The 114,320-nt window shown below is 34.5% G+C and overlaps 2 protein-coding genes, 1 long non-coding RNA gene and 1 pseudogene across 8 annotated transcripts; 3 read left to right on the top strand and 1 right to left on the bottom strand.

Moving 5' to 3' along the window:
* The first annotated feature begins 13,443 nt into the window (after positions 1 to 13,443).
* Positions 13,444 to 18,196, top strand: LOC122318229. 2 transcript variants are annotated; one of them, XR_006244765.1, is made up of 4 exons: positions 13,444 to 13,844; positions 13,939 to 14,043; positions 17,555 to 17,660; positions 17,966 to 18,196. It is a non-coding gene; the product is annotated as an uncharacterized LOC122318229 (long non-coding RNA). The 2 variants fall into 2 exon arrangements; XR_006244764.1 differs by lacking the exon at positions 17,966 to 18,196 and having other exon boundaries at positions 13,447 to 13,844; positions 17,555 to 17,952.
* Positions 18,197 to 49,829: 31,633 nt separating this feature from the next.
* On the top strand, positions 49,830 to 60,484 carry LOC122318794 (disease resistance protein At4g27190-like). Of its 5 annotated transcripts, none has more exons than XM_043136424.1 (7): positions 49,830 to 49,886; positions 50,020 to 50,099; positions 52,495 to 55,683; positions 56,914 to 57,339; positions 58,022 to 58,594; positions 58,876 to 59,682; positions 60,125 to 60,484. In XM_043136424.1, exons 3-7 carry the CDS (start codon positions 52,864 to 52,866, stop codon positions 60,158 to 60,160), a joined length of 4,662 nt encoding a protein of 1,553 aa, XP_042992358.1. In that variant the 5' UTR covers positions 49,830 to 49,886; positions 50,020 to 50,099; positions 52,495 to 52,863; the 3' UTR covers positions 60,161 to 60,484. The 5 variants fall into 5 exon arrangements, with proteins under 5 accessions (XP_042992358.1, XP_042992360.1, XP_042992355.1 ...); XM_043136421.1 differs by having other exon boundaries at positions 49,834 to 49,886; positions 49,997 to 50,099; XM_043136425.1 differs by having other exon boundaries at positions 49,837 to 49,886; positions 49,997 to 50,099; positions 52,527 to 55,683.
* A 5,463-nt stretch (positions 60,485 to 65,947) lies between these two features.
* LOC122274702 lies at positions 65,948 to 67,243 on the bottom strand (annotated as a pseudogene).
* A 23,825-nt stretch (positions 67,244 to 91,068) lies between these two features.
* LOC122274701 (disease resistance protein At4g27190-like) lies at positions 91,069 to 91,524 on the top strand. Its single transcript, XM_043083716.1, has one exon. The coding sequence runs from the start codon at positions 91,069 to 91,071 to the stop codon at positions 91,522 to 91,524; it is 456 nt and encodes a 151-aa protein (XP_042939650.1).
* Positions 91,525 to 114,320: the final 22,796 nt, after the last annotated feature.

Genomic DNA, 114,320 nt, shown 5'->3' with positions numbered 1-114,320 from the left:
TTTTGAAAATTGATATGGACAAAGCATATGATAGTATCAACTGGAGTTTTTTGTTGAGAGTTTCTGTGGATTGATTAATAGATGTATCTCTCAGAATTGGTTTTCGGTTGTGATTAATGGTGTTCCGAAAGGCTATTTTCATGGTGGGCGGGGGTTAAGACAAGGTGACCCGCTGTCACCGTATTTATTCATTATAATCGAGCAAGTTCTTTCTCGGTTGATAAAGCAAAAATTCCAAATGAAGAAGATTGGTGCTTACTCTCTTCCTAGACAAGCTCCAATAATTTCCCATCTCTTATATGCAGATGATATTGTCATTTTTGCAAATGAAGGTTCCTCCTCAGTGCGGGAAATTGCAAAGACTTTGCAAATGTATGAACGTTGGTATGGGCAAAAGGTGAGTTCCTCAAAGTCTTCTATTATTTTCTTGAAGCATATTGGTGGGGTTGGAAGGCAAAGGTTGTTGAGAATTTTGGATTTTGTGGAAGGAAAACTGCCATTTAAATATTTAGGAGGGCCTATTTTGAGTGGGCGATTGAAAGCGGTGCATCTTGATGATATCGTTGGTCAAATAAGAGAGAGAATAGAGTGATGGAAAAATAAAATTATATCATATGGATAAAGGGTGTTGCTCTTGCATCAGGTTCTTATGAGTTTACCTATTCACTTGCTCTCTTCGGTTCATGCACCTTTATCTGTATTGAAGAAGATTAATAGTAGCCTCAGTAATTTTTTTGGGGGTGTGAAGGATGGGAAACCAAAAAAACACTAGAAGGCTTAGGATCATCTGTGCCTGCCGACGTCTGAGGGGGCGATGGGTTTTCGTTGTTTGCAGGATGTGCAAAAATCATTATTTATGAAATTTGCATGGAAGTTATTAACGGAAGATTCGCTTTGGTCTCAATTTTTTAAAGCCAAGTATATAAGGGATCAGCATATTTCATTATTGCTGCAAGGCAGAGGATCGAGGTTTTGGAAGAAGGTTCACTCCTATCTACCAGAGGTTCTCAGCAGGTCTAAGTGGAAATTACGGCAAGGTGATGTCTCGTTTTGGTGGGATAGGTGGTTAGATGATGGGCCTATTGGTGCAGTGAATGAGAACGTGGTGGGTTCGTCTTTGAAGGTGAAGGATTGCTGGGTGGAGAATGAGTGGGATGTGGAGATGCTGATACAATTACTTGGGGAGGAAAAAGCGAATGAGATTCAACGAGTATTACGTAATCGTTTTGTGGGGGATGATGTGTTAGTTTGGCTGGAAGACAAGTCTGGGCACTTCACTTCACAGAGTGCATGGAATTGTATTCATGTGCGGGCTCCAACAGTTAGGTGGGCGAATTGGATGTGGCACCCTTGCTTGCCAAAAAGTATGTATGTCATCATGTGGAAGGCATTGAATAATTCTTTGAGTGTAGATGAGAAGCTGAGATCAGTGGGAATACCGATTGTATCAAAGTGTAATCGTTGCTTGATGGATGGATATGAGGATTTAAATCATGTTCTGGCAACTGGTAACTTTGCAAGAGACTTGTGGATGAAAGCGACCGAACAGGTGGGGCTTGGCAGGATAACAGCCTCCTCTTGGAGGAATCTTGTGGAACAGTGGCTTCGGAAGGCATCCAAAGGATCGCAGATGGGACAGTTGCTGGGGTTATTACCTGCTATTATCACGTGGATTCTATGGATGAGACGGTGTCGTGCTCGAGCAAAAGCGAAAGATGAGTCTCTTAACCAGGTGTGGATGCGGTTGAAATACTGGGCTGGAAAAATTGGTGAGAAATTAAAAGTGTATAAGCAGCAGTCAATGAGAGATGTACAAATTCTGCTGGAGCTTCAAGTACCAATTCATGCTCCGAAGATGAGAAGGCCTCGTCTAGTTTGGTGGTTCGACCAGTTGTAAGACGTTGGAAGCTGAATGTTGATGGAGCTTCGAGAGGCAATCCAGGGCCAGCGGGTGTAGGGGGAGTATTGAGGGATTCAGATGGAAATATCAAGATAGCGTTTTCAGTGAGTCTGGGCAATGGAACCAATAATTTTCCAGAACTCTTGGGATTGTTGCATGGTATTCAGCTAGTTCAGGAACAAGGGATAGTAGCCTTTGATGTTGAACTTGACTCTTGGTTGGTGGTTCACTAGATAAAAGAAAAGAATTGTAAGACTTGGTACCTTGAGGATTTTTGGGAGGAGGTAATGGAGGTGTTGCAGGGACTAAATGTTCAAATATCTCATATATTCCGAGAAGGGAATAAAGCAGCAGATTATTTAGCAAGAATGGGGGCGGAAGGGAGGAATGAGATATGGTGGTCGGTTCAGGAGCTGCCTCTACTTCTTAGAGGCATTTTACGACTGGATAAAAATGGGCTTCCTTCTATTCGAATGTAGTTTGGGTAGAGAGTTTTGATTTGTTGGGTGTTTATGTATTTGTTGTGGGCATTGGAATGATTTGGGTAGTTTTTGTAATGCCTTTTTAAAGTTCTTGGTTTTCCTCCGCCATAAGTGAGAGTTAACAAAAGTGGAAGGGGATCACTCTTGGACATGTGATCTTCTCTCTTAGTTAAAAAATAAAAAAAATAAAAAATAAAAACACATAATTAGTATACATTTTTTTAATAATCAAAGCTAAAATTGACATGTGCCAGCCCCTTAATTAAGAAAAAAAAAGACATGTATTTCTTATATGCTCACAAGACACGTGACAATTTGTCCATATTAGTTTAAGAAGATTTTCCCAACCCGTGGATTTAAAGGAAAACCTTTACCCTTTTTTTTCCCCTAAGCAAGCTTGCATATCATTAAAAAAATATTACAAGATACTAAGGAGAGTCTTTCCCACTATCAATATACATAATACAAGAGGGAATGGAATCTAAAGGAATGCTACCAAACATGGAGTTTGTAGCGGCTCATTGTGCCACTAAGTGCGCGAATCGATTTTGAGATCTATCGATTTTTTTGAAGCTCCAATCTTCGTGAGATCTCAATGAGCTTGCAATGTCATCTGAGATCATGGTAAATTGCCAAACAGCATCTTCTCCAAAGATAGAAGAAATGACCAACTGAGAGTCTCCCACCAAATGGATGGATGGATAATTAAGATGTTCCGCCATTTTGAGAACTAATTTTGCTGCTAAAGCTTCTGCAATCACCGAAGTAGTAGTAGGATTTTCCTCAATCCATATTTCAATAATCTCTCATGTTGTATTCCTACTTACTGCTAAGACTGTGGAGGAGGAGTTTCTGACAACTGCATCAAAAGAGATACAAATTTGGTTTTAGAGAGGTTTTTGCCATAATTTCTCAACTAAAACATTTTGTTTCTCTTGCCAAGCATGTAGATTTTCTTGATAAGAGTAGGTCAACTGCTTCAATGCTTTGTGAAGAGAAAGAGTTGTATCATTATGAACTAAGTCATTCCGAAGTCGCCAAATGAAGTCCATAATCAAGATTGCAAAAATTCTGAAAGGTTTTTCATCTTTTGTATTGTGGCCAAGTTTTTGTTTGGGATTTAAGATGAAAAGAAACCAATCATTCATTGAGTTTATTGCCAAGGAAGAGAGGTTTAGAGGCCAATTACTCTGACTCCACAGTATTCTAGAAATGGGACATTCAATAAAGAGATGTAGATGAGTTTCTTCATTTCCATCAAAGGGAGGACAATTTGTAGAGGGGATGCTAGGGATAAAACTTTTTAATCGCTCTCTTGTTGGAAGAATATCCCAAAGGATTTTCTATAAAAGGAGCTTGTGATGATCATGGATTCTGAACTTCTAAATCTCTTTCCATCAAATATTTGGGATGGCTACTCGACTAGTGTTTGCTAGGTTGGATGCTAGATGATGAGTTGAATTGACAGAGAATCTCTCATTTTGAGTTTGTGTCTAGATGAGACTATCCGGTCTTTGTATTGTAGTGGGTAAAGGGATTTTTGAATTTCCAAGATGCTACTTTGTTAGAAAAGAGATTGTAATTTTTGAAGATCCCACGAGCTATTTGCCAAATTAATCAGATCAGCAACCATGAGATTTGGCAAAAGATAAGCTAATTGATCCAATGGAAGAGGTTTGAAATTTTCTAAAGTCGGAATCCAGGGATCATTCCAAACTCTCATCAAAGAACCATTTGAAATTTTAAAACACATACATTTTCCCAACAAAGGTCTTGTTTTCAGGATTCATGTTTTCCATATGTCGTAATCCCAAACCTCCATCTTTTTTTGTTTGCCAAATTGACTTCCATGATTTTAGGCAAAGCTTGTGCTTTTGATCTTTTGAGGTTCCCCACCAGCCACCAGAAGTTTGTATTCAAAGACTTGCATATAGACTTTGCTAGCATGTGCGTTGACATTTGATAAGTGGGGATGGTGCTTGCTACTGTTCTAATGAGCATAGATCTACCCACTTGAGATAGCATTTTAGATTTCCAAACCTCTAATCTTTTTCTTATTTTCCCCCATCATCTCTTTGTAGTCCTCTTCTTTTGATCGGCTAAATGTTGTTTGAATCCTCAAGTATTTCATTTTTTAAGACAATTCTTTATATGGCAAGTTCTCCAAGGTTGCCCTTCGCGCTACTAGACTAATATTTTGAGTAATATAGATTGAGGATTTATTCTGATTGATGCGTTGGGCTGACTAGTTTTTATATTTTTCTAAGGCATTTTTTATAGCCTTTGCCGATCTTTCTTCTGCTTTTCCAAATATAATTAAATCATCTGCAAAAAGAAGATTAGAAATAGGTGGGCTATCCCCACTAATTTTAATACCTTCCAATTGCCTGGAGTTTTCTGATCGTGCCAAAAGCCTTGAGAGAACCACCGTACAAAGAATGAAGAGGAATGGTGAAATACGATCACCTTGATAAAGACCCCTTTGAGCTTGGAAAAAAACTCTTGGAGAACCATTAATGAGAATAGAGAAAGAAGTTGTCGTAATGCATTCCTTAATGAGGTTTATCCAGGTTGAGTTGAAACCTAATGCTTTCATAATAGCAAAAAGAAAATTTCATTTAATGAGGTCAAAAGCTTTTTCTATATCTATCTTTAGGGCCACTTAACCCTTCATCCCCTGATGATTCTTTAGATAATGGAACATCTCATGGTTGATTATAGAATTTTCTTTGATGTTTCGTCCTCGCACAAAAGCTGTTTGAAAATGAGATATGATGCTTGGAAGGGTTCTCTTGAGACAATCGGACAAAATCTTTGTGATGATTTTGTAGATAACATTTGTCAAGCTAATAAGACGGTAATGATGGGGGAACTTGGGTTTTCTATTTTAGGAATGAGTGCGATGTGAGTATGATTCATTTATTTCAGAAGCTTTCCACTTCTAAAAAAAAATTGTACAGCTGCAATCACATCCATCTTGATAATATTTCAATAATGCTTATGAAAAAGAGCAGTCATACCGTCCGATCCTGGAGCTTTGTGATTTGGCATTCGCTTTAGTGCTCCATGAGTTTCAGTTTCCAATGGCAAAGCGGTTAGAAAATCATTTTCATCCTTTGAAATGTGGTTTTCAAAGAGATTCTCAAGATTTTTTGGGAAAGTTGGTTCCGTGGATATGTAAATGAATTTAAAATATTCTATGAAATTTGATTCAATCACTTCCTAGTCTAATGACCAATTACCTGGACTTAGCTTGATGGAGTCTAGCCCATTTCTTCTTCGACGTATAGTTGTTCATAGATGATAGAACTTTGTATTCAAATCTGTTGTAGTGAGCCAATTTATTCTTGACTTTTGCCTTCATAGGATTTCTTCATTCTTTTGTTGTTCTTGAAGTTTGTGGTTGAGGAAATTCTCTCTATGTAAACTCCAAGGATTCGGCATGATGCTCTGTAGCTAGCTAAGCTCCATCTCAATTTGCTGAATATTAGTCTAAATTCTCCCGAAGTGAGTTTTATTTCAAAGCTTGAGCACTCTTTTTGTTTCCTTGATCTTCCTACAAAGAATAAAAGTGGGATTGCCGTTGAACTATTGGTTCCTTGCCTCTTGGATTATGATGTCGCTAAGAGGTTCACGAGTCCAGAATTCCTCAAATTTAGAAGACTAAGCATGTTTCCTTATCTTCATTGTGTTGAGCAAGAGAGGCTTGTGATCCGAGTAGGGCTGTAATCGAGCCGAGCCGAGCCGAGTTTTGGCTTGTCGAGCTCGGCTCGACTCAAAATACTCGAGCTCAGGCAGCTCGAGATTTTTTTTAATTCTTTGTTCGAGCTCGACTCGATAAGCTAAAATCTCAACTCGAGCTCGTCCCACAAATGAGTTCGAGTCGAGCCGAGCTCGAGCTCGAGTTTGAATTTTTTTTTTTTTCTTTTTTGAATAAGATTTAATAATTAATAAAATAAATAAATAAATAAGAACTAATATTAAATTTATACAACTAACAAGTAGAACCTCTATTAAATTATAAAATTTTAAAAAATTTATAAATAATTAATATCTAACTAGTTGATATTTATCCAAAATAACAATATATTATATGCATACATATATTATTAATACATACATTTAATATAATAGAATATATCTATTTCATATATGGTTCCCACATACTAGTATATGAAATTATTAAATTTTATCAACTAATTATTATACAAATTATAAAATATACATATGAAATATATTTACTATATAGATATAAGTAATTAGAATACATATTATAGATTTAATTATAAAAGTGGTATGTTTATATTATTAGCTAATACATATACACATGCATAGGTATATGTATATATTTATCAATATATGAATGAGTTTTAATCGAGTCGACTCGAGCATAAACGAACGAGCATAAACGAGCGAGCCTAAACGAGCCTTAGTCGAGTCGAGTCGAGTTTTGTCTAGTATGTGTCATTTACAAATCGAGCGAGTATCTGCTTTAACGAACGAGCTTTTTTTTTCACGAGTCGAGTTCGATTCGAGTTTAACCGAGCGAGCTATCAAACAGACTGGTTCATTTACAGCCCTAAATTCAAGGTCAAAGATATTAAGTGTTGTATAAAGGCATCTGGGAAGAGCATGTTCCAAAGTGCATTAGCTATTCCACGATCTAACCGCTCTCGTATCATCGTTTTCCCTTGAGGATTATTAGTCCAGGTGAAAATTGGTCCTTAGAAACCTATATCAATTAGGCCATGAGAATCCATTAAGTTTTTTAAACTGCCTATAGATGTTGGTGTGACAAGTTAGCCCCCCATTTTATTTGCTTGACTAAGTAGATCATTAAAATCTCCAATACAAAGCCAGGGGCCTCAGAAAGATTGATATGTCGATTCCAAATGGGTCCAAAAATTTGCTCTGTGTTTCCATTGAGTTGGGGCATAAAAAAAAGTAAACAAAAAAGGATGATTAGGTGGATTAGAGTAAACCAAAATAGAAACAGCATTTGCATTAGCATGCACCAGTTCAATATCCATCCTCGGTCGCCAAAGTAACAAAAGGCCTCCATTTTTTCCCGAGGCGGGGACATTTAGAAAATGGTGAAAACCTAGTCTATTTACAATAGAATGAGTGTTTTCACTAGACACCAAGCTTTCCAACAAAAAAATAATATCCGGACTATACTTAGATATATAGGCCCTTATATTTCTGATTGCTTTAGGGCGGGCTAAACCCCTGCAATTCCATATCAGAGACTTCATGAAGGCATTGGAGGCATGGTTGAGCCTGCCTCGTCAGCTTTTTTGGATTTCCCAGTTGAAGATGCCTTTGGTGTAGACCTACTGTCTGGTTTTGTTCTTGCTATTCCTTTGGATGTTTTTGCTTTCCCAGAAGATTTTGTATTAATAGATAAGAGCATGAGTGCAGCCTCTTTCTCTTCATTGCCAATGTTTTGACCAGCATTTTCAGGTTGCTTTTCGATTTCCTATGATACTTTATGAATTTTTTGCTTCGGAGGGTGAAAGTCTTTAGTCTCAAGAAGAGGTATCCTTTTTTATGAAGCTTCTGTTTCTAATAGAGGAACCAGAGTGATCGAGCTCTTTGATGGCATTTGCAGTGTTGAGTGGGCTTGAAATCCTTCTGTGTTAGAAAATTTTGCCACATACCTGATGGTGGGTCCAACTTTCTTTTTTGAGGAAAAGTCAGGTGGGGAGTTTGAGCGTAGACTATCCGGAATAAGTTGAACTGGTTGGTATGATATTGAAGGTACAAAGTTTATAACCTTTGGTTTTTGTTGCGAAGGATTTTGAGCATTATTTGGTGGGCCAGACTTCCATTTGTTTGCCCGCTCCAAAAAAGGCTGAGTTGGAGTAATATCTTTGCTTGGGCCCATTGTAGCGTCGGCCTTCATTTCAGATTGCATCTTAGCTTCAAGCGATTGTGCCCATGGGCTTTGAAGAGATGGCCCATCCGAATTAATTGATTCGGACTTAAGGCCTGTGATTTTGTCCCACACCTGCGTCCCTTGTGATGGCCCATCCGGTTAGACAAAAGCTGTCTTTAAGCCTAAGACCGTTTCTTTCACATGCTTCCATTGAGATGGCCAAAACTCTGTGTTTAAAGCTGAGTGTGGGGAGATTTTCTGTTGAACCAAATCTCTATTGTTGATATAGTGAGTCAGGTTTTCCATCGGATGTGAGGTTAGACTTCCTTGAATGACTGATTAGAGAGGGTTTGTTGGTGGGAAGTTAATTCCCTTAATGACTGGTTCATCTCCGATTATAGGTGGGGCATTAAACACTGAGGTGTTACTGTGTTCAACAGTAGCTTGGATCATCTCAGCCATCGGATCAGCAGGTTCTGCCCTCCCTGCAGCACCTTCTTTCAAGGCAGAAGGGGTAATCGGAGCCGGTGATTTGAAATCTAACTGTTTCTGGATGGAGTCCTTTCGAAAAGGTAATTGATCGACATCCTTTCCTCTTTTTGCTTTTGCTTCTTCCCGAGTATTGGACCTGCAATCAATTGGATTAAGACTTGGGAAAAGTTCTTGAGGAACCCGAACCTTCATCGGTTGTTGTACCATCTTTGCATCTAAAAAGATAGTGATGCTTTCTTGGGCAAACTGCCAAGAATTTCCCCATTTCGAGTATTGATTTCTGAGAGCAGTGGGGTTTGCCTCCTGAGAGATGGCTATCCCCTTTCCTTTGTTCAACATGGGTGGAGTATAAATTTCACTTGACGTTGGGTTTAAAATTGGGATTAATGGCATTTGCAGAATTGGGACCGAAATTTCGAAAACCATATTCCCTTCAGTCTCGATTTTTTGAGTAGGATTGACAAAGCATTCCTCCTCTATAATGTTGTCCAGAGCTAGCCTAGAAACACTGGATTGGCCACTCTGTGTTTGAACCGGCATGAACAAAGAAGAGTCTACACGAAGCCAGGGCCTAAAAGGCAAATGATCTGAAATAGTGCTTAAAAAAGTGCAGAAGATTTAAATGAAACCCGAGAGGCGTTCATATTTAAATGAAAACCAGTTGCACTAGATTATCTAGGTTCCCAAATACCTTGCTTCAAAGGTTGGTTCATATCTAACTCCATCTTAATACAAATGAATTTCTTACTAGCCAGCCCAAACACAGGATCCATATCCACTCCAAGATACTTACCAAGTCCCCTCTTGATTTTTTAAGCCTTTTTTTCAGTCATATGTTTTCTAATCATACCATGTATCTGGACGTAGAAAGTGGCTGTGCAGAGGCTAATTTCTTGCCAGGAAGAGCCTTCTGGACAGCTTTTGAGGATTAGGAGATGCCCTTTAAAGTTCTATAGGGCTTGGTTCATTATTCTCTGAGTGTCATTTGCATTTTGGAACGTAAAGAGAAATAGATTGACATCTAAATCTTCAATGTGGAACTTTCGAACAAAGTTCCAGGCTACTCTGAATGCGGCATGAAGAGATATCTTGTTAAGAGGTCGGACAGCTACTATTCTTCCAATGAGAGCTAAGTCTTTGTTTTCATTTGCAGATTCATTTTCTGGAGAAAGATAGAGATCCTCCCATGAAAGTGCTTCAGTTTGGTTGATCAGAGTTTCCATGTCCATAGAGGAGAGTATAAGAAAGATAGAGGGGTGACAGAGGGTTGGAAGGCTGAAGTGATGTAGAAGAGAAAGGAGGCTTAAGGAGGGTATAACTCATCTGCCCCACAGAGAGCTGGAATGCAAAAACTTGCTTTTGCAGTCTACGAATACAAAAACCTTTAACTATTTAAAACAAAAACTTCTAATAAGTCCAGATGAGCAATATTGAATGGAATGCAAGGGTCAATTAAAATAAGAAAATTCCTATTTAAGAAAGAAGATTATTAACATATGGCGAAACCAATTTGCAGAAAATTCCTTTTGCAGTCTACAAATAATAAAAGTTGAACTTTGTGAGCATCTTTCAATCTACTATGCTGACAAGATTCCAAAGTGTAGAGGAACTTATTGTAACTAGTAGCAGTTCACTACAAGAAGTATTTGAACTGCAAGAGCTAAATGTTAATGAAAATCAAGTTGTAACAATCATACCTCTGAAGGATTGCGATTGGCTCGTCTTCCACAAATGAAACATGTATGGAGTAAAGACCCCAAAGCAGTTTTTAGTTTTAAAAATCTAAAACGAATACAGGCTAGTGAGAATTTGAAAAGTTTCTTTCCAGCCTATGTTGCTAGAAGTCTCATGCAATTGGAGCATCTTGCGATTATAGATTGTGGGGTGGAGGAAATTGTCGAAAGTTAAGGGAGAGAAGATGCAATAGAAAGGTTTGTGTTCCCTCTAGTATCTCTCCTAACTCCTAAGAGGTTACGAGACTCAAGTGGTTTTACCCAGGAATGCAGCATACTTTAGAATGTCCAAGGCTGAAAAAGATATGGGTGAAAGAATGCCAAAAAGTTGACATATTTACTTATGGATTTCTGAGCTTTCAAGAAACACTTCGAGAGAGCCGACATGAGATCTCCACTCAACAACCCTTTTCTTGGTTCATAAGGTAAAAGTGGCTTAATTAATCTCTAGTAATTAATGTAGAAGTCCTAGAACTGACATTGTTTCTAAACGTAACTAGTTGTAATAGTTCAAGTTAACGAAGTTGTGAATGGATATATGTTGCCATTACATATAGCAAGAAAAGTATACTCATAAATGTTGAACATAATAAAGCACCACAAAATTGAGCAAAATTTACTTGCATCGAACTTGATAGTTAATTAAAATGTCATATTTTGTCATAAACATGCAACATCACACATAAATACGGAAGAAATTTATAAGCCAAATTTGTAATTATGGCATCCCCTATATTTAATGAGAACAAGGTACTCTTTTTGCCAATCAACAAAATTATAATACTATTTATTTTATGGAAGTAGCATAAACCTATAATCCACTGTTATCAACTTTTATTTGTCTAGATCTAATACGAGAGATATAAATATGGTTGGGTTTCTTAGGAGTGCATACTTCAAAATGGCCATCATTGAAAATGGACATTATTTGTCTAGATCTAATCCTCGTAATCTTGCAGGGCTGGCAAAACTCAAGTGGTTTTATTTAGGATTGCATACTTCAAAAAATGGCCATCATTGAAAAATATGCGAGTGGATGGATGTCAAAAAGTTGAGATATTTGTTTCAGAATATATGAGCTTTCAAAAGGCACTTAAAGAAAGTCAACAAAGCAAGATCTCAAGTGAATAGCCCCTTTTCTTGGTTGATCAAGATCAGGTAATAGCCTCAACTAGTACTCTTTTAAGATGTTCACATTTGAGTATAATGTCTTCTCGTGGATGAAAAACGCAAGAAATTAATGATTGTAAACATCGAAATCTTTTGCCATTTTAACTTGGTATGTTGATTGATTTATGTGAAGTTATGATGCTTAGATTTTTCACTATTCTGACACCTATTGGATGAATCCTACTCCTACAGGTCACATTTCCTAGGTTGGAAATTCTTGTAATCTCCCGCATGGATGACATGAAAATTATATGGAATACTCAATTCGCAATAGATTCCTTTTTCAAACTTCAGATGATGAGAGTTGAATCTTTGCAAATCTTAATAGCTTCTTTCCGTTTAAGATGTTTAAAGTCTTCCAGAATCTGGAGTTGGTGAATGTAGTCGGTTGTGGTTCCCTAAAACCAGTGTTTGACCTTCAAGGGCCAAGTTTTCAAGAAACAAGTGTTGTAATAATCACGCAATTGAAGCACTTATATTTGAGTGATCTGCCAAAGCTAAAGCACATATCAAATAAGAATCCCCATGATATTTTGAGAGTTCAAAATCTACGTGATGTACATGCCAACAAGTGTGAGAGTATGGAATGTCTCGTTCTAACTTCCATGGCCAGAACTCTCATGGAATTGGAATCTCTTGAGGTAATTGACTGCAGAGTTGAGGTCATTGCTGAGAAGGAAGAAGCAAAAGGGAAACTTGTGTTCCCTAAACTAACTTCTTTGGCGCTTGGGGCATTGCCAAAACTTAAGTGGATTTTCCCTGGGGCACATAATTTAGAATGGCCAATGTTTAAAGAATTGAAAGTGTGGAGATCTGTCCAAGTTAGCATATTTGCTTCCAAATCCTCGAGCTTTCAGCAAACAAGTCAACAATGCCTACTTGAGAGTTCCATTAAACATCCTCTTTTCTTGGTTGAAAAGATAAGAGGTCAATCAATTAACTCTTGAAATAGCACGAGTCATATTCTTCTTCCCCTCTCTCGAGAAAAAGAGATTCATAATGCATAGCTTTTGAGAAATCTGAATCCTAACTTCGATTCTTTTATAGGGTACATTCCCGAAATTTGAGGTTTTGAAATCGAATCTTCATCACACCACATGGCGTGACCAGTTTTTGGTAGAGTCCTTATGCAAGTTAAAAGTTCTAGAGGTGAAATGCAACCATGATACATCAGTTATTCCTCCATCTAATTTACAAAAAAGATTACAAAATCTGGAGAAACTTGTTGTGAGCTGTAATTATCGGCAAGAAATATTCCCCTATGAAAAAATTATTGACCCAATAAAGAATGCCAGTACACTCCCACAACTAAAAGAACTTAAGAGTGTCTAAAGCACATATGCTAACGCAATATTTGTGAAAAGAAGACGCCCAAGAATCTTTTTGTAAAGTACTAGAAATTCAAGCAATGTAAGAATGTCACAAATTGAAAGATTTAGTGACATCCTCAATATGTTTGCAAAATTTGACAGATATTAAGATATTGAATTGTAAAAGATTGATCAATTTGATAACATACCCAACAACCAAAAGCTTGGTGCAGTCCAGAAAAATGAGTATAAGTTCATGTGAAGAAATAATAGAAATTGTGGCGGGGGAAATGATGAAGCCAAAGTGGTGATTACATTCAACAAATTGACTTCCTTAAAATTTGATTGCTTGCCAAGCTTCACAAGCTTTTGCTAGGGAAGTTATTTTATTATGTTCTCATGTTTGAAGGAAGTAATTGTTGGAGAATGCCTTGGATGAAAACTTTCTATCTCGGAGAGAAATCACATACCTATTGGAACTGTAGGGTTGTACATTTCAACCATGAACCTGACTTGGTCAGATAAAATTAATCGACCCGAAGTAAAATGGTTCGGATGCGGAAGCTTTTTTGGCCATTTTCGCATTCTTTCGGTTCGAATCGGTTAATTACCCTAACCGCAAAACTGAAGACACATTTAACCGATTATAAACGGCGCCGTTTTACCCATTCACAACGTTGTCTCGTTTGCTTGTAGACGGCTGGACGCAAATTGATTCTTCCCTCTCAGGCTCTCAGCTCAGTCCCCGACTCTCCCACTCCCAGAGTCCCAGCTCTCAGTCTCCGCCTCTCACAGTCGCATCTTACTTCTCAACTCTCAGTCCCCGACTCTCTCAGCCTCCGTCGCTCTCTCTCACTATCTCTCTCTCTCTGACCGAAGGTAAGATGGTCTGAATCGTTAGGGTTAGGTTTTATGTGGGTTTGGAAATTTCTGGGTCGGTCTTGATATCTGTGTGTTTGGCGATGTGATTCAGCTTCTGGGGTGCGTAAGGCACAGTGAAGTTGGCTGTGTAGGGCTGAGGGGAGAGAAGCTTCTTGTTCACCCCTTTTACAGGACAATTCGGCAGAATTCATTCGAGGTAATCTATATCATTTTCGGTTTGGTTTTGATAAAAATGATGGAAAGGAAAAGAAATAAAGTTGGATGTCAGAAACTTATTTTCTTTTTCAGTAAAATTTGATATGAGGGAACTGAAGCCCCATTTGTTTACAATTTTCAGCCACCGTGTTCCCCTGATGTCACCTTCTTTAAGCTTAATACCTTATGGAATTTCTTTTCTCTAGATGAATCATGCACATTTTAACCCAAAAAAATATATATATTATTGATGATATATTTTCTGGAAAGGGTTACTTGGCCAGGTTATTGTATTCTCTGGGGTTAATGGGTAATTAACCCATTAATTTGCAGAATTGTATCCCAATTGTTGGTGGCCTTAAATCATAGATGTCAGAAATGGGTCAACTTAGGAAAACATGGTTGTCAAACACCAACCCATTGTAAAGCAGTTTCAGTATTTTATTCCATTCACTCTTTTTATGCTAAAGAAGGGTTAGAAAGGCAAGCAGTTTCGTGCCAAATTTGTGACATCCTGTTTTTACGTGTATTTTCACTGAATGAGTATTTTAATTTAATTAAAATATTAGTTCTTTTATTTTAAATTATTGTATTTTAATTAGATTTATTTAGTTGTAATATTTGTTTTGTGGAGCTTTCTTAATATTAATTATCGTTTTGAGTTTAAATTGATGTGTAATTTATTTTGATTTGTTTTTGGATTTAAAATTTATTTGTTAGTTTTTATTAGTTATTTATTATATTTTAGCTTGATGTGGTGTTTAAATTATTTTATTTGATTTATAGCCTTTAAAGTCGTTTTCGTTGGATCAGTTTCTTGACTCAAGATGTGATAACTGGATCTCACTTTCTTTCTTTCCTTTTTCTTTTATCCTCTTTTTCTTTTATCCTTTTTCTTTTTCTTCTTCTTTCTTTTTCTTCTTTTTCCTCCCCTGCTTCTTCCCCCCAGCCCGTGCGACCCAGTCCCCCTCTCTCCCTCCGTTCGTTTTCTTTAGCCCACCCAGCCGCCGCCGTGCGCCGGCGTGAAGCACACCGCCCCTCCCACCTGTTTCCCCACCGGCCAGTGACCTTCCTCCTCTGTTTCCAGCCAATCTCGCGCCACCTATCTCCCCCACGCACGGCTTCAAGCCGCAACTCCATTTTTGCTCCCAAGCCACTGTGCCTCCGCCGTTCGCCGCCAACTCTTCACCATACCACCGGCGACCTCCCAGCATCCTCCACCATGAAGCCCAACCCACAACGACCACTCCTTCCCCTTAAAATAACACAAACCCGGCTTCTCTACACACACGGGTTCCTCCCCGTAGCGCCGCCGTGACCCACCACATCACCTCACCGCCATCACCATTGTCTTCCCCTCACACCGATGAGTCTTCCCTAGCCTCCCCGGGTCCAGTCGTGCCTCCACCTTCCCGCACTCTCCCTCACTCTCCCTCGGCCTCTTTTCCTCAAAGTTGGCCGATTTCCACCGCCACCCACAGCCAAACACCACCACCATTAGCTTTACCAACACCTCTAAGCCCTACCCTAGCCTTTCCTAGTCTTCGTTTGATCTCGTTCAAAAATTAGTATTTTACAACCCACGGCCACAGTGTATTTTACACTGTTATGTTACTTTTTCTCCGCCGTTTACAGCTCATTGATCCTTCGAAAATTATCATATGGCGCTGTAAGTATTTTTCAAACTCTATTTTAGATTTAAATATATTTTTTTTACTTTAACAATAAATTGTGACTGGTTGGTTATTCCGGACTGAGTCCGAGGAGTTGGAGATCGGATGGATTTGAGGATGGAGTTAGTTATGTTTGGTTGATGTTGAGATTTATTGGATATTTTGTGTCTTAATGTTTGCATTGCATAGTGCATACATGTTCGTGTTTAAAAAGGAAAATTGGGTTTTCGTGTAATTGCATGTATGTACATGTGTTGGAATTTGAAAACTGGGCTTTCAAGCGAGAAATGATTTTTGATATATGTGAACGATTGGATTGACTGGTTTGGGTCAGAGGCACGTGTAGGGATGGTGGTGAGCAGGGATAGTGGTAGAGTCCCGCCTACGGTGCACTTGGCGTAGGGTTGTTGGTAAGCAGGGACGGTGGTAGAATCCCGCCTGTGATTCCCACCTACGGTGCACGCGTAGGGATGGTGGTAGAGTCCCGCCTGCGATTCCCGCCTACAGTGCTCTGATAGTTTGGTTTTTGGGTCATTATCTGGGATAATGGCGAGGAAATATTTTGGGCCAAAATGAGATTTTTGGCGTGCGTGAAAAATGTGAATTTTTGGGACATAGGCATATGGCATCATGTTTTTGCATATTGTTGTGGCATGGATATATTTTTGTTTTGTGGCGTTTGGAATGTTACTTACCTGCAGTACCATTTTGGTACCGTAGATTTTGATGCAGATGTCGAGGAGGAGGAGGAGGCTGAGCCCGAGGAGGCGGCTCGGCCAGAGTTTTGATTTTGAGTTTTTATGCCTTGTATTTTGGTTTTAAAACGATAGTTGAGACTTGTAATATTTTATTATGTATGTTTTAAATGGGTTTGTATTAAACAAAAATTAGTTATAAGACTTTTATTATCCGCTGTGTGTTTTTAATTGTACACTTATTGCATGTACACACACTCGACACTTGGCGATTGGATGGTGACCCGTATTGTCATCATCCCGACGCTTCGATTTCCACGTGTCCGTATGTAGGAATTTGGGGGCGTCACAAAATTGGAGTTGTGTCACCCATCACGTTAACGACTAGAAATGTCTAGTTATATATATATATATATATATATATATATATATTTTCCTGGGGATTCTGCTGAAAAGTTGCAAGGTGGAAGCAATATTCTTCAGCACCGCCAGTTGAATGACGATACGTATCTATCTCATATAGTTTTTTAGTGCAGACTATATCATAAATAATAGATGAGATCGATTGCTGTTAAAGGAGAGAGAATGAATCTTTTTTTTTTTTTTTTTTTGATGAATGGGAGAGAAGAGAAAATGAATCTTACGAAATGAAAACACAAAAAGAGGAATTAACACAGTTTCTCATAACAAAAAATACAGAGACATGAAAAGTGAAAATTATGAGAAATTGCTTACAGAACGAGGCCAGGCTTAAACATAGTTTATGAAGTAAGCTTGTTGGGGATGATTCAACAATTCTGAAGCCCTAAGACTTTTTCTCCTGTCTCCAACCAGATTAGCTTTATAAAATTATTTACATTTTTCCAAGGACAAGCACCAACTCCCAGATAGCACAGAAAATTTATGTTGTAGGACTGACCTTGATTTGAACATTTACAATTGTGTATCGTAGATATGTTTTGTATGTTGTTTCGAGTTTCTGTTCTGTTTTAGATGGTTGACACCAGGGTAATTGACCTACCTTGCATGTTTCATTGGACTAATCTTGTTTCGATATATAAACACACAAGCATGTTTGTGGGCTTTGGTCATTCGACCAAACTTAGTGGAGAACTTCGAATCTAATTGATCTATTCTCTTTCAGGGGTGAGAAATCCTTCTGCAGCTGCGAATGCCGCCAACAACAGATGCTTCTGGAGGAGGGAATGGATAAATGGGAACCTAATGATGATTATGGGACCTGTTCCTGGGTAGCCATCTGAATATCCATTCTTGTTTGTTCCAACTTTCAAATAATCATAAAAGAAAATGCCCCAACTTTCATAAGAGTAGTCTTTGTATGATCAGTTCTCCATAACAAAGACAAGGACAGTTCTTAAGTTGCCTGGAAATTGAAACTGTTTTGGTGTATGGAGCCGGTGCACCTATCAGTCCTCTTATTTTTTGGCTCACTGGGAACACCTTTTTTCTAAATAGATATTTAAACGATTAATTATTCTTGAAGATTAAGAAATATTTATAATTGTTGACTTTTTATTTTTTAATTTTATTGCAGAAGTTTCGAGCATGAATATAACATTTGGAGCTCTGGGTGAAATTCTTTCGAATGTGCAAACTTTGTATCAATTTATTTTGTAATTTTCTCTTGTGCAATTATTTTGCCTCTGTTTAGAAGATGAACATATTATTCATTCCCCCCTTTTTTATATCTCGAACTGGAGGTAGCCAGGCCTTGTATCTCATTAGAATGAAAGTTTTTCACATATTTGGGAAGTTCAACCATTCATTACATGATCACCTAGTCATGGAATATTAAGTGCAGGGGCGAAACCATAAGTCCCCCCTCATTTTCAGAATTGGATAAAAATTAAACTTTGAAAGGCTTTTTTATAAGGTAGATTAGATAAAAAGTTAGTATTTGTTTAGGTGAGCTTGAGTCAAAGTGGCTTTCAACTAATGAAAAGAAAAAACTGCTTGAGCCTAGTTAATCATTTGAACAACAATGCTAGAAATAATTCTAATACAATACGATATTTCCGTACTGGAGGACTCTATCTAAATTGACTAGATGTGTCTTACCTTTTTATTTTTTCAAAAACAATTATACAGAATTTGCATTTCTAGAAATCATTTTCCCTCCTTAATAGGTTCAGAGTGAATATGTGAGAAATCCAATAGGTTCAGAGTGAATATGTGAGAAATCTTATTTAGCATTATGAGAATGCTTATCAACGAGATATATTCCTTATTGTTGAGATACAAAATACCCCATTGAGATATATTTTAATAAAATATAATTACTAAAAATATCTATATTGTGAATATATATATATATATAGCTTGCATAGAACTTTCGTGATTCTTACAACATGTTTGTCGTTTGATATTTGTAAAATATCAGCACTGCAACTCTTTTTGAGTGTAGAGAAGAATAGTGACCAGAATGTAAGGTATTTTGCAAGAGTTACACTACACAACCACCCACTGTTCACTCAACCTCCGCACTCCAGCCTACGTGGTTTTTTTTTTTTTTTAATTAAAACGCGAGTTTTGATCAGAACATTTCAATTTCTCCCCCCCTCCCCCGGTTCGTCTTCACTTTCTTCAGAACTCTTCCCTGCGTTCTCTCCTCCACGCCCCCAGCTCGTGTCCTTTGCCGGCCTGACCCTCTCCCTGCCCCGGCATCACTAGGGAACTGTGTGGGTTCATCACTCCGTCACGGTGGAACAAAAGTTCCCCTCTGGGTGCACCATTTCTGTACGGGTTCTCCAGCCTCACGGTTTCGGCACGATTTCAGTCCCCGCCCCAGCATCACTACTAAATTTATGCCATTCTCAGATGAGAATATACCCAAACTCAGCAACCATTAAAAGACAAAACATAGATCTAACAAACACGAAACTAAGGAAGGAAAGAGATATTTTGGAAGGTAGAGATTAAAAAGAAAAAGAAAAATAAAGTGCCTTCGGGGATGGCGAGAAGAGGCTGAAGGAAGTGAGTCAGATGGGTGGGTCTTGGAATCCGTCGAGGATGATTTCTTCTAGGGTTCAGAATTGAAGGGGTTGAGAGAAATGGGCCTTCGTTCAAGGGAGAGAGACGTGAAGGGCGATGGGTGAGAGAGAAGAGTCTCACAGTAATGGTAGAGGGTAGCTGCATTTAGGGGAGATGAAGAAGGAGAAGAGTCTGAGGTGAGGGCGTCGGATTGAGGGGTGACGGAGAAGAGAGAGTGCGTAGGGAGCAGAGTAAAGGGCAACCCAATTTATTTTTATAATAAACCGTGACGTGGAAGGAGTGTGGCGTCGTTAGGTAAACCGGAGATTGAGTAGCTTTTGTCATTTTGCAAAAAGAAATTGCTTCTCTCACATAATGTGATCACCAATGGCGGCCACTAACTGTAAGTTTTTATTTTTTATTTTTTTTATTTTATAGTTAAGTAAATATTTTTTTAATGAATTTCTGAATTTTATTTTTTTAAACATATATATATGAAAAGAAAAATAAAATAGAAATAAAAACTTGTTGCCTATTCTGAAAGTGTTTCTGTGGCCTCCCTGTGTGAGAGTAGAGCACTGTCTTTCACAAAATTTGGACAATTGAAACAAGAAAGAAGATTGATTATTTTAACTAATTTGTAAGATATACCGGCGTATTAATCCATATTTTGGTTGTTATTTTTTTATATATATTTTTTTAATTAAGAATTAAGATAAAGTGGTTGTAATACAATAATTTATTGTAATTTTTAATCATAGGTTAATAGTTTATATATCAGATTATGTAAAAACTGTTTCAAACGTGAGAGTCAAATTTTTTGTTTTCAGATTTTTCGTTTTATATTATATTAATTTATTTTGAAACTATTGTTAAAGACTCGCATCCTATTAAATCTAATATTTTTTAACTACTTAATTTATCTGTAAAAGTTTGTTTAAATAAAAAACATTTTGTCAAATAACACACAACGATGGACAACTACGTACGGATTGTGACAGTGAAAAATTAAATCAAAACTGCTTTTTCAGTTTGTCGTGATGCTTTTTCCTGAGTCTTTCATATTTTCGACTTTGCTGCCGCTCTATTATTAATTCGACTGATGGTGACGCTGTGCAGACTAGGATGCTATCTTTCGTGGCTCGTATCATTTCTAGTCTGTGGTGCTCATGGCGACTTCTTTATTTTTTCAAGGACCTGTACTAATAATATGTTTTGTAAGGACCAGTCCTAATAATGTATTTAACATTTTGAAATTCTTTAAAATTATGTTTGGTTTTATCTCAATTCATTTTAAACTAATTAATAAATAAATTTACTATTTCTTTAATTTTATCTAAAATAAATAAATATATCTCAACTTATTTATATATTTTAATATAAAAAATTAAAAACATCTCAATTTATTACTATAAATTACATTTTTTACTGTAATTTCAGCACCAAAATCATTACAATTGCTTTCTCAATTGGCTTTCTCAATGCACTAAAATAAGCTTTATAGTGAACGGTAAAGACTATATGTAAAATTGTTCTGTGACGTAGCGACGTCCTTTGTCAGATAACACGCATGGACCTCACGTACGGATTGTGACAGTGAAAAGTCTAATCAAAACACAATAAATTTGGTGGGCCCTTATAAATATCATTTCTGAGCTGTGATGCTTTGTTTCAGCTTTTTTGTGTTTTTTCTCCTCCATTATGATTCATGTCAGTTATATTTTTGGCTTTGCCGCTCTATTATTAATTCGACTGATAGTGACGCTGTGCGGACTAGGGATACTGAATCATGCTCTGTTAAAAATAAATAAAAATTATACTAAATAAGCAATTTGGGTGTTATCGACACTTTTTTATAAATAAAAACTTTATACTCATTTTAATCTACAAATAAAATAAAATTAAAAATTATATTTTAATTTTATAATATTTATATTTATTTTTTTATAATTTTTATAATTTGATAAAATATCTTAATAGAACTATTTTATTATTTTTTTTAATTTTTTCCTATATTTTACAAAAAAAAATACTTCAGAACCCGATAATAGATCTCGAGTATTTGTCTAATCGATTTTTTTTATTATTTAATGATTAAATAAATATTTTTTATTGATATTATAAATTTTTTAAAAAAATTTAAGATTAGTTTAAAAATATTTAAAAAATAATAAATTATTTTATCGGAATCAAATTGGTACGAATCTGTGGCTCTACAGCTACTCAACTCTATGAAGCGATATAATAGACAGTACAATCATTTATCATCTGTTATGACTCATGATACATCTTTTTCAGCTTTTGCTTTGGCCTTTTTCCTGCTTGTACAGCTACTCAACTTTATGAAGTGATATAATCGACAGTACAATCATTTATCATCTGTCATGACTCATGATACATCTTTTTCAGCTTTTGCTTTATCCTTTTTCCTGCAGGATCACATCGATCGGTCAGTCGTCTTCTATTTCAATATAAGATTATAAAAAAAAATTATAAATTTGATATTCTCTTTACAATTTATAATATCTATATATATCACTCTTGCTTCTTTTTTTTTTTTTAAATGACGGTATTTTTAAAACTCAAAAAATAAGAGATGTTTAATTTTTATAAAGTTGAATTTATTTTTAAATTATATAATTATGTTAATTGATTAAATTTAATATTTTTTACATTATGCAAGAATAATGTAGTAAATTAATAATAAAGAAAGTATAAAATTATATCTACCTTGTTATGGAATGACAAATAAAGTGTCATGAAACCCACCAAATAAGTCATAAGTTTTACATAAAAAATACTTGAAATCATGCGACCCACCTAACAAATTAAGTGCGTAATTCTTCTCTAGAACCAACAATAAACCTCTGTTAATTTATGATTGAACTGGAGAGAAAAAAATATTCAAGCTAGGAGATAAGAGATAAGCCAGAAATAACGGATAAAGGGGGAGATAATAAGAGAGCTTGTCAGATAAAAAACATGAAAGGATGGGATGGGATGGAAAAACGCAGAAAGGACGATAAGACACACAAAGCCGAGGTCTCATTACAATCGAGGCGCACGTTAAAGTACTCACAATAGTCCTTTCATCTTATCCTTTAAAATATATTATTAAAATTTATTTTTTTTTATTTTATATACTGACTTTTACAATATTTCAATCATCAACTTATTTATTTTTTTTATATCATTTAAATATTATATTTTATAATATTTTTTATTCATTTTCAATATTTTCTGTACCTATCAATAATATCCTTATCTCCTTTAATATTTACAATATATTCCATCTTCTTCCCTGCTTCTATCTCTTCGAAAACCAAAAATCACAGAGAATCTGAAACTTGTGACTTTACCTACCTCCAATCTATCAAAATTGCCTTCAAATCCATACCCAACCCCACCACTGTCCCTTCCTCAAATCCATGGCACTATTCTCGTCATACCCATCACCCCCTTTGTTTCCAACCAAAGCAAACCCCACCCTCATCTCACACTCCAAAACCCACAAATACAATCCCGCCAAATTAAACCAGTTTCACTGCAAACCCATTTCTAGCAACCCTTCAGCTTCACAAACCCTTTATTTTGAGCCTCATAAGATGAATTTTGGATGAGATCATGGAAGATTGCCCAGAAGCTAGAACGGTGAATGCTAGAATTTACGAGAACGGGGAGGGAAGATGACGCCAATCACACGATGGTTCTTTCGTGAAATAAGATGAATTTTAAATGCAGAGAAAAAGAGAAACCGTGGGAAGTCGAGGAGCTATGGAAGCGATGGAGTCGAGGAGCGTTGGATGCCTCTGGTTCTGTCTTTCGCGCCATGCAAAGAGAAACCGTGGTAATGATAAACGAGGGAGAGGGGTCTGAAATGAAATAAAGGAAATTTGATTAAATGGAGAAAATCAACGCACAGAGGAAAGAGAAATGAATTTAAAAAGTTTACATTTCTGAACAGTTTCATGTAGACGTAGAGGGAACACTGTAGTTGAATGTAAAATATTTGTAAAATACAAGATCCAAGGAGAAGAGAAGAGAGAATGAAAGCTTTGAATGAATGTTGTATGCTCTTGGTGTTGTAAATGTAAAGTTCTCAAATGATCTATTTATAGGCATATGAGACTTCATATTCAAATTTAAAAAGATTCACATGTCAAAGACAACATCATTCACTTTTTCAAAAAATTCAAATAAAAGGTTCTTCTTTTTCAATTGTCAAAGACAACATCATTCACTTTTTCAAAAAAATCAAACCTAATCTTTTACTTTTGGCATATGACAAAATGAGCATACTTTCATTTTCAAAAAATTCAAACCTAATCTTTTACTTTTTGTATAAGTCTAAAAAAGCATCAATCACTTTTGAAAATATTCAAATAAAACATGCACATGTGAAAGATGACAATCAATCATCTTTAATATTTTCAAAGTTCAACCCTTTAATCAAGGCATGCACATGCAAAAGATGACAATCAATCATCTTTAATATTTTCAAAGTTCAACCCTTTAATCAAGGCATGCACATGCAAAAGATGACAATCAATCATCTTTCAAAATTTTCAAATTTAATTTTAAAAAATATTCATGCACATGTGGAAAATGTATTTTAATGCTTTATGATAAAATATTAATTTTGAGTATTAATCCTAATTTCGAATTTTGAAGAGATTTACAACATTACTCTATAATTTTAATGTGAACTTGTTCCCTTCTTGCTCATGCTTGTTTCCTTGATGTGCTTGAGTCCATTGTGTAGACAACTTGAGCTTGAGACTTCTTTATTCTTTGAATTCATTTGTTATCATCAAAATCCATGTGTAAATATATAATTACACAAAACTTGAAATCTTGGGTTCAACAATCTCCCCCTTTTTGATGATGACAAATACTTGATAGAACCTGAAACCTGAATTAATACTTAAGCTCCCCCTGAAAATGTGCGTTAGTTTTTCAAGCAAAAATATAAATATAATTCTAAATATATATAATAAGTTTAGCAATTCAAACGATGTTAATGTTCTAGTCTAAAACTTCTCCCCCTTTTGGCATCATTAAAAAGGATCGGCAGCAAATAAATGGACTAAAGAAAACGATGCGTTTAATAGTCACTGTAGATAGTTGAAAAATGGAGCCGTCCGTGACCCGACAAGTGCTGCAAAGCCTCGAGGCCTAACTCTATGAATTTAATACGGCTGAAGATTTAAACAATCGCCTGATGTTGTTAACAAACGGGATTGAAGGCTCCGAGTTTCTATAAAAAATGATCATTTTCATCTATCGGATGCCAAAAAAATAATCGCTTCTTGACCTGAGTTCTGTTTTTCCACAACGATAAAATGGCTGAGCAATTCTCTTCCACTAATGTTCCAGACTTGAATCAGGAACCCTTGACGCATCAATCATCAATCTTCTCTCCTGAGGCCGTCAATACCATGATAGGAGCAGTGAACCGTTTTTCTAGTAAGGCTGATTCTGAGATTATTGCAGAATCAAGAATGCTCAGTAATCAATATGCTGCCTCTGTTACGATCATGTCTCGAAGGTTAATGGCGAGGGTGAGTGAGATTGATCATCTTAACATGCAAATATCTGAGTTACGACAGAAGCTTGCTAATAAGGATAGTGAGAATAAAAGGCTAAAGCAAGAAAACCAAGAGTTGAAAAAATTTGCAGATTGGTATGCTCATGATCTGCAACCACGAATAGAGGAGCTGGAACGAGAAAGGGTTCAGATACAAGGTCAACATCGGCAGATAACAGCAGAGGTTCATCGTTTACTAGAAAAATAGGGACAATCTACTGTTAATCTCGCTGGCTTAGTAAGAAAACTTTTGACAATGTGTGTCCAGCATATCTTGTATTTCTTTTGACTAAATAAGATTTGAAGAGAAAATAGTTTGTCTTATTCTTTATGCTATCTCTATAAAATCAGTCCTGAAGTTCATCTAATCCGCATCAAGTTTTCATCTCATCTCTATAACTCATCTGCATTCCTTCAGCATTCTCGTTTTAAGCCTTCTATTCTTTTCTCAATGGCTCATTCTTCTAACATTTCTCTAGATCCATCCATGAGACATTCTGCATCTCAACCTCCTGTTCTTTCTGCAGCTACCATTGGTGCCATGTTGCAGCAAGAAAATAATAATCTGACTAATAAGTCAGATTCTGATGCTATTTATGACTTGGTGAGTCTTGGGACTTGCTACTCTTCCTCTATTGTGGCTTTTTCTCAGCGGCTACAAGCCAAAAATCACGAAGTTGAAAAGCTCAAAGAACAAATTGTTGTACTTCAACAAATTGTTCAAGAGTCTCACACAAGGGAAGGAATCATTCGGCAGAAGAATAAACAGTTGAAATCTTTATTAGATTCTTCATTCCGCTTGCCGGTTCCCATGATTAAGAATGACATGATATTGTATGAAGAAAATGAGCGTCTCAAACATGAGGCTAAGAATCTCAAATTTATGTAAAAGTATTAAAAAAAATCTATCTCTATTTTTATTGACTCTGGTCTATCTTTTAAGAGATATTCATAGCATGCATCATACCTATTTCTCTTCTGATCATACATAATCTATCTTCTGGTAAAGGTTTTGTGAAAATATCTGCTAACTGATCGTGTGTGTTTGTGAACTCTAACATTATATCACCTTTTTGCACATGATCTCGAAGAAAATGATACCTTATTTCAATATGCTTAGTTCTAGAATGTTGTATTGGGTTCTTTGAAAGATTTATAGCACTTGTATTATCACATTTGATTGGAATGTGATTATACATGAGTTTAAAATCTTCAAGTTGTTGTTTCATGTAGAGAACTTGAGCACAACAACTACCCGCAGCAACATATTCTGCCTCAGCAGTAGATAGTGCAACAGAATTTTGTTTTTTACTAAACCAGGAAACTAATGCATGACCTAAGAAATGGCATGCTCCACTAGTGCTTTTTCAATCTATTTTACAGCCAGCATAATCTGCATCTGTGTAGCTGATTAGATCGAAAGATGTGTGCTTAGGGTACCAAAAGATGTGTGCTTAATTGTACCACTAAGATATCTAAGAATGCGCTTAACTGCAATTAAATGTGATTCTTTTGGAGATGATTGAAAGCGTGCACATAAGCACACACTAAACATAATATCTGGTCTACTGGCTGTTAAATATAATAAGCTACCAATCATACCTCGATATATCTTCGAGTCAACTGGCTTACCGGATTCATCTTTATCAAGTTTAGTTGATGGGCTCATTGGTGTTCCAATTTCCTTAGCATTTTCCATCCCAAACTTTTTCAGTAATTCCTTAATATATTTTGATTGATTGATGAATGTCCCACTTTTTGCTTGCTTAATTTGTAATCCAAGAATGAATGTAAGTTCTCCCATCATGCTCATCTCAAATTCTTCCTGCATAGTCTTAGCAAAAACTTAACACATATTTTCATTAGTAGCACCGAATATTATATCATCAACATAAATCTGAATCAAAAGAATATCATCATTTTCATATTTAATGAAAAGAGTTGTGTCGATTTTTCCTCTTGAAAAACCTTTTTCAATCAAGAAACCACTGAGTCTCTCGTACCAAGCTCTAGGAGCTTGTTTAAGTCCATATAATGCTTTTGTGAGTTTGAAAACATGATTTGGGGAAATATGATTTTCAAAACCTGGAGGTTGCTCAACATATACCTCTTCATTTATAAAACCATTTAAGAAGGCACTTTTAACATCCATTTGAAAAAGTTTGAAATCTTTATAACAAGCATATGCAAGTAGCATTCGAATAGCTTCTAATCTTGTGACAGGTGCATATGTCTCATCATAATCGATTCCTTCTTCTTGATTAAAACCTTGGGCTACAAGTCGAGCCTTATTTCTAGTAATGACTCCGGACTCATCTTTCTTGTTTCTAAAAACCCATTTTGTTCCAATAATAGTATGATTTTTGGGTCTAGAAACAAGTGTCCAAACATCATTTATTTCAAATTGATTCAACTCTTCTTGCATAGCTAGAATCCAAGATTCATCAAGAAGTGCGTCATCAATATTTTTGGGTTCAATTTGAGATAGAAAAGCAGTATGATTGCAAATATTTCTAAGAGATGATCGAGTACTTACACCTTGTGAAGGTTCTCCCAAAATTTGTTCCACTGGATGATCTTTCACAAATTTCCACTGTTTGGTTGCATCTTGTATTAAATTTTGATGATCTTTCCTGATGGCTCCATGTTGAACTTCCTCTATTGTTTTCTCTTTGTTGAGATTGAGACTTTCTGTATTATTTATACCTCCTATTTCTTCATCAATAGATTTCTTGGAGAGTGGAGAATTAGATTCATCAAATACTACATGCATAGATTCTTGTACAGTCAAAGTCTTTTTATTGAATACTCTATAAGCTTTACTATTAGTAGAATACCCGAGAAAGATACCTTCATCAGATTTTGCATCAAACTTGCCTAAATTATCCCTGTCATTCAAAATAAAACATTTGCATCCAAATACATGAAAGTAACCAATGTTGGGCTTTTTCTCATTCCAAAGCTCATAGGGGGTTTTATCTAACTTAGACCTTAGCATAACTCTATTTATAACATAACATGCAGTACTTACCGCTTCGGCCCAAAAATAACTAGGCAAGTTGTTCTCATTGAGCATTGTTTTTGCCATCTCTTGAAGAGATCTATTTTTCCTCTCTACTACCCCATTTTGTTGAGGAGTTCGAGGAGCAGAAAAATTATGAATAAAACCGTTTTCATCACAAAATGTTTCAATATTTTTATTAACAAACTCTTTTCCCCTATCACTTCGGATACTTGAAATAGTATAGCCCTTTTCATTTTGAATTCTCTTGCATAACTTGGTAAAGGCATTATGTGCCTCATATTTATGAGCAAGAAAGATGACCCAAGTATATCTAGAGAAATCATCAACAATAACAAATGCATAATATTTTCCTCCTAGACTTGCAACTCTATTTGGTCCAAAAAGATCCATGTGTATCAGTTGCAATGGTCTAGTAGTGGAAATATGTTTCTTAGTTTTAAAAGAAGTTTTTGTTTGTTTACCAAATTGACATGCATCACAAATTTTGTCTTTAAGAAAATATGTTTTTGGTAAACCTCTCACAAGATCATTTTTTGAAAGTTTGGAAATAAGTTCCATGTTGGCATGACCTAATCTTCTATGCCATAACCAACTAGTTTCATTTTGATCTGACAAGCAAATAGCATCTTGTGAGGTAATTTCTTCAAAATCAATTGTATAAACATTATTGTTTCTAAAAGCAATAAAACAAATATTACAATCATGATCATTCAAAATAATGCATTTATCCATTTTAAAAGTAACTGTAAATCCTTTATCACATAATTGACTTATGCTCAAAAGATTATGTTTTAAACCTTCAACAAGTAGAACATCTTCAATTATGAGAGAAGATTAATTACCAATTTTACCTATTCCCACGATCTTCCCTTTCGAGTTGTCTCCAAATGTCACGTGTCCTTCTTCTTTAGATCTAAGATCAAAGAACTTAGTCTTGTCTCCCGTCATGTGTCTTGAACATCCACTATCTAAAAACCACTTATTTTTGCTTGTGGATGACTTCATGCATACCTATAAAAACAATTAAAATGATTTTTCTTGGTACCCAAGTTCTTTGGGTCCTTTATTTATTAGTATTAGAAGAAACAAGATTTTTAGGTACCCATATGGCCCTAATAGTCATTGTATGATTTCTTCTAATAGGACAAGTATGATAATTATGACCATTTCTATTACAAAAATTACAAATAGCATGTGACATATATGAAAAACTTGAATGATTATAATAATATCCTTTTTTGACAAAATTATTTTTATGAAAAAAATTTTGAATATTAGTCTTTGAGGTAGAATGATTATCAAAGAAATTTTTATAAGGTTTGTATTTTTGTTTTGGCATATATCCCAAACCTGCCTTGTCAAAAACACATCTTTGACTACCAAGAAGTTTTTCAAAATTTCTTTTTCCATTCGTAAAGTTTTCCACAATATTTTCTAAATCGGTTTTCTTCTTATTCAATTCAAGATTTTCATCTTTCAAAATGGTACTTTCTTTTCTTAAAATTTCAATTTCGTTTGTTAAAGAAGAATTTTTCTTTTTTAAAGCAGTATACTTGATACCCAATTTTTCAAATTCCTCATATACTTCTTCTAAAACATTTTGCAATTCTTCATATGAAGGATTTTCAATATTATCAAGATTTGTTACCTCAATGTCATCTTTAGCCATAAGACAAAGATTTGCTGATTCTTCATTGCTTGCTTCACTATCTGAGCTACTTGAATCATCATCCCATGTAGCTTTCATTGCTTTCTTGCCCTTGTTTCGATCTTTCTTTAGCAGAGGACAATTGCATTTATAACAAATTAAAGTGTCGTTTTTACCTGAATCTTTCTTGGAAAACTTTTTGAAAGATTTCCTCGGAGGAGTTCTATTTTTCTTCAAGAACCTCTGAATTCTTCTTGTTATCATCGCAACTTCTTCATCTTTATCGTCATTTTCCTCATCTTCATCACTTTCACTTTCATGAGGAACAGCTTTAAGTGCTAAGCTCTTCTTTGGCTTTCCTTCTTCTTCTCCTCTTTTCAATGTGTACTCATGGGTGATAAGTGACCCGATGAGTTCATTGACTTCGAGCTTCTTGAGGTCTCTAGCTTCAAAAATCGCTGTAACTTTTGATTCCCAACGTTTTGGTAAAGAGTTGAGAATTTTTCTTACTATCTCCACCTTGGAATAAACTTTGCCAAGAGCTGTCAAGCTGTTTATGATGTTAGTAAAACGAGTGTGCATACTAGAAATAGATTCATCATCATTCATCTTAAACATTTCATATTCATGAGTAAGAATATAAATTTTTGATTCCTTGACTTGCGAAGTTCCTTCATAAGTTACTTCCAAGTTATCCCAAATTTCCTTTGCCGTAGCGCAATTCATTATTCTATTAAACTCATTTCCATTAAGAGCATTATATAATAAATTCATAGCAGTTAAATTTAAAGTATAAAGTCTATCGTCTTCACGATCAAACTCTTCTTCTTCCTTTTTGACCTTTACTCCACCGACCACTTTTGTTGGAATATAAGGTCCATTTACAATACATTTCCATATTTCTCTACCTTGAGCTTGAAGAAATATTCTCATTCTAACTTTCTAGAATGAGTAATTATCTCCACAAAAGAGTGGAGGCCGACTACTAGATTGACCTTCACCAAATGAAGCTGCAATGTTAGCCATAAGATCTTAACTCAAAAGATAGTTAATCTTATAATAGAGCTCTTAGCTCTGATACCAATTGTTGCCCAGATGACTAACACAAGAGGGGGGGTGAATTGAGTTGTATTAAAAAAAATAACAATTATAAATCAAATATATAATATAAAATATAAAGAAAATATGAAATAACAATAAATATAAAGAGTAAGGGTAAGAGAGAAGCAAACTCAGTATGTTAACGAGGTTCGGCCCCACTGCCTACGTCCTCGCCTCAAGCTACCCCTTGAGGATTCCCAAATTCACTATTCAACCTCCTTCAGGTGGAGATAGAAACCTATTACACCTTTGAACAACACCGCTACAAAGGATCCGTGTAGAACACCCTCTACACTTGCAATCACCTTACACGTGGTGATTCAACTATTCCCCGTGTAGAATACTTTCTATACACACAAGGGTTATACACACCCTTTTTCTGATACAAAAGCTGATAGTGGGTAGGTTATCAGAAAACACTCCTCAATGAGTGAAATAAGAACAATACAGCGCAAACTATATCTATCAAAATGAACAAGGATTAAGGCTCAATGTTTAGAGAAGAGAGAATGAAAGCTTTGAATGAATGTTGTATGCTCTTGGTGTTGTAAATGTAAAGCTCTCAAATGATCTATTTATAGGCATATGAGACTTCATATTCAAATTTAAAAAGATTCACATGTCAAAGACAACATCATTCACTTTTTCAAAAAATTCAAATAAAAGGTTCTTCTTTTTCAATTGTCAAAGACAACATCATTCACTTTTTCAAAAAAAATCAAACCTAATCTTTTACTTTTGGCATATGACAAAATGAGCATACTTTCATTTTCAAAAAATTCAAACCTAATCTTTTACTTTTTGTATAAGTCTAAAAAAGCATCAATCACTTTTGAAAATATTCAAATAAAACATGCACATGTGAAAGATGACAATCAATCATCTTTAATATTTTCAAAGTTCAACCCTTTAATCAAGGCATGCACATGCAAAAGATGACAATCAATCATCTTTAATATTTTCAAAGTTCAACCCTTTAATCAAGGCATGCACATGCAAAAGATGACAATCAATCATCTTTCAAAATTTTCAAATTTAATTTTAAAAAATATTCATGCACATGTGGAAAATGTATTTTAATGCTTTATGATAAAATATTAATTTTGAGCATTAATCCTAATTTCGAATTTTGAAGAGATTTACAACATTACTCTATAATTTTAATGTGAACTTGTTCCCTTCTTGCTCATGCTTGTTTCCTTGATGTGCTTGAGTCCATTGTGTAGACAACTTGAGCTTGAGACTTCTTTATTCTTTGAATTCATTTGTTATCATCAAAATCCATGTGTAAATATATAATTACACAAAACTTGAAATCTTGGGTTCAACAATATCCATCCAATTACGTAAAAGAATATCTAAAATACAATTTGTTAAAAAAATCTAAAATACAATTTAACCCACTATATGTAGTAAGTACTGTTTATCTTGTAAATATTTTTTATTATTTATATTTCGTTTACTATGTTATTTTCTTTTACTTTGATTTTCACTATGTATTTTCTTTCTTCTAACAAATATATTGGAAATATTTTTTATCGAATTCTTTCATATTATTTTTATTTGGCTTATATGTTTTTATTTTGTGAGTATAGAATTGAATTATATTAAATTGTATATAAAAATATATTGGAAATATAGAAAAATCTATGGATTTTGTAAATTTATTGGTAGAAAGCAAATATTTACATAAAATAACATAATTATATAAATAATATGAAAAAAATAGATAAATTGATGTATGATATATTATAAAAGTCATTATGTAAAATAAAAAAGTGAGGTTTAATTATATATTTAAAATGATAAGATAAAGAAACCAATTTAAATGCTCTTACTACCTTCTTGGAAGAACATAATTTTCCTCCTACTATATATTTTCTTCAACCAATAAAATTACGAAAGTCCATTAAACACATGAAAAGCACATATTTTTTGATAGTCAAAGTTAAAATTTACATGTGCTCCTTAATTAAAAAAAATGTAAAAATAAATAAATAAATAAATAAGCCGTGTGTGTTTCTAGTTACATGCTAGAAGACACATAATCATTTTGTTTATATTAATTCGAATAAGTTTTCCTCGATCCAGTTTGGAAGAAAATCTTATCCTATTTAAATTAAAATCTCATAATCAGTTCATATGAATAATCGTTATTAAAAACTAAAATAAAAGAATAGTTAAATGGATCAAGAAGAGAATAGAGATGTGAATACTTCGTTCAAGGTAGTAACATTTGTCAAATAACATGACACGCACAACGATCCCACCAATGGACACGAATGTCTTGTGATAGTGAAAAATCTAATCAAAACGCACTTAGTTTTGGGATTGCGGTTAAAAAATATAATTTATAACTTAGTGCATGGACACCAACGATTTGTGATAGTGAAATATCAAATCAAAAATTTGATGGGTCCTTATCATTTATCCTCTTTCATGCTTTTTTTGAGCTTTTTTTTCTTTTCTATGTCTTACTTTTTTTATATTGGTTGTAAGTTTTTGTTTTTTCCTCCGTTAAGCTCGGTTTGCATTCCTCAACCGACTTATTTCATTATTAGAATTTTTATATGAAATATAATAAAAAATTTAAAATTTTACAATAAAAAATAATATTTTTTTTTCATTCCATCTCATTTAATTTCAACTTACTATTCAAACTCTATAATAAATGTGAAGAGATATATGTGTAGATCTAGATCCTACAAGATTACACTTTGGTCCTTATCCATGTCCAAATTAAAATTAACGCAATACTTTTGGTGGGTCTCATGATGTATTTATTGTTGTCATTTATTTACTCATTTTTCCGCCAATCTTTATTGATTGGCTGTAAGTATGTGCTAATATTTTTTCAGAGATTCTCAATCCATCCCTTTCTGGACAGCATTATTGTCACCTTTGGTTTACTATTCTTGGGTCTATCTCGTTTTATCGAATTTCATAATTTGTTCATCTGATAATTTTTAATATCACAATTTAACCAAATCTTTTAATCTCCCTTTATGACTCAAGATATATGCATTTATTTTTATCATTTAGTTAATGATTTTTCTGCTCATCTTTATTGATTAGCTATAAGTACATGCTTTTTCCTCATAGCTTCTCGATGCACCCTTTTTCGGACACCATTATTGTCATCTTTAACTTAGTGACCTTGTATCTATTTTGTTTGATCGAATTAATTTGTTCTACGGACAATTTTTAATACCACAATTTAACCAAATCCTTTAATCTCCCTTGGTTTTTTATTCGTCATTTGATTTGATCGGACTATATTTTTTTGTTGTCACAATGCTTTTTATCCATAACGAATTGACCATCTACCTAATTTGGATAGCCAAGAATTGTAGACAAATAAGTTAATATTTATGTTCAATTTGTCAAAATGGATTGCATAATTATTTATTAATTAAATTATTTAGAGAGTTGATCTGGCACATTTATAATAGCGGCATATTCTCGTATACAAATGGTAAGGATGTTGTTTTGCAAATATGTATATTTTTTTAGCGATTTTTAACATTCCCAACTTTTGGCACATGCAAGATTTTTTTTGCCTTAACCCAACCTAACTTTATTTGTGCATACGTAGGTCCTACCTATAAAATTTTTTAGTCATTTTTCCAAACTCTAAATGTGCATATGGAGGACCTACCTACAAAATTTCATATTGATTGTGATTCATGTGCAAATATGAACACACTGGGATTGGATCTCATGACACATTTATTTTTGTCATTTGCTTATATTATGTCATCCTATTTTTTTGACTGGGTTCGCAAGTATTTTCTTCCTCCGATATTTTGGATCCATCCTCTTTACGGATGGGTATTATTGTCATATTTGATTTTGGTCGGGCTAACCAAAATCAAGAATTCGGCTAATCAAAACAAAAAATCTTATTTTATTTTATTTTAATTTATTATTATAATTTTTTTAAATGTTTATATAAAATATAAGAAATAATTTAATTTTTTCAAATCTTAATATAAAATTAATATTAAAATATTATAATATAATAATATTTTATTTATTTCTATTCAAAATATCTCATCTCATATCATAAACGAAAACTTACTATTATTGTGCCTATTCATCGACTTTCATAATTTATTTCACCGACGATTTATAATACCATACTTTTATCCCGATCACCCTTGGCTTTTTAATTGTTGGTTGATTTGATGGGGCTACACTGTTGTTGTCACAACGCTTGTCATGATTTTTTTTTTATTATTATTAGGATAGCCAAGACTTGTAGAGAAATTTTTCCTTACTAATTTAAGAATATTTTCCCAACCCGCGGGTTTAGAGGAATATCCTATTTAAAATAAAATACTAAAGAAGATAGATGGAGTTTGTATGGTAAGATAAAAATTAAAATTTAACTAAAATATTATTAAAATATTATTTTTTAATATTATTATTTTAAATTGAAAAAATTGAATAATTTATTATATTTTATATGAAAATTTCATAAAGTTATAATAAGAAAAAATTTAGTTACAAATACAACTGCGCACTAATATGTGTATTAATTTAATGTAATTGATCAAAAAATATATTTTTTGAAAAATAGTGCTAATTTAAATTTTGAATATAAAGGAATTAGTATTTGTATACATATTAATACCCGACTTTACTTATACATAGTAAAACTCTTATAATAACGAGATAAAATGAAATGAAACATTAGTGTATTTAGATAATGATGTGATTTTAAATAATTTATAAATAATAATGAGAAATTGTAAAAAAGTAATGATAAAACATTAAATAGTAATAAATAATAGTTAAAAATAAGTAAAATCTAATAATAAAATATAATAAAATCACTCCACTATCCAAACCCAACCAATCTTAAATGGAGTAGAGGAGAATGGTGAATAGAATGAAAGGTATTTTGCAAAATTTGGACAATTGAAATAAGAAGATTGATTATTTTAGCTGATTTGTAAAATATACCGGTATATTGATCAATCTTTCGATTGTTATTTCTTAATTTTTTATATTCAAAAATTAAGATAAAGTAATTGTAAAAGTCTGAACTAGTAAAATATAGCACACAATAATTCATTACGACTTTTAGTTGTAATTTAATAGTTTACTTAGAGCATCCGCATCAGTCTCGCCAAAGCCTCGTCCAAGTTTTAAATAGCCAGGATTTTACCATTTTTCAGTGGCAATGGCCTAGTCAAACGTGAAAAGTTTGACATAAAGGTTACAGTAAATCTTGGGTCCTCGCCAGACTTGAAGAGGCACTGTACTGAGTCTATTGTATAATTTATATTATTTTTCGTGTACCGGTTTCTCTTCTTTCCCTCGGTTTACCGTTTTCCCCCAAAATCACTACTTTTCTCTGCAGCTTCTCCCAAACGAAGCTCTCCCCACATTCGGCCTTCTTCTCTTCGTCCAGCTCACTCGAATCAAATCCACCGGTTGCCTTCTCCAGCAGACGCCGTCGTCTCCGAGCTGTCGACGGTAAGTTTCTCTTCCTCTCTCTTCCTCGCTCTTCTCTCCCTCTTCTCCGATTTACTGATCATTTTTTCCTGCCCTATTTTGGCCAGCCATTATCGAATCACTTGACCGAACATCAGCAAAATACCCCACGATTGGAAGGCATCGGTTCGCTCCACCATTCACGCCGGCGGTTCGAAGACCCACGAATCCGACGCTACCGTCGCCCCTGTTTGGGTAATCATCATATTTTTTTTTGTTTTTGTTTTTCTGTTTTGAAGATGAAATCGTATACGGTAGTCCACATTGCTTGTATTTTTTCCTGCGTTTGGGCGAGAAATTGGTGGCATGGTGTAATCTGGAAGTGCTTGGTGTCTTCTGAGATGTGTTTGACGTTGCTTGATCATGTTGTTTGGGGTTTTTGCTTGATAATGTTGAAGATGTTCTGTTGTTTGGCTCTTTTATTTTTCTTCAATGTGTTGGGAAATTTGAAAGTCTGTAGTTGTTGGCAAGAACTCGTGCTGGTAGACCGGATATGATATCTTTGCTTATTCTGCATAATGAAAACAAATGATGAACAAAAAGATGACATACCTAAAAAGAAAGAAAATAACATAATCTGCAGATCAGTTTTTGTTTTCGTAGGAACTAAAAAGGGAATTAAACTTTTTTTTTTCTGTTTTTTAAATCAAAGTTTAAGATTCAGCAATAACCGAATTGATATGAGGAAGGTTTGTTTGATGATGATATGGGGAAGGTTTGTTTGATGATGGCATTAAGCTCTCTCTGTTTCAAGCCTATGCATTTTTTTTTTTTGGATCCAGTGGTGTACGTAGGAGTATACTGCAAATTGGGTCACCAATTGGGTCATGATTTTGAGGAGTATCATGAAGTGGCTGTCAAGATGCTTATAACAGCCTTTCACCTTCTCAATCAGAGAGCAGCCTTTCTACATAATAGGTCTACTTAGTTTGTGAACTGTTTTGTGAACTGGATACTATCTTTTGTACTATTTGTGAAGTGGATATTATCTTGAGGTATTTTTATGGAATGTTGAGGTAATTTGTGGACTGTGTTGTTCAATATTGTGTTGGCAATGTGATAATGTATATAATTGTAAATCTGGACTGCTTTGCTTCAAGAAATGTATTTGCCGTGTATTTTTATTTGCTTGAAGTGTATTTGTATATATAATTGATAAAATATATAATGCTTTGCTTAGGAAGTGTATTTGTAAAAAAAAAAAAAAATTAATATTATTAAAATATATATTATATTATTATTTTACCTTTAAGATGGCTAGTCCAATGTGGACTCATCTAGCTAAAACTTGATACTATAGCCAAAATATGAAATTCTAGCTAAACTTTAGACTTGGCAATGGCTAGGCCATTGCCCATGCTCTTATAGACTATATAAAAGTCAAATTTTTTATTGAATATTTTTCTTTTCTATTTCTCTTATATTATATTTATTTATTTTAAAAATTCAAATATTTTATTCTATATTTTTATTTTTTATTTCTCTTAAATTATATTTATTTATTTTAAATTGTTGTAGGATGCTCTCATCTTGTTAAATTTAATATCTTATAATCACATAGTTTATTTTAAATAAAAAAATTTTGTCAAATAATACACTCACGACGGACAATCACGTACGGACTGTGACAGTGAAAAATTAAAAAAAAAGTCTAGTTATAAGCATACTTATGTACTAATATATGTATTAATTTATTGTAATTGATAAAAAATAAATTTTATTAAAAACAGTACTAATTTAATTTTTAAATATGAAAAAATTAGTATTAGTATATAAATTAATACGTAACTTTATTTGTATGTAGTAAAATTTAAAATCAAATCAGAATGTAGTTTTTGAATTTGGTGGGTCCTCTATCATTTATCATCATATGCCACAATGCTTTCTTTTTCAGCTTTTGTTTTTATTTTTTAACTGTGTCTTACTTTTTTTGGATTGGTGGTTGTAAGTGTTTGCTTTTTCTTTCATTATAAAGCCAGTCATATTTCCGACTTCTGCCACGCTCTATCATTCACTCGACCGACAGGGACACAATGCAGATTACATTTAGGGCTTGAGCAGATTACATTTGGATAGCGTTGTAGATAAATAATTTAATATTTCTGTTTAACTTGTCAAAATGGATATTGGATTACATGCTTATCAGAAAAAGTCCGATTTTCCTCTCATTTTTCTGCTTTGTTTGTTTGTTTTTTTTTTTTTTTTTTTTAAATTTAAATTTTAGATGACGTGGCAGTACACGTCAGCCGCCACATCAGCCGATGTCGCACCGGTTCCGCAAATCCGGTTGCATATAGAAGATTTTCGTATAGAAATGAGACACGTGTTTCTTATATGCTTGCAAAACAGCTGATCATTTGTCCATATTATTTTAAGAAGATTTTCCCAACCCGCAAATTTAGAGGAAAACCCTTTTTTGTTTAAAATAAAAACTTCAAATAAGTCCAATGAGCAATACCGGATGGAATTACAAGTGGCAATTAAAACTAAAATAAGAAAGAATATTATTTTAGCTAATTTCATCTAAAGTTCATAAATTCCAATGTTAAAACTTTCTACAAGGAAGTAACATTTGTCAAATTACAAACATAGACACCCACGTACGGATTGTGATAGTGAACAGTCCAATTAAAATGCAATTAGCTTGATAGGTCTTTATACATATCATTTCTGATCTCTTTTTATTTTTTTTCCAAGAAATATCAGATCTGTCCTGCATTGTTTTAGCTTTAGATTTAGAGAAAAACCTTTTCCTATTTAATACAAAAGTTTCTAGTAAGTCCGGACGAGCAATATTGGATGGAATTGCAAGGGACAATTACAATAAGAAAGAATATTATTTTAGCTAATTAGTAATTTCAGCTCAAGTTCATAAGTTCCGATGTTAAAACTTGTGCACAAGATGACACTTACGTACGGATTGTGACAGTGAAATGTCTAATCAAAACACAATAACTTTGGTGGGTTCTTATAAATATCATTTCTGATATGTGATGCTTTGTTTTAACTTTTTTGTCTTTTTCTGCCTCATTATGATTCATGTCAGTCATATTTTCGACTTTGCCGCACTATTATTTTTGCCGCTCTATTATTAATGCGGCTGATACGAGTCTGACTGATAGTGACGCTGTGCAGACTAATACTTAAAAAATAAAAAAATTATACTAAATAAGCAATTTGGGTGTTATCGACACTTTCTTATTAATAAAAACTGTATACTCATTTTAATCTACAAATTACGCCGATAGAAAAACTCATAAAAAATAAACTTTTGAAAAAAAGCAGCCAAGAAGGTCAAAGAATCCATATTGGTTTATATATATATATATATATGTAAACTCATATTCATATAATATGAGTTTAAATTTATCTATATTAAATTATACATCTTTAAATATTTATATAGTTATAAATAATACATTTATATGTTTAAAAATCTATTATTTATTTTCTAAAATATATTTTATTTATTCTTTTTCTCTCATCCCACTCTCTTTCTATATATTTTACCTTTACATATTTTATTATATATTTTACTCATTCACTCCTTAAAAAATATTTTATTTAAATATTTTACATATTTGAAGATCAAACCCTATTAAAAGAAAGTAAAAAAAATAATAAAATAATAATATTTTATTATTATTTTGTTTCAAATTTGCATAAGTTAATGTGAAAATTTTACTGATATGATAAATTAAATATTCAAAAAATATGATTTTACATATGCATATATATAAACCAATGTAGATGCTCTTACTCTGTCATTCATTCGTATTATTATTTCTCGTAAAATAATATATTTGTTAAAGATTTACGATACGGTATCATTTGTCTAGTTTTAGTGGGAAAACGGTTAGAATTCCTCAAGTCCCGATATTTCAACTCGTGTTATCATTCTAAAATCACTTAAATATATATTTTTAAATTTTAAATCATCATCTATTTATTTAATTGTTATCTAATTATTATAATTTTTTAAAATTTTAAAATAAAATAAAATTAGAATTTATATTCTAATGATATTTTAATTTTATAATATTTATATTTATTTTTTTATCATTTTTTTAAATTTTAATAAAATATCTTAATAGAACTATTTTATTATTATTTGTAAACTATTTTATTATTATTTTTAATTTTTTCCTATATTTTACAAAAAAAAATACTTCAGAGCCCGATAATAGATCTCGAGTATTTGTATAATGGGTTTTTTTTTTTATTTAGTGATTAAATAAATATTTTTATTGATATTATAAATTTTTTTAAAAATATTTAAGATTAGTTTAAAAATATTTAAAAAATAATAAATTATTTTATCGGAATCAAATTGGTACGAATAGGTAGGGGTGTTGTTTTGCAACTATGTATGTTTTTTTAGTCATTTTTAATATTCCAAACTTTTGGCACATGCGCTTAACCCAACCTAACTCTATTTCTGCATATGTAGGTCCTACGTACAAAATTTCTTAGTCATTTTTCCAAATTCTAAATGTGCGATGTAGGTCCTATCAACAAAATTTCATATTGGTCGTGATCTGTGTAAAAATGAAAACACTTTTTTGGTGAATCTCATGGCATATTTATTTTTATCATTTACTCACATTATGTCGCCCTACTTTTTTTGATTGGGTTGGCAAGTCTTTTTTTCTCGGATATTCTCGATCCAACCTTTTATGTTCACAAGAAACGTGACAATTTATTCATATTAATTTAAGAAGATTTTTCCAACCCGCGGATTTAGAAAAAAAAACATTTTCCTATTTAAAACAAAAACTTCTAATAAGTCCGGATGCGTAAAATTGTTCTGTAACGTAGCAACGCCATTCGTCAAATAACACGCATGGACCCTCACGTACGGATTGTGACAGTGAAAAGTCTAATCAAAACACAATAAATTTGGTGGGTCCTATAAATATCATTTCTGATCCGTGATGCCTTGTTTTAACTTTTTTGTCTTTTCTTCCTCCATTATGATTCATGTCAGTCATATTTTTGACTTTGCCGCTCTATTATTAATGCGACTGATACGACTGATAGTGACGCTGTGCAGACTAGGATACTTAAAAAATAAATAAAAATTATACTAAATAAGCAATTTTTGTGTTATCCACACTTTCTTATAAATAAAAACTTATTTTAATCTACAAATTACGCCAATAGAAAAACTCATAAAAAATGAACTTTTGAAAAAAAGCAGCCAAGAAGGTTATCCCTCATTCATTCGTATTATTATTTCTAGTAAAATAATATATTTGTTAAAGATTGAGATTCTGTTTGGTCAATGAGAATTTTTAGATGAAAATTTTAAATTTTAAGATTAAATATTAAAATATTATATTTTAATATTATTATTATATTAAAATTTAAAAAAGTTAAGAAAAAGTTAAATTATTTATTATATTTTATATAAAAATTTAAAAAAATTATAATAATGAAATGAGAATTTTATGTTTGAGATAAAAATTTATTGGGGGCAAGGACAATACGGTATCATTTGTCTAGTTGTAGTCGGAAAACGGTTAGAATTCCTCAAGTCCCGATATTTCAACTCGTGTTATCATTCTAAAATCACTTAAATATATATTTTTAAATTTTAACTCATCATCTATTTATTTAATTATTATTTAATTATTATAATTTTTTAAATTTATTTTTTTAAAAATTTTAAAATTAAATAAAAATAAAAATTATATTCTAATAATATTTTAATTTTATAATATTTATATTTATTTTTTTATCATTTTTTAAAATTTAATCAAATATCTTAATAGAACTATTTTATTATTATTTTTAATTTTTTCCTATGTTTTACAAAAAAATTACTTCAGAGCCCGATAATAGATCTCGGGTATTTGTCTAATGGGTTTTTTTATTTTTATTTAGTGATTAAATAAATATTTTTATTGATATTATAAATTTTTTAAAAATATATTTAAAAAATAATAAATTATTTTATCTGAATCAAATTGGTGCCAATCGGTGGCTCTACAGCTACTCAACTCTATGAAGCGATACAATAGACAGTACAATCATTTATCATCTGTCATGACTCATGATACAGCTTTTTCAACTTTTGCTTTTCCTTTTCCCTGCATGTACAGCTACTCAACTCTATGAAGTGATATAATAGACAGTACAATCATTTATCATCTGTCATGACTCGTGATACGTCTTTTTCAGCTTTTGCTTTTTCCTTTCCTTATTCCTGCAGGATCACATCATTAGGTCAGTCGTCTTCTATTTTAATATAAGATTATAAAAAAAATTATAAATTTAATATTCTCTTTACAATTTATAATATCTATGCATATCAGTCTTACTCTTTTTTTTTTTTAAATGACAGTATTTTTAAAACTTAAAAAATAAAAGATGTTTACTTTTTATAAAATTGAATTTATTTTTAAATTATATAATTATGTTAATTGATTAAATTTAATATTTTTTACATTATGCAATATTAATGTAGTAAATTAATAATAAAGAAAGTATAAATTAATAATGTAGTTTTTATATCAAATGACAAGAATAAGTGTCATCAAACCCACCAAATAAGTCATAAGTTTTACATATGAAATCTTGTAAGTAGGATTTATATCTACACACACGATATATCTTCATAATTCATTGTAGAGTTTGGAAGAAGAGCTATAAGGAATTACAAAATTTAATACTATCATGAAAAATATAAGCGATACCAAAGGTAATATCTTACTTAAGATGACGTCTAATAAAACTCTTAAACAAAAGGTCAGTATAATACTCTCGCACATAAAGATCGAGATTTTGCCAAATCAAAATGAAGATGGACACCCTCGTACGGATTGTCACAGTGGAAAGTCAAATAAAAATGCAATTAGTTTGATCGGGTCCTTATAAATTTCATTTCTCATTTGCCCTGCTTTGTTCTAACTTTTTCTGGTCTCTGTCTTTTTCTTCCTTTATTGTTATTATTATTGATAGTAAGTATTTTACTCTTTTCTCTATTATGATGAGTCAATCATATTTTTGACTTTGCAGCTATATAATTAATTCGACTGACGGTGACGCTGTAAAAAGTTAAGGCGAGTAAGAACTAACACATCTTTCTCTTTTATTTAATTAAATTTTTGAACCTCACGAAGATACAGACAAAGACACCTACCACCTTTAAATATTGGACCATACGATTAAATTGTTGCCTCTCACTCTCTACACACACACATATCTAAAGGGTTCCCTAAGTACGGACGGAGCTTCAACCCTCTTTTATTTTCTATCCACTAGTTTCTAAGCTCAACATTGAATAAATATATTTCATCTCAAAAGAATTTTTCAATCTCGTGACAAAAGAAAAACATGAGCAAGAAGTTCCAGTTTAACCAACACTAACAAAAAAGAAATTAAAAAAAAATTATATGATGTTTTCTCTTAATTAAAAAGATCTGAACATCTTTTTTTTTTTCATCAAATATATTTTGCAAGGGTCGCACTATTTTACACACATGCATGAAAAGAAAATATACATTTAAAAATCTAGAGAATTTTTCATAACCTAACGACAAATTTTTTATGTGGCTTTGTAATTAAGCATCTACTAAATTTGAACAAATAATATCATGTACAGTTGAAAATATGAGATATTTGTAGATGAGATTTAGTTTATCTAATTATCAATTAAAGATTTAGTTTCTAATATCAGAGAACTACAATTATTCTTCAATCGATGGAAGCCAACAGAAGGTTTCGAATGGACGGTCTCAAAGGAACGATGAAGGTCGACAAGGGCAGGGAGATAATGTTTTGAAGGGAATATTTTTTTCACACAAAGAGACAGAGGAGGGCGTTATGGTTGGGAGAAGGAGAGAGAGATCATGCACAGAACTCATAAAATTAAATTGTGATATGCTAGATGTAGGTATATATTTAATGTTACTTAAAGTCATACATTACAACTGTTTATTTGGTGGTGTAAAAGATCGCATGATACCCAACCAGCTGTAAATCTCTCTATGACAAAAATAAGTCCATCATGAGACTTACCAAAGTAGTCATAAAGCTTGCACATGGATCATGATCAATATAAAATCTTGAATATAGGTTTTAGATCGGCACATGATATATCTCTTCATAACTCATTGTAGAGTTTGTGTGGAAGATGAGAGTTTTCTGTTGTGGGCCGTGCAGAGTATTTATTTGGATGAATTGACCACTTATCTAATTTGGATAATCAAGAGTTGTTGACAAATAATTTAATATTTATATTCAATTTGCTAAAATGGGTTGCATATTAATTACGTATTAATTAATTTATTTATAGACTAGATCTGACGATTCATAACAACCCCTATGTTAGAGACCATCTAAGTCATGGATTCTTAAAAATTCTTCCTTGTAAAAAATCAGCAAAAAAGCACTATAAATATAAATATATCTTTATATATGAAAAATTATAAAAAATAAATTAGATACTACTTTTCTCACGTGTCTTTTTTTATGGATACGAATACATAGGGGTGCTGATTTGCAAATATGTTTGTCTTTTTAGTCATTTTTATTATTCCTAACTTTTGGCACTTGCAAAAATTTGGGAGAACATAATTTCTTTTCAATTAAGCTATGTTGGAGGCCAGATTTTTTTTCAACCCATTTTAATTTAAAACTGACAAAAGTCTATTAAACCCAAAAAAGACATGTATTTCTTTTATTTTCACAAGACACGTGACAATTTATTCACGTTAATTTAAGAAGATTTTTCCAATCCGCGGATTTAGAGAAAAACTTTTCCTATTTAAAACAAAAACTTCTAATAAGTCCGGATGCACAATATTGGATAGAATTGCAAGAGACAATTAAAATAAAAGATATATATATTATTTTAGCTAATTTCAGCTCAAGTTCATAAACTCCTATGTTAAAATTTGGACGGTGCTACTCCTACGTAAGGGAGACTACCGAAAGGCTTACTTAACAGGTACAATTTTTTTTATTTTTTAAACTTCAAATATTTTAAAAAAATTAAAAATCAAAAAATTATTAAATAATACTTACTTAACTATTAAATAAAAAATATAAAAATAAAAACCCACGTTGGCGGCCACCTTACGTGGAGAAGCAATTCCCTTAAAACTTTGTAGATGATGTAGTAACATTTGTCAAAGGAAAATACTAAGCTCACAGATGATTTCTACCGAATCATCTATGGATTTTTTTTTTAATTTTTAATTTTTATTTAGTGATTAAGTAAATAATTTTAAATAAATTTGTAATTTTTTTATTTTTAAAAAATATCTAAATAAATTTAAAAAATAATAAAATAAAAAATAAAAATTTATAGTGATCGATAAAGACTATCGTAAATGAGAAATGACAGATACAGAATATATTTCATAATAATTTATACAATATGTATTATAAAATAAAGATATTTTTATAAAGTGATGTTAATTTTATAAAGTTGTTTACAAAAATATTTCTCTTTTAAATGTTATTGCGTAAAATGTTATAAAATATAACGAGTGTTTATCCTTTTTCATGTGTAAAATTGTTCTGTGAATATCCTTTATCAATATCATTTCATTAAAGAAAAAAGTAACTTTCTCATTGCGCTAAAGTGTATATACTCATGTTTTTCAGTCATTATTGGCCCGAATATAAAGAGGAATTTGAAAATTTTAGCTAAACTGATCATGTTTTTCCGTCATTATTGGCCCCAATATAAAGAAGAATTTGAAAATTTTAGCTAAACTCAAAATTGCCAATAGGAATAAAAAGTTTAATTTGTTAACAGAAGCAACAATATATTCCACCGATCGACACCATCCGAGTGGCAAGTTTAACGTTGTGCATGCAGAATTAGCTTAGTGCTTAAGCATGAATATCTACTAATTATATTTAGAGCACTTAAGAGTTGAATTATGTGAAACGAATTGTACCATTATGATCGTATGATTATTTATCATTTTATGATATAATGTTTACTTTTGCATTTTTTGAAATGAATAGTTACACTCAATGTGACACTTAGTTTAGTCGCTTGTCAAATCACTTTATAGATTGTCCAAAATCAATCTTGACAAAATTATGGACACATTTGGTGAGAATGATGGGATACTAAGAGAAACTATGAGATGAAAATATGAAAGAATTGAAGAAAAATAAAGTATTGTGATCATGCCACCTGAGTTGAATCTAAAACTGAAAAGATATGTGTGCTAGATCTAGTTCCTACAAGATTACATTTTGGTCCTGATCCATGTGCAAGTTAAAATTAATACACTACTTTTGGTGGGTCTTGTGATGGACTTATTTTTCTCATTTAGTAACACATTTTTCCATCCAACTTTATTGATTGGCTGTAAGTACATGCTTTTTCCTCTAAGATTCCTGCTTCACCTCTTTTTCTGGACATCATTATTATCATCTTGGATTTATTGTTCTTCTGTCTATCTATTTTTTTTTATTTAAATCTGAAATTTTTCTTCTGTCTATCTTGTTTGATTGAATTTCATAATTTGTTCCACCAACAATTTTTAATACCAAAGTTTAACCCAATCCTTTATCCCCTTGGTTTTTTATTCATCATTTGATTTAATTAGACTATATTTTTTGTTGTCACAATGTTTTTCATCTGTGACGAATTGACCACCTACCTAATTTGGATAGCCAAAAGTTGTAGACAGATAATTAATATAGAAAATTTAATACACCATACTTTTATTTCACTTTCATCCTATTATGGAAGATATGTCATATTCATTACTATTAAATAATTCTTTATTAGATAATTTTTTCTAATTCGATAATGATAAATATATCACAAATTACATGATAGAATGAAAATATGAAATATAACATTACTCATTCAATATTTCTGTTCAACTTGTTAAAATGGGTTGCATACTAATGACATATTAATTATTTTATTTATAGACTATATCTGACACATTTAGAGTAACTGTATAGAGAAATGGTAGGGGTGTTGTTTTGCAAATATGTATATTTTTTTAGTCATGTTTAATATTCCCAATTTTTGTCACATGTACAAATTTTTGGCTTAACCAAACCTAACTCAAAACATTTTTTTTGGAAGAACATAATTTCTTTTCAATTAAGCTATGTTGGAGGCCGATTTTCTTCAATCCATTTTAATTTAAAAATGACAAAAGTCTATTAAACTAAAAAAGACATGTATTTCTTTTATTTTCACAAGACACGTGACAATTTATTCACATTAATTTAAGAAGATTTTTCCAATCCGCGGATTTAGAGAAAAACTTTTCCTATTTAAAACAAAATCTTCTAATAAGTCCGGGGGCACAATATTGGATGGAATTGCAAGGAATAATTAAAATAAAAAAAAAATATATATTATTTTATCTAATTTCAGCTCAAGTTCATAAATTCTTATGTTAAAATTGGACGGTGCTACTCCCATCGAAGGGAGGCTTATTTAACTGGGAATTTTTTTTTATTATTTTTTAAACTTTAAATATTTTAAAATAAAATTCAAAATCAAAAAATGATTAAAAAATATTTACTTAACTATTAAATAAAAAATATAAAAATAAAAACCCACGTCGTTGGCCACCTTACGTGGAGAAGCAATTCCCCTAAAACTTTGTAGAAGATATATTAACATTTGTCAAAGGAAAATACTAAGCTCACAGATATTTCTACCTAATCATTTATGGATTTTTTTTTTCAATTTTTAATTTTTATTTAGTGATTAAGTAAATAATTTTAAATAAAATTTTAAATTTTAAATTTTAAAAAAATATCTAAATAAATTTAAAAAATAGTAAGAGGAAAAATAGAAAATAGAAAATAAAAATTTATAGTGATCGGTAAAGACTATCTGTAAATGAGAAATGACGGATTTAGAATATATTTTATAATAATTTATACAATATATATTATAAAATAAATATTTTTATAAAGTGATGTTAATTTTATAAAATTGTTTACAAAAATATTTCTACTTTAAATATTATTGTGTAAAATGTTATAAAATATAACGAGTGTTTATCTCTTTTCATGTGTAAAATTGTTCTGTGAACGTCGCAACGTCCTTTGTCTACTAAAACACATATGGACACTTACGTACGGATTGTGACAGTGAAAAGTCTAATCAAAACACAATAAATTTGGTGGTCCTTATGAATATAATTTCTGATTTGTGAGGTTTTGCTTTAGCTTCTTTGTCTTTTTTCTCCTCCATTATGTTTCATGTCAGTCATATTTTTGACTTTGCCGCTGTATCGTTTGTGTCTTTTTCCTCCCCCATTATAATTCATGTCAGTCATATTTTTGACTTTGCCAAGTAAAGCTCAATTAATTTATGGTTGGATTAAAGAGGGTAAAATATCTATAAAATATTAGAGAGGTAAGAAATGGGACAAGGAGAGACAATAAGAGAGAAAATATAAGAGAAAAGTAAGCAATGATGGAAGGAAAATGAAAAAGGTTGTGGCACCGCTGGTGGCTCCGCTCCCGCTGGTAGCCACCGTTAAGTCAAAATTTTTTTTTTTATTTTTTTGTTTTTTTGTTTTAAATTATTTTTTAATACTTTTAAATATTTTAAAAAAAATATAAAAAATTTATAATAATATTAAATAATTTTTTCTTAGCCAGCATTGGCCCCTAGCGCGGTGGCCTTAGACTTGTCCAATAAAAAAAGCAAAAGAAAATGGGATTTCAAAGTCATACACACAAAGGCTTTGTTTGTTTACACAAAATTAAAAAATTCATCTCATCTTAACTCATCATTATAATTTTTTCAAATCTTCATATAAAATATAATAAACAATTTTACTTTTTTAAATTTCAATACAAAATTAATATTACAAAATTATATTATAACAATATTTTATTCATTACTATTTAAAACATCTCATCTCATTTGTGTAACCAAACGGGATTAAAGTAGAGGTGGCTCACCATGATCGAGGTGCACGCCAGAAGGTTCAAGATAAAATTATTGTTCATATCCTTAGGGTGAAGTCGTCGCAGATAATTAAAAGTGGCGGCAACAAAAGGGTGGTCCGATTAAATCAACGACAATTTAAAAGTTTGATTTTATACAAATTTTAGAATCGATCTGTTATATATCAATTTTATATTTTTAAAAACTGATTTGAGATTGATTACCTTTCTAAATTAGTATTTTCAATTCTATCAATTCCAATTTGGTTTTATCTATTTTTTAATTTTAATCAAGTGTTAATGTAATTTATATATATTATATATAAAAATTATATATATTTAAGATTAAAATTTTATATTAAAAATTATAATATAAAATTATTTCGTATATAATTAGATATTATATATAAAAGTTATATATATATATAATATTTTATATAATATTAAAAATTATATAAAATTATTTTATATAATTAAAATAAAAGAAGGTTTTTAGCTAAATTTCGTAAGTGCCAATGTGAATGCACTGGTAATTTGGTAATTCTTTTATAGAATTAAATAAAATTATTATTTTATCAATTCTACTACGTATAGACGTAGCATGTGGAGGCCCGGTGCATGGCTTATATTTAAAAAAACAATAATACATGGGAGGAGAAGAAGAAGAAAACACATACGGCCTTTTCCAAGAACCAAGCACGTCCTCTTCCCAGAACCAAGTACGTCCTTCTCCTCTCTCTTCTCTTCCTTTCTCTCAGACGGCAGAACCCTTCGTCCAAAATGTTCGAAGGCCGAACCCGTCGTTCTTAGATCTCTTCCTCTCTCTCAGATTTGAGAATCACCGTCTGCCAGTTCTCTTCCTCTCTCTCAGATCGGCGTTTTGGACGGAGTCACTGAGCTCGGCCGCTACCCACTTTTCGGCGTTGAACCAGGTAACACTACTTTGCAAGTTAACAGCTTTTCAATATCAATCGTCGGCCCGCTACCCATACTGTGTTTTTCTCGCTCAGTACCCACGCACATGCTTTTATAGGGCGCATTAATCATTTTACTTCAGGGGAAGGAGTCTTCAGTATGTTAACAAACAAAACCAAACATCGATCTTTTCTACTTACTTGGCTAGCTTTTGATGCTCTGTGTGCTGTTGGTGAAGTCCTTCAGTGGAAGAGAGTAAAATCATGGTGTATTAGAAAATCATTTAAATCGTGCTCAATTACCACACCGACCAAGATCAACAATGGCATGTGCTAAAATGAAAAGAAAAATGAAATATTAAAATATTAATATTATTATTATTTTGAGATTTGAAAAAATTAAGAAAAAGTTGAATAGTTTATTGTATTTTATATGAAAATTTAAAAAAATTATAACGATGAGATAAGAATTTTGTATTTGAAATAAAAAATATTTATGGCCAAACAGTAACTAAATCGTCCTCCATTGCCACACCGACCAAGATCAACAATGGCATGTACTAAAATGACAAGAAAACAAGGATAATATGATGCACAGTAACAAGGCAACATACCAGTAGTCCACTGTCAAAACACCCAAAACGCTAACTCAAAAAAAACAGATATGACAAAAACTACGAGAAACCCAATTGAAACAAATAATAACCCGTGGAAAAAAATGAGAATGAAAATTGAAATATAAATAAGCGAATCAGAAAGTGAAATGCTTGCTTACCTTGCCTTGTTTTCTCAATCGTGTGAAAGTCTCAGAGAGCCCAACGGTTTGGTTAGTACTAACAGCAGCCATTGGAGTGAATCTTGTACTTGAGACTGCCAATCTACGAGAGGGAGAGCGGATAAAAGACTGGGTGTCAGGGCTTTCTTCAATTGAAAGAAGCTGGGGATACAAATGAAATACAAATTTTAGGAACGCGATTGATCTATAAAACGAAGAATTTCAGTACTCTTCCCACCATAAAGAGTCAGTCATATGTCCAACTTCGCCACAATGCCAATCGATCTTGGTCTTCATATCATTAATTGATTAATTCCGGTGACCATCTTTGCGTAATTTGTAGTCTTGCTTCTTGATATATCTCAAGATTTATCTTATATATATGGTACCATCACAATTAATTAGCCGAATCCTTTCAAATCATATGAATTTATGGTTGATTTGATCGGTGCTAGCTAGCTAGCTGCACTTTAAATATTTGTTCTTCCAACCCGTATACGCAGAATTTATGGCTGAGATCTCAAAAATTAGCAGAATATGGCTGTTCTCGCTCTTTATCTATTAAATAAGCACGGTGCTACGTTCACCGCTGCCGTTTGATATAATTGGTTTTTTTTCTTGTTTTTTATATGTATTCTTTAATATTTTTAAATACTTTTTAAAAAATAAAAAATACAATATTATTAAATATTACAGTAATACTGAGCGGTAAGAACTACGACAGCAATGAAAATGATTCACAAAGAAAATTTGTAAGAAACGCATGGACAGAGAGAGAGAGGAAACCAACACAGATCCAAACAAAATGCCTCCAAGAACAATCATACCCATATGCACGAAAGGTAACCAAATCCAAGAACAATCATTTGAAATTTGTACAAATTTAATAAATAAATCATGCCCATATACCTGAAAGAAAACCAAATCTAAAAACAAAATATAATAGTGTTGATCTAAATAAGAGAAAAACACATATGCAATCTTGATCACATTGCGTTGTTGCATACTGAGCGGAATGGCCGCCATTTCAATAGAAGAAGGTTTCTTGTACCTTGCTTTCTCTACCACCTTCAACAGCTTCAGATTCAGTTTACTCTCAACCCAAGCCTGCATGGGGCGAGGGATCTTGGAGCCCTTGTACGAAATGTTGAATTCCTCCCTGAAAATCCTCCGATCCTTCAACAACCACGTTCACAACTTCCTCTACACCAACAAATTTTAAAAAATAATATAAAAATAAAATGAAGAGATGAAAACACATTCTTTAATTCCAGATCTGTACAAAAATAAATAGAATGAGAAACCAAATCGTACCCATTTACACAATCTCTTCAAATTTCTAACAATTGACAAAAAATTTTGATCCAATTTAGATAGTGAGATGAGATGAGATGAAATTTGAATAAAATATTATTGATTAATATTATTTTTATTTTAAAATTAAAAAAATAAATTGTGTATTATATTTTATTTAAAAATTTAAAAAAATTTTAACAATTAAATGAGATTGAAATAGTTTCTCTGTCTCATTTTATTTGTTGGTTGTAAAGGTTTGATTTTTCCACCATTATTTGTCAATCATATTTCCAATTTGGTTTTCAAAATTTATTGTAGTGACGGCTTTTATAATCTTACCAGCTCTGAATGTGTACACAAATTTGAATGCTCAGCACACAACGTACTGCTTGGAGGATCTGTCATCGACTTTGGGTGACCACATCATTTCTCTTTTCTTCCTGAAGGTGTGTATTGCTTGCTACTAATATTCACTCATCATCTTGTGGAATGAAAGCCTCGCCCCTCCTTAGGCTATTTGTTGGACTCATTTTGCCTCTGAAGTACCCTCAGTGCTAAAGTCTGATCTATCTTCATTTTCCTATTCTCTCTTATCTCCATCTTTGCTTTTCTTATCTCTCGTTGATACAATAGTTATTTGGTTGCTTTTCTACTTGCACAAAAATCCAAAAAACCAAAAAAAAAAAAAAAAAAAAAAACACTTGAACAAAAATGGCGGAGAGTATCGCTATTTCAATTGCAGCGAAAATAGCAGAGTACACTGTTAAACCTATTGGACGGTGGCTATGCTATTCATGTCACTACAACAGCAACATAGAGAATTTGAAGAAACAGAAAGAGAAGCTGCAAGATGCTCGTGAAAGCGTGCAACATTCAGTTCTTGCTGCCTCAAGAAATGGTGAGAAAATTTATTCTGATGTTAGCAAGTGGTTGACAAATGTAGATCGTATTACAGAATTGGCCACCGAGAAACTTCGTGAAAGCGAAGAAGAAGCAGGTACGAGGAGCTCTAATGCGGCATGCCTAAACTTGAAACAACGGCATCAATTAAGTCGGGAAGCAAAGAAGATGGTGGGTGATATTGCCGAACTTTTTGCCGAACTTCATAACAATGGAAACTTTGAAAAAGTTTCGCATCCTACTCTTCCTTCAGAAGCAATGGTGATGACTACAACAGATATGGATTACATGGCCATGGATTCGAGAATGACAGCGGTGAAGGGGATTATGGAGGCATTGGGAAATACTGATATCGACAAGATCGGGGTGTGGGGGATGCCTGGAGTTGGAAAGAGTACTCTGATGAAAGAAATTGCCAGACAAGCCAGGGAAGAAAAGTTATTCGATGAGGTGGTTATGGCAGTTGTGACAGACAACCCAGATGTAAGGCGAATTCAAGGAAAGATTGCATGCACGCTAGGTCTAAATTTTGATCAAGAATTTGAAGAAGGGAGAGCAAATCAGCTGAAACAGAGGCTATCAAAGGACAAGAAGATACTTGTTATCCTGGATGATATATGGAAAGAACTTGATTTACAGGAAATAGGAATTCCTTCCGAAGGATGCAAAGTAGTAATGACATCCAGAGATCGTGATGTATTAATTTGTAAAATGGGTGCCCGAAAAGAGATTGAACTTAAAATTTTACAGGAAGCAGAAGCATGTAACTTAATTGAGAAGATGGCGGGTGATTCTTTCAAAGATCAGCCTGAAGTGAGAGCCATTGCAACTGAGATAGCTAAAAAGTGTACAGGTCTTCCTATTGCACTTGTAACAGTTTCAAAGGCATTAAAAAATAAGAGATTAAGTGAATGGAAGGATACCTTGCGCCGACTAAAAAGCCCGGCTCCCGAACACATCACAGAGATGTTGAAAACCATATATACTCCCATAGAGGTGAGTTATGACAGTCTTGAATCTCAGGAGCTAAAATCCCTCTTTTTGCTTTGTGCTCAATTGCCTTACTTCCTTGACTATCGCGACTTGTTGAAGTACTCTTATGGTTATGGTTTATGTCATGGCATTAATACATTAGAAGATGCCAGAGACACGCTAGATACACTACTTCGTAAACTAAAAGACTCTTGTCTACTGCTAGAAAGTTCCGAGGAATTTTACATGCATGATCTCGTTCGTGATGTTGCTATAATAATTGCGTCAAAGAATCATAATATGTTTGTCATGAGAGATGATGGTGGGCAAAAAGCATGGCCAGATGTGGATGCACTAAATAGATGTGAGGCGCTCTCTATTCATGGTGAAGAAATCCATGAACATCCCAATAAAATGGAATGTCCTAAATTAAGATTCTTTCATGTCAACTGTAAAGACTCACGTAATTTGAAAATCTCGGACATTTTCTTCCAAGGGATGGACAAGCTCGAAGTTTTGAGTTTGAGAAGAATGCGACTTTCATCACTTTTTCCACTTACAAACCTACAAACATTGTGTCTAGATGGATGTGGGTTGGGAGATATTCATTGGATTGGAGAACTCAAGACTTTAGTAATTCTTAGTCTTGCTTATTCTGCCATTTCAAATTTGCCAAGAGAAATAGAGTCGTTGACTCGTTTGCGGTTATTGGATTTGACCCGTTGTTATAAACTTAGAGTGATTGCTCCTAATGTCTTGTCAAGCTTGGTCAACTTAGAAGAGTTGTATATGCAAGGAATCAAAGTCCAATGGGAGGTTGAAGGACCCGGCAATGAAGGAAAAAATGCTAGCCTTGCAGAGTTAAAGAAATTGTCACAATTGACCACCTTAGAGATAGATATTCCGAATGCCAACAATCTACCGGCAAATTTGTTTCATGAAAAGCTTAAGAGATACAAGATATGCATTGGAGATGAAATCTACAATCTGGTTTTTACGAGGGAGGCAGCCTTCTCAAGAGTTTTAAAACTCAATCTGAATATGAGCTTCCAATTGGACTTTGGGATCAAAATGCTACTGAAGGGGACAGAGTATCTTTCCTTAGACGAGGCGAATAGAACTAAGAGTAGAACTAAGAGTGTCTTATATGAAGTAGATAGAGAAGATTTTCAACAATTGAAGCATCTCCATATCCAAAACAATGGTAATATTAAGCATAGCCCTGAGTTGGGGACATCGGATGTTGCCTTTCCTACCTTGGAGGCATTTGTTTTGAAAAATATGTTCAACTTGGAAGAAATTTGTCAGGGCAAACTTCCATTGTCATCCTTCAAAAACTTGAAAGTTTTAAAGGTGGAGAACTGTGATAAATTAAGATTTATCTTCTCATCATCTATAGCAAGAGGCCTTTCACTACTTGAAGAATTGAACATAACAAGATGCAACAACATTGGTGCAATATTCGTGAAAGAAGAAGAAGACGGAATAGAAGATCAGGGAGATATGATGTTGTTCGGTCGACTTCAAACCTTGCTGCTAAATGATCTTCCAAAGCTCGTGGGCTTCCTAAGCACAAAAGATTCATTCATGGCTGATTGTAGAGAAACCAATTCAGAGGGCAACCATGATCTTCAGTTGCCACTTCTACATCATGATCAGGTACATTACACGAGTACTACTTAATTACCGGAAAAGTATTCAGATCCACACATTTCACAAGTCCATATAAATCATCTGTCAAGCACACCGCGTTATCAATCACAAGTATAAAAATTTATAATAATAATATTATAAAATTATATTTTAACAATAAATTTTATAATATTTTTTTATATAACTCTTCCTCTCTCCTTTTCAAAATCTAAAAAATATCCAACTCAAACAATCTCACAGTAATTCACAAACTATCTTATTAATATTCATAAAATTTTTATTTCATTTCACCCCTCAAACGAACCCCAACAAAAATAGAAAGCGTTAAATATTACAACTGATTGATTAACAAAATTATAATCTTTACAGAATAAATTACAATAAATTACTTACATGGTTTTTAATGCATATTTGTTTGGACTTTTTCAAAGTGGTACTGGTGTTTTAGAAAGATTTTAAAATGATTCTAATCTCTTTCTGTCAAAATCAGTCGTCGCAAGTTCACCAAAATTACAGTGCCAATATTGCCCCTGTCCACCAAAATTCTGTTAAATTAGAAACAGAATGTGTCGACGATGTAGCTATAATTAGCCACACCATAATGAATAATAGAATGATACATGTTTTTTTTTTATAGGAATAGAATAATACATGTTATATATACATTCAGCATTCTAAATGATTAAAAAATATATATAGTAAAAACACTTTAAGAAAATCTAAATGCAAATAAACTAAAAGAATAAAAATAAGAATATGAAAACTTTAATGATAACTCTATTTGAAGGCTTTTACAAATCATCTTAAATAAGAAACAATAATACATTAATATGTATATATATTTATATCAAGCGGCCTGTGCGTTTTGAATTAAGTGTTCAACCATTACCCAAAGTCAGATCATATCAAGCGTCATACTTCTATTATGCAAAATATGAGAAAATAAGATGGGACTTTTTTAAAACAATTTTCAAATAAAAAAGCTCATTTCGTAAATATGGGATTTGTCATATTTTTGTTAACTATTATAGCATCACAAATGAGTATTTAAAATTAATGGTATGATATGATGACTTTGTTTCCTTGGGAGCTCTGTTGAGAATTTTAAGAGACCATTGTTTCCTAATTTGTGCCATTTTATTTTCTTTCTCCAATTTAATTTTCATATTTTTAAAATCGAAGCATAAAAATATATATTTAGCATCTTTAATTGATACAAAGAACATAATTTGACAGGTTTCCTTTCCTAGCTTGCAAACACTGCGTATGAAGGGTCTGCCCAAAATAAAGCACGTATGGAGCTGTGGTCAAGAACCCAAAACTGTTTTCACAGGTCTCGAGCAATTGAAAATACTTGAGATTAGCAATTGTGGGGTGGAGGAAATTGTTGCAGTTGAAAGAGGAGGAGGAGAAGTAGTAGCAATTAGGACTTTGGTGTTCCCTCGAGTAAGTACTTTGACGTTTAGAAATTTACCGAGACTCAAGTGGTTTTGCAAAGGAGTTCATGTTTCAAAATGGCCGATGCTGAAAGAGATGGAAATTGAAGGATGCGAGAAAGTGAAGATATTTGCTTCAGAAGTTGTGAGCTTTCAACAAACAGTTAAAGATCAAAGGCAGTATGAGATGTCCAATATTAAACAACCCCTTTTCTTGGTGGATGAGGTAATTAAAGAAATTAAATTTATTGGCTCTCTTAAGATTTCCACTTATACATCCCAATATTATAAAAATCATTTGGATCCCTCCTTAAGTTCATAAATTTAATTAATTAATCTTTAGGAACTATAAATTTAAGTACAATATTAATCATTATTAAAGAATACTTAAATTTAATTGATTATTCTGTATAAATTAAATGACAAAAACATAAACTCGTATATATGTTTTTTAATGCATTTATAAAAGAGCATGTTAAAGTCCCATTGTTTGGACTTTTTCAAAGTGGTATTTAAATTTTTAAATATATTCGAATCTTTTTGCGTCAAAATAGTCATCACAAGTTCATCAAAAGTTTTAAATCCACGAATTAGAGGCTCGTTGCTGGAAACATTAAATAAAGGTGTTGAAGTATTACCAACAAACAAAACATATGAAACCTCATATTTAAGACTGGAAATTGTTTTTATCTTATTATATTTGTTTATTACAATATGATATTTCTTTCATTAAATTAGATGATGTATTATTAGTATGATCAAACTGCATGCAGACATATCGATGCTCACTTTTACAAATACATCAAATATATTTAATTCCACTCGAGCTGAAATATATTTCTTATAGTTTCTGTTATGTTGGATGGGGTATGTGTTAACCACTGTTGCTGTTCTAATTTATTTTATAGCTCTCGTTTCCAAGCTTGAAGATGTTGCACATTCGGGAGATGGATAAGTTGGAAATTATATGGCAGGATCAAGTCACCGCGACTTCTTTTCCCAATATTCAAGAATTGACAATTTTTGGTTGTGACAAGTTGTTGCACGTCTTTCAATCTAATTTGCATACAACAACAACAACATTGATGCAAAGTCTGACTCGTCTAGATATAAGCTTCTGCAGTTCATTAGAAACTATATTTGGAAATATGGAGGGGCAAAATGGTAAAGAACCACAAGTTTTAATAGCTCCAAGTTCAGGTATGGAAGAAAGTGTAGCGAGAGAAGACGGAATAGCCAGACATATTGAGTTCCCCGTACTAACTCAATTGTTACTCTATGAATTGCCAAAACTCAAGTGGATTTTTGAAGGAGTGCATACTAATTGGGAATCATGGCCTTCATTGAAAGAATTATGCCTAAGGAAATGTGGTGAACAAGTGAACAAAATGATTTGGGCTTCAAAATTTGCAAGCAGCAGTAGTAGTGAAGAGAACCAACTCCTGACTTGCATTCAACAACCCATGTTCGTCGTTGAGGAGGTTAACAATCCTATCCTATCAACTACTCTACTCTCTCTCTCTCTCTCTCTCTCTTTCTCTCTCCAAAGTACTAAATGTTTAATTTTCATATACATAGAATTTTTCCCTTGCAATAAGTTCACACAATCTTGTTATAGCAATTAGAATTTTTCGTAACCCTTACAATATAAACTCTAGCAATTAGTTGACCTATACATGATCATGAAGGAATTGAAGAACAATACCAACTCATCTTTATGATCTCTTTAATTTGTTTAATGTACATTTTGATTCCTTTACAGGGTACGTTCCCCAACTTGGAGGATTTGTCATTGTTCTTCAGTGGAACCATATGTCCTAGCAGATTTTCAGATTTTCCTGATCCATCTTTTCTTCTAACAAGACTGCCAAATCTGTTGAAACTTAACGTATACGATAGTGTCTGTGAGGAAATATTCCCTTATGAACTTGTTGATCGAGAAATACGATTAAGACGACTAACTCTCTGTCGTCTATGTATGGTTACACATTTGTGGAAAGAAGACAATACCAAGCCATGCCCACTTTTTCATAATCTGGAATACCTTGATGTGTCACGATGCAGCAAATTGAAAAACATAGTGCCATCATCGGTATCTCTTCACAATTTGACAGGATTGAAAATATCAGATTGTCACGGATTGATCAATTTATTAACATCCTCAACTGCCAAAACTCTGGTGCAACTCAAAAGAATGACTGTGATTGATTGCAAAAGGATTACAGAAATTGTAGCAATGGAGGATGTTGGTGAAGCAAATGTGGCGATTACTTTCAACAAGTTAAGATGCTTAGAACTTCGTCGCTTGCCAAACCTCACACACTTTTGCTCTGGACCTTATTCCTTTGGGTTCCCATCTTTGGATGAAGTAATTGTGAGATGTTGTCCTGAGATGAAAACTTTCAGTCACGGAGTCTTAAGTACACCAAAGCTAAAAGGAGTATCTGATGATTACATGAGTTTTTTTTCGAAACCGAATTTGTATTGGGAGGATGACCTGAATACCACCACACGTTGTCTTTGGGAGAAGTCAAATCAATATGATACTGGATTGTTATTCAGAGAAAGGGTAAGTATATTCCCAACTTACAAAATCTTGAATTTTTTTTTTTTTTTTTTTAATCTTTGAATGCAATAATGATCCGTTTAGTAAAAGCAACCAATTATATATTCTCCATTATATCTTAACACTCTACGGAGTTTAAATATATTAGTATTCGATCTAAACTTTGGTGTTTTTAGCACACTCAATGCTTATTGAAATATAGATAATTTAGTATATATATTTTTCCGTTAGGTTAAATTTTTGAAACAAGTAAAATTGGTGGTTTAATATTCATAAATAACACTAATTTCTCATTCGTTATAGGTACTATTAAACATAGAGAAAACAAAGTCTTTGATTTTTGCTTTTTTTTTTTTAATATTATTATTATGAAAAGCTTCGTTTATGATAATTGATATTTGAAACTTTTATCTTTATAAATATATTGTTTTCTGTCAATGGGAAGGTTGAGAATTCTGAAGAAGATGAAGATCATCCTTAATGTGCATGCAGCAGCTGGATTAACGTAGCTTTTCAATGCAGAATTTGTGGATCCAATGGTGATGTTTCTTTCTTTTGATGAAGTCAGTGGGGGCAGAGGACCCTTCATTCCCGTTAATGTTTAATTATGGTTTGCTTGTTTTATTTTGTCTTCTTTATTTTTAAATCTCTCTTATATGTACGAGAGAATCCAAAAATTAAAAAAAAAAGAAAAGTTTGACAATGTATTGATTTGATATAACTCCTCATGAAGTAATGTAGTTAACAACTCTGATGTTGCCAACAAATAAACTTGAATTATAATCTTTTGATTATAATTTGACCATTTGATCTCTGCCTTTTGATTGTCAGTTTTTATAATAGTACTGTGAAAAAGTTTTTATAATAGTACTGTGTTTTTCACCATTTTGGTTTGTACAAGATAAGTCTATTTCTTTTACAAACTACTTAAGGTCATGTTTGGGAAATGAGATAAATTGTATCTCGAAACTTCCTATAATTTACTTTTTAAATATTACTGAAATACAAGATACTTTTTAATTTAAAATTTTCAATATTTTTATTTTATTATTATCTAATAATTATAATTTTCTTAAACTTCCAAACAAACATAAAAAATAATACAACTGGTTCAAATTTCAAAACAAAAATAATATCAAAACATTATAATATATTTATTTAACTTTTTCTCAGTTTTTTCAAAATTTAATAAAACATCTTAATTCAAACTATTTTACTATTATTTATGAACTATTTCATTCCTATTCACAAAATTTTCATCTCATCTCATTTCCTAAACATGTAAATTTGAAGTATGACTTTTGGTCATCCTCATGCTACATGTTCAATATATAAACTTGTTTAGAAGGTTTGTATTTTCCTTTGGGATATGGATATCGATATTGTGTAATATGAACTATTTCATCAAACAATGATAGAATATCAAATGGTACAATGTATCAAGATTTTTTTTATTATTATTATCCCTATCAATTCATATGATACGCTTTTTTGAACCTTTAACCATCTTCAAATTCATTGTCCTAATTGAACTTATAATTTTAAAAAATTCTAATTTGAAAATACTGTTAGTTGGTTTTCGGTTAGATTAAAAATTCTAATTTTCCTTGTATCTTTTATAAATAAAAAATAGAAATAATTTCTACAGTCTTAAAATATATAGATCCTACGCACTTCTTTGAAAAAATTGGAGAAATTTATAATCTACATTAAAAAAAAAAAAATCAACTTTTTATGGTGAATTTCAAATTTTTTATAATATTTATAATTGATTAATTTTCCCTTTCTCCATATTAAAATATTTATAATTTTGTGAATAGAATCCTGATAATAATATACTTACAATTTTTCTTTTACGATGGAAATGAGTTATGTAAAACTTAAAATTCAAGTAAATTGAGTTATCAACTCATAACAAACAAGTAAAAACCACGTTAACCAAATACAGCTGCATCATAAACACTTATATTTATTGAGAAGAAAGAAAAGAGAAGCAAATGACAATGACACAATGGAAATAAACAACAATAACCATTTTATTCCATACTTCAGTTGCAAACAAGCAATAAAAGGAAGTCTTGGGAAAGAAATAATTACCACCTGCAGAGGCTTAATAGAGGAATGAAGTAGTTTTGGTTTTTTGAAGAGAAGAGTGTTCAAGCAATGTCTCAATGATAAGTGTTCAAGTCATGGATAGCTAAAGTATGACTAAATATCTCTAGCAAATTTACCAAAATATAAGTGTTCAAGTCATGCTAGAGACATTGAGACACTTATATCATTGAGACATCTAAAGTGTAAGTGTTCAAGTCATGGATAAACTCTTCTCTTCTAGAAGTTGAAGAGAAGAGTGTTCAAGCAATAATTTCAATTATATTTTATTCTGCTTCAGGAAATTCTTGTTTGGTAAGTTCGACACAGTCTGTTTTTTCTTTTCATCAAAGAGTATAAATTGTATTGATGGAAGCTCTATAACAAAGACTGAATACATGTAGGAACCTCTAGCAAATTTAGCTAAAGTTTGAGTTATATAACATTTAATTGAATATATTTTCAAACGATTTTATTGTTTTACAGGAGATGACTGGAAAATATAAACATTAAAAAAGAGAAAGAGAGCAAAGAGAGAGGAGATGAATACCACGTCAGTTCACACTACCTCTATGTGACAAACCTGGGCTGCTTCACACTACCTCTATGTGACAAATTACATGCTAAGTGAGCAGAAAAATATAGTATGGCTCCACTAATTGTTACCTATAAACAAAAGCCAGAATGCCTCAATACCATTTTGGAACACACTCATGATCTGCTTTTTACTATAAGAAAAGAATTCCATTGATATATTAAAGAAATTAAAAACATTAATGATATATAAATAAAATATAATATGAATAACTATGGATGCAAAACCATTCTGATAAATAAAGAAAATCATGGAAATATTGTTTGGATTAGATAGGTATATAAGACTGAGTAGCCATAAGGATCCCATTACAGTAGAAAATTATGTCACTGGAGTTTTTGAAGTTTTTTATTTTATGGAGGTTCTAAACTTGTTTTGCTCAAGGTCCCCACATTTAACTAGTTTGTCATCACTAGCAGAAAACATATAAGTATGCTTGCTGCTGACAGCAAGGCCTGCAAAAGAAAACACACTTTTTTACCCATCTTGTGCCCAATAATATAGCCATTAACCATACCATAATTGGGCACTAAAGTTTCTATAACATCAATAATTTGTTAGGAGCTGAGCTCGTATTTGTTCAATGTGTCCTGGTAGTGAGTTTTAGCCTTCCACTTCCCACATCCCATATCTGGTTGGGCAAAAATAACAACGAAAACACTCAGTTGTTGTTCCTTACAAAGAAATGTCACAAGTGAATGGCATTAGGGTAGTTGCATAATCATAATCTTTGGTTTTCAAATCACAGAAGAGATTGCATGACCAGGGTTTTTGTTTTGGTGTTTTGTCCTGGTCCTTGTAATTTTGAACATATGTTAAGGTTCTTTATTTGGATGGTGTTTTTTGGTTTTGGATACCTGGGATGTATTAGGTTTCTTATTTGTAATACCCAGGTGTCGGGTTGTAACCAAGGTTTTCCTCCGCCAAAAGTGAGGACTATCAATAAAATTGGGGTACCGTCCTCTTCTTAAAAAAAAAAAAGAAGAGACACTCAATCTCCTTATCCACCTCGCAGTAACTGAGCTTTGGAATAGAGCAGTTTTTTAGTTTAATTGGCTCAATTTTGGTAGGTTTTCAGCCCAAGTTCCCCAGAGCAGTTTCTAAAGATAATAGTTACCTAACCATTTCCAAGTTTACATCAAGTAATGCTGAACCATCTAATCAGGATAATTGGGATAAACAAGACATTTCTGACTAGACAAGAAATTCTAACGTGATGCTAGACATTGCTTGGATCAAATGCAATAGATCTCACCCATCCCAAGTGGCCACTGATGATCCACAGAAATGAAAATGCAGAATGTTAAAATGTAAAAGAAAAGATGCAGCAATTTAAAGTTTCTTCAGAATGTTAAAATTCAATTCCATTTCCAATGCTCCCTAACTGCATATTTGAAGAAAAATATATGATGAAAAGTATTAAAGTGCATCTAAGCATAATGCATGTGCATTTCAACAATAGACTGCATGTGTGCCAAGATACAGAAATACTTGTTTCCCAAATTAAGGCTCTTTGCTTATCCCCAACAAAATATGCTAAAACCGTTGTTTGTTTTTTCTTAAATCATAATCATAAATCCCTTTAAAGAGATTGGTTGTCAAATTAGCCATTCTTTGTTTATCCCCATCATAAATAAAATAAAGAAGCTAAAACCTTTCAGATGACCCTGAAGCAGAAACAACTGCAGTGCTTTTGCTTGGTAGACCAATATCATTCCTGAAAAAAAAAACATAAAAGATCAATACTAGTTCAATACAATGACAAATGTTTCCTAAAAAAAGAATGTTCAAGAAGAAAAGAATAGTAGCTATAGCTGTGGAGAAAACTGACTGAATCAACTTACACAACCAAATTGGTTGAATTCAACGAGGATATAAGTGATATTTGGTTTTATTTAGAGGATCTTTTGTTTTATTTATAGATTTTCATACAATTACCAAATAATAGTGAAATAAAGAAACTCGTGATTCCGATTTCCAATTTTCAAAATTAATATGGAAAAAGACAAAAAATTTGACAGATGCCCTAAGACTCTCGTGTTTTGATAGGCTGAGAGTACAACTGTGAATGAAACAACAAATTTTCCAAGACTTATGTTGGTCAAGAGGTTCCCTATCGCGTGCGCCACAGCCATTGGAAAAATCACTACAAACGGAAAAGTGAATATTCACAAAATACACAATCAAACAGAAGGATGGACCGAGACTTACTTGTGTGACGAAGGCTGCTACCTGCGACGGCGAGGGACTGCAGTGATACAAGGGGAGAGAGAGAGAGATGCCCGGGGGTGGGTCAGAGGGGGCTTTAAACTATAGGGATTATGCTTTTCGCTACTTGCCGTTGCTGATTGTGATCTTTTTGCCGCGATTTAGTGTTGCCGCAAATAGTTAAATCCTCATAGCAAACAAGTGATTTTTCTTGTCAAAATTAATTGCAGCGGTTGTTTATCGGCGTGAAAAAATAATAAACGGAAAATGATATATATGTTTTGCGGCGGTTTTATTTATTACTTTTCGTCCAATAAGGAGGTCCTGTTACGGCGACTTTTTGCCACCGTAAAACACATAATTACGCCATTTTCTACTTACTGCTTCAAAGAAAGTCCATCTACAGTAAAATTTACTTTTTGTGATGAAATTTCCAACGCTGAAAATGAATTTAGCCAAAAATACACTACAAACGTCACAAAATATCACTGCAAAAAGCTTGAAAACTGTTCACAACGAAATAAAAATGAAATTTGCTATGGCGACTTTGCTTGGCTCCAATAAAGTACTATTAGCAACTATTTTTTTTATGGCAAATATAAGATCGCTGGAAAAAGTCATTTTTCTTATAATTAGAGTTTACTTTTTTAGTGTACCGAAAGATCTAAAAGAATAGAAGAGGAAAACAATGGAGGTTACCGAAATTGTTCCTTTCTTGAATTTTTTTCCCACTATATTTGGAGTTGTGCTGGTGTTTTTTAACTACATTTTTTTATAGGAATATTGAACTACATTAGATGCTATTAAATGCAAAACACTGTTTATATTAGTAATAAAGATTTCTTTTTTATCTATTTTTTAAAAATATAGCGCCTGTCAAGTTATAAGTTCGTATATAGCAGCATTCAGCTTGCCCATTAGAACTAACCGAACCCCCTCCAATGAAAGCTTTTGAATTCCACCTTTACACAGACCACTTCCCTTATCAAAGGTTAAGCTGCTATTGTTTAGCTATGCTTGATTAAATCTAAGCATCAACAGGTCCTATGCATCAAGTCAATGGATCAACTAATCCCAAAGAATTTATTCTAGAAAAAATGCCACAATCTCTATATCTAAAGTTCTATTATTTATTGTTTGATCAATGATACCATGATAGCATCCAACATACTTGTTACTTTTAGGTATACCACCAATTGGGTAAGGGACACAAGTCCATTACCTCGATGGCTACAAGATCTTATCAACACCCATGCATGATAAATTATATATGAAATTGCCGAAATGGAAAGACTGGATGTTATCATATAACTTTGTGTCAACAAAGTTAACGAGTTGAGTAGCAGACTCAACCTGCCGACAGTTGCCACAGGTTTAACCTGTGACAACAAAGACAATAGACAATAACTCCCTCAAGTCTACTTGTGACAAGACCCAAAAGAGCTTTGAGCTCTGCTGCAAAGTCAAATCCGATTCATAGCAATTGGTTCTGGATAAAAGCAGCAGAGCCATGGCATCATCAGGTGCCTTTAGTTGTGAACTTGTGAAGGAACATGAAATGAAACCTGAGCTTCCATAAAATAAGTATGTAACTTAATAGAACCAAAAATAGCAGCGAGACAGAAAATAGAATAGGAACAGAAGAAATTATGTAATTAAAATTAGATTAAAGAAAACAAACTCACTTCAACAACAAATTCAAAATCCATAAAAGCGGTCCCAGCTTGAACATTTAGAGATCCTTCCTTGTTCAAAGCTTCCAAACTAGTTAGTGTGTATCCTTTGGGAAGAATGCCCACTAAGTAAGCGATTAAGAAATGGCCAGCTTCATGCTGCACGTGAGGTCCATATTGACATGAAAAACAGTTCTAAAACTTATCAGAAGATAGGTAATACTGTAATGAACATACAACACGATAATCTTACAGAACAAGACAGCCCTGAACATGTTATGGTCTTTGAAACAAGAACATAGCATGAATGTCATCACCAAATAAATGTAGAATGGGCTCATCATAGTGTTATTGGATAGTTATTCCTATAAAAACATAATGAACAAATGCAATGCACTGCCACACAATGAGAGAGAGGTATCTTACTTGAACAATCCTATTGTGGTACTTCTGACTAAATGTGTGCCCAATTGTATCAAGAACCAAGCTAGGAACACCTCCATCAAAAGAGACCTAGAAACAACCAATATTGTAAGATTCTAGTATTAGTATGGTAAAGACAATTTGACCTTGTCTCCACTGTTAGTGATTTAAGCAACACGTGAGTGGGTGAGTCGGCCAATGAAATAATTTTTAAGTGCCTCCAAGAATAACACAACATATTGGTACTCAGCCAAAAACACACAATTTCATAATAAAACAAGTCCTGGGAGCATAGTTTCAAAAAAGGGTCTTGGGTAGAGAGAGAGAGAGAGAGAGAACGGAATTACTGAATCCAGTGTCCATAGAAACAGCAGCCCCAGAGAAAAATATAGAACTTGTTGTGGGCTAAAGCCAAGCACATTCCAGGCAACATGCCCTCCTAGAGCAGCAGCAAGTTGCAGGTTTCTTTCTATTGAACCAAGTATTGCATCCACTGGTGACAAAAGAGACGATGCTTGATTCCATTCAGCCTCAATTTATCCAAGGAATAAAGTCTTTGGGGTACCTGTATCATTGACTCCCTCGTATGGTGAAGAACCAATCTTTATCAACTTTGGACAAGTACACAGGGAGAACAACTATCTACTAGCGATATGCAGATACATAAAACTCTATAACAATGAATTACAATTCTATTTCCAAATCATAAATCAGACCACATCTTCGCCAATTTGCAGCTAGACTCATCCAAGATCGCAAAGACAATTTTCCTCTATTTTGCATCAAGACAATCGATATTTTTCATTCGAATGTTTTATTTTCACGTTCCAACGTGAATGTTTGTGATATGACGTTTGAATGTTTCATTCGCACGATATTGGGTAATTGTTCAAACTTAAAAAATTAAACTTTCAGGTGGTTAATATATACGTCAATGCAGAATTGGTGGATCCAATGGTTTGAAGTCAGTGGGGACAGAGGACCCTTCATTCCCATTAATGTTAGTGAAATAAAACATAGTTTAATTATGGTTGCTTGTTGTATTATGTCTTTGAAAAAGCAGTGGTTCTACACAACACTACACCTAAAGGGGGGGTGAATAGGTGTAATCCAATTTTTATGGCCTTTTGAAAATTAGTCAAACAAGCAGTTAGTAAATGAATCAAATAACACAAATAATCAACACATGATTTTGATCACGGAGTGGAAACTCATTTGAAGAACATTTTCAAAATCTAAAACCACTCCGGGTGTAAGACACCACCTCAAATCCACTATAGAAATTTTAGTTCGTTACAACCAATTTAGAGACACTCACAAAACCTTTGTAGTAGCTAAACTTGGCTTGTAACACCACGAGTGACCCACTCGATCTCTACATGCATGTAGTGTCGGAACTCCGACCTTCCTATAGCTTCCCACGAGAACCTCTCGATCTCTGCATCAACAGCAGCTCCGGACTCTTCCGGCCAACAAATATGTCCACTTCAATGGACTCAAGTAAGAGTTGATTTTGTGTATGTTGTGGTGGAGAAGTGTATATCCAAGAGAGAATCAACCAAATGGGGAAGAGGTTGCTCTAAGAAGTTCTTGGAGGCCCTTAGGGTTTTTGCTCTGATTCTCCACACATAGAACAGAGGTTAAGCTGTTCTATTTATAGTTCCAATCAAATGAGACGCTTCAAACCCTAAATTGTAAGTGATCTGGAACATTGGCTCGAGTGAAGTATCGAGCGAAGGTCGAGCGCCACAATCTGCCTGAGTTCGCTCGAGCTCAGCGTCGAGCTAGTGTCGAGCGACACACTCTGCCTGAGTTCGCTCGAGCTCAGTGTCGAGCGAGGGTCGAGCGGTTGACTCTGCTTGAGTTCGCTCGAGTTGCATGTCGAGCGAGGGTCGAGCGGTGCAATCTGCCAAAGTTCGCTCGAGCGCCCTGTTGAGCGAGGGTCGAGCGAAGTCACCTGTTTTGACCAATAACGAGCACACTTCAAGCCTTTTCGCAACAACACTTGTTACAACACTATTTAACACAGGTTTTCACTAGAATATGCCAATACACTCATTTTTCCCTTAACAATCTCCCCCTTTGGCATTTCTGTGACAAAACCTCTAACCTATACATATGACTTAATCCTAGCACACCTATCACTAGATCCATATTCTTGAACATGTTGAAATATTTCTGCACACACTTAGCAAACGGTTAAACATACCCATACACATATGCACAAATCATAATTCATGAATAGTCATGTCAAGTACAGGTTTCAGAAAATAAATATTTCATTAAGCAACAAATCAGAAATTGAGTTCAAGAACCATTAGTCAAACAACAGCAGCTAACATGAGATATAAATCAACAGACATAACCAAAAGCTACTGTTCCCCCAAAAAATGTGTTAGTAACACTGTGTTACTAAACAACTAACACTCCCCCTGAGTTAGTACAAGTAACACTCCACACTCCCCCTAAGTTAATACTGTACTATGTACTACTCCCCCTCAACAATAATCTCCCCCTTTTTGTCACAAGAGGCCAAGGGTCTCAATCATCACCATCAGCATCCTCATCATCCTCATTAAGTTGCCTTTCAATGTCGTTGAAGCGTTGGGTCACAAGCTGCTGCAGGTTATCAACTTTAACATTGAGTCTGTGAACCGTAGCATCTATAGTATCGAACCGGGTGTCAAGGTGGGCTAGATACTCAAGAACCTGCTGAAGACTGGGCTCCGACGAACCGGGGGCCGAAGAGGATGGCTGAGAGTTGGATGGGGCCGAGGTAGACGACTGAGAACTAGATGGTCGGGAGCTCGAAGGCTGAGGGGAGGAAGCGGGAGGGTGCTCAACACGGAGAGGGTGCAGGGTTGTGTGAGCACGACTAAGCTGGACCGTCCTACGACCAATAGGAGCCTTAAGTGCAATTCTAGGCTCCTGAGGAAGTAAAGCGACTGACTGGGAGAGGGCCAATCGGGTGATTAGACACGGTAAGGGCAAACCAGTCCGTGTTTTGGAGGACCGATACGACTCAAGAATAACCCGACACAGAAGACTTCCTAGATCAATGGAGACACCATTGATCAAGGCATACAGCAAAGTGGCACGATCAAGACCCACATCACTATTATGACCAGTAGGATCTAAATTAGTGAGAACAATCCTACTGAGTATGAGGTGATCAGGTGTAAAATGAGCAGTCGAAATAGGGGTCGTCCCTTCCCAACTACTAGGCCGACCACAAAGACAACTAGCAATGACTTGTGGACTAGGAGGAGATGTCCGTGTATAGGGAAACTCAGGATAGGACACCTGAGGGGCATTTAGCAGATTCGCTATCATGCCCGGAGTTACTCGGAAAACAATGTTCCGGAGACTAACCTCAAACGAGTCATCAACAAACACGTCATGAATGTTGGAGTAAAACTCCATAACCAACTCCACAGAAGGAGTGGGATGACCAGTGGTCAATGCCTGCCACTGACGAGACTAAAAAATGCGAGGAATGATAGTCTCGGTAAGCTCACCTAAAGTAACTTCACGCTCGACTATGGGAGTACGATGCGAGAAGTTCTGAGAATATAACTCCTGGGTTCGTGCACTATGGAAGTGGGCTTGAGTGGGTGCAGGGGGGTTGTGGCGAGGACGAACACGTCGAGACATGGTTTTGGCTGTAGACAGAGTCAACACCGTTAGACAAGGCTAAGACTGATGAATGCATGCCAATCATGCTGACACCACAAAGCCAACTGACTATGCAAGACTCGTTGCATGCCCATGTCACTCTTCATTTTTCAAATTAATGATACATGCCTAGTCCAAAGTGACCCATATACATGCCAATGCCAACCCATATGCATGACCCATATGCATGCCAATGCCAACCCATGTGCAAACCAATGCCAAGCCATTTGCAAGCCAATGCCACTTCTAAACTAAAACACCTTCAAACCAAATGCAATCTTAGTCAAATGATGTCCTAAACCTAGGATACACATGAAATAGGTATGGGAACAATGTTATGCCAATGCATGATGAAAAAGAGAAAACAAACTTCATTGAGGCATTTTACCAAACACTTTGAGTGCATCCAAGTGAGAAACTCGGGCATAAACCCATGGGAGTTTCAAACACCTCCTTAATACACTCAAATACACAACAATGACTCCACAAGAGCTTCAATAAACCAAAGGAAATGAAAAAAATTCAAGAAGCATCTCAAATAACCCCAATCTGAAACCTATATGCACAACACACGGAAAACACCCAAAATAAAAGCACTAAATCACGAAAAAACACAAGAGAAGGGGCTTTACCTTGATTTGGAAGTGATTTCAGAAGGAAAACACAAGATTAAACCGATTGATTTCGAGAAAAGAGGAAGAAAAATGCACGGGAGGGAAAAACTGGAAAACAGAGCACTGTGCTCGAGCGGCTCGAGCGGCGCTGGGTTTTTATAACAGGCGTTCGCTCGAGCGAACTTAAAACCCTCGAGCGGTTGTCGAGCGGAGTCGAGCGAGGGTCGAGCGAGACCACCAGAAAAGCATATTTTGCCCAATTTTGAAGCACACAACACTCACATGACTTGGACAAATACTGGGAATGTCAATTTTCACACCAAGAGTACATATCAAATGTAGAGGAGCATCATATTCCCATAAAATACGCAGGTAAAAACAAAGTATCACAAATAATGTAGACGTGCGTGTTTAAAGCGGTCCTTGCTCAATCAAAAAATTTCAACCGTAAGGCGTGAGCGGAGTTGGGCTGAAAATGAAATCATAAGTGCTTGGGAAGCTCATTCAAGACACAGAAAGTCAAACCCAATGCTGCTAGGACCTGAATCTTTCTGTTTAAATACTTGTTTCAGTATGTTCAAGAAAACAGAAAACTTATTTTGTTTTCACCCTCCTTTTTTTTTTATTTATATATTATATAACAACTTCACTTTTTCTTTTCCTTTTGAGATACCATATTTTTGCACAAGCGAACCATGATGAGGTCATCTAGCCCGTGGTCAATTCTGTATGAAGGTAGAGCTTCCTACCACTTTTGATTGCCTCCCCAATAAACTCACAAGTGGTGAAATGTCAATTGACCAAGTTTGGAGTGGAGTGTGTGATGCCAGTCACAGATTACAAGAGATACTCATGTTCCAAACCTTTGTAAAACATAGGTATATGATACAAATCTCAAAAGACACATGCACCTAGATTTTAGAATTAACAACCCCACTATTATATAGCGCAATCATGGAGTGCATGTAAGGGCAGCAATCAATGACAATGAAACTAGACAACTAACAAATACAAACCAAACATCAACAATAAAATAAAATGAAAATGCATGTAATGCATACCTGTCAGTCTACAGCACCAAAGCCATGTGTGGCTTGCGTCTTTCCCTTTTGGATGATCCACCTTGGTATCCATTTTCTTGAGAAGGGCTTTTCAATTCTCTTGGTGTGCCTCCTAAGCTCAAAACAGTTTGGTCGAATGTGACCAATCTTACCTCAATGATGACACACGGGGCTTGCTTTGTGAACTCTTTGTCTCAATAAGGTTAAGACATTCTTGGGGTCATTCATGTAATTCTTACCCCTTCCAGAAGGATAAGCAGTTCTACTGTTAACGAATGCAGGAGCATGCACAAAGTGACTCATTAATTTAAAACAATTTGGTCTAATATGGCCTAGCTTCCCACAGTGATGACATATGGGGCTCATGTTGCGAGCGCCTTGTCTTTTGGGAGGAGGAACAGACTTTTGCAATTGCATAGGCTTCTTACCCTTTTCAGATGGATGAGCCTTCCTTTTCTCAGTCATTTCAGGAACAAACACTGTGGTTCTCACATTTTACAGAAGGCTTTTGATCTTGAAGGAGCATCAGGATTCTCTTCAAAATAGCCTAAACCACTCTTATCACTTGAGGACTTTCCTAAACTTAGGAGTTTGTCAAGCTGATTTGTCCCAATGGAGAATTTCTGCAACTTAGTATTTAACAAAGTTAGCTCATTTTCATGAGTTGTCACTTTATCTTCCAAAGTCACATTCCTCTTTTGTAACTCATCTGTTAGACCAATGGCTTCTCTTAGTTTGCCTTGAAGTCCTTCATTTTTTCTTTTGCATAAATCTATTTCCTCAATATGTGCTTTATTGAGTTTCCTCAATTTCACACATTCCTTATACAACTTCTCATAGATTTCCTGCAAGCCATCTTCATCCCCGGATTCATTTTCAGAAACATTCTCAATTTCAACCACAGATTCATTGCTATGACTTTTCCCTACAACAGAGGAAGTGAAAGCCATGTAGTTGAGATTTTTCTTCCTGGGAGAACTCTCTTGTGAGTCACTTGACTCAGACTCACTATCAGTCAAGGAAGCAGCATTAGCTTTCTCTTTGGCCTTTTTGTAATTCGCACACTCAAATCGAATGTGACCAAAACCATGACATTCATGGCACTGAATATTGTCCTTGACAGCTCTAGTTTCTCGCTTATACCTCCCTTCTCGGTTTTCTGAACTAGAACCTCCATTGAAACCCTTGAACCTTCTCTTCTCCTGTCTTGGGTTTTTCTGGGCAAACATCTTCCTGAATTTGTTAGCATAAAATGCTATCTCCCTGTCACTCATTGCAAGTTCATCAGAAGATTCACCAGACTCCTCTCTAACAGCATTGAGGGCTATGGACTTGTTTTTCTTATCCATAGGAAGAGTATATTCATAAGTTTGTAAAGAACCCACCAACTCTTCAATCCTCATGTTGTCCAAGTCTTTGCTTTCTTCTATCGCAGTGACTTAGGGACGAAACCTCTCAAGAAGAGATCTAAGGACTTTTCTCACAATTCTGTCCTCATGAATTCTATCCCCTAAATTAAAATAAGAATTGAAAATATCATTGAGTTTGCCATAGAAGCCATCAAAAGTTTCATCATCCTTCATCCTAAGTTCTTCAAAGTTGGTGGTCAGCATTTGAAGTTTAGAATTCTTTACAGCCTTGGTACCTTCATGGGTAACCTCAAGAATGTCCCATGCCTCTTTGCAATTTTCACACATGAAGATTCTCTTGAACTCCTCCTGGGACACGGCCATGAACATCGCATTCAGGCCTTTGCTATTCCAACTACACTCGTTGACTTCATCCCTAGAGTAATTTTCCACACTCTTAGGGGTTTGGACTCCCTCAATGACTACAACCGGTTGTTTCCATCCCTTTGTTACGGAAGCCTACACTCGTTCATCCACAGACTTAAGGAAAGCTCTCATTCGAACTTTCCAATACGCATAGTTGCTTCCATCAAAAAATGGTGGAGATGTGAGTGATTGAGACCTATCCATTTAAACCACTACAACAGGATCACACTCAGGAACTAAATCCTAGCGGAGTGAACCCGCTCTGATACCAATTGAAAAAGCAGTGGTTCTACACAACACTACACCTAAAGGGGGGTGAATAGGTGTAATCCAATTTTTATGGCCTTTGGAAAATTAGTCAAACAAGCAGTTAGTAAATGAATCAAATAACACAAATAATCAACACATGATTTTGATCACGGAGTGGAAACTCATTTGAAGAACATCTTCAAAATCTAAAACCACTCCGGGTGTAAGACACCACCTCAAATCCACTATAGAAATTTTAGTTCGTTACAACCAATTTAGAGACACTCACAAAACCTTTGTAGTAGCTAAACTTGGTTTGCAACACCACGAGTGACCCACTCGATCTCTACACGCATGTAGTGTCGGAACTCCGACCTTCCTATAGCTTCCCACGAGAACCTCTCGATCTCTGCATCAACAGCAGCTCCGGACTCTTCCGGCCAACAAATATGTCCACTTCAATGGACTCAAGTAAGAGTTGATTTTGTGTATGTTGTGGTGGTGAAGTGTATATCCAAGAGAGAATCAACCAAATGGGGAAGAGGTTGCTCTAAGAAGTTCTTGGAGGCCCTTAGGGTTTTTGCTCTGATTCTCCACACATAGAACAGAGGTTAAGCTGTTCTATTTATAGTTCCAATCAAATGAGGCGCTTCAAACCCTAAATTGTAAGTGATCTGGAACATTGGCTCGAGCGAAGTATCGAGCGAAGGTCGAGCACCACAATCTGCCTGAGTTCGCTCGAGCTCAGCGTCGAGCGAGTGTCGAGCGACACACTCTGCCTGAGTTCGCTCGAGCTCAGTGTCGAGCGAGGGTTGAGTGGTTGAATCTGCCTGGGTTCACTCGAGCTCAGTGTCGAGCGAGGGTCGAGCGGTTGACTCTGCTTGAGTTCGCTCGAGTTGCATGTCGAGCGAGGGTCGAGCGGTGCAATCTGCCAAAGTTCGCTCGAGCGCCCTGTTGAGCGAGGGTCGAGCGAAGTCACCTGTTTTGACCAATAACGAGCACACTTCAAGCCTTTTCGCAACAACACTTGTTACAACACTATTTAACACAGGTTTTCACTAGAATATGCCAATACACTCATTTTTCCCTTAACAGTCTTCTTTACTTTCAAATCTCTCTTCTATGTATGAGAGAATGCCAAAAAAAAAAAAAAGGATTGACATTGTATTGGTTTGAATTATAATCTTCTGATTATAATTTGACCATTTGATCTCGGCCTTTTGATTATGAATTTTATAACAGTTATTGTGTTTTTCACCATTTTGATTTGTACAGGATATAATATAGTTTATTGTTAAGTCTATTTCTTTTACAAACTACCTGATGTCATGTTTGAGAAGTGAGGAGGAATTCTCCTGCCTTCACTCTTGAGTGGAAGGTGTGGTTTAGGGAGGCAATGCACCACAAACCTATGGCTAGAAATAGTCCACAACTTGTTGCACTACATTGGGAAGCTCCTCCTACCTGGGTGGAGGTTAATTGGGATGTGACCATCAATGCTGACTATAATACAATTGGAGTTGAAGTGGTGCTAAGGGATTGTTTAGGTTCTGTTTTAGCGAGTTTGATGAAGCCTATGTGTTATTGTGTAGATCCTACAATTGCTGAAGCTTGGGGCTTAATCACTGTTGTTTTATTTTTTCAAGATCTTGGCTTAGACCAGTTAATATTTGAAGGTGATTCTAGTCAAGTAGTCCAAGGCAGGTTCATAGATGGAAGGGGCAAGGCAGGGAAGCTAAACTGCTTGAGCTCAGACATAAATACTCTTCATGTTAGATTTCATTGGATAATTCAGCATGTGAAGACATAAATACTCTCCCCCTTTTAAACAAAACACAAAACACAATATAATTTGTTCAAATTTTTAAAATAAAAATAACATTAAAAAATTACTTTATAATATTTTTATTCAAGTTTTCCTCTTTCCTTTTTCAAAATCCAATAAAACATCTTAATTCTAATCATTTCACTACTATTTACATACTATTTCATTATTAGTCACAAAATTTTCATCTTAACCGATTACCTAAACATGCAAGTCTTTTGAAGTGTGACTTTTGGTCGTTCTCCTGCTGCATGTACAATAAATAAATTTGTTTGGAAGGTTTGTGTAAAACCAAGTGCTATTCTTACTCTAAAAGATGTATTTTGGGACCTTTAGAAGTTGAAAATTAAGTGAAAATGAGTCAATGACACATTGTATTTTCCTTTGGGACATGGCTACCGATTTTATTTTATTTTATTCTTAAACTATCTTGACAGTCAAAATTGAATGAGATTTTAACAAACAAACAGAGTAAATGGTACAATGTATCAAGAATTATTATTATTATTAGTATTATTTTTTATGAGATCAAAGTATCAAGAATTTTTATTACTATTATCCCCATCAATTCATATGATACACTTTTTTAAACTTTTAAGCATCTTCAAATTCATTGTCCTAATTGAACTTAAAATTTTCAAAACTTCTATTTGAAAAATATTGTAAGTTGATTTTCGGTTAGATTAAACGACAATTGAAAGCTAAGTAACAAGGTTTGTTTTATTTTTTATTAAAAAATAGAAATGATTTATGCAGTCTTAAAATTTATAAGTCCTATGCACTCTTTTTTAAAAAAGTTTAAGAAATATATGATCCATATAAAAATTCAACTTTTTTTAATGTTGAATTTCACTTTTTTTAAAAAGACAATATGCGCGAGACTTATATATATTATAACTATATTTAGCATTGTTAAAAAAATATATAAAAAAAGTGTGTTACTAATAAAAAAATATCAAAAACTAATTTATTTGAGTTATAAGTTTTACCTAACTCCTTTCGACGAAAAATAAAATAAAATTGTAAGTATATTATTATCAGTATTCTATTAACAAAAAAAATAAATATTTTAATCATTTAATTTTTTTTTTAAAAAAAAAGAAAAGACACCATGGATATAGAGGATGGCAATATATTCATTTCATAAATAAAATAATATTGCATAAAAATATATATATAATATAATATTAATTAACACTTCTTCTTCTTTACCAGATCTACTGTACCATTACCAAAAAAAAAAAAAAAAGAAAAAAAAAAAGAAAGAAAGAAAGATCTACTGTACGGTTCTACGGTTCTCTTTATCATTCCTCTCGTTCTTTACTGTCGCCCTCTCTCTTTCTCTCTGCTTCGCCAGGTACTCTCTTCCTATCCTCTCCGTCTCAAGGTTTTAATTGGAACTTCTTTTTTCTCTATTTTTTATCTTTTAATCTCATGGAAATTATTAACTGGGTTTGTTTAAAAGAAAAGGTAGGGAAGGTAGAAATTAGAAAATAAAATGGATTTTATGGTTCTTGGTATTGTAGAGTTTTTAATCTCGCTAAAGTGATAGTCTCCACCCATTGTGGTATTACTATTAGGGTAAGAACTGAATTCTGGTTTTTTAGGTAGATGCATTTTCGTGCATGTATTTATCGATGTAAATGATCCATTGCGAGAATCTTGGCAGAACATTCCAATTTCTTTTCACTGGGAATCTTGGCAGAACACATGTACAATAACACATAATGCATTCTTGTTTTTTCAAGTTTTTGAACTTTTTTTTTTTTTAACCAATTTAATTGAATCCGAATGTCTGAAGAATTAAATACAAGTCCATGAAGCCTTGATAAAAATGACCAGTTAACTAAAAGCATTTGACTTTCTTATTCTCATTTTCTTCTCTTTTTGTTTCCTCCTATCCTAATTGTTTAATCCGGTTTGCTTCTGGTTAGCAGATAACGAAGAAAAATCTTTTCATTGGCAACGTGCTTGCTGGGAAACATCTTGATCAGGCAGCATCTTGGTTTGTGGAATATTTTTTTTTGATAAGTAAGATCGTGTAATATGGAACATGAAAGAAACAAGGAAGCAGAGACTCCTACAGAAGCACCCACTGAATCTCAGAATCTAACACGAAGAAATAAGAAGATAATGAAAATAGATCAGACTCACCTGTCGAGGCACCTATGAAACCAGATTATAAGAGGAAGGAAACAGAGGCATCTACTGGGCCTGAGTCACCAAAAAAAAAACTTTGTAATCATTAAAGGCCGAATCAAAAATTGCAAAGAAACCTCTTAAACTCCAGAAAAGATAAAGGTTGTCCACAGACTCAATGGAAATGAAAAGAGAATAATAAGCGTGTATTGAAGGGCAACATAGAAAGCTGTAATAGTGGAGAAGAGGTTAAAGAACTGAATTCTAGAGAAAGCAATGAGAAGAACGTCATTAATGAAGAGCATATGGAGAAGAGCCATTAGCCTGATAATAACCAAGAGAATATGATTGAGTTGGAAAACCACAATCAAAAAGAGAGAAACAAGGAGGCCTCGAATGTCAGACGGTAGTACTGAGAGTCAAAAAGAACAAACAAAAACATGATGGCATTGATTTACAAAATTTTCATCTTATTTTATTTCCAAACATCCTCTCAAAAGAGCCAACATGATGAGAAGAACAAAGAAAAACTCAGCAGTTTGATGTTCAAAAAAAATATCTCTCTCGGCGTAGAATGATTTTGAGAATTACTGGATTTACTGAAAGAGGATTTCTGTTTAATTATTTGGGTGTTCCCATTGTTTCGGGAAGACTTCTGGTGGCACATTTTGAAGGCTTGATTAAGAAAGTTAGAGATCGCATAGATGGTTGGAAGGCCCAATTGCTTTCAAATGGCTCTTGGCTGTTGCTTTTAACGCATGTTTTGCAAAGCATTCATATCCATAGCCTTTCTATTTTACACACTCCGAAAGTGGCATTGGATAAATTGAAGAGACTGATGAGTACCTTCTTTTGGGGTGTTAGAGATGGCAAGCCTAAGAAAAAATGGAGGGCTTGGGATGAGCTTTGTAAACCAATTTCAGAGGGGGGTATTGGGCTCAGAAATTTGCAGGAGTGCAGACATCCCTTCATATGAAGTTAGTCTGGAATTTGCTTCAAGAAAAATCGGTTTGGTCGAAATTTTTGGTTGCTAAATATGTCGATAATAATCATATCTCCTGCGTGGATTCCTCTAAATGATCGAAATTATGGAAGATGCGTTTAAATCACATGGCTGCTGTACAAAAATTTTCCAAATGGTGGGTGAAAGAGGGGAACATTTCCTTTTGGCACGACAAACAGTTAAATAATGGTCCTCTTATTGAACAACATGAAGTTCGGGATTTACCGAATCTTTTTATCACAGAGTGTAAACTTGGAAATGGGTGGAATGTGGAACTGTTTGACTGATTAGTTGGCATGGAAAAGTCGGAACAAATATTAAAAGAATTGGGTAGAGTGAAGCAGGGGAATGACATTCTTATTTGGTTACCGAATGTGCAAGGAATTTTTTCCACTCGTTTTGCATGGGAATGTATCAGGTCTAGAGGCCCAAAAGTGCCTTGGAATAAATGGTTGTGGCATCCTGCACTATCAAAAAAAAAATGTCTCTAATAATATGGAAGGCACAAAATAATTGTTTGCCGGTGGATGATTGTGTCCGTTAGGACTGTGCTTCTGATTCTGACGTGTCGGAACCATACATTCCGACTTTCGACTCTGACTTTTGTCGGAGTCGAAATCGTGCATCGATTCTGATTCCGAAAGGAATCGGAGTTCGACTTCGATCAGAAGTCAGAATTCTGACTTTCGATCGGAACTCCGATTTTCTATTAAATCAGAAATCCAACTTTTGATCGGTGCTTCGACTTCCGATCGGTGCTCCGATTTCCAGTTAAATCGGCTAATTAAATGCCTATGTTAGATCCATTTTCTGACATATCAAACTACTTGATCGGATTCTTAAAATGACTAAATTTCAATAGAAATTAAGAGAGTAAAAAATAATTTACTGAAAATTTCAATAGAAATGTTTAAATTTTAAGTATATATTTTAATAAACCATATGTCATCAACATCAATAGAGCAAAATGAGCTAAACAACTGATAATAGAAATAACAGTCCATTTCAAAGTTTGATTAAACGGTCCATAAGAATACACATATTGATTCAATTAAAAATAAAAAGATCATCTGCAGCACCATACTTGGTCATTCAGAGTATCTGAAATTAAGATAAAAAAAGTTTTCAATCAATAAATGTAACCAAAATTGATTCAGAAAATTGAACACAATATAAGTAAAATTTAATTACCATTAAATTCCCAAAAAAGATTAAGTTAGTTTTGATATCAACTTTTCCTTATCCATACTCCATCAGTCATCGGCAACTATACTAGGATTCACAATTAAATCTGTGAAATGGGAATAAAATATTGATTAAATATCAATATGAAATCGTAAAAATAATTAAATAATCAATAATAAAAAAAACAAGTAAAATAAGGTTATCCTCTTCAAGCCTATAGCTCTCATCATCAATGCCAATACTATCTAGTCCAAGGGGCGTATCACTGATCCAATTTTATGTGCAAACGAGGGCCTCCACGGTTGATGGTGACAATAAACTCCGGAAAGCATCCAACACTCGACCTCCAGTGCTAAACGCAGACTCAGATGCAACTGTAGTAATAGGAATGGCTAGCACATCTCGGGCAGTATGGGAAAGGATTGGATACTTGGTGGAATTAGCCTTCCACCAAATTAATATCTCAAATGTAGGACTAGGTGCCTTGACCTCTTCCATAAAATACCGTTCAACCTCCGAAGTACACCCCATAATATTCTTCGATGCAACGAGCTGGTGATACTCATTCATAACGTCGTAATTCCGACGGCGTCGACGCAATGCTCCATCTGGGCTAAGGTCATCGGAGGGAAGTGTCGGAGTCGAGTGTGAGGTACCAACTGCAGATGAAGGCTATCCACTATTTTTGTAGTGGTTGTACAAGTCATCGATATCAGTTTTAAGCGCTATAATAAACGATACAGCATTCATTGCCCCGAGGACGAAATTTGACAAATATTCTATCACGGCCAACTTGATTCAGTACAAATTGAATAGGTACCCTATTATCTACTTGAATAGGTACAAATTGAATAGGCATGTGATAAACAACTACAGTGTTTTTGGGCAGATCTCTGTAAAGTAACACCCCTTTTGTAATGCCCCCACCCCACCTTCTAAATCACTCAATTTGTATGATGGAAATTGTGACACGTGTTCAACACATACACTTTAAACCCACAATGCATTTGGACCCTAGTTGACCTGTAATTATTGTTAAATGTTTTTTTTTTGGGGGTAACACCAATTGATATGTTCCTTTCAACACCAATGTACCTCTTGAGTCATATTTCTTGCAATGAAGCTCTTTTCCCTATCATATTTTCCTTCTGATTTTTAAAATGATGCAAATTTGATCCAATATAGTCATAACAACTGCCTTGCAATATAAGCTTGTCCTATTAACTGGTTTGTTCTGCCCAGAGAATGCCTTCAGAAAATATTTGAGCAATTTCAAATGAGTCTAACATATCTAAACATGTCACATTTCCTTTTGGACCAGTGGCCACTTAACTGTTTAAAGATAGCTGAATACAGAGTTATCAATAAAGTCTAATTAAAGGGCTAGAAAAAGAACTGGTTGAACTATGCAACTCAGGAATTTCCATAGATTTTTTTTTTTTTGTAGTTATTACTATTATTGTTTCGTTATGGGATGGCAAGGAGAGTAATTTTGTTTCTCTCTGTCTGTGATTGGATAACATCAGGATTTGTCTGGTAAGTTTTATATTGCAAATAGTGGTAATTGACTTATGGATTTTGCTTGCAGTTTGTTCAAACATAGATGGGCTTAAAAATTGATCCTAAATTTGTTGATTTAATGGGGGGTTTTGTGCCTATGGAAATGGTGGTAAAAGGTACGCCCAACATATAATCTTTGATCCAATCAAATTTTATTCCAGTGCTTATTTTTCAAGTAGATTTCTACTAATAAGTTGCTCTTTTGTATTCCTAGTGGTTGGAAACTTTTTCAAGCCCCTCGTATATTTCCTTTTCTTATAAGATGCAAGGTTTTATTTTTTGTAGCATTTTGATACTGATGCACTCAAATGTCTATATTTCATAGTCTTAACCCGCAACATGCACCTGGGTATCCCCCCCAACACACAAGACATTTCCACAAACACCTTACCTTCATAGTCCAAAATCAATAATTTAACAAAAGAAACATCATGATCAGATTCCTCAATACATTAGCCTTCCACACAAACCACACTTATATAATCTACACAATCTAATTTTCAATTTGTCCAGCCAAATAATATATGTCAGTAGGAGGATATTCCCATATTTCAAACCCAAAAAATATAAACTTACCAGTTGAAAAGAAACGATTGGAAAAATGCACTACGGCTTGAAGCAATCAACGGCGGACAGACGGATGCAGGACTGTGAGACGTGGCGTCGTGCGGCGTGAGAGGCTGAGAGTTGAAGATGACTCGTGCGGAAGAATGAATGCTGAAGTCTAAGACTCTGAACTGCTAAAGCAAACGGGGAAGAAAAGAAGAAAGAAATGAGGAGAGACCGAAATGAGTTAAAACGACATCGTTCCTATTTAAATGGAACGTCGTTGTTCTAGTCAGTTAATTGAAACCATTCGCAATGCAAAATGGTGTCGTTTCGCATCTAGTTTTTTTTTTTTTTTTAAGTCAGAATTCAGAGTCGGAAGTCGAAGTCCCACTGGGTTCCGATTCCGACTCCGACGAAATTATTCCAATTTTGACATCGACTTCCGAGCATTCAGATTCCATCGGAGTCAGAATCGGAGCGAAAATCGGCTGGAATCGGAATGATCGAAAATTTGCACACCCCTAGTGTCCGTAGAACAGGGATCCCGTTGGCATCCAAGTGTGATTGTTGTGACAATGGGGGATATGAGGATCAGAGTCATGTACTGGCACTTGGGACGTTTGCTGAAAAAGTATGGAGCAAATGTTGCTCTACTCTTGCTATATGTCGGATGGAAGGCCGAAACTGGAAAGACAAAGTAGAAATATGGTTTAGGCGTGCTAAATTTTCAACTCAACCAGGCCAATTAATTGGTCTTCTTCCTAGCATAATCACTTGGAAGCTATGGACTCAACGGTGCATGGCTAGAATGGAAGGAAACATGAGTCCTTACTTTCGGTGTGGAATTCAATTAAATATTGGTTGGCTTTGATTGGGGAAAATCTGAAGACTTCTTCCGGATTATCTAAGCAAGATGAGGAGATATTGTTGATGTTTAATATACCTATTAAGCATAAACGTATATCTTATTTGCCTTCGAAATGGGTGAAACCAAAGGAAGGTTGGCACAAACTAAATGTGGATGGCTGTTCATTGGGGAACCCAGGTTCATCGAGTGCAGGCGGAGCTATTAGAGATTGCAAAGGGAAGTTAATTTCTGGTTTTGCAATAGCTACTGGGAATCAATCTAACAATATTGCTGAATATTTTAGCTTGGTTCAGGGCATGAGAATTCTGAGATTTTTGGGCATTCAGAATATAGAAATTGAGATGAACTCTAAGATTGTGATTGAGTGGATGAAGAAAAAAAGATGTGGCTTTTGGTACTTGGAAGATTATTGGGAAGAGTTGATGCAGCTGTGTGAAGACTTGAATTACATATTCGAGCATGTCTATAGGCAGTGTAACTAGTTGGCTAATGGCTTCGCAAGGTTTGGAGCTTCCGGAATGAATCAGACTTGGAATGAAAGCTCAGAGTTACCTCCTGTAATTAGAGGAATTCTTCACTTGGATAATAGTGGTTTGCCGAGTTTGTGCCCAATGGAAATATCTCACTTGCGAGCTTGCTGAGACGATGCATTGCTTCAAGTGGATTTCGTATAGACATAACCTTTCGTATGGAAGATTGGCGACAGATTGATGTTGGCTTTCTTTCGTATAGACAGAACGGTGTCTATCTTTTGACTCATATTTATTTAATTTATTGCTTGGGATTGGTCATTCATTGTATAGATCTTGGTAATAAGGTGATGTCTTTTTTCTTTTTGGATGATTGGGATTTATTGGTTTATATTCTTGGTATTTTTTTTGTAATTCCTAAGTGTCTAGATGTAGCCATAGTTTTCCTCTACCATAAGTAAGGGCTATTTCAATAAATTTGGAGAGAAGTCACTCTTGAACATGTAACTCAAATTCTTCTTAAAAAATAAAATAAAATAAAATAAAAAAGCCATGCAGATTGTTTTCACTATCATGTAATGGGTAATACTACAAGGAAAATAGATGTGATGTGTATCTAACCTGAGATTAAAAAATTGAGAAAGGAAAATGTTACTTAGATCCTGGAAGCTTATGGAAAAAATCGATTGACTGTATTTTTTCACTTAATGATTAAAAGAGTGATTAGTGAATTGATATTTTTTTGTTCAATTTTTTAAAAATATTTTCAGATGTTTAAAAAAATAGTCGAAAGAAAAAAAAAACATTTAGACTTATCAATACAATGCGGGGCACCATTCTCGATCCCCTAGCATTGTCTATTGAGAAAATAATGTTTTAATCATTATAATTTTTCCAAATGTACAAACAAAAAATAATTTAACTTTTTCAAATCCCAACAAAAAATAATATTAAAGAATTATATTTCGACAATATTTTAACTTTATAATATTCTTTATTCAATTTTTTCGTCATTTCCCAAAACACAATAAATATTTAACAAAAACTATCTCATGACTACTATTCACAAATCATCTTCCTACTATTTACAAAATTTGCATTCCATCTCATTCTCCGAACATTCACTTGTATTATGCATTTTCACGGATTTAAAAGACATAACTAACTGGGGACCCTCTTCTATCCAAAATACCTCTTCTTCACGGGAGAGAGTTAATTTTGCCATTTGATGTGCAACTCGGTTACCTTCTCTTGAGACATGTTGAATCCTCCAACTTCCTTTGCCTTGAAATGAAACTTTAATATCCTCTATGATCTGTCCATACCAAGAGAAATCGACTTCACTTTTCTGGACTTCTTTAATGATTGTAAGTGCATCTCCTTAAAAAACCGCATTTCCAATCCCTATTTCCAAACAAAATTCGACAGCTCTCTCTAAGGCTAGAGCTTCAGCCACAGCAAGGTCCTTTACAAAGGTTTTTGGCATACATAACGAGGCTATCAAGTCCCTTCCCAATTTCTGATTACCACTCCAACTCCCCTCTTGGAATTACTCACATCAAGTGCAGAATCCCAGTTCACCTTGTAGGGATTATAATTTGGTTTTCTCCACCTAGTGGATGTTCTGATATAAAGTTGTGTTATAACATGAGATTCACTTCTCTCTTGTGCTTGTTGAAAGCACTCCAATTCTTCCTTTGCTCCTTGTAAAACAGATCTTGGACTATCAAAGTTTCTGTTAAAAAACAAAATTGTTCCTTCTAAACCAAAATTTCCTCAACACACATAGCTTCCTCTAGCTCCTTTTTATGCAATCTTATGACCATGTTCTCCCATAGTTTGTAAAGGCCAATATCTGCACATTGCCACTTTTGTAAGCTTCTCAAAGAATTTGCCCATACATCTTAAGCAGCAGCACAACTCCAAACAGAAAGACAGCTTGTCTCCTCCACAAGCTTACAAATATGACACAAGTCATTATCTATGATTTTTCTTTTGAACATATTACTTTTACTGGGAAGCACTTCAATAATTGCTTTCCACAGAAACACTTTAACCGAATTTGAAACATTCAACTCCCAAATTTTCTTCCATCCTACTGAAACAGTGAATGATTGCTCACCATTCCTTTCATTTTTCAATTGAACTTCCAAGTGATATGTTGTTTTTGCAAAAACATTCTAGACTTGCTAGGACCCCAAATGATTCTATCTTCAGATCCTCTTATGCTAATTGGTAGGTTCTTGATTACATCAGCCTCTTCTGCACTGATCAAATCATTTATAAGGACAGAGTTCCATCCTCCCTTTGCATCAATTAGCTCTTTTACCTTAGCTTCACTTGAGACAGTCTTCACTTGTGATTGAACCATATGTGTTGTAGGAGTTAGTAGACATTTATAAGCCATATTTTGATCTTCTCCCCATTCCCCACTCTCCATCGCATACCTTCCTTAATTAAGTACCCAGAATACCTGTGAGGAACCACTGCCACCTTTGGCACCCAATACATCCCCTTGTTTGAAATATTTTTCTTTCAAGATCGTAGTTACTAGAGAATCAGGGTTTATTAATAGTCTCCAAAACTACTTTGCCAACATAGCTTTGTTAAAACTCTTCACATGTCTAAAACCCAACCCTCCATGGCTCTTTGAAATCCCTACTTTACTCTACTCCTTCCATTGGATTTTCTTTATTTGATTCATATATGCCCACCAAAAAACGAGCCATCATGTTTGATATCTCTTTACACAATTGTTTAAGTAACTGAAAGACACTCATAGCATATGTAGGTATGGCTTGTAACACAACTTTTATAAGAACTTCTTTACCTGCCTGAGATAAAAAATTAATTCTTCTCTGTATGTATGTGGAAAGCTCATTTTTAATGGATTGTCGCTTGATTCTTAGGTACAATGTCTAGGAATCCCGCTGGCTTCTCGGTGTAAATGCTGTTCTCAAGGACATCCAGAATCTTTAAATCATGTGTTATGTAATGGGTATTGTAACTGAAGTATGGAAGATGACTGCTATTGCACTGGGTCTCGATCATGTTGCTGGTATTTCGTGGTGGGCGATAGTGATGTAGTGGTGGAGTTTCTCAAAAAAATCCAGCCACAGGGGTATTCTACTCGGCATTATACCGTCTATTATAACATGGCACTTCTAGGTCAGGAGATGCAAGGCCCGTATGGAAAATTCTATTGAATCGGCATCAGGTGTTTTGTTGGCAGTTAAGGTGTGGATCAGGAAGATTTCATCTATTATGGTGAAACAATGGCCTCTTTTCCCAAGAGGTGAGGCTATTCTTCGGGCTCTTGAAGTCCCTCGTGTTGATCGTGCTAGGCCTATTCAAAAACTTGTTTATTGGAGGAAACCGCCGGAAGGGTGGGTCAAACTAAATGTAGATGGGTGTTGCCGTGGCAACCCGGGTAGTTATGGTGGAGGGGGTGTCATTCGCAACGCGCGAGGTTCTTTTAAAGGAGCTTTCTCTTCTTTTTTTAGTCAAGGTACAAATAATGAGGTTGAATTGCAAGTGTTAATTACTGGTATATATTTGTGTAAAAAGTTGGGTTATCATCAGATACTTATTGAGAGTCAGTCTAGTTCAATTGTCTCTTGGTTGCATAGTCACAAGTGCATGGTTTGGTATTTATGGGATTATTGGGATGATCTTTTATGTTTATTAGAAGACATGAATTTAGACATTCAACATCAATTTCGTGAAGGCAATAATGCAGCGGATTTCCTCACTAGATAGGGAGAGGAAGGTTATAATAGTACTTTTACTGACTTGAGTTTTCTTCCACGTAAATTGAAAGGCATGCTTAGATTGGACAACGCTGGTCTACCTCATGTTAGATTGTAATGCTGTTTACACTTTGATTTTTTTGTTGTCTATTTATTTTTCTTGTTTTGGTTTTGTTTTGGTTGGTATTTGGGTGGTTTTTATTGGTCTTTTTGTAAAATCCCAAATGCATGGTTTGTAACCACGGTTTTCCTTCGCCATAAGTGAGGGCTTATCAATAAAATTGGGACGGATTCACTCGTGGACATGTGGCTTATGGCTCTTCTTAAACGTTAAAAAAAATAAAAAAAATAAAAATTCTTCTAGCTATTAATCCTTTTCCAAAACATCTCCTTAATCCCTCTAAAAGTTGTATATTTAGACTTGCCAACCATTGTAGGAAGCCCTAGATACTTTTCAGCATCCCCACATCCCCCTGCACCTATGTCTTGTGCTAACTCCTCTTTTACCTCTACTCTTGTATTAGTGCTGCAATAGATAGAAGTTTTTTGCATATTCAACTTTTGCCTAGATGCCTTTTCATACTTCTATAGAAGTTGTTTCACAATGCACCACTGCTGCATACTAGCCTTAATAAATATTATACAATCATCTGCAAAGAGCAAATGGTTGATACTTGTTCCTCCCTTACTCATTGATACTCCTCTTATGGCCCCAATTCATATAAACCAGTGAGCTGAACCCCACTGCACATAGCAAGAAAAAATAAGGACACAAAGGGTCACCTTGCCTGAGACCCCTAGATGGCTTGAACTTAGTCCCAGGATGTCCATTAACAAGCATTGAGTGCTTTACTGTTGAAACACATTGCATGATCAGATCAGTCCACCTCTTCCCAAACACAAGCTATTTCATAACAGATCTCAAATAAGTCCACTCAACTCTATCATATGCCTTGGACATATCCAATTTCAAATCCATACTCCCTTCTCTTCCCTTCTATCGAGTTTTCAAGGTATGTAAAGCTTCATATGCTATGATGATATTATCTTATATGTGTCTACCAGGTATGAATGCACTTTGATTATAGGAAATAATGTCATGTAACACCTTCTTCAATCTATTAGCAAGCACTTTAGCAATAATTTTGTACAAAACATTGCATAAACTTATTGGTTTAAAATCACTAACAGATTTAGGATTATTGAGCTTGGGAATTAGACTAATGTGTGTGGAATAAATCTTCTCCTTAAACAGGCCCTCATTGAGAAACTTGAGAATAGTTGTAGCGATATCAATATCCCCTATTATCTTTCAACAATCTTGGTCAAAACAGGCCTCAAAACCATCTGGACCTAGAGATTTTAATGGCCCCATATGGAAAAGAGCCTCTTCCACTAGCCTCCTCTCTCTTAAAAACCTTCTCTAACTCCACGGTGACTCTCTTATTCATATGAGCTAGGTTGTCTTCTACATTTTCCTGAGAAGGGCTTATTGATCTGTAAAGCTTGAGAATAGTTCTACATCTTCCTCCAAATAATGATCTTGGAAAGCTTTTTTTATAGATTTGAAAGCAAGAAACTTTAGGAAGGTGACACTTGGCGCTGATTGGTTTTAAATGGTTTCTAAAATAACTTTAACATTGGTTTGGATGATGAGATGATATGTGAGTAATAGTGAAATTGTTTGAGTTAATATGTTTTTTGGGATTTTAGGATAGGAATAAGAAATTTGAATAAAAATATTATAAAGTTAAAATATTATTATAATATTATTTTTTATATTTAAAAAGGAAAATGCCACTCTTCTCGCTTGTGGCTCCCATAGGAAGTTACCACTTGGACTTTTTTATTTTATTCTTATTGTTATTATTTTTACTTAATGATTAAATAAGTATTTTTTAATAATATTGTGATCAATTTTTATTTTTTTAAAAAATATTTAAAAGTGTTAAAAAAAATACATGTAAAAAAAAAAACACAAAACAACTAGTAGAAGCGCCCCAGTGAGAGCTTCCAGCAGTGGGAGTAGCACTACCCATTTGAAAAAGTTGAATTATTTTTTGTATTTTGTTAAAAAATGTAAAAAATTTGTAATGATTAGGTAATGATTAAATGAAAAATTTAAAAATCTAAAATTGAAAATTAGTATTTGTGTTTCTGGTGGTTGAATATTGTTATAAGATATGATAAGATGAGACGAGACGAGCTTGGAGTATTTTACTATCCAAACCATGCCTAAAGTTGGATGGCACATAAATCTTCTCAATCCGCATGTAGCCCTGAAAAACCTCTTGCTAGGTGAATGAGCTTTCTTGATCGAGAAAAATGATTCACGGAGATCACCCTAGATTACAATTTTGTAAATAGTAATGAAATTATTTGTAAATAGCAGTGAAATAATTTGAATAAAGATGTTATACTAAGTTTTGGTAAGGAGAGAGAATATTGTATTTTTTTGTGTTTTGTTTGGATGTTTTGAAAGTTGAAATGATTAGATAAAAAAATTAAAAATTTGAATCTGAAAAATGTTTACTTTTTTAATAATGTTTAGAATGAAAATTATGATTTTGAAAAGGAGAAATACTTTTTGCAGTCGGCAGATGCAGTCGGCTGTAAAAAAGTGAATTAATACGGGACCTACATGAAAAAAAAATATTTTTATAACTTTTTTTTATTCATGTAGGTCTCCCTGAATATAATAAAAAAAATTTATAATTTTTATTTATTTATTTCGTACAGCCGACTGCATACCGACTGCATTTGCCGACTGTATACCGACTGCATTTGCCGACTGTATGTAGCAAAGCCCTTTGAAAAGAGATGAGACGAGATTATTAATATTTCCAAAGAAGCTGTGTCCCGTAGTCATAGATAACTGTAACGGAATGGGATGCCCGCGGGCCCATATCAGAATGTATGTGGGATCAAGTTTGTTTGCCTTATGGCAAAAATGAAAAGGTTGTGTGTGGTCTTTTCTTTCCAAACTTCCTTTGTAAGAGCATTATTCTATATTCATTTTTTTTTTCAATTTTATATGCTTTGATCACATTTGGGATTTTAAATAATTTTATCTAAATATTTAATTTATGAAATCATTTAAAAAATATCATATTATTCGATATGATTTATCATTTAAATATAAGAAAGTTTAAGATAAAGAATAACATTGTTTATTGACGTTGGAAGGTACATTCTTTCTTTGCTCTGCAATCTTGATGCAAAGGAGCTAAAAGAAAGGTATATAGTTTTCACAACATATTGTAGTAATCATTTTTAGACGCAGCTTGTAATCTAATTACCAGCTCATGTTTGCACAAATTTGAATGTTCGGCACATTGAAGATCGAAAGCAATCATGTATGCATGATTGAAATGATAGAGTAACCAACCGTGGTTGACCACATGATCATTTCTCTGTTCCCTCCTGAAGATGATGTCAAAAAGTGGTTGACAAAGGCGAGTGTTGTGATTACAGAATAGGCCCCTAGGAAAATTCATGAAGTCGAAGAAGTAGAGACAAGGAGCTCTAATGCGGCATGCCTGAACTTGAAGCAACGACATCAATTAAGCCATAAAGCAAAGAATATAGTGGAGAATATTGTTGAACTTCTTAAAAATGGAAACTTCAACAAAGTTTCTTATCGCCCTGCTTTCAAAGGAACAGTGATTACAAGATACATGGATTACGTGGCCTTGGAGTCGAGAATGTCAGTTGCCAAGGGAATTATGGAGGCATTAGGAGATGCTAAAATCAACGAGATCGGTGTTGGAAAAAGTACATTGATGAGAGAAGTTGTCAGGAAAGTCAAGGAGGATAAGTTATATGATGTGGTGGCTATGGCAATCGTGTTGGAGAGCCCAAATGTAAGGCGAATTCAAAGAGAGATTGCGGACACACTAGGTCTAAAGCTTGATCATGATCAGACTGAAAAAGGGAGAGCAAGTCATCTACAATGGAGCCTATCGAACGACAAGGAGAAGAAGATACTTGTTATCCTGGATGATATATGGAAGCAACTTGATTTGGTGGAAATACGAATTACTCCTTCCGAAAGATGCAAAATAGTACTGACATCTAGAAATAGAGATGTATTAAATTGCAGAATGGGCACCCAAAAGGATTTTGCACTTTAGACATTATTGAAAGAAGAAACATGGGACTTATTTGAGAAGATGGCGGGTCATGAATAAGTCAAAGATCCTAATGTGAGAGTCATAGCAACTGAGGTAACTAAAGAGTGTGTAGGTCTTCCTATTGCACTCGTAACAGTTTCAAAGGCTTTTAAAAAAAAAAAAGAGTTTAGGTGAATGGAAGGATCCTTGCGCTAGCTAAGAAGATTGGCTCCCAGACGTCACATAAATGCTAAAAACATTATATTCTCCAATAGAGTTGAGTTATAAGAGTCTTGAGTCTCAGGAGCTTAAATCCCTCCTTTTGCTCTGTGCCCAATTTCCTGCTTTTGTTTGCTATCGTGTTTTGGTTGAAGTATTGTTATGGTTATGGATAATTTCATGATGGCATTGATACATTGGAAGAAACAAGAAATATGCTAGATACACAACTTCGTATAAGAGACTCTTGTCTGCTGCTAGAAAGTTCCAATCGATTTGGTATGCATCAAGTCGTTCGTGACTTCGCTACAATAATTGCATCAAAGGATCATAATATGTTTGTCATGAGAGATGATGGTGGGCTAAAAGCATGGCTAGATGCATATTCACTCAAAAGATGTGAGATGTTCTCTATTCTTGGTGGAGATATCGATCAACTTTCCAATGAAATGGAATGTCCCCAATTAAGATTCTTTCATGTCTATTTTGAAGATCGTTCTTTGCAAATACTGAACACTTTGTTCCAAGGGATGGACAAGCTCAATATTTTAGATTTGACTAAAATGCAACTTTCAACAATTCCTTCGTCTCTTCTTCTCCTTAGAAACCTGCAAACATTGTGTATTGACAACAATAATCAAGCACCACCGAGTAACTCCAAAGGTCAAGAAACGGCTACAAATTCAAATAATGATCTAACAGCTACAAAGAACACAAAAGACAATTATCTTTTGGGAGACATTTCATCAAACACCTAGAATTCAATTGTCTTTATTGTGTGTTGGATGATTGTGTGTTGGGAGACAACTGGGATTGGAGAATTTAAGAATTTAGTGATTCTTAGTTTTCTTCATTCTGACATTTCAAAATTGCCATGAGAAATAGGGTCATTGGCTCGTTTGTGGTTGTTAGATTTGAGCAATTGTTCCAAACTTGAAATGATTACTCCAAATGTCTTAAGTTTGGTAAAGTTAAAAGAGTTGTATATGGGAAACAGGTTTGTTCAATGGGAGGTTGAAGGTCTTGATGATGAAAGAAAAAATGACAGCCTCACTAAGCTAAAGCATTTATCACATTTGACGACTTTAGAGATAAAAATTCCAGATGCCAAGAACCTACCAAAAGATTTAAGTGTTCGAAAAGTTGGTGAGATACACAATATGCATTGGAGATGTCTAGAAATGGATTGCTAGTGCTAGCTCAATCCTTAAGAACACTAAAACTCAAGTTGCATTCAAGCTTTCAATCCAAGTTTTGATGAAAATGCTATTGAAGATAATGGAAGATCTTCATTTAGATGAGCTAAACGGTGTTGAGAGTGTCATACCTGAAATAGACAGAGAAGGATTTCAACAACTGATGCATCGTCATATCCAAAATTGTGCTCAACTTAAGCATATCCTTAACTTGAGGATATTGGTTATCACGTTTCCTACATTGGAGACATTCATTCTCGAATATATAATCAGTTTGGAAGAAATATGTCACTGTAAACTACCATTAACATCCTTTAAAAACTTGAGAGTTTTAAAGATGATAAACCGTGAGAAATTAAGATATGTCTTCTCGTCATCTATGGCCAAGGGCTCTTCCATTACTTGAAGGATTGGTGGTAAGAAAATGCAACAACATGGGTGCAATAGTCGAGAAAGAAGAAGAGTAGGGAATTGAAGATGGAGATATAATCTTGTTTCATTAACTCCAAACCTTGGTGCTAGAGGATGTTCCAAAGCTTGTGAGCTTCTTGAGCACAAAAAATTCTTTCACGAGGGATGGTGGAGAAACCATTACAAAGGGCAACCATTATCTTGGCTTGCCACTTCTACATGATCAGGTACATTAGTCAGTTAGCTTCGAACTCACACATGACACGATAGTTGACTTCAGTTTGAGGCCCAAAACTATAATTGCATGCGCCTGTACTAATTAAGGTTGTGGCTCTAGGCCGGACAAAAAAGTTAAATTTGAAAAACTAATATGGAACTTCTCAAAAAATAAATAATGAATACTTCTGGATTTACTCATTCCAACATAGGAAAAGAAGATCATACGAATTATAAGCAACCATTAGTACTTGAACGGACCATCGTTCCCAGATTATTAGTGCTATTTTCATACTCATTCCCCTGTTTAATCTTGTGTGTTTTCAAATTCTAAGCAAAGAAATCTTTGGCGTCCTTGATTGATACATGACAATAATCCTGTAGCTTGCCTTCCCTAATCTGAAAATACTGCATCTAGATGGTCTACCCAAAATAAAGCATGTATGTAGTAAAGATGCCCAAATAAGTTTCATGTTTCCAAATTTACAAGTAGTAAATGCTTGGAGATGCGAGAGTTTGAAAAGTTTATTTCCAGCCTCTATCGTTACATCATGTCTCGAGCAATTGAAGGAAATTGTGATTGTTGATTGCGGTGTGGAGGAAATTGTTGCAACTAAAAGAGAAGTAGCAATAGCAAGGTCATTGGTGTTTCCTCAAATAACTTGTCGGCATCTTTTCCAATTATCGAGACTCAAGTGGTTTTACCATGGAATGCATATTTCAAAATGGCCAATGCTAGAAGAGTTGTTGGTCATTGGATGTGAGAAAGTTGAGTTATTGGCTTCCGGACTTGTGAGCTTTTGAGAAACAATTAAAGAAAGCCCGCCTAACATGTGCATTAGATAATCCCTTTTCTTGGTGGATGAGGTATGAGATTAATTTAATTAGCTCTCTCAAGTTTTAATTTCCACATTAAGGACATAGAAGATGGAGAACGTTTTCAAATAGAATGATTTTTACATCCCAATATTATGAAATCATTTTGAGTTGATAAATGTAATTGATTAGTGTTTATATATTATATATTGAATTACAATTTTCATCACTGCAAGAAAAGGATCACTACAACAAATTTCATTTTTTTTAGAGACGAAATTTATTAGGGACGAATATAATTTCATCCCTAAAAGAACTTATTTGAGATCATCTCAAAATATGGATGAGGTTCTCAAGAGAGAGGTTGTATGACGTGGCACTAGGTTTCTTTTCTCTCAAACTTGGGGACCTGTTTCGTGCGTAGTGTTGGGGGCGCCGGCCCTATGCCTTCGCCGGTAGGTGATGGGCAGGTGGGGGATGGTTGCCTGAGCAAGTCTGGCCTGAGTGAGAAGTCCTTAGATGGGAAGGTTGGCTGGGAGCCAGCACGACTTCGGTTTGCAGAAGTTCTGGGCACTAATCCTCAGCTGTTGCCGAGCGTTAATATCCCGCATAGAGAGCCGAAATTCTTAGATGGAGAGATGTACTTCGTGTTCTCAAAAGCAGAGGTTCAGAGCTCGGCGGAACCGTTTCGATTTTCTGTGGTCTTGAAGTTTCTGAGGTGAAGGCCGTCGTTGGATCAAATCAGAAACTTTATTCAAAATCGTTGGGGTCTGAAAGCTGTTCCAGTGATTGGGCAGTTAAGGAACCCACGTAACGTCCTTGTTCGGCAGGTGATGGAGGAAGATTTTATTTCAGTGATGGCTAGGGGAAACTCTGAAGTGCTGGGGGTTTCGTATAGGGTATTCCATTGGTCTCCTGATTTTATTGAGGAAGAAGACTCACCATGGGTTCCGGTTTGGTTGTCTCTACCTGGGCTTCCACCAAACTTCTTTCAGGAGTCTATCTTATGGAGCATTGGTGATGGAATTGGTAAATTTTTGAAGAGGGATAATGATTGAGCTGAAATATTGCACATTTTAGCTATTTAAAACCAATGTATTTTAAATTCATCATGACATTATTATTGGTTTTAAATGGAAAAATGGTTAAAATGAATAAATCAAAGTTGTGATTTTAATTGATTAAAAGCATGAATTTCTGCTTGAAATTCTACCAACTATTGATTACTTGCATTCTAGTTCATAATTTTTCTTGCTTTCCATTATCATTTGCATTTGTACCATTGTTTTTCTTGTTCTTCATGTTCATAAAGTTTCTTGAGCTATCTTTTTATCTTTTGGGTTCAATTCATGAACCTCAAAAGATAGAAGCACTTCTTGCCATCTTTGAATGGAAGTTGCTCAAAGCTAATCTTTCATTTATGTTATTTTGTTGTTGAGTGTTTTCTTTTTCTCCATCTCCATTTTTCATGCATACCATGGTTAATTATGTTCATGCCTTGTTCATACTTTGTCTTGAGCTTTCCCACCATTCAAACAATCCCAACTCAATCTAACCTCATACACGGCTACAATCACCCCACAAATCCACCAACTCATTTCCAACCCACCTAAATTATACATTAATTGGAAGGCTACTTGTTTGGCTTAACTTACATCGGTTGGTGCAGCTAAACTAAGTTGAGGAACATGTGATGAAATGAAGTCATCAAAAGAGAGCTGCTGTCCACCGAAGTTATTAGATGAAGGGGTAGGCTGTTGCCCACTGAATTGTCTCCACAAGTTTTGACATTGAAAGGGTCATCAAAGGCTGCTTCTTTTCCATTGAATTGGACAAGAGCCGAGATAAAGGAAGATAGAAAGAGTTTGGCATGTGAGTGAAAGAAATTCTGAAAAGAAAGGAAGAGGTAGCCGAAATGAAGGAAGAAGAAGGCTGCTGTCCACCAATTGGTCTCCACCGAAATGCTTGAAGTAGAGTGCCATATTCAACAAGAGAAGTCAGCTGTGAATTGTGATTGAAGGGGGAATGAATTTAATTTATTTGGACCGACTAGAAGCAGTAGGTGAATGAATTGTTGTGTGCTGAAATTGAAATAACAAATTGAAGAAACAAATTGAAGAAGTCGGCTGGAGAGGCAATGAAGAAACCGAGTATGAGTTAGGCAAGAAGTTAGGCATCAAGTTAGTCAACAAGTTAGGCAAGAAGTTAGGCAAGAAGTTAGGCATGTTGGACTTGGTTGTTTGGTTTGAATTAATAAACCAATTGAATAAAATAAGAAAAGAGGAATGCAATGCAAGACACGGCAATTGAAGAGGAATGCAATGCAAGACACAAAATAATTAAAGAGGAACGCAAGTGGCCGAAGTTGAGGTGTGAATGCAAATTGAGTGTGAATGCAATTGAATGAGAGATGAACTAGCCAAGGTTCGCTATAAAAGGGGTGCACTCCGAAGCATACAAGAGAACATCTAGGACAACTCAAACTTAGACAAACACACACAATTTTCTGCTATGTACTTGAAAGAATTAGCTCCTTTTTGTTTTCAGAAATTTTGTTTCTCCTTTTAGTTTCAAAGCTTTGTTGTTTTAGCATTTTTATTAAGTGTATTAAGATTTGTTCTAGAATTTTATTTCATTAAATGTAATACCTTAATTTTAATCAAGTGTGCTAGTTTGTTTCATGCAACCAAAAAGAAATTGTTTTAGAAGTTTAAATCAAATTGCTATTTTGTTTCATGCAACAAAAAGAATTGCTTTAGAAGTTCTCATTAATTGTGTAACCTTAATTTATTGCAAGAAAGGTTTGGTTTTAAGCTTTTGTTTTTGTTTTTAATTTTTCTGAAACATCATATATGAGAAGTTGTTTCCTTTTTGTTTTGAATTTCAATTGAATAGTGAAAGGAAGTTTTCGTTTAGACTTTTCGTTCCCTATTTTATTTTAAAGTTTATAGAATACTTTTGAGTTTCTATTTACTTATTTCGTGTTATTTATTTTTCTTACTTCTTTAAGTTTTCATTTAATAGTGATTACAACTGTTATGTGTTATTTTGAGAATTCGTGATTTAATTACAAAGATGAATTCTAGAATCTTGGTTTTGGGCATTTTAAATTTTCCGTTCATGTTTTGTCAATTACTTTCTAATTTAGTTTAATGCTTAATTTAGTTTTATTAATTTCTGAGTTTAATTTATTAGTCTTTTACATTCCAATCCAACAAACAAAAAAATCAAAAGACATGAATCTAGTCCATGACTAGTACCATTTTTCATCCATTGCATATACCATCATATTATTTTCTCTTTGTGAAGTTTTTCACATTTTTTTCAACAAGTTTAATTTTAAGCAACTTTCCCTGAGGAGACGATCTAGGAATTTATTCCTAATTATTACACGACATCCTCCTGCACTTGGGATAGCATTAGTGCTACTCATTTTTGAGTGAATCAAGTTTTTGGCGCCGTTGCCGGGGATAAGTTGTCTAACTTAAATTTAAACTTGTTATTTTATTTTATTTTTCTTTACTATATTATCTCTGGTTACTCATCTCATTTGCATCAACCACTCATCTCTACCATATTAGATTGATGTTTCATGTCATGGGTAAGAGACACTTCAAATAGGTTGCTTAGAGTCACATCGAGTGTTGAGAGTAGTATACACAGCTTGGAGATCGATAGCTCGTCTGTCTTTTCTTTGAGTGAGCCAGGTGACGAAATTGAAATTGAATCAGAAAACATGGCTGCACCTGCACTACGCACTCTTAAGGACTATTTGCAACCCACTCGTACCACTACACCTTCATGCATAATTTTACCTGAAAATGCACCTAATTTCTCTATCAAGCATGGCATGATGTCGGTTATACCTCAGTTCCACGGGATGGATTCTGAGAGTCCTTATCAGCACTTGACGGATTTTGAGCTGGCTTGTGCTACTTTTATCACTAGGGCTGTTACTGATGAATTCATTAGACTTCGTTTATTTCCTTTTTCTTTAAAGGATAAAGCGAAGATATGGTTTAACTCTTTGAGACCTAATTCCATTTCTAGTTGGTCTGACATGCAACGTGAATTCTTACAGAAATTTTTTCCTTTTCAGAGAACTCAATTTTTGCAGGAGCAGATCAGCCAATTCAATCAGAGACCTGATGAGACCTTTCAGGCCAGTTGGGAAAAATTTAAGGATTTGGTAAACATTTGTCCACATCATGGTTTTGAATCCTGGAGGCTGGTGAGCTATTTTTACACTGGTCTCACTCCGGAATGCAAGCAATTTGTTCAGACAAAGTGCAATGGGGAGTTCTTCAGCAAAGAACCTGATGAAGCATTATCATTTTTCGATTACCTTGCTGAGAGCGCACAACAATGGAATACTCGTACTAATCGAGTTCCATTAACAGCACAGCCAATGAGGGCTATTTCTGGAGGGGGCAGATATGAGCTCAAAGGAGACACAGATGTTCAAGCCCGAATAACTGCATTAACTAGAAGAATGGAGGTCATGGAAATGGAAAAGGTAAAGGCTGCGAAAGTAGCAGAGGCATGTTCTATATGTGCTGATTCAAACCATAAGACCCAAGATTGCCCGATTATGCCAGTATTTCAAGAAGGTGGGTCTGAGCTAATACAATCAGCTAACTGGGTCAATCGAGCACAGAATCAGCCTTTCTCCAACACATATAATCCGGGGTGGAGAAATCACCCAAATTTCTCATGGAGAAATGATCAGCCTGGTCGGTCCCCACCACCTCAGCAGCAGCCATTTAATCAAGGTGCTCCTCAGCACCAGTATCCGCCATATCAAAATCCTCAGAGCTATCCTTATGTAGCTCCTCCTGGATTTCAGCCTCAAGTAGCTGCACAAGGTCCTCAGCCTTCATCATCTGCAAAGAAGACTCTAGATGACAGTATGACACAGATGGCCAATACACTTCAGCAATTCATGCAGATTCAGGCCACCACAAATAATCAAAATACTCAGGCCATAAATGAGTTGCGTGGCACTGTTAATAAGATGAGCACAACCTTGAGCACCCTAGAGAAAGGGAAATTTCCTGCACAGCCTTAGCCTAATCCTCAAGTATACAGACAACAACAACATTAAGTGCATAATGTCTCAGGAGACTTTGTTGAGACAGCAAAAGCTGTTCTTACTTTGAGAAGTGGGAAGGAAGTTTCCCGACCTGAGATGACCATAGACACAGAGATAATTGCTCCTACGCCTAAAGATGCATCAGAGACGGATGAAGCTGAAAAAGAACCAGAGGTAGCGAGACCAGAACTGAAGAAGCCTGTAAGTGCAGATGCTGAAACTAGTAAGGGATACCAACCTGTGGTACCCTATCCTCAGAGATTGGCAGCTGGCAAAAAGAATAAGTATCACATGGAGATTCAAGAGATTTTCAAGCAAGTGAAAATCAATATTCCACTCTTGGATGCCATACAACAAGTGCCTTCATATGCAAAATTTTTGAAGGACTTGTGCACGGTGAAGAGGAAGCTGAATGTGAAGAAGAAAGCTTTCCTAATGGAGCAAGTTAGTACATTGATATTGAACGAGACTCCTCAGAAGTTTGGAGATCCCAGCTCTCCCAACATCTCCATTATGATTGGTGAATCACGAATTGGGAGAGCTTTACTTGATTTGGGGAGTAGTGTGAACTTGCTACCGTTCTCAGTATATGAGCAGTTGGGATTGGGTGAGCTGAAAAAGACCTCCATCATGCTACAGTTAGCTGACAGATCAGTTAAGGTACCGAAGGGTATTGTAGAGGACGTGTTGGTCCAGGTGGACAAATTCTACTACCCAGTAGATTTTGTGGTTCTTGACATGCAGCAGCCGGTCTTCACTATTTATCAAGCTCCTGTTATCCTAGGAAGACCATTTCTAGCTACCTCAAATGCTTTGATCAATTGCAGAAGTGGAGTTTTGAAGCTTACCTTTGGGAACATGGCACTTGAGTTGAACGTTTTCAACGCTTGCAAGATGCCAGCACATTTGGATGACACAAGTGATTTGAATGTTGTGGAGAGTTTGACACCAACAGATTTTATTTGCTCAACTTCTCCTTTCTCTGATGATGATTATATTTTTCAGACACCTGAATTTTTACTTGATGAGAAAATTGATCATATCAGTGAAGATGACTTTGATTTTTTTGATTGTTTTGCAGATTCATCTTTACCACTTGAAGTACAATTTGCGGGAGCAAGATGGAAACCCCAGTTCGAAGCTCTACCACCACCAGACATACTTAGATCTTCAGAGGAAGAAGTTCCTCAGTTGGAATTGAAACCACTTCCTCAAGATTTAAACTATGCGTTTCTTGGACCTGAAGAAGGAACTTTTCCGGTGGTGATTTCCTCAAAGCTAAATCAGAATGATGAAGCCCAGTTGATTGAAGTATTAAGAAAGCATCAAGGCACAATTGGTTGGACAATAGCCGACATCAAAGGCATTGATGCCGCTGTATGTACCCACAGAATCCATCTTGAAGACGATGCTAAACCAGTTCGTGATGCTCAACGTAGGCTCAATCCTACCATGAAGGAAGTCGTGAAAAAAGAGGTGCTTAAACTACTCGCAGTGGGTATCATTTATCCCATCTCAGACAGTAAGTGGGTAAGTCCAACTCAAGTGGTACCAAAGAAATCTGGTTTGACTGTCATAAAAAATGAAAAAAATGAGTTGATTCCAACTAGAATGGTTACTGGCTGGAGAATGTGCATTGATTATAGAAAACTTAATTCAGCCAGTAGGAAGGATCATTTTCCTTTACCATTCTTGGATCAAATTTTGGAAAGAGTAGCTGGTAATGCATATTATTGTTTATTGGATGGCTATTCTGGTTATTATCAAATTGCTGTAGCACCTGAGGATCAGGAGAAAACCACTTTCACCTGTCCTTTTGGCACTTTTGCTTTTACTAGAATGCCTTTTGGTTTGTGTAATGCTCCAGCTACTTTTCAGAGATGCATGATGAGTATTTTTTCTGACATGATTGATGATATTTGTGAAATATTCATGGATGATTTCTCTGTTTTTGGAAAATCCTTTGAGAGTTGTTTGCATAATTTGGCACGTATTCTCCAGAGATGTGAGGAAAAAAATCTTTTACTTAATTGGGAGAAATGCCAATTTATGGTTACTCAGGGCATTGTATTAGGGCATATTGTTTCTTCTGAGGGTATAAAGGTTGACAAGGCAAAGATTGAATTAATATCTAAACTTCCTATCCCTAGGATAGTTAGGGATATTCGTTCTTTTCTTGGTCATGCTGGCTTTTATAGGCGGTTTATTCAAGGGTTTAGTTCCATTGCAAAACCTTTGTGCACTCTTTTTCAAAATGATATTGAATTTGTTTGGAGTGATGAGTGCCAAAAAGCTTTTGATACCTTGAAAAAGTCGCTTACCACTGCCCTTATTGTGCAACCCCCGCATTGGGACCTTCCCTTTGAGATTATGACAGATGCTAGTGACTATGCCTTAGGAGCTGTTTTGCGGCAGCGAGTGGATAACAGACCATTTGTGATTTATTATGCCAGTAGAACCTTGAATGATGCCCAGAAAAATTATACCACTACTGAAAAAGAATTGCTTGCAGTTGTTTTTGCACTTGATAAATTCCGGGCTTATATTCTTGGTTCTCCTGTTACTATTTTCACTGACCACTCTGCTCTTAAGTATTTGTTGGCTAAGAAAGATGCAAAACCATGCTTGATTCGCTGGATTCTATTACTTCAAGAGTTCAACATCAACATTAAGGATAAAAAAAGAGTTGAAAATGTGGTAGCTGACCACCTCTCTAGATTGTCATCATCTCCTTCTTCAAATGTCAGCCTTCCTCTTGATGATAGTTTCCCGGATGAGCAGCTGTTTGTGGTTGATGGAGCTCCCTGGTATGCTGATATAGTCAATTACCTGGTTACTGAGCGAATGCCTTCTGAATGGTCAACCCAAGATAAGCGTCGGTTTCTATCTGAGGTAAAACATTTCTACTTTGATGACCCTTATCTTTTCAAGTATTGTTCGGATCAATTGATTCGGAGATGCATTCCTAATGATGAGTTTTCTTCAGTATTGAGATTTTGTCATACGGGTGCATGTGGTGGTCATTTTTCAGCAAATAAAACAGTGGCAAAAATTTTGCAAAGCGGTTTTTATTGGCCTTCCATGTTTAAGGATGCTTACAATTTTTGTAAAGCATGTGAGTCTTGTCAAAAGTTGGGAGCCATTAGCAAAAGAAACATGATGCCCCTTTCCCCCATTCTTACTTTAGAAATCTTTGATTGTTGGGGAATAGACTTCATGGGACCTTTTCCGGTTTCCTTTGGAAACACATATATTTTATTGGCTGTGGACTATGTTTCAAAGTGGGTTGAGGCCATCGCTTGCAAAACCAATGACCATCATGTTGTACTAAAATTTTTACAATCTTTGTTTGCTCGATTTGGCATGCCCAAGGTTATCATTAGTGATGGGGGTTCTCATTTTTGCAATAAACCATTTTCTACACTTGTGAAGAAATATGGTATCACACACAGAGTTTCTACCCCTTATTACCCTCAAACTAATGGGCAAGCTGAATTGGCAAACAGAGAAATAAAAATCATTCTGGAGAAAACAGTAAATCCTAATAGGAAAGATTGGTCGATTAAGCTTATTGATGCTCTGTGGGCTTATAGGACAGCTTTTAAAACAAATCTAGGGATGTCTCCCTATCGATTAGTTTATGGTAAAGCTTGTCATTTACCTGTTGACATTCAGCATCGAGCTCTTTGGGCCATAAAACATGTTAATATGTCACTTGATAAAGCTTCAGGGCTGAGAAAATTGCAGATCAATGAATTGGATGAAGCTCGTCGGAATGCTTATGACAACGCGCAAATGGCAAAGGAACGCATGAAAATTCTGCATGATCAGAAAATTCATCCAAAGCATTTCACACTTGGCCAGGAAGTTCTTCTTTACAACTCTCGCTTGCATATTTTTCCTGGAAAGTTGAAATCCCGATGGAGTGGGCCGTACATTGTAAAGACCGTTCATCCTCATGGCGCGGTAGACATTGTCAATCCGAAGAATGGTAATAGCTTCACTGTCAACGGACAACGTCTAAAGTCATTTCTGAAGGTCTTTGATCCACATGATGAGATCTTGCTTGTGCAAGACCCCAGGGAAGTGTTTTAAGTTGTTTTTCCTTCTTTACAGTTTTCTTTACTTGCTTTGTTTTTATTTGTTCGTTTGCTTTGATTTTATATTTCATGTTGATTGTTTGTTTAGCTTGCTTAGTTCTGTGCACTTTGTTTTCTTTCGTTTGATTTATTAAGGACTATGTCTCTCACTAGTTGGGGGGTGTGGACTGAAGAAAACGGTGCGTTAGTAGACACTGTAGATAGTTGAAAAAAATGATTGGATCCGTCCGTGACCTGACAAGTGTGGCTGGAGATTTGAAAAAAATCGCCTGATGTTGTTGACAAACGAGATTGAAGGCTCCGAGTTTCTAAGAAATGTCATTTTCACCGAAATCACATTACTCTTTGACTTGGATGATAGCTCGTCTGGTTCTTTATGCTATCTCTATAAAATCAGTCCTGAAGTTCATCCAATCCGCATCAAGTTTTCTTCTCATCTCTATAACTCATCTGCATTCTTTCAACAATCTCGTTTTAAGCCTTTATTCTTTTGTCAATGGCTAATTCTTCTAGCATTTCTCTAGATCCATCCATGAGGCATTCTGCATCTCAACCTCCTGTCCTTTCTGCAGCTACCATTGGTGCCATGTTGCAACAAGAGAATAATAGTATGGCTAATAAGTCAGACTCCGATGCTATCTACGACTTGGTGAGTCTTGGGACTCGCTACTCATCCTCTATTGTTGCTTTTTCCCAGCGGGTACAAGCCAAAAACCATGAGGTTGAAAGGCTTAAAGAACAAATTGTTGTACTTCAACGAATTGTTCAAGAGTCTCACATAAGGGAAGGAATCATTCAGCAGAAGAATAAACAGTTGAAATCTCTATTAGATTCTTCATTCTGCTTGCCAGTTCCCATGGATAGGGATGACATGATGTTGTATGAAGAGAATGAGCGTCTCAAATATGAGGCTAAAAACCTCAAGTTTATGTAAAAGTAAAAAAAAAAAAAAAAAAAAAAATTCTTTTTACTTTCTTGCTTGTTTTGCATTGTTTGTTTTGTTTTTCTTTCTTTTGCTTTTTGTGTTTTTAACTTTGACAGAAATCTACTCCTTGTGTACGCTCGAATATCTCAGATGAATTTTTTCCTCTCTGTTTAATCATTTTCGTCTCAATATATGTTCTACAGTGTTTATCTTGCTCCAATTCATGTCTGTATAACATACATCATCGGATATTCAATTGCTGAACATTGAGGACAATGTCACATTTAGTTGGGGGGAGGGTTTTCTGTTAAAAATGTGTTAAAATTCTGTTAAAAATTTGTAAAATAAAAAAAAAAAAAAATTGTGGTGCATTGAAACATAAACGATTAACACACACTTCTGGCATTTTTGTTAGATTTGTGTATCTTGGTGGAATAGTTGAGCGGAATTATTTTGTGAAGATTTATTTTCAACCTTAAGCATAGAACATGACTTATGATGCCTCATATTTTGTTGAGGAGTGATTTGAAATACCGGGATGCGATATTTACAAAAATGAGAATTAGTATGATTTATATAGAATGAAGGGCAAGTTTTGAAAGAACATTTTGCACATGCTTACACTTGTAGTGTTCCTCATTAATGTTCAATGATTTAAAACAGGAGAAGTAAACTGCAGGACTACCGAGCCTTATATAAAAAAAAAAAAAAAAAAAAAAAAAAAAAAAGAAAAGAAAAGAAAAAGATCATGTAAGTTTTCCTAAATAAAGGGCTAGAAACAGTTACCCAAAACTTTGGGGGTTGAATGATCAACCTTTAAACAGAGTTGGCGTGAAAACTGCTAGTTCCTTAGGCTTTGAAGTAGTTAGAATCAATAATGATTAATCAGAAGCTTTATTCAAAATCGTTGGGGTCTGAAAGCTGTTCCAGTGATTGGGCAGTTAAGGAACCCACGTAACATCCTTGTTCGGCAGGTGATGGAGGAAGATTTTATTTCAGTGATGGCTAGGGGAAACTCTGAAGTGCTGGGGGTTTCGTATAGGGTATTCCATTGGTCTCCTGATTTTATTGAGGAAGAAGACTCACCATGGGTTCCGGTTTGGTTGTCTCTACCTGGGCTTCCACCAAACTTCTTTCAGGAGTCTATCTTACGGAGCATTGGTGATGGAATTGGTAAATTTTTGAAGAGGGATAATGATTGAGCTGAAATATTGCACATTTTAGCTATTTAAAACTAATGTATTTTAAATTCATCATGACATTATTATTGGTTTTAAATAGAAAAATGGTTAAAATGAATAAATCAAAGTTGTGATTTTAATTGATTAAAAGCATGAATTTCTGCTTGAAATTCTACCAACTATTGATTACTTACATTCTAGTTCATAATTTTTCTTGCTTTCCATTATCATTTGCATTTGTACCATTGTTTTTCTTGTTCTTCATGTTCATAAAGTTTCTTGAGCTATCTTTTCATCTTTTGGGTTCAATTCATGAACCTCAAAAGATAGAAGCACTTCTTGCCATCTTTGAATGGAAGTTGCTCAAAGCTAATCTTTCATTTATGTTATTTTGTTGTTGAGTGTTTTCTTTTTCTCCATCTCCATTTTTCATGCATACCATGGTTAATTATGTTCATACCTTGTTCATACTTTGTCTTGAGCTTTCCCACCATTCAAACAATCCCAACTCAATCTAACCTCATACACGGCTATAATCACCCCACAAATCCACCAACTCATTTCCAACCCACCTAAATTATACATTAATTGGAAGGCTACTTGTTTGGCTTAACTTACATCGGTTGGTGCAGCTAAACTAAGTTGAGGAACATGTGATGAAATGAAGTCATCAAAAGAGAGCTGCTGTCCACCGAAGTTATTAGATGAAGGGGTAGGCTGTTGTCTACTGAATTGTCTCCACAAGTTTTGACATTGAAAGGGTCATCAAAGGCTGCTTCTTTTCCATTGAATTGGACAAGAGCCGAGATAAAGGAAGATAGAAAGAGTTTGGCATGTGAGTGAAAGAAATTCTGAAAAGAAAGGAAGAGGTAGCCGAAATGAAGGAAGAAGAAGGCTGTTGTCCACCAATTGGTCTCCACCGAAATGCTTGAAGTAGAGTGCCATATTCAACAAGAGAAGTCAGCTGTGAATTGTGATTGAAGGGGGAATGAATTTAATTTATTTGGACCGACTAGAAGCAGTAGGTGAATGAATTGTTGTGTGCTGAAATTGAAATAACAGATTGAAGAAACAAATTGAAGAAGTCGGCTGGAGAGGCAATGAAGAAACCGAGTATGAGTTAGGCAAGAAGTTAGGCATCAAGTTAGTCAACAAGTTAGGCAAGAAGTTAGGCAAGAAGTTAGGCATGTTGGACTTGGTTGTTTGGTTTGAATTAATAAACCAATTGAATAAAATAAGAAAAGAGGAATGCAATGCAAGACACGGCAATTGAAGAAGAATGCAATGCAAGACACAAAATAATTAAAGAGGAACGCAAGTGGCCGAAGTTGAGGTGTGAATGCAAATTGAGTGTGAATGCAATTGAATGAGAGATGAACTAGCCAAGGTTCGGCTATAAAAGGGGTGCACTCCGAAGCATACAAGAGAACATCTAGGACAACTCAAACTTAGACAAACACACACAATTTTCTGCTATGTACTTGAAAGAATTAGCTCCTTTTTGTTTTCAGAAATTTTGTTTCTCCTTTTAGTTTCAAAGCTTTGTTGTTTTAGCATTTTTATTAAGTGTATTAAGATTTGTTCTAGAATTTTATTTCATTAAGTGTAATACCTTAATTTTAATCAAGTGTGCTAGTTTGTTTCATGCAACCAAAAAGAAATTGTTTTAGAAGTTTAAATCAAATTGCTATTTTGTTTCATGCAACAAAAAGAATTGCTTTAGAAGTTCTCATTAATTGTGTAACCTTAATTTATTGCAAGAGGTAGAAGGAGGCTCAGGGAGGAGGAGGACAATTTAATTCTGGAAAGGTTGTTTGGAAGGAAGTCGTGTCTAACGGAAAAAAATATGTTCAGAACACTAGGCAGGTTGAGAAAGGTGAGTGTTCGAAGTCTAGGAGGCAGGTGATCCTGGACAAAATCTTTGAACTGCAAACGGAGAAGGCTGAAGCTAAAGTCCCTATCATTTTTATCTCTCCGCTGGGTATTGGGTTTGATCGGGTTGAAGAGCAGGTTTAAGAATTACATATGGCGGAACCGGTCCTGATTTCGGAAAAACAGGGGCCTTTTTGCGATATGCTTCAAACAGATACCATTCTGTGTGGGTCGCAGGACTTGGTTCCTGATACGACGAAGGTGCAGCAGCTGGGGTCTGAGATTGCTGTAGAGCCTCAGGTTGAGAGGAGCATAGACGGAAGCATTCAGGAAAAGGAGTTGGAGCAGGCGGGAGTGCTGGAAATTGTGTTGCCGATTCACTGACCGTATAGGAGTCCAGCAAAATGGAGTGATGTGGAGGATGACAATTCTTCCGATTCAGGTTCGAAGGCTCTGCACAGTTCTAACATTTCAGCGCCGAGAAGTATATTGAGAATGATAGATGAGTCTTTAGAATTTGAACTTGGGGGTATGGCTAGAGATGGGAATCTTTTGACTTCGGGAAGGTTGGAACCAGGGGAATCTGGCCGAGCGGGGTCAGAAGGTGATCAAGATGACGAATTAAATGAACTGGCTGCAAAGGTGTTCGATTCAGATCCAGACATGCATGTACCTCTAAAAAAGGTAAAGGGGTTGAGAAAAGAAAAATTTGTTGTTGCGTTGGAACGGCGTACACGTTCCAATAAGTGATTATTATTGAATTTATGTATATTTTTATTTTTTTAATAGTTTAAGATATTTAAAAAATACTTAAAAAAAAAAAACTCATTTGCACTTGTGTGTTATTTAGGATGCACATTTGGTATGCAACCTAGCTTTGTCCTTTTGCAAATACGTATGGTTTTTACTCACTTTTTGTTTTTTTGATACGAGGGTGGGACGTTTCGAACTTAATTCTTTCATTTGAGGACCATATCTTATGTCATCTGATCCAAAAGATTGAGACATTTTTTCTCACTTTTAACATTCCCAACATTTTGCAATGCAAAATTTTTTTGCCTAACCCAACCTAACTCCAAATTTTTCCTCAAACTAAATTTGGAGAATTTTCTTCAACCCATTTTTACGTTATGCTACTCATTATCTCCCACTACAAATCATGTATATTTTATTTTCAAAAATTTTATTCTTGTTAAACTAATTGAATTGTTTTTTTTTTTTTTTAACTAATTGAATTGTTTTGTTTATTATCCATATATCACAAACTTGTTATGAAAAAAAAAAGAAAAAAAAAATAAAAGAGGTGTGGTTTGTGGGATGATAAATATAATTATTTTTTTGGAAATGCCAAAAGCCTATTATTCATGTATTGAACTTTATTTACCAAATAAAAATTAGAAAGTTAATTCGGTGACCGGAAGACACAATTGATGAGGCGATTAGTAATTAATCAACATGAATTGAATATATATATATATATATATATATATATATATATATATATTTGATAATTTGGGAATGGAGTTTCGAACTCAAGACATCCATTTTGAAGATTTGAAGATTATGTCAATCAGGTCATGTGTCATGAAGTTTCTAATTTTCAAAATTATATATATGATCGATTATATATATATTTTGGCAGATCTAGATTAACAAGTCAGACAAGTATAAGATTGCTTTCACCATACTTTTTGGATACTATGAGTGGAATGTGATGCCTTTTGGTGTCAAAAATACCCCTAGTGAATTCCAAAATATCATGAATGATATCTTCAATTCCTTTACACATTTCACTATTATTTACATTGATGATGTTTTCATATTTTCCAAATCTATTGATGAACATTGGAAACATTTGCATTTGTTTCTTAACATCATTAGATTAAATGGTCTTGTTGTTTCAGCTAAAAAAATCCAATTGTTCTAAACCAAGATTAGATTCCTTGGTTATAATATTTTTGAAAGCAAAATCAGACCCATCAACAAGGTTATTGAATTTGCTAACAAATTTCCTAATATTATCCTTGATAAAAACCAATTGTAAAGATTCATTGTTTCACTCAATTATGTTGCCGAATTCTATCAGAACATGAAAAAACAATGTAAGCCCTTGTTTAAAAGCCTACATAGTAGTCCTCTTGTTTGAACAGATATTCATACTAATATTGTTAAACAAATCAAGGCACATGTCAAGACTCTTCTCTGCCTTGGTATTCCTACTTCTTATTCTTTTAAAATTGTTGAAATAGATGCCTCAGACATAGGTTATGGTGGCATTCTGAAACAAATTGTTTCACCAGGCTCATCTGAACAGTTTGTTCGATTTCATTCTGGAGTTTGGAATCATGCACAACATAATTATAGTACAATTAAGAAAGAAATGATGGCTATAGTACTATGCATTTCAAAATTTCAGAGTGATTTGTTAAACAAAATTTTTTTTATTACGAATTGATTGCAAAAGTGCTAAATATGTTTTAGAAAAAGATGTTGAAAACATTGCATCAAAACATATTTTTGCCTAATGGCAAGCTATTTTAAGTGTATTTGATTTTGATATTGAATATATTAAAGGATCTGACAACTCTATTCCTGATTTCCTTAGCCGTGAATTTTTGCAGCAACCATGAACAAAATGAAAGACAAAGGAAAACAAATTGTTGTCGCACTCCCAAAACCTTTTTCAAGCCAACCTGCTTCATCTCTAGATATTGCTAACAGATTTACTACCTCAGGTAGTATTTCTAAACCTACTTCATTTGCTTCTACTATTTCAACCCCATATGCCAAACTGATTGCATCTTCCAGATCCAATCAATATTTCTTACCTGCTTCAATAACCCAATACATCAGAAAGATGTGTTATTGAAATTTGTTTTATATTGAACCTAACCGGTCAATATATATAGACCCATTTAAAATTGCTACCAGCTATTTCCCCCCCCAAATTTCCATTGGATCCCAGAGAATTGAGCCAAAAATCTCCAATATTATTCTAGTATCCTGATTTAAATTCTCTTATTATTAAACCAATTTTTGATAAAACTGATAAATCTAAACTAATTTATTATAGTGCTTATATTTTCTACCTTATTACTAAAGAAGATTGGGGCGCCCATCCGTCTACTTCAAAAAGACTTCGTGATTCTAAAATAATTTACACATACTATGATTACATCGAAGCCTGTTTCAAATTTATGTTGTTTCAAACACTTGATATGTCTCACTCTTAGTTTGTTAACTTTGACAAAAAAATCAAAGAAAATATCTCCTTCTAGTTCAACAAATGGTGGCACCAATTTAGTCTTATTTTTAAAAAAAATTCTCAAGAACTCCAACAAACCTTCAAATACTTTACTAATAAAATTTCAGCAAAACTGGACAGACAGCCAGGAATAGACAATTGATATATATATATATATATATATGGATCCGGTTTGGCGTTTCTCATCCAATCCCCTTTATCTTTTCTTTCTTATGGTTCTTAGAGCTTTCCAGCTAATGGATTGGATCTGATCATCTAGATTATCATTATAAAAAGTAAAGCGGATTAAAGCTTGGAATCACACGATTGACCCATCCAAACAAAGTGCTTTTTTAATTTTTAGGCGCTAAAGCCAACTAGCTCATCAGTTCATTACGGCCCCGGGAGCCCTACTTTTTCTTATTGGTTAATAACTTAATTAAACTTACTTTTGCCTCCTTTATTCTCGATCTAATCATATTCCCTTGAGATCTACGTCCCTTTATACTTCTTTTTTTTTTTTTTTGAAACAAGATATCTTTATTGCATTAGCAAACAGATTTCAAGGCTTCCACTTCTACTACTAGCTTAATACAAATAGGTATCTCCTCTAGATCATAAAGATCGGATTCACTTAAAAGGGCATCCTTGGCTAGCATATTAGCATCCCTTTTAGTATGACAAACACTCCAAGACAGGAAAGATTTTAGTACTTCTTTGGTATCTTCTATGATTAAGCCTCCTGGACTCCAGTCCTCCAAGGAGCTTTGTAGCCTTTCAACCACCTGTTTTGAGTCACCCTCAAGGATAATATTGGGGAAGCCAGCTTCTTTGCAGAAAAGGACAGCCACCATCATGGCATATGCCTCAGCAGTGTATGGGGAGAGTCTGAGGTTTCTTCTAGCCCTTAGTGTGCCAAGAACCAATCCCTTGTAGTCCCTGATTATAGCCCCGATCCCTATTAAGTTCTTTGAGGTATTGACAACTGCATCCCAGTTCATTTTGTACCGACCCTCAGGGGGTGTCTTCCATCTTTGGGGGCTTTGAGGACAAGCAGGCAATGTTGCAATCAGGACATTGGAGTTGTTTTCCTTAAAACACTGCAAGTCTTCATGAACCTTGTTAATGATTTCCTTAGGGTGTCTAAGTTCTTTCCCGTGCACATAATCATTCCTTCTGGACCATATAAGCCTTAATATCATCCCTGCTTCTTCCAGTGTTGGCTTAGGCAATTTCCTATACAGTTGACCCCAGATGGATTCAAAATGGGTGCCATCCAATGAGAGTTTTAGTAGCTGCCTACTAGCTTGACACCATACATCTTGGGCTGCTCCACAACTCCACAGCACATGCGTGACAGATTCCTCCTCTAGATGACAAATGGGGCACATCTTATCCTCTGTAATTTTCCCCTTTTGCAAGTTTTTGAATGTGGGTAATGAGTCATTACATGTCCTCCACAGGAACATTCTTACACTATTTGGCACCTGCAACTTCCACATATCCTTCCAAGAATCAGATTGTGTCTGGACCATTGAAGAGCCACCTCCTTCATTTGCTAGTAGTTCCCTATGCAGGTTGTAGGCACTTTTCACTGTGAATATCCCATTATTAGTGCCTTCCCATATCATGCGGTCTCCTCTCTGACCCAGGTTGATGGGGATTGCTTTAATGATGTCCACCATTGACTGAGGGAACCATTTTGTTAATAGAGACTCATCCCAACACCTGAGAACTGGGTTTATTAGCTCGAAAACCCATGTGACAGTGGCTGTATCATTGTGATTGAGCTGGAATATTGCACATTTTTACTATTTAAAACCAATGTATTTTAAATTCATCATGACATTATTATTGGTTTTAAATGGAAAAATGATTAATAAGAATAAATGCAAGTTATGATTTAAATTGATTAATAGCATGAGTTTATGCTTAATTTTATAACTTGAGATATAATTGGATAATGTTTATTCATATGCATATTTTATTTAGAAAGCTTAGTATGAGATAAATTGTGTGTGATCCATATGTTAAATTTTTTTGTCATTAACGCATGCATGACTCAAAACAATGAATTTTGGCTTGTAGGTCCTATACACATGGCATGGAAAGATATATTGAATTGTTGACCACCTCTTGAAGAGTGCCATATACACTTCATCCTACCAACTCAACTCAAGTCACTCTCATCAATCATCCACTCGGCAACCTCTCACCAAGAACCAGCCCTACTCATCTTGCCTTTTTCTTTAACAATTCGGCATTTGAATTTTCTGGAGGTGTGAATGCAAGAGATAGCTAGTGAACATGAAGACATGTGGGGCTGGAAAAGAAAAATAAAAATAAAAGTAAAAGGTGCTTGGTTTGAATTGAATAAAATGAGAGAAATCGGTGGAAATTCATTGAGGCTTGTCATGTATAAAGAATGAAGAAACATGTGTGGAAATTGAAAGGAAGAAGCCGTGCCTAACCATGAAGAAATCAAGAGAAGAAGTCGTGCCTAACCATGAAGAAATCAAAGGAAGAAGCCGTGCCTAACCATGAAATCAAAGGAAGGAGCCGTGTAGGTGAATGAATGAGACATGTGCTGGAATGAATTGTGAGGGAATTTGGACCGGTCAAAGCAGTAGGTGAATGAAGAAACATGTGCTGAAATTGAATAACAAATTGAAGAAATAAAATGAGGAAGTCGGCTATGAAGAAATTGAACAAAGAATTAGGCAAAAGTTAGGCAAGAGTTAGGCATGTTGGACTTTGTTGTTTGGTTTGAATTACTAAACCAATTGAATAAAATAATTGAAGAGGAATGGAATGGAAGACACGGCAAAAGGAAGAGGAATGCAATGCAAGACACAAAATAAAGAAAGAGGAAGCAAGTGGCCGAAAATGAATGTGAAAGCAAGATTGAAGACTTGGTTGTTGGGTGTGAATGCAAAACCAATTGAATGAGAGATGAAGTAGCCAAGATTTTTGGCTATAAAAGGAGGTGCACAACCGAAACTTAAGAGAACATTTTTAGAGTACAATTGTGTACAATTGAGGACAACTCAATCTTAGAAAAACACTTGTCAACACACAATTTTCTGCTATTTACTTGAAAGAATTAGCTCCTTTTTGTTTTAAGAAATTTTGTTTCTCCTTTTAAGTTTCAAAACTTTGTTGTTTTAGCATTTTTTTTAGTGCATTAATATTTGTTCTAGAATTGTATTTCATTTAGTGTAATACCTTAATTTCCATTAAGTTACTAGTTTGTTTCATCTCTAGTTTGTTTCGTTTCTAGTTTGTTTCATTACTAGTTTGTTTCATACAATAAAAGGAATTGTTTTAGAAGTTCTAAATTAATTGTGTTACCTTAATTTATTGCAAGAAAGATTTGATTTTAAGCTTTTGTTTTTGTTTTTTATTTTTCTGAATATCATACGTGAAGAGCAGAGGAATTGTTCTAGAGTTTTTATACGTAAGAAATTGTTCCTTTTCGTTTCGAATTTCAATCGAATCGTGAAAGGACGTTTTCGTTTAGATTTTTTGTTCCCTATTTTATTTAA

The sequence above is a fragment of the Carya illinoinensis genome, chromosome 8 (assembly GCF_018687715.1).
Source record: "Carya illinoinensis cultivar Pawnee chromosome 8, C.illinoinensisPawnee_v1, whole genome shotgun sequence".
Classification (NCBI taxonomy): domain Eukaryota; kingdom Viridiplantae; phylum Streptophyta; class Magnoliopsida; order Fagales; family Juglandaceae; genus Carya; species Carya illinoinensis.
Note: the sequence above shows the minus strand (reverse complement) of the source record. Positions and strands in the feature narration are given on the sequence as shown.

Bases quoted from the DNA above. Each gene is read 5' to 3' on its own strand.
- LOC122318794 (XM_043136424.1), top strand. From the start codon at position 52,864: ATGGCGGAGAGTATCGCTATTTCAATTGCAGCGAAAATAGCAGAGTAC. The intron at 55,684-56,913 runs GTACATTACACG...ATAATTTGACAG, and splicing joins CACTTCTACATCATGATCAG to GTTTCCTTTCCTAGCTTGCA. The intron at 58,595-58,875 runs GTTAACAATCCT...ATTCCTTTACAG, and splicing joins CCATGTTCGTCGTTGAGGAG to GGTACGTTCCCCAACTTGGA.
- LOC122274701 (XM_043083716.1), top strand. From the start codon at position 91,069: ATGGATTACGTGGCCTTGGAGTCGAGAATGTCAGTTGCCAAGGGAATT.